This window comes from Melospiza melodia, chromosome 2 (genome assembly GCF_035770615.1).
Source record: "Melospiza melodia melodia isolate bMelMel2 chromosome 2, bMelMel2.pri, whole genome shotgun sequence".
NCBI classification, from domain to species: domain Eukaryota; kingdom Metazoa; phylum Chordata; class Aves; order Passeriformes; family Passerellidae; genus Melospiza; species Melospiza melodia.
In genome coordinates, this window is record NC_086195.1 from 102,269,499 (window position 1) to 102,391,394 (window position 121,896).

The 121,896-nt window shown below is 40.4% G+C and overlaps 1 protein-coding gene across 2 annotated transcripts; it reads right to left on the reverse strand.

Moving 5' to 3' along the window:
• Nucleotides 1-14,202: 14,202 nt before the first annotated feature.
• Nucleotides 14,203-113,537, reverse strand: TBC1D4 (TBC1 domain family member 4). Of its 2 annotated transcripts, XM_063149442.1 has the most exons (20): nucleotides 113,018-113,537; nucleotides 56,397-57,005; nucleotides 54,964-55,053; nucleotides 51,557-51,661; nucleotides 48,883-49,015; nucleotides 47,051-47,142; nucleotides 46,163-46,273; nucleotides 45,347-45,466; nucleotides 41,786-41,860; nucleotides 40,589-40,815; nucleotides 38,501-38,650; nucleotides 32,260-32,420; nucleotides 31,138-31,347; nucleotides 27,377-27,535; nucleotides 25,892-26,050; nucleotides 25,205-25,449; nucleotides 22,302-22,461; nucleotides 19,928-20,097; nucleotides 18,049-18,225; nucleotides 14,203-16,449 (listed from the first exon to the last, which is right to left on the reverse strand). In XM_063149442.1, exons 1-20 carry the CDS (start codon nucleotides 113,498-113,500, stop codon nucleotides 16,222-16,224), a joined length of 3,864 nt encoding a protein of 1,287 aa, XP_063005512.1. In that variant the 5' UTR covers nucleotides 113,501-113,537; the 3' UTR covers nucleotides 14,203-16,221. The 2 variants fall into 2 exon arrangements, with proteins under 2 accessions (XP_063005512.1, XP_063005513.1); XM_063149443.1 differs by lacking the exon at nucleotides 38,501-38,650.
• Nucleotides 113,538-121,896: the final 8,359 nt, after the last annotated feature.

The following is a 121,896-nucleotide window of genomic DNA, read 5'->3' on the forward strand; positions in this document are numbered from 1 at the left end:
TGATTTAATCACATTTCAGAACTGACTTCGATGGCCTGGAAAATCCAGGAGGCAGTGCAAACACCTGCATCCTGAGGCCAGTGTGAGCAGTGGCTATACCACCCCTTAAACTGTGCTCCTTGAGCAGTTTTGCAGCTAGAGCAAAACAAGGTAGCATTTCTAAAACTTCAGCTGGTCTTCTATTTTGAGGCTTAAAGACAATTCCTGGGGCTTCTGGGGCAAGAATCCCCAACCCAAGTTAATTCACAGGATGGATGAAGAAATACAGATGAGTTATCTGAAAATGCAGTTCAGTATCTATCGTTGTCACTGCCTGCACTTAATACCTGTGACAGACACTACAAGAAGTGCCAATACATTATTCAAAGAGTCCATCCTACTGAAAAATAGGCAGCTGTGGTAAAGGGATGCCTGGACAAGCACTCTACATTGGATGGAATTCAAAGCAAAGGACCTCTCCCAGCCACACAAGAATCACTCTCCACAAGCTTTGTTTTTGATGAGAAATACCACAGCTGTAAACAGAGGGCCTGGACAGAAGGTGTGATCTACAAATGACTGCTCTGACCATCTCTTTTCCTTGCCCACAGCAGACCAAACAACATCTGAAGGCAGCCTTGCAGTAACTCATGGCAGACATCTCCACCTTGCTCTGCCATTTGGAGCACGTTGCCATTCCCTCTCCACAGGCTGCCCACATGTCTGGTCTCTGTCCCAGGCCCACAGATACTCATCTCTGGGCTATGAAAGCAGCTGCAGACTTGGATTTACAGAGCAGGTGGCAAATCCTTGATCCATGCCAGGGCTGAGGGGATTCTCTTGGGAAGGTGGTTTAGTCCTTACCTGCATTCACAGACACAAAAATGGTCATACAGCTCGCTGGATATAATAAAACCTGCTGTGCTAAATCCAGAGATGCAAAATGCAGACTTTGGAACCATGGCAGAGATCTCAACAGAGTGACCAGAATAGGAAAATGTTGAAGTGTATATATGATGGAGATTGAAAATGGGTGCAGGCAGCTGCCCATCACACAGCACAGGAGTACACAGTATATAGGGCAATGGTCACAGAGGCACAGGGGGTTATTCTGCTCTCACCCTCTCTTCTAGACAATCCCTGCTAGGTGGCTACATCCCAGTTACCGGTTTCCCCAAAACAACTGGAAGAGCCAAGGATCACATCTCAGCATATCAAGTAAAATCTACTACTTTTCTGAGAAGAAAAAAATCTCATTAAATACACCACTCCCCATATAAAATTTGATTTAATCACATTTCAGAACTGACTTCGATGGCCTGGAAAATCCAGGAGGCAGTGCAAACATCTGCATCCTGAGAAACATTGAAAGTGCCACACATCTCCCCACTTGAAAGGCAAAACCGAGAAGCCCTGCCAGGTTCCCTTGCCTATGGAACAAAAAGTCACCTCTGCCCCAAAACAGGAGCCAGTGTTGATAATCTCTAATAGCTCAAATCAGAAAGGTATGCTTGCACTCTGGTTGGTTTACCAGAATAATTTATGTTGTTCAGCTAGTTCCTGAGCAACAGTAACAAAATTCACTGCTTACTGAGAGACTAAGTCTGTAAGGGGAGTAAATTTCCCCATGAAATATGTAAGCAGTTGAAGGAGCAGAGATGGGACTGGTTGGTTTTTACATATCAGATATATTTTTGCTTTGCTGTAGAGACAAAACTTCAAGGGAGAGTTGAAGTGTCAGGTGTGACTCAGTTTACACATCCATATGTGTCACAGGTCCAGCACAGTACCTGTTTGAAATGAGCTGCCTCCTGCCACAAAGCACTGTGTTCCCTGTGCCAGGGGATGGAGTCAGTCCCGTAGTCACCTTATTTCCCCCCTCTTTCACTTTTATTGTCTCATAAATTCTAAGCATACGTGAACACAGACAACAAGCTTCAAAAACAAGGGGGAAAGATGTGTTTTCCCAGGGCTAGGTGGCTCAAAGTATTATGCAGCTATAAAGATCTACTCACAAGGGGATTCACATGAGAAGACACACAGGATATAAATGATGGGAATAAAAAATAAATCAAGGCAGCTCACAAGGCTAAGAAAAAAACCAAAACATTAAAAAATGTAAAAATCCCCAAACCTGATGCATTTCAGGTTCCTAACTAGTAACTGCTGAAGCTGTGAGAAGACAGATCATTGAGCTGAAATATTGGTGGTAGTTTTTTCACAAGGGAATGAAAGGTCACAATGACGTCTTCTCTCCAAGATGTAGTTTCCTAATTTTCTCCCCAGTACCAGGAATGAATTCACTGAGAAAGCTGTGCCCTTGTGGAAGGCATGAAATCTTCTGCTTAATATTTACATCTTTACTGAGTGGTAATATGGAAAACAGGTTCAGGGAGTGTAGAAGCAGGCAGCTTGGGGAATACTCTGGCTTGGTCTGAGGCTCTGCAGAGGCAGACAGCCATCTACTGCCAACAAATGAAATAGAAAGCAGCCCCACAGGCTTCCTGAGAGCTGCATTTACAGAAAACCGTGCCTCACAGGAAACAGCTTTGCTTGGCACATCAAGCTATCCATGCTAGCCAGCATCAGGACAAACCTGTCTCAGAAAATGTAATATTTTCTTCTCCCACTGACATGTTCGTGCTGCATCTAGGGGAAAAAAATCAGGAGCAGATGATGGAATGGAAACCTTTTTCATACAAATATGCTGCAGGTTTTTGGATTCCATTTGTGGAAAATCCCGTCTCCCCCTCTCTCCACCCAGCTCAACATGCAGAGTCAGATTGACAATGAATCCTCACAGACCGAAACACTCTGAGCTCTGACAAGGGAGGGCAGCGCATGGAGGCCAGCAGTGCAAATTGGAGCACTGGGAGCACACTGCAGGTAGCTGAATATCAGATTATCCAGGCTCCACAGACTCCAGCTTCCACCTGGAAGGCAGAGAAACAAAAGCCTCCCTTTGTGTCCCAGGGTTTTGCAGGAATTAAACACAGCTCCTCTTTGTGGTAGACCCAGACTCTCACAAGGAACAGGGAGCAGCCAGTAAACTCCCAGGCTGTCCTCAGGGAATGGACTATTTTAAGCCTGCTTGCAAACATCTCCCTGCATATGTGCTGTATTTTCACGGAAGAATAATTTAATCTTCATTGCCATCATTAATTTTTGACAGAGAGCACCATATGACATCCTGTTTACAGCCCACTAAATCTCCATTATGAAGCCATGCTTACAGAAAGAAGAACAATCTGAAGAGCTGTGTTAACTTTCATGATTATATTTCAGCCCTGAAATACAGAAACATGATTGAAGTTACACACACATATGCAAAAAAAAAATTAAAACAAATTTTATTTTTGTTATGCTGTTTTCAGGATCCAGGGGAAAAGCTTCTTGTTTAAATAACTGGTACTAATACAGCAGATACCTTTAAAAAGATCTGCATAACATACTGGAATTCATCCTTATGCAATATTTACCCTGTTGTTTCCAGCTGTGTTGAACAGCACAGGTAAATTCTGCTATTCAGAGAGATTCCTTGACAGCAGGAGAGATTTAACCCTGGTGAGCAGGATTTTGTTAATACTTCTTGTACTTACATTCCTTTCATTTGAAAATCTAAGGGTTTTCGGTGAGATCTGTTACTTTTCCCTGGGTGGTGTAAAACCACTCAGAACTAAAAACCACCATTGTCAGGGAGAACTGAGGAGAGCCAGGAGCTGCAGAAGGCCTCTGACACAGGGGCCTCCATCACAGCCACCAGGGTTCTGAGAGGGACTCCCAAAACCACAAAGAGTTCAGCAGCCACAACACAGCATGGCACAATTGCACCAACAGGGAAATCCCATAGTTTAGGCCTAGGTTTACCCAACTAAGTTAGGCACACCAATTAATTGAGCACTTCTTCAAAAGTCAGTGAAACAAGAGAGGTCTTTCCAGGGAGTAATTCTAGTCTTAGACTAAACTACTTGAAAGACAACATAAAGCCAGGATTATCCTCTGGAGTTCTCCCACTCTTCCCCTCCTGCAGAAATACTCAAATAAGTGCCTAAACAGTTTGGGGTAAATGAGGACAAAAAATGTCTTCTAACCCACCTCCTTTGAGATGAGACTTTCTCTTTGCAGCAGTGAAGGACATCCAAGACACAGCCAAGATTTCCAGTTCTACCTAACTATTTCAGGTGAGAAATTCTCTTTCTATTCTTTTCCACTATCTACTTTAATAAGTGTATATTCTATTAAGCATTTTATGAAGCATGTATTTAATACAGTACTTCCCTTTCAATCCTGCTCTTAGCAGCAATCATTCTTCACATACACCAAATCTCCTTTGGATTTAAGAAAGTTGAGTCATGGCTTAATACTCTAAAATGATTTCCCATTAACATTAGCTCCCAGTCATCAGTTTCTAAGGAAAACTTCAGGGGCAGTATTGAAGCAACAGCTCATGACTACACAGGACCAAACCCAGGTTGTATGGGTAACTCTAGTCAGCAGGAATCCCTGGAAAGTATTTATCTGGAAATCAAGGTGATAAAAATTAGGCACTACAGCCCTGTGGTTAATTAATCTTCAAAGATTAACCAAAAATTTCTATACAATTTTATTATTGTGTGTATTGTACAAATTTGCAAATGTACAAAGCCTGGGGTTTGGATTCATTACTCTTTTCAGTCTCCAAAATCTAGCAGCAATTACATGTAGCTCTCTTTGTTAGAGGAATGAGTGAAATTCTGGAGATTTTTTTTTTTGTTTGTTTGTTTGGTTTTTAGTTTTGTTTTGGGTTTTTTTTTATTATCAGTTTGTTGTTTGATTGTGACATAATTTTTCTATTTGGGTGATAGAGACAAATTAAAACCAACAGTTTTGACTGTTTCCTATCAAGTTCTCTCACAGTCAAGGGTTTTACAAAAAGAGCATGAGATGTTTTTATCACCATCATCAAGTACTCCATAGTGCAAGACTACTGACATCTATCAGATATGAGCATATTTTTCATTCTTTTTCCCCCCCCTATTTATTTATTTTTACTAGTAGCACAGCCCATTGAACTTCACACTCCAGCGAGGGCACTGCACAGCCCTCATCTGGGAAACACTGCTGTCCTGTTTGATATGTCTTCCATGACCCACAGGTAGGCTCCCTCAATTCTGTTTTTTGCTTCCCCCATCCATTTTCTTAAAGAAAGGTTGCTCTCCTCTCTCAAGCCTTAATGTTCCCAGCTGCCTCCTGCCTGTTTCCCATATCAATGGCAAGTGCCCTCCCCAAAACTTCTCCCTGAGCCCTCAGTACCTGCGCTCCTTTTCCTTAGAGCCACATTCCTGCTCCACAGCCTATCTCAGCCATCATCAGAGGGCTGCAAAGAGCTGGTGAAAGAGCAGAGGAAAGCTGAGGAGGGTTCCTCAAGCCCAAAAGAGCCCATTTTGCCTTTGCTGCCCTCACTCCTCTGTGGAGCAGCTCATCTGCCCCTTCACTTCAGGTTTCAGGGCTGCAGCAGAAGGAGCAGGGGGTAGGAGGCAGACAGGGAGGGCACATCGACATGGTCTTGTTTTCTCTGAAGTTTGCATCACATCTCAATTGCCTGGCTCATCTCTGTCTCAGCCTGATGCTCTGCTCCTTATCCCTCCCTGCCACAGCTGCGGTGAATCGTGCTCTCTGTGAGCTACCTGGCTTCCTTCTGTCTTTCGCTCCAGCATGCAGAGCACAGAGAAAATAAAGCTTTTAGTGCAAGCTGTGGTCAGGAAAGAATTGACTGAAACAGTTACTTTTACTGACATTTCTTTATTCCCATGGCTGTTAGGGGCAAAACTGAATAAGGGGATAGGATTGGTGATCACATCCGCTCTGCACTGTGGTTAAAGGGCTGCAAACCCTGCTGCTGAGAAACTGGTGATCTTCTTTTTCCTCCCATCTGTACCTAATGCATTTCTATCTAATTGCTCTGACATTTACCTAGTGGAGATCAGATGTAGGATTTGGAAGAGAGAATATGTTTCAATGAATGTAACAATTAGATTATGTAAATGAGAAAAGTGCTTAAATGCTTAGGTAGCAGACTTTGCAGAGAGCTCAACATCCCAAACCTTTGCAAGCTCAGTTAATCCTACATGGTTTAATAGCCATGACTATGTGTGGCTTTTCATGTGAAGGCAAAGGGAGTAATAAAAGCTTCTGTAAAACGACGACTAAAGGAAGCTACTCTCAGTACACAAGTTTTATTGGCCCTACAAAATCAAAGAAATATGCTACACATCCTTGATTCCTCTGTAATGAAATTATATTTTTCATTTACATGCTCAGACCAATGTATATTCTGACATAAAGAAAAAATAAAAGTTCAACAATCAGACTGTAAGAGTGCTGTTACATCTGGAGGGTTATAAAAAAGCTAATGCCAAGGAGGTTGTGTGCTCTAACTGCCTGACTTGGCATTTGGATTTTCTGAAAACAAGAGCTCCTCTTCACCTGCAGGTCAGAGGCCAAGCTGAAGAGATGCAGGGATTTTGTGCACTGGATCTTTGTTCAGAAGCTCACCTCTTCCTTTTCATGACTTCAGAAGTTTTAAGTGAACTTGCTGAACTTGCTCTTTGGGAAGAGGAAAATGTTTTCAGCGTTACAGTGACTTTGTGTTTGTGGCAAAACTTCATGTGTGACTTGTGTCCTGTGGAAAAGGAACCCTGTTTGTGGGGAGCTGTGATTGTGGGTGCCATCAGTTAGCTTTAGGTCTACAAAGGATTTTGTTGGTAGGTGCTTTCTCCTCCCTACATCCTTACTGTGAAAGGGCAGTAAACATTATACCTTGACATGTTTACAGCTTGGAGAGGGTTGCTGGCAGAGCTCTAGCCAGATATCCCAACCCACTTTGTGACTCCAAACCTTATGGGGACAGGCACATCCAGCAGGCAAAGAAAAGTGGCATAGGTTTCTCCTCACATGCCCAATGCAATCCCAGCCCTCGTCCTCTCCTGCAGTATGTGTTCCCTCCTTCTCTTGTTTCTTCTTTCCCTTTCCTGCCTCTGGGCCATTACACTTTTAGCTGTGTTTGAGTGGTTTGCTGCTGTGCACACACTACGGATGGTGATCAAGCACACATTTATTTCATGACAGATACATGGAAGCAGGCCCTAAACTCCAGGATGCTCTACCTACTTGAGGCAGCAGCAGGAGCAAATCCTTCTCCTTCCCCTGCAGCCCCAGGCAGCAGCAAATCCTCCTTCACCTTTCACTCCAGCTCCAGGCAAGGTTTTATGGCTATTCATTTTCCTATTGCACACAGGATGGACTACAGTTTATTTCTGTGTTCAGAGGTTTACACTGAGACTCTCTTCACACTCAGACTCCCCTAAGATGAGGGGAAAGAAAAGGAAGAAAATAAAAAGAAATATAAACCCTCCTGAAAATTCTAGCTCAGGCGACATTGCAGTTGAAGAACAGCAGCTTTGGCATGTGTGGAGAGACAGTGACAGCATCACACTTCCCTCTTCTCATTTTCCTGCCCTCCCCAATGTGGTGACTAGAGATCCCAACTTTGGAGTCTGGGAGCAAGAATGGACTGGAAAGTCCTGTCAGGACTGAAGCTCACACAGGGGAGGAAGCACACTCAAAGGAGCAGAGGATCTGCCACAGCCTCGACAGCCTGAGGGTTCATGTTTTGTTTAATAGCATGTTCATTATAATTTCCCTCAAAGCATGTCAGAAATGGGGGGGCAGGGGGGTGGGAGGGTCAGTACTTGAGATCCTTTGAGGGTTCAGTCCTGCTCATGATTTGAATAAGAACAAACAAAGAGGCTATGGAAGCTGTCCATGTTATGTTTCCACTGCCGGAATTTTTTCCAAGATGCATTTTTGACCAGAAACCATTATTTTTGTTTCCTTAACAATTGTGCTAACCATTAGGCTATTATATAGAGGCTGTGAAAAGAGGTGCTGCACCTATACTTTTCTTGCTGCTATTTGCAGTGGATGGGAGAGAAGGAAGGAGTAAATATTTTAGGACTCATCATAGACAGAATAAGGTGGACATCAAAATTAGATGAGTAAGATTTACTCTTTGGAGGTGTCTCTAAAAAGTCACTGTTGCCCAAAAAGCTTGATGAATGTTAAATCAAATCATCCCACCTCTACAAGCACATATAATACAGTTGTACATCTGCCTAAACTGACCATAATTACTCTGGGCTGATGCTGCTCTTCCCAACTCTTTGATTTAATGGTAAATTTTTGGGACAGTGTGCATCTTTTGCCATCTTACGAGATTTGTGTTGTAGCATCTCTCTAGGCTCTGTTACATCACAAATAAATATTTCCTAAATCAAGTGTTCTTCTCTTAGCAGCTTTGCACCATATGAGTGCTTTGGCTCTCCAGGATGCTATAATCTTTTCAGGTGGTGCTAGGAAAAATATGTACTTTTTGTAAGGGGTAAGTAGGACAAATGCCAAGAAGCCAGAATTCCTCAAAAAGTGACATGGTATCATAAGCTTTGGTATAAACAAGCTGCTATAAAAGAACAAGTGTTTGTCACATCTCCTTTATGATTTCCTACCTTAATTCCATTTCTTCCTGCCCTCCCACATACAACCACTTTACACATCTCCAGCCCCCTCAGCTGAAGTTTCCTCCAGGGCTGTTTAGCTACATCAGGCTGTCTTCTACTGAGAGGCAGTTAGAAATAAAAAACCCAACACCTTCATTTGCTAGGGGTGTTACCAAGATCCAAACCCTGGACCTTTAAATGAAACATCCTCCAGCATTGCCTATGCACAATTTCTGCAGGAGCATGCAAACTAACCCCAAGGAACAGCCAGACAAGGCTCTCTGCCTTTCCACAAAAGAAAGATAGAAAGCCATGTTACTGTCCATTGAGCTGATGGAAATATATTTTTTAGGAATACACAAGAGCTTAGATACTATGTTTTTCCAGCAGGTTGATGTTGATAAGAACATCAATCACAAGTCAAGGAAATGGTCAGAAGGGTCACTCTTTGTGAAGAATGCAAACAGGACTATGGCAGCTACACATGTGGGGGCCAGCTGGCCTAAAGGGAAAAAAAGATCCTATCCTCCTGCCAAGGATATAAACTACTAATGCAGTTACGCCACTGTGAACTCAGCATTCCTTGTTTCCCTTCCCATTTAGAGTAGGAATGATATAGCTTTTACTTGTCTAAGGCAAAACATGATAAAATTACGTTCTTTCAAAAGAACTGCTGCCTTTCCTCCTTCCACAACATGCAATTCCAAAAGTCAGTGCAAAAATACCCATTTCAGCCTATCAAAGCCCTCCGAAGTTTTCAGGATCACTGCAACAGAAGAGGACACAAAGGTCTCACATTTTGGTCAGGATGATTTTTAACAATGCATCCAGCCTCAATAGCCGTGACTGCTCAGCAGGCAAAGGGCTGCAGGGAATCACTGCTCCCAGAACTGTGCAACCCCATGCCTGCTACCAGGACCCCAGGCTATGCAGCATGGAGGCATATTGGTCACTGAATTTTTAAGATACTCTCTCCCTCTCCAAAGCCTTAAGCACTGCTGAAGTTAATGCTGTTCCTAATTATATCTTAAATAAACATGTGACATCAAAAAATTACTCTATAGATTCTCCCTCATCTATATTTACTCAGGCATAATAGCAGCTGCCTACACGATTTTTGTCTTGCTAATGCACAGCAATAATCATAGAACCACCCACAGCCCATCTATTTTGGTAGAGTGCAGAAATAGACATTAAACCTATAAATGTCAGAACATGCCTTCGTTTCAGATGTTAGTATTATTTAAATTAGCACTTGAATGATGTTTCCACAATGTGATAGCTTTTCAAATGATGGTATATTGCACATGAAGTGCACTGGCCCTGCTTTAAGCACCTTCAACCCATTAGGCCCGTCTATAATTTGGTGCTTTTAGAAAAGCAAACACATTGTAGAAGAGCTGCGATCTTTTTTGCTTGTGCCCAGTGGTCCCTGGGGAATTGCTGATGCCATAATTACCTGAGCATTTGGGCTCTGGTTGGGAGGTAGACATGTCTTGTGCTTGGTGTCCAGATGCATTTGGGAACAGCTGTGTCTGGGCGGTTGGAACATCACATTATCTGAACATGTCCTCACATTTCAGGGCAAACACAGTGCTCACTATGAAAGCAATGCCCTTGGAGGTAAAATGTCTTAACTGGAAAATGGAAGGAGCAAATCATGTTTTCTCTGTAGATGTAGGAAAATTAGGAGTAAATCCCCCACCTTCCTTTTAATCACTAAAACCAGTAAGATAATTAAAAGAAAACTAGGAAAAAATAACCAATTAGTTGAGATTTAGTAGACATGGGGAAGCTTATTGCAAGGAAGCCTTGTTTTAAAAAGAAAAAAAAAAACAGGTTATGTGTGAAATCAGACAGCAGTTAGACCAGATGAACTCGATGTTGCTTTCAAGAAACACAAATTCTGCTCAAACAGAACAGTGGAAAAGATGACACCTTGGATCAGATTGCTGAGAAAAATATATGCCTGTTTAAGGGTGAAGTGCTTCCATAATTCTCTTACATGAGAGTGAAGATTGAACACTGCAAGACATTGATTTCTGAGAAAGCCCTATATGTCATTTAGTAAGTCCTCTCATTATAATAAAGTTTTTGACCACGAACGTGACACTTTATTACAAACAGCGTGCAAATAGAGCACCATGCTTCATTAGACAGAGGGCCAAGTTCATCCTCCTCTCTAAAGGAAGAGCCACAGCAGCCACTAAACTGCCACACACACATGAGCTGCATGTACAAACCAACAGTGACACCTCGTGGGCAACAGTCAAGCACAAAGCTAATAACTATGATTTCTTCCAGATCAGCTTTAGGAGAATGATCATTTAAAAAAAATGCAGGCATATGTTCTTTTGTAGCACTGGAGGGGAAAAAAAGCCCGCCCTTTACTGAGTGCTGCAGAGGACAGCCCAGCAGCTCCACACAGAACCAGTCCTGTATCCTGCAGGAGCAGCACCAAAGGAGCACTGGCTGGCACTCAGGGCCTGCCCACAGCAGCAATTTGAATTAGAATCAGGTGTGCACAAAGGACATCTCATCCTCATCTACTTTCTGCAGTTTGGTTTGCATGCCAGTGCTGTCCCAGCATGTAACACTAAACTGGAAGAGAGCATTTGGGAGCACAAATTGCACGGGACAAATGGGCACACAGTGCACAGGCCAGGCTTGGCCTCACCTGCTGCAAGGAGCCCAAACATGCAGCATGGAGCGGTGGCCTGCCTGCCCAGAGCCTTCACAGGCTGCTGGGTGTTTAGCAAGCCAGGCTTTGGTGTCAGTATGGTTTCACTGTGGTGTCACTGTGGCTGGTTCTGCACCTCACACTGTCCCCCAGGGAATCTCTAGTCCCCATGTCTGCTGCTGGTATCAAATTAGAAGGAGCTGTGGGTTTCCTCAAGGATAAAAGGACCTCTGGATAGACTACAGAGCTGGGCAATGACTGACTGAATGAAATTTAACAAAAGCAAGTCCTGTATTGTCTACCTAGGATGGGGCAATTCTGGTCATGTGTACAAACTGGGGGATGAGAGGCCACAGAGCAGTCGTGCAGAAAGTGATCTATGGGTTTGATGGCAAGTTCAATTTGAGCCAGCAGTAGCCATGACAGCAAAAGGACCAGCCATGCTCTGGGGTACATCAGGCATGGAACACTTTCTCCCAGCAAGTTCCAGCAAGAAATGACATATGGCACTTGTGTCATCTCTCAGCACACACTCTCATTGAAAACAAAACCTATATAATAAAAAACCTTCTTACTTTCCTTTATCAGAGTGAAGGCTTGAGTGCTGCAATCTGAGCACAGAAAGAATCTGGATAACTTCTAGAAGTTTTTTTTAATGGTAAGACTACAAACAAAAATTCCCAAACTTCTTGTTAAAGGTGGCTGCTGAGCAAGAGCTCTGAAGAGAACAGTTAAGGACTGGAAGACTTCTCAACTCAAAGAAAACACCAAGAGAACATTTTGGTAAAGGAGCACTGCCAGCTCCTTCCTTTGGTCCACAGTTAAGGTCTACATTAAATTAAAACCAAACAGATCAAGTGCCAATCTGTGCAGATTCTACTACACAGCAAGCCAGCCAGCACACAACCTGTCAGCTGCTCAGTCACACCATAATCTTTGCTTCACTGCCCAGGTTTTTAGTCTTACTGCATAGTTCAACACACTTTGAGACAGAGTGAGCTAACATGTTAAACTTTAGGCATATAAACTCTCTCTTGCACACTGGAGCAAGGATATAGCTAAACATTGGCTATGTCTTTTTTTGAAAAGAGCATTAAATTTTGTTTTTTTCTAGTCACTAGAAAGACTGAGGAAGGAAAAGTATAGGTTAAATTAAAGGGCTAACACTGCCAGTAAAAGATGAAGCACAGAAATACAGAATCAATTACAATTCTTCTAAAGGATGGTATAGCCTGGCATAAATCTTGACATGTTACAGCCTGCACATGCCTGTCAACACCAATCTATGACTACAAAGACAGACTGGACAATCACTGTTAACACTGCCTGGGGTTATTCACCTCAGCCCAGAAAAAGCTATTCACACTAATACCTATGTGGTTTCAGGTTTACATTAAGTGTCCAGATGCAGACTCCCTGGATCACAGTAGTAATATCAAATTCTTGGATAAACTGCTGAAATTCTTTTGTACGTTACAAATTGTTCAGCTTTCCTGTAGTGATACTGAGCTGAGAAGTGTCATGTTGAAGAGGGCACAATCAAACCACTTAAGATTAACTAGATTTGTGATTTCAAGTAAGGCTGATTTACTGTAAAATCTGATTTTTTTTTTTAATGAAAGTGAACAAATGCAACTTTCAGGCACCTTAAATAAACATTCCTCTTTTATAGAGAGAAATAAATACTCTACTTTGTAGGAGAAGAAAAAAATCCTGACAACTTTCTGGCCAGGTTTTCCATCCATCAAAGAAGGGAATACCAGTCTCCTACATTAGCCCTGCTTACCAGACTGACTTATTTCAGCTCTATTGCTGCCAAGTGATACTCTTCACTTACCAGCCAGTTTGCAAGCTAGGACATATGTGTTCCCAGACTTCAAAACAAGTCCTCTACCAGCAGAAAGCAGTCTGAGTCACCTGTTCCTGAAAACAGCAGATACTTTTCCCTCAAGAGTGAGTTCTCCATAAATTGAGAGAAAAAATTGAGAGCTCTATTGTTCTTAGCTCAGAGAGAACAATAGCTTTGTTCTGAAAACATTTTTCCTATCAGAAAAACAAGATACAGAAATAGAAAAACAAGTTTTCCGATCCCTGGAAATGCCCCTTCTCCCAAGCAATTATCTTTGCAGCTCTGCCTCTGGCCCACTGCACCTTAAGACCTCCCTCCTCACAAGCTGCACAAAACAACTGTAAAGCTGTGTTGCCATCTTACTGCAAAATTCCCACACCTTCTCATGAGCAGCTCCTTGCAGCACCGACTCCTTTTTCTTCACAGCACAGCCAACAAACTCCAGCTCTCTCCTCACCCAGCTACCCCACCCTTTTGTAGCACTCTTCATTGGACACAGCTGTGGCCTGTTAAGGGCAGGGCTGTTCCTAATCTTTGGTGATTAGCACAGCTGCAACTCCTCAGGTGTGAGATTGCCTTCTGCACTATTCTCTTACATTCCACCCCTCCACAAAGCTGTTTATACCAAACACACATTCAGTTCAGTCTTCTAGATGATCTTGCTGGTTACTCGTCAGAAGACGGTCTGGAGGATGCCTGCTTGAGTGCAGACTTCAAGCTCCATGGCCTAGGGATGCCCAGTTACAAGGCACTCGGGTTCAGCACACAAACATTATCAGAAGTGTCCTGTTGCCATGAGGAACTCACCCCACTGTGGTTCTACTTCTGTAGTTTATTCCCATGTGTTGTTTCACCCTCCTCCCCTTCAAAGCTAGATACACAAAGTTAATCAAATTACTATTCTCAACATGCATATATACTAACTGAACTGTTAAAGAAAAAAAACCTTTAAAAAATTCATCTTCAGTTAAGAACAATGTAAGATTATTATCCCCAAGAAGAATATCTATCCTTGTACTCTGTGTACTTTTACAAATCCTGCAGGTTTTCTTCCCCACAACTAGAAACTAAAGCCAGATCCTTTCCATATTTTATGTGCATGATACTATTGGGAATGAGATTGGTACTTGAAGGGTAGAAAAATAAAAGTAGCCAGAGGCTATGGGAAATGCAGCAATGACATTTATTGGAATTTCTTCAGGCATTACATGAAAAAATTTTAAAGTGAAACAGAGGATAAAGCTCATTCAGTGCATCTTTAAAAAAAAAGATGTATCTGAATAATCTTGGTTCTTTGTAACAGATGCTGCTGCAGTTCCTGGGATTAGATTTTTATGTACACATCAGCTAAAACTCACTCTGAACCAAACTGCAAAGAACTGCTTTTTCACTTGGCATTTCCCCATCTAGTACAATACGACATTCTTGAAATATCTAGACAGATTCCACATAATTTTATACACAGTGTTAAGACCTTTCACCCCAAATGTAAAAAGAGAGACTGTTAAGTAAATCAGTATCTTTAATCAAATAAAACATCATGGAAGTAAAAAAAAAAACAACAAAAAACCCAGGAGAGCCGAAGCCCCTGAATTCCACAGCAGTGTGCAGCAAGTAAGCACTGCTGTTTCTCACTTTTATGGTAACATAAAGCATAATACTTAGAAAGCAGTGGTAGTCAGTCCTTGCTTTCTAAACTGGACAATCTGATGTGAAAAGACACTGCTGTATTTGGCACTTTGCTTAACTGGTTTTCTTACTAAAACGAGTAAGTGTTTCCTGAAATACAGTATAAACAGAAAGGGATAACGTGAGCCACAGTAAAATGCAATTAAGGGTTCAGACATGCACTCCAAAATACTTGTCTATTTCACATTTGTCTAAGCTTTCTCAAAAATTCCACTCAAAAACATTTTCAAATCTATATGCAACTTTTTTATATCTCTATAAACATAATTTCTCCCTTGAAATGATCAGAGTTTATCCCACCTTTTGTCCAGAACACACAAATTCATAACTTTTGTTTAAAAAAAAAGACCACAAAGTAGTATTAAAACAGGAATAGCCTGGTAAGTGTTATTAAAACTGTGCCTGTACTTCAGGATCCCCGTTGAAATGTATAGCCACTGTATATGTGAAAACTGAAAGGTACACAATATCTGAGACTTGCTTGGTCCTCTCTTGTGCACTCACACTTAACTTCCTGCAACCTACCTCAATTTTCTTCTCAAACAAAATTTAAAACAGCTTTCTGCATCCCAACCCAATTAGACAAGGCTTCTTGCAGCATTTCTTTGGTTAAATGAGAGCCCCTGACATCCCTAACTCTTACAACAGACAAGTCTCGGGTGGAAAATTAACATCAGGATAAATCCCATCCCACTGTTGTGCTTCCTTTTTCTCCATCAACCATCACGGCCCGGGCAGGTGGAAGCAAACAGGCCAGGAAGGAAGTGGCAGTCACTGCTAGCTCTTGCCTTTGCAGACACGATTCCTTAGCTCTGGGCAATGGAGGCGGAGCTATGATGCGATGCTTGCTCGTTTCCAGTTCCAACATGCACCTGGAATTGCGCTGCTGACTGCTGCAGCCCAGGCAGCGGGTGGCACTACAGCTCCCTCTGTGCAAACCATGTCACTATACTGGTTCTGCTTATTGGTCTGTGCTCACAATGTCAGTAGAATTAAAAGAGAGGCACGCATGAGTTCACACAGGTTTTCCACAGAAGATGTGAAACATGCTGCTCTTTGGAGGGAAAATTACATTCTCTTTTCTTTTTTCTTCAAGTATTGTTCAACATATTCAATATACATATATATAAAGACACATTATCCTCATTTCACTACAAGACAAGCACATCCAAAGTGAATTTGCAGATCACCATTATCTTTGTCTACTCCAATTTCTCCTTTCCTTTAGGTCAACTCTAAATATACATCTACTCATCATAATTACATGTGAGAATCCTTTATTTCCCCCTTGTGATTTATTTACATAATCATAAAAAATTTATAGCCTGAATTTGCATTCTGACACTTGAAGGCCCATCTGTAGCTATGAGTGTCCCAGCACTATTTTTGGGTAATACCATTGCCTATTGCTAAGTAGCTATTGAAAGCAGCATACTCATTTTTTCGTTCCCTTTTTGTTTTTGAAGAAATGCTGCCTAGAAAACCCTGGTTTATGGCTTACTCCATATTTTATTATTTGGGTTGTAGTTTACTTCCTTCAGGAGCAGTTCACAGTCAGACAACACTTCTGCTGGCAAATACTTCACTATCTGCTCAAGAGTCTTTTGATATGTTATCTTCTCCTGTTCCAGGGACTGAATTGCAGTCTTCATTTTATTCTCTCGTGTCAAAACAGTCTCCAGGCTGGCTTCCAGACTCTGAATTTTAGCATGAGCAACCTGTAAACAATAACATTATAATAAATTCATACATTCTGAATAGTTTTCTTTCACTATTATTATATAGTATCATAATATTAAAATTATGATGTTTTTATGTAGCTACTTCTAAAAGACATCTGTGTAGGCAGACAATGCAAGGAATGCACTCTGTGTATCATACACAAAATCTCCTCATAGTGACCCGATCAATCTGAAGAACTTCTCCAAGCTTTACAGAGGGAAGGAGACATACAAGTTGCAGCAAGCAAGGGACAGCTGAGAGTAACAAGGAACTGGAGCTGAAGGGAGAAAAAGGAAATCAGCAGCTGAAGTAGCACTGGAAGACATGACCTGTCTGACAGAGATGGAACAAAGGGAACCCTCTGTGATAAAGTAAGTTAGGATGAAGCGACTGGAGGGAAGGAGAAGCTCAACATTAAGTCTAGAAGCAGACTGTGTTCCCTATTCTCCAATTAAAAATCTACAGCTTCCTCTGACTAGTCAAAGAAACCCTGTACCACAGCAGCAGCACTTCCCTCTGTGGGTACTGGAAGAATTCTGACTGCTCCTAGGAAAGGGTATAAGCAGAGGAATGAAGAAGTTATGCAAACAAAAAGGTGAAGAGGTTAAGCACTGAGAAAGATGCATTATTGTAAGGCACTCTGAAAGAGCAGGAAAGCTTTCATAGAGCCTTTCAAATCAGCCACTCAATTATTCTATGCCTTTGGTGCATTTTCAGAACAGAGCTAAAAGCCACAGCTGCAGTAAATAAATAAAGAAAAATAAGAAAGAAAAATCAGTAATAGTAAAAAGTTCAAGTGATTCCTGTTTTCAGTATCAAAAGAACACAGCACCCTTAGCCCGCAATCACAAAAATAATGAGGACTTGATCTGCCCTTTTTTCTACCATTTTTCTCTTTCAGAAGCTGAAAGTGCTTTCTGAGCTCTTTGCAATACTTGTTCAAATTAACAAATATAGCAAGAAATAGCCTGATGATGAAAAAAACAAGACTTAATCTTTCAAGAAAATGCAAGACAATACAACATATTGCAAGTGAAACAAGTCTTGGCCAAGCTCTGAGACAAAGGGTAAACAGTGACGGAGGAAGGGCTTTTTTAAAGCACAACTTGACCAGGAAAAGTCTGGTGGGCTTTCAGATGTAATCAGGTCTGCTAGGAGAGACCACCTTCCAAAAGTAGGACTGTGAGTTTCAGCAGAAGGAAACAAAACAACACTGCCTACAAAGGCCTGGACCAAAGGCCTGTATGATGAATTATTTCTTAAACCTTTCCAACAGGGAAGCAGAGAGATGAAGGGACAGGGAACTCACTTTTCAGAAAGATAAGCAAATTTTGCCAACAGATTTTATGGCAGATAAGGGTAGAGAGATTTCGAGAAGAAATAGATCTAAATCAAGAAGGAAAAGTCCAAGGAATGACAAAGGAGTTAGAAGTATGCCTAGCAGAAGTGAATCACTGTAATTAAGAGAACTGCTCAACTCCACAAGGTCTTGCAGTAAAGAAGACTTCTTACATACACTTAAAACAATACTTTTTCCTCTATTGGCTGAATCACAGGAATGACTTCACCATGAGTTTGTAGCCTAAGTTGTTTACCTGTAGCTTCTCCAACAAATCCATGTTTTGCCTCTTCAGATGATTGTTTGCCCTCTCCAGCTTCTCCAGAGGTTCACCTTCATCACAGGGACTCACATTTTCCTGCAGTTCATCCTGAAGAACATGGTACTCTACTTCATAGGCATGGAGCTGTTTTGAAATATCCATCTCAAACACCTGCCATGAGAGAAAAGACCATTTTTAATTACAGTAGGGAGGACTTATTCCATATGAATGTTTGACTAAGAGTCAACTCTCCCTGATTAATGCTTTTCCTGTTCCCTTCAAAAAAGTATTTTAAGGTGATGCCTACAGTAAGAGCATTATAACAGAGTTGTAGCCATAATAAATCATAGACTTCAAAACAAATTGGATCCTGCCTTTCACAATTACCAAATACCATTTCTTACTACGAGATGTATCATCAGAAAAGTCTTATGCAATCCAAGAATTTTATAATATGACAAAGTTTTATTGACTGTTGCTCAGGAATATTAAGTAGTTCAAGACATAATTTTTAAATCTGGGATTCATCAGATCTCTGCCTTCAAATCTAGATCCCTTGACTCCAAGAGCTCATTTACAGACTTCTGTAAAAACATTCTTCATGGTTACAGTTTCCATGTGCTCTATCCCTGCATGATGCGTGCCATTTTTTTATTGGGATACACTAGGGACAAAGCATTGTGAAGACCACAGAACTGAGCTTCTAACAGTGATGGGACATACGACCCTGATCGGTTTACAAATCTAGTTACAGCCTCTCGGCTTCAGAAAATTACCAAAGATTTTAAAACTAGGATGGGAAAGATGTCTACAGGGACATCAATTTTCTGTTTCTTATCCTAGAGATCACAAACATTCCACCAACACAAGACACACACAGATTCCCTGACAAAACAAGTTCTGTTTTACTTTCACTGTTCTATTGTATTCAAATGAGATAAAATTTAAATATGTAGTGTTCAAGCTCAGTAAATACCATTTTCCTCTACATAGCTACCTGATCAATCATCTGTGCATTACAGATCTGCATAATATCAACATTTTTCTTTCATTTCCCATTATAAGGGGATGGTCCTGGGAACTGCAAGACTGAGCCAAACAACTGCCCCTGAAGCCAGGCTAGGCAGCAGCACAGGGTACAGGCAGAGGATGCAGATGTGGAAGGCTGCTCAGCATGAGGGCACACCCCAGGCCAGCAGAGCTGAGCTGCCCTGCCCTGCATGTAACCACAATTCAGCTCTGCAGGCACCATAACCCATTCTTACTCTATCAGACTTGGCTTTGCACAAAGCCCTTTCTACCCTGCCCACACAGCAGGGCTGCTCTGCAGCCCATGCAGAGCACTGAACAGATTTAACATCTAAGAGTATTGGAAGTGTTAAACTACCATCTCTATCATTCCCAGAATCAATGAGTTGTGAAAGACACCAAAGTGCCTGACATAGGTTTAGCACGGCAATGACAGTCCATGCAATGACGAAATGAAGATTTACAGTGTCTAAAAATGAATTCTTATCTAACAGCCCCTGAAAGAGTCAAACCTGAACAAGCCACAGGAATGCACAAGTGTTTACTCCACCCCTGCACATGGACATGGTTTTCTAGAGCTCTTCTGTCATCTCTGAACTACCCACCTGAAGGGGGAGCGCTGCTCGAGGTTTCACAATTAAGTGCTAGACAGGCTCACTCTCAATTTGCAGCTTTAATGCAGAGGAAATTAAGTTACAGATATGAAGATTCCAGCCACTGACAGTATTTCTCAAGAAGATTTACATATCTTCTTCTGAGAAGACTTTTGCCTATAGTGTAGGCATTATTCTTTTAAAATAAGCTAAATACGGGGGGGGAAATGTAAAGAGAAAAACATCCTTACCTGAGTAATAATTTTTTCCATTTGAGGTTTAGTCATATCTGGAATAGTGGTTTTAAGATAATCAACAATGTTCTCAAAACTCTCACATCCCATTATAGATGTTTCTTGACTGCTAAGTAGGCTCAGTGCTACTTTAAATATGACTTCTGTTCCTTGAAGAAAAATAATGTCTAAAAGAGAAAATAATTTAAAATTATTTTAATTTTGAAAATAGGAGCTAGAGTCACTGGATTAATACATATATTTACTGGGATGTTCTTTGTAATCAATCACAGTGCAGATGGATTCGGCTCAGAAGTGCTATCTGTTTTATTTCAACATGAGGATAAAGCATGAATTTTCTTTCATCTTACAGACGTGAGAGAGCATTAAGGAAAATACTGCATGCTTATTATGTCTGTAGGAGTTATCTGCAATAAGCATTTCACCACTGTCTGCCAGAGACTTTATCCAACTGCTAACTGGTTTTAAGTGCTCTGAAAAGAAGCTGGGGGGGAGATTACAACACAACTCTTCTACAGGCAGAAGCTATTCTTAAAAAAAAAAATTAATTCCATAACCAGTTATATTATTTTCAAAATTCATAGTAGCGCTCTTACTGGCTATAATCTAAGCCCTAAACCCTTACTTTGAGGTATAATTACATGGATAAGAGAGGAAAGTCTGCAGGTCAGTAGATACAGACTGTACAGAAATGGGAATCTTGAGGACAGTAAATAGAGATTCTGCCTCATGATCAGTGGTGGATTTGAAGTTACTGAGATGAAGGCAGCACATGGGGATTTCAAATAAACCTCCTGAGCTGTTGCCTCTGTCACACCACAGGGTGTTTGTTCAGGGCTACACAACTGAAGAAATTCAGCTCCTGATCCTGATACTCAAGAGGTCATCCCTGGCCTAATCCAGGATCACAAAGACACTGATGAGGCAGCCATCTCCCTTGAATGCAGCTCCTGAAATTCTCCCTTCTCAAGTCTATGATGGACATTCAAACAGCACAAATATAAGTATATAATTTGTGAAAGGTAGACAATAGCCATTCCTGGTATATGACAATGGCCTATAAGACACTGAAAATTCAGGAATTCAAAGCATTAAGAATTAAAATAACACAGTAAATTTTCAATTTTAAAATGGGAATGCCTTGCTCAGCTTATTTACAGAGAAGTGAACACCAAAACTCCTTCCCATCTTCCTCATCCATAAAAAATACATTTAGGAAAGAAAAAAAAACCAAGCGACAAAAAAGACAGAGACATAAAATGCTCAGGTGTCCCAGAATTCAGAAATCCCACTGGGAAACAGATATTCACATGAATGGTACACCACTGAGAAAGAGATACACCAATCATTTGTTCACCCAGACAGCAGCAAATGGGTTTGCTGTAAATGGAAAAAAAAACCTTCTGCAACTGAGAAAGCACTGAGTAAAAAAAATTCGAAACTTAAAATCAAACCCAAGTAACCTAAACCCTCTTCCTGCCCCCAAGCCAATACACCACACAAACTGAGAACCAAACACACTCCAGTATTAAAACATGAAACAAAGTCAGGTTGAATTTCCTAAGAAAGGACAAAAGGTGCCCTATGAAAACAGAAAGATCAAAGGGGAAAAAAAGTATCTGATTTATGATGAAGTACCTTACATGTGCATTTAGATTCTTGGTGCATATACAAGTACAGTGAGTTTTGCATTAATAAATAAATTTAAATTTAAAAAAAAAACGTGCATCACCAGAGATTTGACTAAGCTGGAAGTTCTTGTGGATAAGAAAAGAACACAAAAATAATTACTTGACATCCTGACACTGTAAACACTACCAGGAATAATCAATATTTAGGCTCTGTACTAGATGTTACCCGAAGAGGAGTTTTTAATAAGAAAACTATCTAAATGAAATCAGAGGCATATTATGAATTGGATATTGTTCAATATATAACTGAATGCCAAAATCAGCATTTAAGTTCAAATTTGCTTGAATTTTTTTAGAAAACACTTTAGAATTGGAATTCAGAAATGCATTTTCTTTTTTCAGTTCACGAGTTCGGCAAGATGAACTTTTCTATTGATATAAACTGAATACATTTGCATAAAATACATTTGCAACAATAAACTTTCTGCTGTTTACATTTCAGAAGTCTCTTAGGTAGGAAGAGAAGATATAATTATTTGCTCAAGTCTGATGTTTCAATAAATACCTTTTGGATTTTCCTCTTACAAAGGAGCTGACATCCCACTGTGAAAAGTGTTGCTACTTGCCACACGCAACCATCACCCCAAACGTCCCCAGCATGTAGAAAACTACCCCTGGAGTGCTTCAAAACACAATGGATATTGTTCTGTTTATTATTTCAATAGAATAAACCTTCTTACCAAACACTCTGGCGACAAATCCTAATGAAAACTGAGATGCGAACAGCGTAAGAAACCACGGTGCAGCATAAAGACTGGGACTGATTTCATTCTCTTCAAGATGATTATACAGGTCTCTGTGATAATCATGCAGAAGCCTTGAGAGCTGATACATCTGAATCTACAGTGCATGAGGGGATTGGAGGGGGGAGAAAGTAAAGAAACAAAAGTTCAGCTTTACTCAGTTTTCCAAATTATTCTTATTTCATTCAAGGGAAATTAACTTCAGTACAGATGGCACAGTAAAATGAAGCTTAATTGCCTCCTGGGGCCTCAAGTGGTATTTACTCATGTATAAACAACCTGCCACTAATGAATTAAAACCAACAGGGCAGTCAATAACAAAGAACAGTTTGAACCTGATTACTAATGAAGTCTATTTCAGATTCAGAGGCTTAAGGTAAGAAGGGAATATATTGCTCGAACTTTGTCAACAAACCAGAACTTTCAGTCTTGCAGCAATGAAAGTAGTTGTACCTCTTCCAAGTGTGAAAATTCTCCATGAGTTGTGACTAAATTTACACATTTCAGCTTTCATTCTCTGAATTTTGGCCTTATTTTCACTGCATTTAAAACTCCAATGCTCCAGCCATCACAACTTTAGACAGTTTCTGTACCCACAGAATACATTTTACACAGAGATGTCCCAGCACATCTCCCAGTGGTCCTATGGAATTTAAGATACTGAGATACTGATGCAAAAAAAGTGTTGCTGTACAACTATAAAAGGTTGCAAGGGAAAGTGGTTGAAAGGTGCTCTTCAGGGCTAAAAATAACTTAGCACTCTGTAGTAAGTTATTTCCTTGCAATGCTTCTCTCAGAAAGCAGAAGATAAGAAGCAGACATACATTGATTAATTGTCAGGTCCAATTTTATTGTCAATAGTGCTTTATGCTTAAGGTGAATCTGTTCCTCAATAAGAAAATGGCTTTAGATTCAGCTATTTTCCTATTTTAGAGTTCATGCCTGTTCCCTACCAAAGTGGAGTGCACTTGAAGCTACCTGTTCATCAGCACTGCACACAAGCAGAGGGATCACTTTCATTTGAGTAAATCAGCTAAATTTGTGCATGCATTTGAGTTCTTGCTTTAATTGTGTAAGATACCATTTAAGCCCAGATTGGACAGTGTCAATACAAAACACATGTGTGAAGTCAGAATTGCATCACAGAGTAAAACAATTGGAATAGTTCATTATGGACTAAAGATTTAGATTACTACTTTTTCCAGACAACAACTAAAAAATCTAAGTCTAATAAGTTTTCATTATCCTCAAGAATCATCCAACATTTTTCTTCTACATGACTGAAGCCAGATCTGCCTATAAGCTTGCTCGTGTTTCACTACTGTAAATGCAAAAGAATTTGCAGTACTCTACTCCTACTAGAAAACAACCTAAATATAGTAAGACCCTCTAAGTGTTCTTGCCTAATTTGTCCTGAGCAGACAGAACTTTAACATAAGAACTGCCCAGAAGCAAACTGTGGGGAAAGACAAGTAATTTAATTTAAAAGGCAAACAGTACTACAAGTGGTAAACCTCCTCAAATTTAAGAGTGTTCTTACTAAGAGGTTCTGCCCATGAAACTGTCACACTCATTTGAGCTAAAATGTCAAATCCTGGCCATGTGAAAGCCCAGGACAAATCATCAGCTGTTGGAAGTCTACATCTGCAGTTTAACACACACTAACTTAGAGAGCATCTACCAGGGGTAAAAAACCCCACAAACACACATCTATCAGAATTTCACCCTCAGTGGTTTAAAACATATTTTTGCAGGGAAATGGAACAAGAGGAAGTAAAACAATGCTTTTTATGGCTGTTCAGTCTTAATTCATCAAAAACACACTTGTTATAGCATACTTACATCCACAGTCCTCTAGTGTTTTTAGAATAAGCACATACAGTTTCTTTAACTACAATCTATTCCATTGCTCTGGAGATTTGCCAAATAAGCACCTAAAGTGATTGGCCATGAAAAGTGGGATTAAACTCTCCCTTTAGTTTTACTTAAGTGTTTGCTATGCAGGGAACATGGAAAAAAAGGAGACTTTTCCATCTGCTGCTTTGTTTTCTCTTCCTCCACTGTGGATTATAGAAGTTTTAACTCATCAATGGTATATTCGTTTATAATATAAAGGGTTTATAGCATATTATAATTATTCAAATCAGGGGACAGTTGCATGTCAAGGTGAAAGATTTCTCAAACTTTAAACCCTAAAATTTATACAGATCTGAAAAATGTTTTGTTTCCCTCCTGAACAGTCTTAAGTATCAAGATTGCAGATAATATTGCAGAGCATGCATCATTGCATAAGATAATTAAACGATTAAAAATTCATCTGTTTTCTTTCTCTGTTGAGGGTGATGGAGTAGAAGACAACAAGAGAAAGAGCTAAGATGAGGAGTCAAGGCAGAGCAGCCTCAAATTCAAATGCCTGCAGAATACACTGACTGGCCACTGTGTGTCACTATTGACTTGACTTGGCCTTACAAGAGGGACATTTACATGCAAGTGCTCACGGACTGAAGAAAAACAAAATCTAATTAATTTTTAAACTCCATCCATATGTGACAAAGCATATCAGGTTTTTTTTCTGGCATAAGGAAGAGAGAGCAGTGAGGAAGAGAAAAAGAAAAGCAAAACAGCAGGAAGCAGAATTTCTGGAGAGATGACAGGACTATGTGACAGGAAAAACTCTGCAAGTTTTAAACTTCTCTGTTTGCAAATTGAGAGACAGTAAAATATACATGTACCTCAAAACAGTATAAGAAGCTTCATAAGGCCCTGGAGAACTTAAGCAACCCCTATAAGTGCTCAAAAGTAATTTAAAATTCTGGTTTGCTCCAGAAAGGCTGACTTACCTGTAGGGACATCATGTCTGGTCTGTACTGTTTACGGAAGCCAAGGTCATACATGAGGAATTTCAGCATTTCAAAGGCCTGCTCTTCACTCATATGTAGAAGCAGCACTCCAGCTACAAAACTTATACCTTGACAATAACCAACTTCTTTGTCCAGCAAAGAATAGGCTTTCAAGAGATTAAACAGTGATAGCTGTCCTGCTCCCAGGTGTGTGGAAAAGTAAGGATGTGTAGGGAATGTCCGTCCTGATGTAAAAAGAGAGGAGTAGTTGATATTCAATTCTTCTGAAGAAAAGCCCCAATCCATCTGACAAACAGCATTTCTCCTCCCTCAGACAGCTTCTCTTTGCTTTCATATGCATTTTGCCTTCAATCACATCAGTCTGTATCTTACCACTGATTTTGGACTATACCTTTTGAACCCACTAAATATTCTCATCTGTACAGAACTTGCAGAACCAGCTGTCTGATTTCTCTTTTCAGACAGATGCAGAAGGGCATAAATATGAATGGCATAGGCTAAGAAACCATCTGCTTCCAGGACTCTAAGTGGCATACACAGAATGTATCCTGATGACATAGAAAATGGAGCTCATAGAGCAGCATCTATCTTCAGCAGCAGCTTCTACAATGACTGGTGTGTTTTTCACTCAAAGGCCCACAAACCAGTGGGAAAGAACAGACTTACCTAGATCTACAAGGATGGCATGCTGTTGAGCAGTCAGCTGTTTCAGAAGTTCTTTGTAAGAGATGTCAGGAGGCTGCTGCTTGTTTGGCAGCCTGTGCCTGACCCGGTGTTGCACAGCCAAAAATTGCCAAATTTCTCCCCGACGACTTTTTGGTACACCTGCAGGTCAGTCAGAAAACAAGAGGCCTAAGCAGAGGGATGGTTTTAGTGCTACAACAAAAGAATTTGCTTGGTCATAATTTTGGCTGAACCACTCTGGAGGATCCCTTACAGAGTGAACTCCACTCTGTGTGTTCACTCAGTAGCCATGGCTCAGTCCCACAAACTAAACATGAACTACAAACTTAAGGGCAATTACACTGTGCATATCCTGGGCAACTGAGGTACAGACATCCCTTGCTTTGCCATTTCTGACCCGTTAGTCTCCAGCAGGAAAAGATGCACAACTACACTCAGACTATAGAATGACCTGTTTAGAAAAGCCGAACTGAATTCACAAGTGTAAAATTCAGGGAAGTCCTCTTTTCCTTTGCAAAGGATTGCCCATGTCAGTCCATAGATGTGGGGAGATACATCCCCCTTTGATATCTGACTCTGTAAACCAGCTTTGAAAGTCAAAATGTCAACTCTACTAATACCTTCCAGGTAAACAATTATTTAACAAGAAGACAAGTTAATAGCCATATCCTTGTTCCCAACTCTGAACTGCAATCCAACAGCAGAAAACAGGGTATCAACATAAATAATTTGTTGGCAGACTTCTGCAGGTCACTAACAGGAACTGCTTTATATCTACAATAATTTACTGTGGTAGCAATTTAAACTTCCCTTCTGTACCACAGCCAGATTACACTGAATTATTTTTCAGCATCTGTAACACAGATAAGAGATTCCATGGAAGAGAGCAGAGCAGTGCAATCAGGCCCACAGCTGCATTATACTAACAAGACCCTTTGAATATCCTCTTGGCCTATGGCTAGTCCACAGGAATATCTACTTCAAGACAAAATCCCCAGCCTTTCACTCCAGGAAATGAAATACAAAGTGACCATATTCCAGACTCTCCAAAACTTGGCTCTGATTCCTCTAGGTTTTGGGCACAGTCCACAGCAGACATTATGGTCTTGCTATCTCAGTAAGCAAGTAAAATCAGAACATCTGAAATTCAGAACTGGATCCACTGAGCAGAAACCAAAAAGTCATAGCATTTGCTGCTGAGGCTCCTAGTTCAGTCTTGAATGTAATGACACATGGAAACAAGATGTTACTTTCAGGAGTATGACTGTACATATTTCTGCATTGCTGACATTGCAACCTGCATACACAGCAGAGCCTATTTTCTGTTCTGTAGAAGGCAGCACCTTTGTGAAAAGAAGGCAGTTTTTTGCTACTGGAAAAGTGTATTGCTGATTTCTGCTGGTATCAGAAGATAGTAAAAAATATGATGTTGAGACTTCAGAGCTAAAAGATCTCCTACATAAATACCTTCTTTTAAAGTGGAATGAATATCTTCCATGTCACATCGGATTTTGGCTCTGCAGTTTAGTAACTTCTTATCCCAAATATTTATGGCATCTTTCTGACATGTGCCAACCTCATCATAATCCAGTTTTACTTTTCTTGATTGGAGCTCATCTCTGCTTGCTAGAACACAGAACAAAAAGGAAGAGCACATGGAAAACTAGAATATCAGAAAATTACAAGGTAAAAACACATACACTTATTCCATTCAAGTTAGATATATCTATCCAACAATCTGACTGGTGATAAATACATCTAGAATTCTTTAGTTTATAGCTTATTTGGGGCCAGTTGTCATAAGATGCTGCATATGACAATTTAACTTCTCTTACTGGGTCATGAATATTAGCAATTAATGGCGCAAATAAAAATATTTTTTAAAGCTTGGGGCAAAAAAATCCACTAAACAAAACCCCACCGCACCTGCTCTGCAAAAACACCTTTGATAATTTTATTCTTGTTTTTATTGAACATTACAACTGTTTTGAGCATGGAAAGTCCCAAACATGTGAATGTTTGTATTAGAGATTTAGGCAAGCAAGTTAGGCAAGTCTTCTAAACTGAAGTCTGTCATACTGATTCCAGTTCTTACACATCCCTTAAGACAGCAAGAAGAGCTCCTGGCACTGGCAAAATCAGGCAGACCAGTGCAAACAGAATAAACCAGCACGAACAATATCCAGAAAGACACGTTTGGGCTGAAGCACAGAACTCTTGCTGTTATAAACTTACAAGCTTTGCTGCACAGGACTACCCGGTACAAAGTATTTATTGTGCTACTTCTGAAATAAAGCTGCATTGTCACCCTGGCATTTCATGGAGAAGCAGTTTTCATTTCCATTACTAAGAAATTAATTCTGGGTATTTTATTATTTATGATGCATGTGCAGAAAACCACTCTAGTTCTTCTAACTACTGGTACAAAAAACTGAAACCAAGACTTGAATATGTCTCGATTTAGAGAGATTTGTTTAACTGCCACTGGAGTGAACTGTACATTTCACAACATCACCTCTGAGAAGCAACTGAGTTTATCCCAAATTCACCTTGATCTGTGCACACTACTTCTTGCAGAAGCCCCCTTTCATTTACAAATGCATCCTCTTTTCCATTATCACCTCTAGGTGAAAGCAAACTCTCACTCACATTTTATACATCCTGCAAAACAAGACCATCTGTTCCTTTGCCTACTCATCTCACTTCAGCTAGAGTCAATATTGATTGGATCAATTCACATGATCATTGCCTAGTCCACTCCAAAAATTACAAATTATTTCCAAAAGCCCAATGTTACACCTTTGAGATCTTACCCACTCAAGACTACAGGGGCCCCTGCAGAAGCAGGTATTATGCAAGGTGCAGTGCACTGCCAGAAAATGGGAGTGTGATCTTACCACAGGAATTTGCAATTCAGCTGGGGTGATTCCAAATGCTGCCCTACTGCTGTATGATTTCACCCAAGAATCCTCACTCTTGTAAGCAGCATGCAACAGATCCAAGCCAGCAGTAACATATTTCAGTGAGACAACAAACTCCCACATTAACTGTGCAGTTAGCCCTGTGAAAGCCAGCAAGTTTGCCTGTCCATCATACGTGCCCTCCCTAGTACCCCATCCTTCATTGTTTTCAACCATCCTTGTTAACATTTTTCCTAATCATTGCTAGGTGGCCTGCTACTTTTTGCAGCTCTTATGTTTCTAGGTGACCTACTGGAAAAAGGAACTTCTAGCTTCTCTAGCTTCTTTTTTTCTCTAGAAAAAAAGAAAGAGAAAGGAAAAGAAAGCAAGTTTGTGCTATTGACAGAACTTACCTTCTGTAAAAGAAAGAACTAATAGCATTCAAGTCTCCTCGACAGCAAAAGGAATAGGAAAAGAGGTTCTATTAATATTTGGTACATAAAAGTCAACAAATGATTAACAGAAATCCACTAGAAACAGTTTCACAGCAATTCCAGTCTTAAACCAGTCTAATATATACAGCTAATAAATTCTCAGCTAGGAACTTGACTTCAAGTAAAGAAACTTCTGCATTTCTGTTACTACACTGCCGTTTCCTGAGATCTACATTTAATTGTAGGCTAGGATGCAAAGAACCACCCAACCCTATGCTTGTTTGGAATGTATCAGCTCTGCCCATGTCCTGTCCATAAAATGGCCCATGTTATAACAGACCACAGGAAGGAAACCTAGAGATAGGTGTTAGAACAGTTTACTTTTCACCCTTTGAGAACAGGATGATGAATTCTAGCTAGTAAGAGCACCAGTTTCAGCAGGGCTACTCATGAACTTGAATACAAGAATGGAGAAATGCTCCTTCACACACGAACCAAGAATGTGGGCTGGCATTTGGCATTTCCACTGCCAACACTCCTGTTTTCACCCTGAACGATCAGGCAGGAAGAACTTGATTTCTACATGTTACAGAATGGAAGCAACTTGTAACTGAGTCTTAAGGAACTGGAGTGATTTAACAGTTTTCAGTACCCCCAGCCATACAGGGTAAGTATAGCAAAGCATTTATCCCTCAGCAGTTCGAAGTATCAGAGGGAATAACATTAAATTAGTCAACACAGCAGACCTCCAGCTTCCTTACCCCACAAAAATAGACTATTTGCTAAAATGATTTATGAAATGAAGATTTTGGCTGAAGTTCTCTCTTGACGTTCCCTATGAATCTAGGAGTTTCCACAGAACTCCTCAACAAGGAGACAAACTGTAGAGAGAAGCAGCACTGAGAAATACACTATGTGTGTAGGAAATACATTCAAGGATGTACGCTTGTAGGGACACGGATATATTTCTGTCCTGATGCTTTTCTTTCCTCTCCCCGCCTTCCCAGTAAGCTAGCCTAAAGAAGGAAAAAGAGTTAACTGATCTTAACAAGATCATTATGTTTGAAGTAGTATGGTAGTGTGAAGAATCAGACTACCAGATAGGTTATACAGCATAAAGGAGAAGATGAAGGCAGCAGTTGTAGAGAGGACACTTGGAATTTTCAACTGACACCAAGAGCTGGGTAGTCTATTATACTGTCTATTATAGTGAAGAATTATGTATGCTAGGATAGACATTGCATCCCATCTTTTATTTGTGTGACTCTTGACCAGTCTTAATAAAATGTCCTAGCCAGAAGCTGAGGCAGTTGACAATCAGAATGGTCAACTTTAGATCCCTCACTAACAGCACTCAATTTTCAGTGTACAGTGCTCATGTTCCAAAAAACCAGACATACCTCAAGAGAAAGTTGCTCAAAAATCATATTTGGATTCAAGCATTAATAAATAACCACTGTGATGTGGTTAATGAAGAACAAAAAGCCTGGAGAGAAAGGCCATGAGCTGCAAAGGACTGAAACGAGATAGAAAGGGTAAGGTTTACCACACCTAAGTGTTCACATAGCACCTGTTCTCCTCACTCCACTTCACATTAGAACTCCTAGACTCAGACAGATACAACACAGACTGTAGCATCCTCTGTCTAACATGCATCCAAAAAGGAAAATTTATCACTTTCTTCTGTCACTAAAATTACTCATTTAAAGTCATGTAGACAGAGAACCTGGTAGACTGTGAGACAGGACTAAGAAAACACAGGTTTTTTCTAGTACTGTTAACTAAAAAGTTACAGAACCACATCTCTGTTTGAGGTGCCCAACACCAGAACAATTTACATCTTCAGGCAGCAGAATCTGCAATAGCTTTTAGAGGTATTTTCTAAATAGCTAACCTTCCAGCTTCTGGTTTTCTTTTTCCATTCGAAGTAACAGAATTTGTTGATGGATGGCTTTTCTCCACAGACTTTGTAGTTCTTCTGAGTTTTTCCTCTCTCCAGTTCTATCTGGACCATCCTCATTTTGCAATACTAGAACAAGAGGGTCTTCCTCCAGGGGTGGAGCAAGAGGGGATAAAGGTAACAATTCACATCCATCATGACCATCTGCAAAGAATCAGAAAGCTATTACTGTAAATTCAGATTGTTGGACACATCATGAAAATCTATGTCATAGCAGAACAAAAATATCTGTCTTTCAGCAATGACTTGCCGATTCCAAAACCAGAGAAAATGCAGTGCAACAGTAGAGAATAATTTTTTTAAGTGTTTTGTTTACATTAATAAAGTTATATTTAAATCAACTAGAGTTAGATAAAGAGTCACCCAGTATTTCAAACCATTCCCCTGCCAGCTCCATCCAGTTACCACAAGACATTTATCCATAAAGCCTCCTCTACTGTTGAACTTGTTTACTGCTATGATTTACCATGGGTTCTATATTAAAGCTATTTTTTCCACCTGCAAACTGCACTATAGAGAGTGCTATAGCACTTTGTGGTCACTAAATACAGAGCTTACCATTTGCCTATGGTTTTGATTTCTGCCAAATGGGAATTTATGAATAGCATGGTTTCAGCTATTTCAGGAGTTTCTACCTTAAATGGCTTAAAGCTGTAAGAATTATTAACACAATCAACAGGTGCTATGTGCACTACAAGGTCAAGATATAAAACTTACCAAATACTCCTATTATGTACACAGGTCAGGGTCAAAATTTCTTAACTGTTAAAAATATTATTGTCAGTAAAGAGACCTGTCTTAATTTCCTTTGCTACAGCAGCTATGGAAGATTGCAATTCATTTGACTTTGATGCTAAAATCCTCTCTTCAAAGCAACAACAACCTACATAGTCTAAAGTCTCATAGTCTATGAGCACAACTGATCTCTGGCGAGGTTCTAGCATGAATATTGTACCACACTGACTCCCTTCGCCCTTTCTTATTATCACATGCTGCAGTTCACTAAAATATTAAGTAACAACTGCTTGTTTATTTTCTTTAAAAGCACACACAGACCTGGATGCTGCATCTTGGAAGGAGATTTATTCATAGGTGAAGCTACCTGCAGGAATATTCTCCGCCGCCAGGAGATGCGGCGAGGTGTGAGCGTGGCCCCCGCAGCATTTAGAGATTCACTGCTGCAGAAGGTTGATGTTCTTTTCTTTCCCTCCCCATCACTGAAGGAAAGAAAAAGCAGATGGGGTATTTAAAGTCAGTATACCTTGTAGGGGAAAAAAAAACCTTTATTAACTCTGTCTAATATATAACCAAACCTGCAGGAGCATCTGTGGGGAAGCTTAAGAAGGCAAAGCGTGCTGTGTGTGAGCTTCACCTTGAATGCTGAAGTGCCCCATTGTTTTCTTGTGCATAGTGCTGTGAAGTTTGCACTATATACCACCAGGAAGCATTCATAGCATTCATACAGGGCTCAGCTGGAAGCTCAGAATAAAAGCTTAACTTTTTGAGAAGCTAAGAGAGAAACACAGTAATACTTTGCCTCTAACTTTGACAGCAATGGGTTTTGTTTTGCTACACATCAGTCTTTGGGTGGGATCTGATGTAACACCCCTAAAAGCAGAGATGGTGCGCCAGTGGAGCACAACACTCCATTTAGTGCCATTTTAAATGTCATGCTGAGCTCACAGGTGAATATTTCATTGGAGACAATGTTCTGCCTTCCCATATAGTCTCTTTCCTAAGCTTCAAAAAGTGGATGCTTCACTTGGATAAATGGGGACACATGTCCTCATGTTTCATCAGCTGTAGGAACAGACCCTGCAAACAGAGGGCAAATCTTCTCCCCAGATGCCATGTAGAAATATAATTGCACATTAATTTTAATAATGAATAACTTAATCTTATGTTGCTGGAAGAAACAAGGAGAGGATACAGGAAAGCTTTACAGGGAGGACACACCAAATACACCTTTCTACTGACTACTGCCAGAGGAAAAGACATTTAGCTTTCATAAGTACTTTATCCAATTTCAGAAATATTTCAGAATTTTGCATTTGTGGTAGCAAATTAGGTGCACAGATACTGTATAGCAATGGGCACATTGATTATCTGCCACTAATCCTTCCATGTAAATTCAACAGCACAAGGCACAATTACAAACTTTTAGGAAAAGAGCATCAGAGGGAGCTGTTTCTACAGCTTCACCTTCATCACAGGGAAAACTGCTATATCAAAGCAGCAGCTACATTTAAACCTTCATCCTGTAAGAAGTTTCAATGCTATAGTGCAAGGATCCTAAAAAGTTAGATGAAAGGAAAGCCCAGCACAATCACTATGTTTTTATGGGGAAGGTAGTTGCAGGTGATGGCAGTTTGCAGCTGGAGTCCATCCCCCCACATCTGGTTTGCACAGGAGAGATTTGCAAGGGAGGACTATGAAGTTTCAGCTACACCAGTCTACCAGCTACACTATCTTAATCAGCACTTCATAACTAAAACTTGTGCTCAATGAATGTGCTGAATTCACCAAGCTAGGACTGGCCTTTTTGGTCACCAAAGCTGTCACTATGCTAATGACCTATAACAGCTCCCTGATATTTGTGTGCGTGAGTGACCAACCAGACTCCCTGTCATACCAAGGTATCAGACCCTCCTTCTGTACCCTGGCAGAGAAATAGCCATGACTTCAAACTCACCTACCCAGCACAAGGCACCAACCCCTGCTCTAAGAACAGCTCTACCAGCTGGGAGCCCTGGATGACACATGGTCTGAACTCTCCTCCACTCCTGATTCAGCTTCCATGGTGCCCCAGCTCCCTGTAGCATCACACTGTTTATTGGTGGGCGGTCTAAGGAGATCCCCAGGCTGCTATAACCTAAACAGCAACTGTGACAACCTTCTTTGTCTAACTCTGTGTCTCTGATGATGATGGGTCACCACTGCTCGTGGTAGCCAAACACAGACTACTTAGACTGTAACATTCTGAACCTGTAGGTGCTGTTTTTCAAAGGTATTTCAGTCCAGCTCTTGGAAATGGGGTACTGAGTTTGGATATATGTAATTCTAACTTACGTTTCTATAAATAACTGCATCACAGCTACTTCTTACTATTTCAAGTCCTACATATCATCACATGTTATAACACAAAAACTGAGTCATTCCAGGGCTTACTAAACAGACACTACATAACAAGGGAATGAAAAGTTCTTTTATGCTGCTATGTACAAAAATCTATGTTCAGCTACTGGGCTTCTAAACAGTCCTAGGAATAGTGTTCAATTTATAGCAGCAAAATTCACAGAAAAGTCAGAATAAGAAGGTGGCTATTTTAGGGTATGAAACTAACCTGTTCACAACATTTGAGTCATGGAGTTTACATTGAGATGAACTAATCACATATGCTACCTCATGAAGCATGCAAATCACACTGCTCTGAAGACCTGTATTTCTCTTGTTAAATCCTCCCGTCAAAATAATCCCCTGCCACTTTAAGCAACTAATACTAATCACCTTCTCTTTCAAAGAGCTTTCAAAGAGTAAGTGATTAGAGGAAAACTTTTGCAATGCTCAGACACACACCTTGTCATATTAACCCAGGAAAACACCAAGATTTAGAAAAGGAGGGTAGAAAGGGAGCAAAGAGAATTTCCTCATTTCAAGACAGACAACTCCTAGCTTAGTATCAGATCTGAAGGTGTGAAAAAATACCCTAACAAAGCAAAAGTAGGAAGAAGTCAGAGTAAAATGGTAGTATCTCCTACCCTAATGAAAAGATTCAGGAGGTTAGTGCAAAAAGTTTCTCTAAACAGGGTGGGGATAAAGAAAAAAAAAATGAGCTATCAGCTCCCACAAAATGAAGAGGCTTATTAATGTGAGTGGAGAGACTAAGCTAATGAATCTCCAAAACAGGAAAAACAACTTCTTTAGTAGAGCTCAGTCATTGCCACGGAAAAGCAGTTTTCACTACCACCTACACAGACATCTTAGGTGGACATCTTCCCATCTACAAGGGAAACATGCTACAAGGTCACCTAATGGAAGAATCACTGCAAAAAGATAACAATGTAATATTCTGTATTTAAGACATATGCATCACAAGTCAATTTGGAGAATGATGGTTCTCTGCAGGGCTACTTACCCAACACTTCTTACCCAGTTCAGAAACCAAAACACATTTATCAGCTTGTATACAATAAAAATTAAGCAGCTGTAAATTCAGTATAATGCCTCAAATATTTCAGTCTCTACTTTCACCCTGAAGCTGTTTGAAGCAATACCCCAAGTACTCAAGAGTACAGAGTACTGATCATGTAAGGTTTTGTCTCAGGTAACTGCAACTCAGTTTCAACCATTCACTATTCTATCAGATAATACACAGCATGAAGATAGCTACTTCAGGGGAAGAAAATAAAAAGGAAAGAAAGAAGAAATCTCAAAAAATTGGTCAGATTACAAATATTCTCATTGCTTGGTTTTAATTGTCTAAATCTGTTCCCAAAACTGTTCTTCAAAATACTCCCAAAGACTGACATCTTAAAAACCACAATGTTACCCTCCCATTTCTTGTGAACTCTTTACATAATACTTACCTGAATTATTTTGCACTTGAGCCCATGAAAGCCAAATGACTTGTGAATAAATACTGTTGTTGCTCATGCCAAGACTTGTATTTTTCCCATTTTTGCTTTCATTTCAATGTCTCTTCTTGACTGCTCTAAGTAGCAACTGAATAAATGCAACCTACTTTACAATTTGGAGGCTGAGATGGTACAAAATCCCCCAGATCAAGTACAGAATTCAACTTCCTAGCACTTAAGCTGGAAGACCTATACGTAAGACTACTACATGAAGCATTTCTTCTGGGAAGAAGAAAAACCAGTTTCTACCAGCTTACACCCCTCTGTTGGTTCTCATTCCTTTCATATATTTTTATTCTGAATAATTACTTTCTGCTATTTTATTTAAAGAATATTCTCAAGTATTTTCCTTCTTTCATGAGACATAAAGCTGTTTTAAAAAAGGAATCTGTTCAAATTCAGCTTAAATTATCCTTGCACAACAACACAATGAACAGAGAAATTGTGGGCTAGTCAAACCTATGCTGAAGATTGTTCCATTTTTAAAAGTGTTGCTTTTGTGTCTATATTAAAAAACCTTGTTTACCTTTACGTTGACCAGAATTTTTTAAATCCTTATCTGCAATTCTGTTCAATGTTGCACAACACACTTGTCAAAAGTCAAGATTATGTGGAGACCATTTCCATCCCAGCCTTCTCTCCAGAGAAATATATTGACAGTGCTATAAAAACATTCTGAAGGCTGAAACATTCTGAAAATATTCATTTTGGCATCAACATAAATATTATGATGCCAAAATTCACTATACTGTTGATTTCTTAAAGAAAGGAACTGTATGGGGGGGTGGTAACTAAATTATCTTTATGGTCCCTTCCTACCCAAGTGATTCAATAAAAAACTCTAAAAAAATTAAAACAAACAAAGAAAAAAAAACCCAACAAAAAATCCCATGCCAATCTATAACATACTCTTTGCATAAGCCCATCTGACTGCTACAGTTCAAAACTCTTTCTAAAATGAATTCCAACTGAAAGTGTCTCTGCTCTTGCATGTTGAAGTTTGCCAGAACACCAAGAAACGCTGCCTGCTGCATCATGTGTAATCTCAAAGCTATATGATAAAGAAGAGAGACTCTACAGAATTCTTCTCCTGTGCAATAGGAATTCCACACTTCATGAATGCATAGTGACCAGGATTATTCTGGAAAATGCACTGAAGTTTTAATGAGGGTTCCTAACAGTCAAACAGCTTATAGTCTGCAGATTGCAAAGCACTGACACACTGTGCTGAATTTCAACCTATCATACACTCACTCACATGAGAATGCCAAAAACACCTCACACTGATCTTATTGGGATAGATGGTGGTCCTCTCTGAGAAGGAGAACCAAAGGAAAAAACCCCAACAAACCAAAGAAGCAATCCACAAGTAAAGACGTTCTTGTCATTAGGAATGAGAGGAAATTCTCATGTAAAAAATCAGAACAACTTCTCATTCCTAAAGCTGACGCCATAACATACATTTGCAAGTTTTGGCCACTGCTAGTTGGACACTATATTTCATTCTCTGTTAGCCAGCTGAAGTGATGGATTACCTCAGTGACCCTTATCACATCAGTATTACTCACTCAGCACTTCTTTCTGACTGCATCTGCTGCATTCCCTTCACAAACCCAACTAGATGCTACCAGTGTACTCTTGCTATTGCCATTTCCTCACCATGACAGTTCAGGCCCACTTGCTCCCAGAAAGACCTGTAGCTACTGAGATCCGATTTTCACAAGAGTCTCCATACAAATTAAAGATCAAATGGTATCAGAAATGTGTATATTGTAAAACTTTGTAGAAACATAGTGGTCTTCTGGGAATTACCCTTGAAGATCTCCCCACCCCAAGAGTTCAAAACTCCACTATAATGAAACACAGCAACTGAACTGCCTGCATAACCAATGCCAAAATAAGTATCTCAGAAATTTCCAATTTCAGTTTGGCATTAAAATACAGTTTTCATACAATGCTCAATCCTTCATTCCCAAAACCCAGACAGCTGGGTTTAATGTTGTCCATTGCCTGCAGAAACTGAGCTGGGCAATTTTTCAGCTTGGACCAACTCCGCTGTCTAAAGGGAACACAGAAACAAAGCTGGACTGGAACCCAAATTAGAGATAGCCTGTAAGAGATGGGTTTGGGGGATTTTTTGCCACTTTTCATACCTTTGCTTCTTCCCAAATCCTCTTCAGCTGGAAGTTATTTGTTAATTCTCTCTAAACATCTCACAGTTAGTATCATCCAGTTAACTTGGTGTTTCCCCTTCCTCATGCACAGGCATCCCACATTAGTACTGTACACTTTTCACACTGCTCTTTTCTTATTTTCACATGCCAGTGACCATGGCAACACATGCTGGTTTGCATTCAGCAAAGAAAGCATTAAATTGGCATAACACTCCTAAAATCCATTGCATTTCATGTGACAAACCAATGCAGCAGATTTGCAACACTGCAACAGAAATAGGTGACAGCTACTTGATGTCAGCACAGAAGCCTCAAGTTTTAACAGGCTTTTTGATCCAAAAGCCTGTTTGCCCATTTGCATCATGGGAATCTGTTAGAAATGCAGGAGCACAGGGCAGAGTGGGAGAGATGCCATGTGCTGCATTCCACCGGGAATCCTGCTGTTAAGCTAGTGGCACTGGGGAACTAGGCAGGAGACAACGCTCTCACCTCTTGGAGAGGTCACTTTCTGAGTGCTGAAGCAACCTTCCTGAGCCCTGGTAAATGGTTTTCAGGAAAGAAGGGGCAGAGAGAGAGGAGGGGAGACCAGGTGACGCAGATTCACTCTCACTGAGAGCGCGCCGAAGCCCGACCACAGGACTGTGCAGGCAACAAGAGAACACAGCAGAGGGGTCAGCACGGATTCAGATACAGCAACAAAACCACCAGATTAGAGACACTGGCCAAATACCTCATCTGGCCTTACATTAACTTGGTTTCCCAGAAGATAAAATGTACCTCGTGCATTCCTGGGCAGACTCCCTGGGGATACTGATTTTGCTGTTAGAGCTGATTTCTATTAAAAACTTCTCAATGACATTGCAGAACAGGGAGACCACCTTATTTCTTTAGCTTTATTTATTCCCAAAGCATATTCAGAAAAGGAATCTCTTAAACATTCAGAGAATATCCTTAGACACCTTCTTCCAATAATATAAACTGCATTGTTTCTTCCCCTTTAGTTTTCTTTTACCTTTGTAAACAACACATTAGGAAGTAGAGATTATGTAAATGCAGTCCTCCTGGACAAATTTTTGTGAAGTAACTAAATTAAGAAAGGCAGTCCTATTCCACAGTTAAACATTACTTAGTAGCAGTGACAAGTACTGGAGAGGACATAAAAATTAATTCAGTTTCTTTTGCAGAACATTTATGACTAATCCTCAGAAGGAAAGAATGAAAAATTCCAGCCTAGAACCACGCTGCTACAAACTGTTTTGACTGAAAATCTGCTGATGCCACTTAATCAGTGACTTCTTACAAGTTATTACAAAGTAATACAGTCAGCAAGTCCTTCACTTTAAACTGTCAGGGTTTCCTGTTTGCATACAACACAGTCAGTGGGGAAAAAAAGTTTATCTCAGTAAAAAAACACATTATTTACTTCTCTAGAAACACAGTGTAACAAAGGCTACTTTCTTACCCTTCACTCCCTTCCATTCCCTTAAAACAGAATAAAATTTGTTACCCTTCTCTACTAGCTGGTGCAGCACTCATGCTGATACTTTAATGTAGACATCAAATAGGTGACAAATTACTATTTAAAGCCATTTTTAGAAAGAGCCCACAAACAGAATTACAGCCAAGCACTGAAACAGCAAACAGGTTGGAGAATGTGTTCCCAGGAGCAAAAAACTTTTGCTTCAACAGCAAAAAATTCAGCTCATCTGGACCTGAGTTTTGTAAAGGGTTTGGAATTTGTATAGTCACTTCCTGCAGGTAGCCAGCCTAGAGGAGAAAAAGAAGGCACAACCAAAGAGGCCCACAATGAACTGTGGGGACATCTTCTGCTGAGTGCAGAACTCCTGAAGGAACAGTGTTCCATATATTAATAGCTGGAGAGTCTCCAAAAAGGAAGCAGAAAGAAGTTACAGAGGGAAGCTACAGAGGGAAGCTCTGGAGAAAGGCAAATAGGGAAATCACATGCCTCAGTGGATGTGCTTAATCCTTATGTCCTTTTGCAAGACTCCTCACCAGTTTTAACGCTGGACATACTCTCTGTGAGATTTGACTAACATAGCTACAGACATTTGAAGCTGTTAGTGCCCTTTTCATCCTGGCATCAAAGTTTCAGGCTGCCATCTCTGCCACTTAAAGCACTGAGAGCCTGTTTTCCAAAAGGTCTGACTAACAAGACTGCCAAAAAGGCTCGAATAAATAAATAAACAGATTGGCGCGGGCATCTGGCTGAATCATCAATTTGATGGATTGATGCCTCCCCTGAACCACTAATTGAGGGACCATGAAGTTACTGCAAAGTACCAAACTACTCAGAGGCAGAGAAGACAGGCTGAAAATAAATAAATAAATGAACAAACCAACCCTGGAGAAGTGCAGAAACCCATCTGAGCTAAGCTCCTCTTGCACTTTGCCAGAAGCAGGGCTGCTGCAGCCTGGCCAGGGCGGGCAGGGGGCTGCGGGCAGTGGCACGGCTGCCCTGGCTCCCTGGCTCACTCACCTGGTGTACCCTGGCTCCCTGGCTCACCCACCTGGTGTGCCCTGGCTCCCTGGTGTGCCCTGGCTCCCAGGGTCACTCACCTGGGCGCCTCCAGGCCGTTCTGGCGCAGCAGCGGGGAGCGGGCGCTCTGGGACCTGCCGTTCTGGAAGGTGATCCTGCGTCGGGCGCTGCTGGGCGGGTGGCTGAAGGTGTGCGCGCGCCTCCTGAACTGGGGAGAGTCCGAGCCTTCCTCGGGAAACGTCTGCCAGGCCGAGGACACGGGGGACGCTGGAGGAGTCGCTGGCGGGGAATCGCCCGGAGAAGTGTCCTGAAAGGAAGTGCTGGCGGAGTAAGGCCTGAGGATCTGTGCCCTGCGAGAGCTCTCACTTAACCCACAGGCAGCCAGCAGCAGGGCACCAAAGCCTCTCCCCCTTCTGGGTCATGGCCCATTGTATGCTAATTATCACCCAAACCAGACATCCTCTGAGAGTTCGCTCCAAACCAGCAGCGTCCTTCTTCCAAAAAGTGAAAGCGGAGAGAGGAATACAACCGTATACGCAGCACAAACAACATACTAACTACTCCAGGCATCCTCTCACAGGGACTGGCATTCCAGCTACCAGACTTGTGTCTCTTTCAGGAAAACACAGGAATGGAAAAGGCTAGGGAAACTGCTTTTAGCTAGTTTCCTCGACATATCGCGAGCATACTTCCTGTACCGTCACAGCGACATCCTGGAAGAGAGACTGTTATTACACAGCCAGTTTATGAGTAACTGTAGCAGGAAAACCAAAACAGAATCTTCACCTCCTGGGAACACCAGCAACCAACCCACATGTGAGGTAAAACTTTAAAAACAGGAAATAAAAAGAAAGTGAACAGAGTTCCGCCCTCTTGCTACCATACAGCATCCCCAACAGCTGGGCTTAGGTCAAAAATTCTTACTTCCCTAAAGCAACTACTACTTACAGAAAGGATTCTTCACCTTCAGAGCCCTTCCTTTTGTTGAGACATGACCTTACTTAATTATTTCACTAAAACAAGGCAGAAACCAGAAATTCCTTGCTTTTTGTAAAAGCAAGGGAAGTGCAGGAAAAAAGGACTGGCAATCAGATTAAAGCTGAAGCTTCGAGTCAACATAAACCCCAGCTTTCTTACACCCTCTGCCTCCCAGTGGAAACATCTTTGAGTTTTGTAAGTTGATGTGCTTTGTTCTCCTTCCTTCAAATGAAAGCAGAGTGCTGTGTTTACGCTGCACTGAGAGCTGTGTACGGGTCTGAGCTAAGCTCCTTACGTACTCTGTCAGGGGCCAGGCTGCTGCAGCGCTCAAAGCTGTCCACGCTTCCCAGGCGCCCTCGCATCCTGTTGGCTCCCTGCGAGAAGAAAGGCAAGAAAGTTAATCTGGTCCTCCTCCTCTTTTTCTGAAGGTTAGGCAAAGATGGCAACACCTGCACCTCACAGGTGAACACAGGACAGTTCAGGCATGTGACACGGCTGACAGAAGACCAAAGATCATGGGTCAAGCACTGGTCTTGACAAGTAAGTGGGATCTTTAGCTGCCCAAACTGCATCTTCTCCCACATTGCTCCCAGGAGTTTTAACCCTGCACTCCATTGTTTGAGGCAAGTGAGTATTTCCTGACACTTCTGAGGCAAAAAAGTTAAGTTGGCTTAAGCAGCTTAGTTCAAAAACCTCCAGACTTCAGTACTGTGCATGCACTGCTCCTGATGGATGCTCCTGACAGACTACAGTCCCATGAGATACAGTTGATCAATATCTGAACATTTCAGACAAATTAAGTCCACCTGGGCAAAAGGAGTAAAAGTACTAAAACTGGGGAGAAATGCTCTCTTGGCAGCAAATCCAGCCAAACAGCATCAGACAAGACAAGATTTTTCATTTATAATGCAGATAAGCCTGATGCAAATTTGCTAGAAATCTATGCTGAAGGATTTTTGCTGAATTTTTAACAGTCCTTTAGTTTCACAAGAAAAGGCAATAGATCCACAACACTTTTGACTAGCTTTCTCTCCTAATGTTAACTCCCTGGTTATGTTTGCTGTTGGACACTTTTGACTGCTGAAGCAAGTTGCTTTCAGTACTTTATAAGGAGAAAAATAGCCTAGGTTTTTAGAAAATTATGGACAGAGCTCCTCCTGGTATGCTTGCAGCTCCAGGGGAAGTTTTGTCAACATCACCAGAATTTATTTAGCCTACTTTTTCCCGGTAAGAGTTATTTTCAAGATTTAGAGTGGCCTTTAAGTACATTATCCCACTTAAGTGCATTACCAATAAACACTCTGCCTGAAGCATCTCTTCACTTGATCTCCCAAAAAACCAAGAGCAAAGTATAAGTTGGAAGTTTCTCACTACCTTTGAAAATGCACACTTTTGGCACTGTAAGAAGGACTTTTTGGTTAAGAAAGCACAACAACAGAAGAGGTTAGTGCAGCATGGAGTGGATGAAATCTGTTCAAGAGGTCAAAGAAAGGTTATATTTGTTTCTCTGAGGTACCTCATTAGGAAGCCTGTTTTTGGTTCAAACCTCACAAAAACAAGATCAGTCCAGCAAAACAAACAAGTGAAGAAGTGACATTCCTCTGGGACTATGTGAAGCTAGGGCACAGAAACCAACAAGTTTCCTAAGGCAAGTAGTGAGTGGCTTAAAATGTCACTTGATGCTATTTACCTAGCTAAGAAGGCGTCCACTTAAATTGTTCCTAGTTACTGGTTACTACATACTTCTTTCTAACTTTTCTAAGTTGAGGCAGTCTAAGACTCTCTCCAATTTCCACCGACTTCTAACTTTTATTTTAAAAAAATTATCTATAAAAGATGCTGAATGCCACTTTGAAAAAAAAACCCACCAAAATTAATTTAAGTTCTTTCATGATCTCTCTGTTACTAAATGGACTTTTAAATAAAGATGACAACTTATGCATAATTAGCTCTATTGAATCAATACCATCTGCACCTGGCTTAAGGAGGGGAAAACCCACTACAGCAATAAGTATTTAGTGCTTAAATACCGTTAAGAATTAAGCATGACCTGTGAGGCTTCTTGTAATAGCCTGATGAAGAATAAGAACTACTGAAACAGTCACTGTGTATCACATTTATGCACATAACACACAGCACAACTGCCCAGAGACACTGGTATGTAACTGCTTTAAACAAATAATTAGTGGTTGAGTTGCATTACAAGTAATTTTTCTTGGTCTTCTACCATGTAACCTTAAGGTGGATCTGCAAGGATGAACCCCTATGTGTATCATGACTCACTGCTGTTCCTGATCTATTGTACTGTCAAGGTAAAGATGAGGTGACCTTTCTCACAATCACAAATGCACTTCATAAACAGCAAACTTGAAATGGCCCTAGTTCAGATTCAGGTATCCCCTTCTCTTGAATTCAATCATGAGCTGTGGGAGAGCCTTATATTATAATAGGCAGCATGTCTCAGTGGCCCTGGTGAGAAGAAACATACTATACTAAAACCCCCCTAACATCTATTTATAAGAAATTTCCCTTCAGAGATTTTTCAATTTAAGCAGTGTATTTCATCCAAATGACTTTTCCTTGACATGACTGGAGTGCTAGCATGGCTGTAAAAGCTTTATTTCAGTGATGACTTCTTTCACAGTCACCACAGGGTTAGTGACCCACCACTAGAGTTAGATCACTTGCCAGTCACATGTCCCTTAGATGTGGAAAAGAAACCAGACACATCAAAGGCACAACTGTAGCTGTCACCATTTGATGATATTCCAAACTGCTAAAATTACCCAAATTTTCTGACTGCCATCACTCTTTTGCTCTCTTTTACACAGAGTCACCTTTCTCCATATTCAGAACAAGTTCCTAGTTTGTAAAATCTGCTACACAAGAAGGTGAAATTTGACCAGGAGACTTTAATGCTAGTTTTAGCCCTAGATCAAATTGACACCTACCTGTAAATTCTAAGGATTCTCTCTGGCTTAGAGTATTCTATTTCCATTACAGGGAGCATCCTACATTTGTAGGTTACTTTATGGCATGTCCATGTAAACAGCAGGACAAGCACAATTTAGTGCTTTTGAAGTTACTAGTAGAAGGAAATGTCACTGGTCCAAATTATCCTGTACTCAGCTCATCACATTTCCTCTGTAATGACACACAGGCACACAGCCTCCTTCAGGTAGTTTTCCATATGCCTCTTCTCTGACTCATCCTTCTGAGCAGAGGGCACTAAGCAAAATTTGCCATTCAGACCTCTTTACCAAAAGACTATTTAATGTAAGAGAGTCTCAGTGATTATCTGTAATTTCACATCATATCTGGCTAGGAACATTAAAATTAATATCAGCTCACTTTTTAAGACTTTTGCCTCCCCCCCCCCCCCCACAAAAGGAACTTTGTTACTAGCTTCTAAAGATTCTTACTGCCTACTATGAGCAATTTTATCTATGAGCTGGAAGGTATTGCTTCTCTGAATAGAGAGATTTCCCATATATGCAGGCACATCTATTCACACTTTGCAAAACCAATAACATGTCTCTTTATGGGATCATGCAACCATCCTGACTGAATTCTATTCTGAAGCAACACATGCAACAATACCCAGCTAGCTCACTTGCCATCTACAATGAATGTTCATTATTCAGAAAATTGTCCTTTTTTCCCCTCAATATGTGTGGCCTTACAGTAAACTTTCTTAAAGTTAAATCACAATCAACCCAGCTGTAACTCTCAGATTTCACAACAGGGATATTGCTTCATTAAGCATTTATCATATTGAGGACAAAACAAAGAAAAATCTGCTAGGTCTCTGCTGTCAAGGATATCTGGGACAGCTGATGATAATGAGTTGTTAAACTTACCCTTGAGAAGATATTTTCCAGAGAGCTAGTCAAGGATTTCTTTGCCTTGTTTTTCAGAATGTCAAGTTTAAACCGGCCACCACCGGTGGTGCTTTCTGGAATTGCACTGTTAGAAATGACCTGTTGAAACAAGCAAGGACACCATTCAGCTTTGGCAACTCTTTTTTTAATTGTGAAGACTATTTCCAAAGACTAGAGCTGAACCAAGTTACATAAGAAACAAAAATACCCTTGGCCTTATTAAAAAAAAAACAACACCACAAACGCACTACCCTCCTCCCAAAAAGAAAAACCCCAAACAAAAAACCAAAACAGTCTCCCAAACAAACAAACCCACAGTTAAAGGCACATTCCATCTGAAGGACTATACTGTAAAGGCATATCAATTTAACAATACTGTTGCCCATTCCCTTTGCAAGATAAGTTCATAGTTTAAACTAAAACAAATGCCCTCTTCAATCCTACTCTTCCTAGACATTATTGCTTGGGCATGCAGATGAAAGGGGAAAGAAAAAGAAGAGTTATCCTCACACTATAAGGAAATACAGACATAAAATTCATTGGTTGTCTTTCTTCCTGTCATGTCCCCTCAACCTATAAAACTCAGGCAAGCCACTATGAATTAAATAGGATTTTTTTTTTCCTGTATAGTCCTTTCTTAATTATAATACCCAGCTTGAGGTACTCCTGAAGAAATTGAGCAGTGGTCCTACAAGTAATTGAAACAGCATATTAATAGTCTGGAAAGGGGAAGAGGAATAATAAAAAATATTAAAGTAATAATAGATAATATTAAATAATTAAACCAAGCTTTACCGACGGCGCTTCACCAATGTGGATGTGCGTTTTCTGCTTAGTCTCACAGAGCTGACGGAGGTGTAAGATCACAAGTTCATTTTCTTCCTGGTCATTTTCAGGCTTCATTTTCTGTCAGTAACAGCAAAGAAAGGAGTTTTTCTTTCAAGTCATGATTTGCTTATCTTTCCTTCTATGTAGGTATTCCTTGAAATTAATATATTGATACACCAAACACCAGAGTGCACTGTTATTATGTTGAATTGCAATTTGGTGTGCCTTCACACTCCTGGGCAAAATAGAACAAACACTGAAAAATATTGCAGGCTGTGTAGGGAGAAGGGAGCTTTACACCCATACATTTTGTTTTCCAAGCCTGTTACTACATAGCCCTCTAAGTGGCATAAGGAAACCAAGCCACTCTGTTCTTCAGTAATCCAGAGGGGAGCACATCCTTTGGAAGCCTAAATCATTGTATACTTCATCCACTAGAGTACATCAGCTTACATCAGAATGATGGGCCAAAATAAATCAAAAAGACAAATTCTGAAGATGCCAGACATGTTCCTGACACCTGCATGTCCCTCATGCTCTCAGCCTACTCCCACGTCACTTTCAAGCAGGGAAACTTGTTTACAGGTGAAAACTAACTCAGAACAAAAAAAAAAAAATAGTCTACATAAGAACACAGAGTATCTCAGCAAATTTGGGAAAGAGAACTTTTCCAACAGCAGTGTGTATCACACATGAGTTTAAATTGGAGCATGCTATTTCAGTATGATTTTTGGTGGAAAAATAATAAATTCTACATCAACTGCACAACAAACCAAACAAATCAAAAGCAAAAATATCTAGTCCATTTTATCATGGTCTTTCTCAAATTAGGAAGAACTTCTTCTAAGGTACTACCTGAACACGTTCAAAAATGTCTGCTTGCTCATTGTCAGTCAGCGATGACAGATGTCTCTGAATTACAAGTTTGGCTCTTGGTGGATAGAGTCCTAGGAAAAGAATGGACCATTAAAGATTCTCAAATGAACTCTCAAAACACTTTTTGAGCAAAATGACAGTAGAAGATATAAACCTGGCTTTGAGTTTATACAAGTTAGATGTATGACAATTGTATATCCAACATATACATGATACAAAATAATTGAGGTTTTGCTAAACCACATGGCTTTGTTTCCTCTCATTAGCAGCAAAAATATAACCAGCAGCAGCTAGGTGGCTGGCTCCTGTGTAAAAGGTTGTGCTCCCTACCGCACCAATGGCTTCTGTCCTAATGCCAAGAGATCACTGACAGCTGGAAGCCTGACAACTGTATGGGAGGAGGAAAGGAACAGATCAAGGTTATAACGGGAGAGATAATCAATACATAGGATACTTGGAAGTTTTCAGATGGTTTTAACTGAAAAATTAAGAATAAGGAAAAAGAATTAAGAATAAAGTAAAGAATTTCTGGTACTGAACAAAGTGCATATTTTGTCACAGAGGTACTTCTAGGAAGCAACAAAAAATGTGAGTGAAAACAAATCCCTTGAATCAGATGAAGATTTTTTCCATCCATGGTAGGTATCATTCATAGAAAATTGTAATCAGAACAAATAATTTTTTTTTCCAAATAATGCAGCTTTAGGTTTTATTTTGCTAAACTTCTAGACTCAAAGGAGATGGATTAAAAAAAAAGAGATATTAAAGTAAATTTTTCAGTCACTAAGTACAAAGTTTATGAAACTACTACATTACTCTAGTTGTTGCCCCAAGAGAAGATTTTATTTTGATACTGGGTACTTTTCAAATTACTTACACTGCCTTATACAGCAGCCTCTGTAGTTTATCATTTACAGAAAACTTTACCAGCTTATCCTTACCACTTCTGAATACCTGTTGTTATATCCAGAAATTATAAGTCACAGACGAGGAAAATTTCATCCCACTAAGATTTTACACTTGACTTTTCATCCACCAGAGGGAAGCAAGTGGCAGCAGTGACTTTCAATGAATGGGAGAACTGTAAATATCGAGCACCACCATAACCACACCAGAAAATACTCTACTATTTGCTTTTTATAACATACTTACTTCTTGTTTTTGCATACAATGCTTTGCAAGAACACCTAGCAGAATGATTATAAAAACAGGATCCTAACTTTTTATTTTAAAAATTCTATCTTGTAAGACTTTTTGCATGTGTTCTAGCATACTTCACTTCCAGAGACATTACAAAAGTTTGTCTACTCCTATCTGAATGTACGATGTTGTCTGAATTTTCTTGATTAGACATTAATCTCCTAACTTAATAATTTATTTTCCTATAACATAACTAGATCTTGAAGTGTGTGAGGGAATAAATACAAAGAAGGAAAATATAACCCCAGACAGGAAAGAAGAAACAGACAGGAAAGAAAGATCCTTTTTGATCATGATTGTCTTTTTATGAGTCATTTTGAAAGCATGCAAATTGAGGAAAAAAAAAACAAAAACCCAAACAAATGGAAGGTCAACTGGTGGGTTTTGCTGCTCTGCTTAAGAAAGGTATGATGATGAAAGGGTATTTATAGCAGAAGCAACTCCATATTCTGTTGCAGTATCATTACTGCTAACTCTCCACCTAAATACAGAGAATGCAAAGTGACAGTAAGAATTGAAAACTGGGGTACTTCTACCTCTGCTCATATTGTCTAAGTTATTCCTCTAGAAAAATCAGCAAACCACAATTAGAAGATAAACTCAGCTGCTACCTTCAATTCTTTCACAGAGTTTGTGCAATGAATGCATAGGGCAGGCCTCACACAGTTTGATCTGTGTCTTGGCATTTTGCAGGGCTGCAGCAGTGCTGAAGGCTTGCTTCAGGGTCAGCATTACCTCATCAACCTGTATGGGAAGGAGGGAAAAGAGTGTATAAACAAAAATACATGCCATATACACAAAATTAGATTTATAAATCACATCTCAAACAGGTGCTTTACAATTAAAGGAAAAGACAAAACCATAGAAACCCATTTGCTGTTTTTTAAAGAGACCAAGGTTGAATTCCCAGCTTTCTGCCTTTTTTGTAGATGATCACTATCTTTAAGTTCTGCCAGACAGTGTAATTTTGATGTCTAACTGCAGCTACTCAAGCTTGCTGGGAAAGCACCCACTATTTTTTGAAACTATAAGTGAGAATTTTTGGCTTGAATATATGCTGGGTAAATAAAAAGCATTAATTTCTTTAGCTTCAAGTCTCTCCTGTAAACTGCACATGTTCCCTCTTAACCTCTGTCATCCCACCACTAAACCATTTTAGCAGCAACCCCCACAAACCCACCCCTGCTGCCAGACAGGAGCTTCCCACAGCAGTTCCCTTTTCTGCTGGATCCCAGAGTGCCCACCAGCTTCATCACAATCACTACACAGCCCTAGGCACCGCTGGCCTGACCTGATTCTTCCTTTCCTGCTCCCACCAACACAGCAGTGCTGCTATGTTCCCACACACCAGCACTAGAAAAGCTCAGCTTGTATCTAACAAGGGTTGAGCTCACAGCATTTCTCCACATTCATTCAAATATATTCCCAGACCTGGCACACAAAGCACTTGGAGCTCCCCTCTCTGTATTTCAGGGGAATACAGTGCTTATTAAAAGCTGTTTGCTCAGTCTCAGCATTAGCAAGGAAAGGAGACAGCAGCCTGAGAGCAATTTTAGGAACAAAATCAGTATTCTGCTTCAGAATCAGGTCCCCACTCTGCTTGTTACTCTGTTTTATAAGCAGGAAGAACAAAGCTGAAATATTTGAGACCAAAACCACAGAGTTTAACATTAAAAACATAGAGACTTTTTTTGGGGGGTCTGTCACCTGGGGGAGAAAACGAAAAAAAAGTAGAAAAGGAACCTGAATATAGAAATTTGAACTAGTTTGTGTCCCAGTATGTGTAGGTTTGTTTTGTTTGCTTTAAGCCTCACGGTTCTAAGCATTACCAATAATTTCTGAGCGCTTTCTCTTCTTAGCAATAAAGCAGAACATTGAACAGTGCATGTCCATCTTGCAACATGGACTGGGAAGTTTTTTAAGTTGGCTACAATCCCTCTCCAATGCAAGATCCACAGAACAGTGCTAAGCATATGGATTTATGACTATCCTAAAATCATAAGAACTATAGCACAAACTGTAAGTAGGCTTAGAGCAAAAACACACAAGCCTCCCAGCACAGCCTGGCTGGCAGTGGGGAACCTGGAAAGGTCTGCCCTGCCACAGTCAAACTGCCACCAGGGTCCATCTGAGTGACTGCATCCAAAAGCAGCTCAGGAAGGTTTATTTCATATTGCAGTGTGGGCACACACACACAAATCAGTACCAGAATAAGCAAAGAGGTTCATAAAAACATGGGAGTTTTATACACCACTTAAGCCTTTGAATTATGCACGGTCAGATTCATCAATAGGTCAGATATAACATTTTCTGTTATTACAATGATAAAGCTGATCTCATAGCAAGCTCCCATTTTGACAAAAATGCAGCTTCAGCTGTCATGGTACATCTAGAGCTGTTGGCTGTTTGAAGTTTTACTGATGCAAATCTATTCACTCTCAAACTAGGAGACTGAATAGATTAACAAATTACATTTTCAGCTAGCTAAAAAAGTGATTTTTAAGTTTATCTGAGAAAGAGTTAGCAGCTGTTACCAGCACCGTCAAACAAACGTAATTCAGAAAAGGAAACAACTTCTTTTAAAGTGTCACAGTTTTAAAATAAAAATGGAGCAGTCAAAATTATTTCCTGTATATATTTCACACTATTAAGCTACCTGTTATCAATAAAATCAGTGATATCTGGAACTTCAGTTAATTGATACAAACTTCATACACTGTTCAGTGTACTTTTTTATAGTGACATACATCCATGAATATCTATGGTTTTCTTCTTCTGTGATCAGGTGCTGCTATTTTCTTCTCCTGAGGAACAAAACAGACTACAGGAAAAAAGCTAAAGCCAGATGTAGGCTTAAGACACATGCAGGATCAGCCAGTAGTTTAAACCCTGCCCTGAAGGGTATGTTTGGGTATCATCAGCTTTGTTACTGATTCAATACATGTCTTTACATGTTTAATGGGGAACCAAGTTTCTCAACAGTCAGAATTGGAAGAGTTACAATCAAATAGAGAGCCCAAATATGCTCACAGTCACACAGCCATACAGATTCATCTATTTGTTGATGACATTTGCATCAGCAGAGTAGCAGGATATGGCTGTGTATGAACAGAATGTTCACATTTCCTACTGCAAATTTGCATATGCACAGCTGACGTCCTGCACCTGAGCAGATGTGAGCACTGGGGCTCAGCTGACACAGCAGAACGACAGAGGCTCCTATTGTTCAGGAAATGCCTTGGAAATGCTCTGATGAAATGGTCAGGATCATCAATAAATACTCACCAGAGACTCACTTGCACACTGGAACACATAGCAAATATACTGGCTTAACCCAGATTCCACAGATTCTCGGCAAATGAAACCAAAGTGATCAACGTGTTTTATACCCTAAAAGAATTTTAAAACAGCATTAGTGGACTATTTTGTAAACAAGTATAGTTTCCAAAAATTTGAATAATTATAAATGCATACCCCCAATGTTCTATTTTACAAGTAGTATAATTCTATTTAAATTGCTTTTTGTATTTAAGTTATATTAAGATCTTTATATAATTAAACCCAAAGTTATCCAGCAATAAATCTGGACCAAATTTATACCATCAGCAAAACTGAATTTTCGGGGAAGCAAACTAAAGACTGCTGGGTTGCATTTGGAATTGCCTCCACAGTGAAAATTTAATTTTATAAGCCATGCTAAAACACAGGATTGGAGAAGTATCAGGGTACGAGCAGACTCTTGCTTTCCTGTGTTAGAACTACACAAAAAAAAAAATCCCAAAAGCCAAAAAAAAACCCAAAAGAAAACAAAAACCCCAAAACAACAACAAAAACAAAGCAAAAAAACCCCAAACCAAAAAAACCCAAAACCTAAAAAAAACACAGACAAACAAAAAAACCCACAAAAACGAGGGAATAAGTGGCAACCTACAGAATTCCAACCAAATTCTGAAATAAATTCTTTGAGACTGAGTTACATACCAGAAGTTTCGAGACTTACTACACATTACTACTGACACTTTTTTCCAAGATCTAGTGTAACAGCTTGACAGGGAACGCTGTCTTGCTAAAAACAGCACTGAGAAGATCAAAGACAGCTGCTTCCTAAGAAGCACTATATTCCCAGTCTCAATTCATGGAACATGACTCACTATTGTTAAAGTTTTTGCCACTGTTTTTATTATCTGAGTATGGAAATAGTAGATTTTCTCCAAATGAAAGCCTAATCTCTCAGGTTCAAATACAACAAAAATCAGAACACAGTTCTTGGATCCATCTCCAAAGAAAACACCTATACCATAAAAGAGAGGAGGAGGCAAAGCAACTTGCCTGTCACTACAGAAAACACTCTAGACAAAATTGGAAATCCAGTATGTGACAAACTGAACATATTGTCACTACACACTGTTGTTTTTAAAAACAAAATTCCAAAAGTCACTTTTGTACCACATAAAACTTAAGAGGTGCAGAGGGTTGTTAAGATGACACAAATGGCATTAGCTGAACCATAGTCCAACTAATCTTGACTTCATTTTCTCGTGACAGATGAAGTCTTCAAAAGCATAAAATAAAAAAGGTCAGATGTATACACATGTTGATCTACATAACAGTGAAGTGTTGAGCTCTGTTTTGCAAGAAAACAATTATTAAAGGTGGTTTGGTGAGATGCCAGGTCCCTCCTTTCTGACAGTGCCTGAACAAGTCTACTGCTGTCCTGACTTCTCAGTCTCGACAGGAGAACATTTGAGGGGGGAGACAGATGTGACACTTGCCCTACTGAAACACAAATAGGACAGCATGTTCCTAAATCAACAGCACTTCCATTATATTTCTTTAAGATGGTGGCTTTAAGAGGTCATGACAACAGAGCCAAGTTTTCTGTTGTTCTGGGTTCCCTCAAGGGGAAGGCTCCAACAAAAAAACTTCTAAAGCTATTTGATATCTGAGTTTAGACTGCAAACACAGAGGTTTATCATCAATTATGTCTGCTGCTTGACAATTATAAGGAGTGTGGATAATTACATGAATGCAGCAGCTCAACCATGCTTAAGCTATAGGATAAAAAATACCTTTATTAGACCAGACTAAGAGAATCCAGAATGCCAACTGGCAATAACATCTCCTTTTCATTGTTTGTGAAGTTTGGAAGGACAAATATTCCTAAGCCACAGTCCCACAATACATAGTAAATCACTGCCCTATAAATCTGTAACAGAGAAGCCGTGGGGCTAGCACCAAGTTCTTAAAGGAAGTACTGATGAAGTTTATGCAACCAATGCTTAGTCTTGAACAAATTAATATTTTATTTCTATTGAATGCAAAGCCCTCTCGACTTCTCTAAAGTAACGGTTTCACATAAAAAAAAACTAAAAAAAAAACCTAATAAAAACAAACAAAATCCTCCGAGTATTATGACTGTCTCTTTGAGTTATTCATGAATGTAAAGTAACAGAAGCTTTGCTCCAAATGAAAGTGAAGAGGTGGAATGAAAAACACATCCAAAGTCCAACACACAGAATTACCTGACACTATTTATTGTACAAAGTTATTTTCCTGAAGGAAAGCTGGGCCTTGAAGGTTTTCCATGGTCTTACTGGTCGCCATACTTTAAAGTCAGCAGATAAAAGGTTGTTCCAGCTTAGGACTGTTTTGTTTGACTATTTTAAGTTTGTATATAAAACCTAGGAGCCCAGTACCTAAAGTTGATGTGTCACTTCAGTACACCCAAAAAGCAGGAGAAGATCCAAGTCATCTACAAATTCTACTTTCCATACCTCTGCTTTAATATCATTTTGATCTGTATTTATTATAAAGCTATTACCACATTGTTTGATTATATTGTCCCATTCTGTATTTGCATCAGCTTTTTTCCTCTCTCAAAAGCAATACAAATTGTAGGTTAAATGCAGAGTCAATTTAAGGACCTGGACCTTTAGTTGGTAACTCAAGACTCTACTTGAGTTACAAGTATGCCTAATTCCTAATTTGTCTAAGCATTGGTAGCCCAGTCATGCAAGAGCAGACTGATTATTAGCATGAAAATGAATGCACTAGGGGGTAAAATACAGGTTTAGAGAATGACAAAAGCATACTTTAACTAGAATAATCATGTTTAAGTGTTGTGATGGTGTGGTGATGTGGCATAACAAATGAAGAGATAATAAAGTAAAACTTTAAACCAAAAAGTGTCACCAGTGCTGAACAAGAGCAAGATGGAAAGGTGAACATCTTAGCCTTGACATTTAACTTTACAAGAAATAATTACTTATTACTGAACATAGCTAGGTACACCTATCACCATATTCTCCAGAGAAAGTTATGCAGGTTATTCTGAAGGGTTGATTTGATGCTCTCCTCCTTTCATTCTGAAGGCTTTCAGGAACTTGTATGCTCAGAAATAAATAGTGCACTCAGAGCATCCTAAATGGAGATTAAACTGCTTCCAAAACATACTTAATACTCTCCCAAAGCAGAAATAGTTTGTACTTTGTTTGCTGATGAGTGATTAAAATTGCTGCTATTACACAGCTCAGACTGGTTATTTTGCACTCATATTTTCTGGACTTTTCTGGAAAAAGAATTCTACATTTCTTTTTTTCTCCTGCCTATAGACCAGCAAGGCAACACAGCTGAAGAACAAATAAAATCTTTTTCTCCTGATGATCTACACATTGCTTCTTATTAATGCTTACCTGAGAACATGAGGAGATATCTTTAAAATTCTTTTCAAACACAACAGATTTGGTATCTGGGCTGATGAGGTTAACTTCAAACCTTCCAACCTAAGGGAGAGAAAAATAAATCTAATTTATGACTGTCTCAGGGGTAGAGCATTTACAGCAACAAAAATGTCAGTATCTTGCCCTTTCTTGCTCACATAGAGTATCTTTTGGCACAACAGCTTACTCAGCAGGAATAAGGGTGCCAGGGTGCTGTAATTCTGCCCATGTTGAGTAAGAATATTTCAGCAAGTACAATACACTCAGCTGAATAACAAAAATTACTTGGAAAAAAACATAGCTTTTCTTCCCTTCCCCCATCCTTTTTCTTCAAGTTATTTTAGTCCAAAGATCACATGTTTGTCAGACAATACTAAAACCTTTAGGAAATAATGCGGCTAAATTAAAAGCTGGGGAAAAAATGGGAATTCTTGGTTTTTAAATAATACCATAGATTAGCTAAGAAACTAAGATGATACTTTTTGGTTTGTAGTAATTCCAAATGAGAAAAAGTAGCTTCTGCAGCAAACTACCTTTTAGCTTTCCCAAATTGCTTCTCAAGCCCATGGAATTTATTCTACAGACCTTGGATTTTTTCAGCTAAATCCTGTTCATTACTTGTGATAAGCTGTGGCTTTCTGAAGGGCAATGCATTCACTTCAGATAGCATTTCCCCAAGAGAATAAAAACAAGAATGATCCTTAAAACAAATGGAAAGACAAAATCCAGGCATTTAGCCCACTGTTATTTTAAGGTCCAAAGATTTTTCCTTTTATGGGTCACCTCCTTTATGTGTCCTTCTGCTTTCTCAAAACAAGTTTCAAAGATGTGAAATGCACTTCAGGCAAGAGAAGAAATAACCACTGGAGTCTGAAGGAAGAAGCTTTCAGTGCAGAGATGTTTGAATACTCATCTTGTAAAAAGGGGACATTAATACAAATTATCAAAAAGAGACTGGCTCAAACACAAAGCTGTGGAAGTCTCATGTGAAGTTTTTTCTTTTGAAGTGTACAAAAAAAAAGAGGCTTTGTTTGCATGGTAGCCTTCATTGATTCGTTTTTTGAAAGAATATTAATTTTTTTCAGCTAGGTTCTAAATATCACCAACTCACCAACACAATCCAGAACTGCACATAAAATATTTATTTCACTAAAAACTCTGCTCCTTTAAGTGATTACTCCATAAATAATTACTTTTTCTTAAAATTTGCCTGAGCTCATGAGTTGAGGTGAAAGTTCAGCTACTTGTGTTCCAATCATTTATGAACAGATACAAAAATATATTTATAACAAATCCCAAAGCCATACTGGATCCATATTACTTATCTTGCAAAACTTGTCTCAAAATGCACAGGGGAAGAAGATATGGTTCAAGAGCAACAGGAAGCTGCTCATCCTAGAGCCCACCTGGAACAACATTGTCCTGTTCTTCTCGGAGTCAGAGGGCTGGACGTGGCTGGGAGCACTGGCGTGTCTCCTGCGGGACTGTGTTTTCAGGTTGGTGTCGTGCACCCTCCTCTGCATCACTGCAGTGACACTGCTGCAGCGGGAGCGGAACTCCTGCTGCTCATCGAAGCCAGAGTCCTCCAAAATCCTCTCTGGAAAGCAGCCACGAGTGCTGGCCAGGTTGGTCAGGTTGGTCTGGCTGCCAATTGTAAACATTGCAGCACGCCCTGCTGTTGGGGGGCTGCTGGGGCTGTCCAGCTCCTCAAAAGGGCTGTCCAGAGGAGAAGCTGGCACATTTTCCTCACACAGGGGCAGGTCCAAACTTGACTCGTTATTGCGCTGCTCGTTTAGCAGTTTCAGGCGCTGGCGCTCGTGAAGGCTGAATTTCTCTATGCAGTCGTCAATCAGCGTGGAGGGAGCTTTCTTGTGAGCCACTGTCACCTTCCCACAGTATAAGACCTCAAATTTTTGAGAGTCATAGAAGGCATCTTCACTGTCCTTACTTGGTTTGGCATCTTCTTTCAGTGCTGCTTTAGAGACTTGTCTTATGCTGCTGATGACATCAGGAACCTGAGGGGACAGTGTGAAAGGCCTTTTTAGTAACCACAAATGAGACAGCAGAGACAGTGATGCATCAAGCATTTGTTAAGGTAAGTATTTACACAAGCTATTTCTTCAGCAGAGTGCCACAAGCTTCTTGGCAAAGAATATAAAATCAGTAAAGTCTAAATTGTGTATGGACAATTTATGTAGTGGAAGCAGAGCAAATAATTTCTAATTTTTTTCCTGGAATGTCTCCCAGTACATAAGGTTTTAAATTACCAGAAGGTCGATTGGCAAATGTTCACATTCTTTTTTTTTTTGCTTGTTTTTACTGAGACTCCCTTCTCTTTCCCATTGTCCTCTGCCCACATTGGCATGTTTTACTGCTGTGCTCTGTAAAGGGTCATCACTGCTCCTTTGTTTTTATTTTGCAGAGACACTTATTCTATTCTTAAGACTTTCAGGAACAGTTTTGTGGACAAGAGACCAGCAATCTCCATCAGTTTCAACTGACAGAGTTGAAACTGCATTAGATCTCACTTATTATCAACTATAAAACATGTACAACTGCATTAGATCTCACTTATTATCAACTATAAAAACCTTGCCTCATCCATCCTGTGACACAGTTCACCTTAAGGTCACACTTCCCTGCTGCCTCAGTCATTGTGCCATAAAGCAGCACACACAAATCTCTCTCCTCTGCACAGACCCCTGCTATACCCTGTAGGGCCAAACTACACAACTCCAGAAGAAATTCACAATTGCAGACCTGTGCCATACAGTCTTTCAAAGACACCTGGTTCTTCCTCCATTTTATGCCAATCACCCTGGGAGGAGTCTGCTTAAAGTATCGACATATTTAACATGTGAGCTCATTTTTCATTTTGGCTTCACAAAAGAAAACAAGGACTTTCCCAACTCTACTAACAGCAGATCAAAGTGGTAATAGTTGCCCTTTTGACAGTACCTATTCTTCTGAACCACACCCTCTTTCCCACATGTCCCACAGGTATTTTCTCTAGAAGTATAATGAATGGCATCACACTACATGCATTGGGGAAGTTACTAGTGACAATGAGATGGAGAGAATATCAATCCAATTTTCTTTGCAAGAGAAATCAGTTCTCAACATTCAACTAATCCAATATAATCTATGATCAATCACCAGTTTTTGTATTCTATACAGCTTCCCACTACAATATTTGATATTTATCAACAGTTTTTGTATTCTATACAGCTTCCCACTACAATATTTGATATTTATCAACAGTTTTTGTATTCTATACAGCTTCCCACTACAATATTTGATATTTTTCAAATAATTTTTCTATTAAAAGAAGGTAACCTTAAAGTCACACCTTAAATAATCCATGCTTTCTACAGTATCTCTTTCTTTCAGTCACATGATACCAGCTGAAGCTTGCCACTGAGGCAGCAATCTCATCTACCAACACTTCTGCAAGTCAGAGTGGAAAATTACCTCATCTTAATCCCCATCTCCCATTACACACTCCTCATCCCTTGGGCATTCAACTCAAATCTGCTTCCAGTTCATTTATTGCAAAATGAAGTTCAATTACCCTAAGGTCTGCTGACCTTTTGGCTTCTATCCCTTTAGACGTCACCATCATCTCAGTTTGCAGTGGGGCTAAAAGCCAAGTCTAGATCTGGCACAGACACCAGAGTGGAACTGTTCTTCCCTCATTTTCACTGCCAGGCTGCTTTACCATCACCCAAGGTGCACTTCCTCCCAGCCATGGCAGTTCAGCTGGACATGCAAAGTCCTCAACTTGCACTTGCCTGTTTGCTCTTTTTCCACTCATTGGTCTCTTATTCTCTCTATGGCCTAGAAAGAAGCTCTAGAGATTAAATTCCTTAGTTCTCTATTTTAACAAAATTCACAAACTAGCTACCTTTTAATTAAAATTTCCCTTTTTAGAATCCAGAAGCTGTTACAGGGCAACTCACATATATTTCTATTCAAAGTGCAGTGACAAATGATAATTCTATTCAAAATACATAAAATTTTACACACAATCAACTAGAGTAACCACTGTCAGCTGTCTAATCAGCAATTTAATTTTTTTTTAGAACTGTACCATCATTTCCACTCCAATAACTGGGTTCTTCCTCCTGCTCATCACCTCTAAGACAAAAAACTGGATAAACCCACACATCCTTCCCCCTCTCTCCCCCAGCCAATGTCCCAATAGGCTGGGGATAAGACACTACCAATTCTACCCCAACAGTAATAGCCATCCATTCCCTCTTCTGTCAGAGATCTCCCTCACAAATGCCCAGAGTTTTAAGTAATTGCAATTTTACTTAGAAAAACCCGCAACCCTGCCATTTATCACTTTTATTTCCAGATTGTGTATGCTCTTCAGACACTAGTATTTCAACTACAACTATTATTTCAGTATCTCTGCTCTTTAAAAGGCTTTTGCAATACATAAATTCCTACAGTATTTCCACTTGTGCATAGAGGGACCCTAGCATTAGAGCAGGGGTTTCAGCTCATACAGCCCAAACAATCCTCATTCCCTGTTTTGTTTAGGTAAACTTTTTTTACAGGCTACACTATTTTTTTTGGGTGTTCCCTCATTAGGATTCATTTTTTTTCTTCTTTTCAATCTACAGACAGATCAAAACAAAATATCAAAGTGAACATTTTGGGACCTGTTTAATCTCTGTAGATACAAATACTTTTCTTATATACAGATGAAAAGAAGCACAATGTAATGCAATACAGGGATGTCACAATTGATAAGTAATATCTGTCAGACAGCCCAGAACCAGTTCCAGATGCTTGTTAGCTGTTTCATGGGTACTCTCACTAGCATGGTGTAAAAGACAGCTTCAAGTATAACATTCAAGACCGATACTAACATTGCCAGGCTATGAGTCGTGCACGTGAATTTTACTGGTCTTTAGTGTACAGGAGTAACTGTGTGCTGCTGCTGATGTCCTCAATGACTGACAATGTGCCAGCCTGTGCTGTTAGATCTGATCCTCTTCACTCTCAGAATGACTCTTTCTTACGAAGAACCAAAAGCTACTTCTGAGATGTACCTAATCAAAGTAGTGTTTTCATGTAAAGATTTGACTTTGAGTAAAAATCCCTAAGTGGGATCAAGTGGAGTATAACAACATATCACATCTGTGTTTTCCTGAAAGGCAAGATGCAGAAAAAGTTACATAATTATCAATCACACATCCCAGCATGGCCTTTTACACATTTCTTTGACATATACCATTGGGTTTTGACATTTTGCTTCTCTGTGTATCAAGAAACCTCAATCAAAAATTTCACCATCGAAGTTGTGTAACTTTTGGATGTGGATATTAGCTTATTATTTCTAAATGTCAAAATTGCAGGGCAAAGTTAGACAAGATAATAAGCAGAATGGAGCTTTTAAAATACTGAATTACCTGGATGAAAATCCTTAACTACTTTTAGAAATCAGTTTAGGAATATTAAGATGATACAGACTCCTGCAACAGGCAAAATTTACAAAATGTGTTTCCAAGTTCTAGTATTTCCCTGCAGAAGTCTCATTAAATTAAGCAGCCAGAGGGGAGAAATGGGATTCTTACTCATGAAACCCACAGGGCCATTGACAATCTTTCGGGACATCTACTACCAGCTGTTACAATAGGGCAAAATTAAAAGGTTAAATGAGTTATTGTATAGGTTTTCAGTATTCACCTGAATATAAAGAAATTAAATCCTTAAAATGTTTAAGCAATCGATCTATTTAACATATTCAGATTTCTTTTTCAAGCCTTGAAGTAGGCTTAGGTACATCAAGAAGAAAGACTGGATGAGACAGAGCTATACAGTGTATTCTCAGGGAGAGAGAAGCACACTTCCAGCCCAAACAAACCCTGTGGTGGGGCAATTCAAGATACCTTAATTCTCCCAGACTTTTCCCCTCCCAAATCCCATAATCTGGAGGCCTATCATCTTTTTCCAAATATTGTTGGGGAGAAGGAAATTACTATGTTCCAAAGGGAGTTGCACAGGGCTTCTCAGTCCAGACAGGTAGGAGCTGATGGTGTAGTGCTGGTACACCAGCTCTCAAATGCAGAAACATAATGTAGAGCATTATTATAGGTTTTATTCATGAAGTTTCCCTATACTGCTGAGTAGCAGCAGACTGTTCCATGAATCAGAGCAAGGAAATCACCCCCCACCCCTATACACCTCCTCAAATGTGCTGGAACAGCACACAAAGCTTTCTCTAATGCAGTAGTGAGCTCATGCTTGAACAGCAATAGGCACACTGAACCTTCTCAGGTATTAATAACCTGAAACCAAACAAAATGGATCTGAGAGCTTCAGGAGAGCATTCTCCCCCTCCAGGATGTCAAGATCATCCATGCCTGTCAGGAAGAAACAGCAAATGTGTACTTTAAGACCCCTGAAAAAGTGCTCACAGTAACTCAATCTCTGAACAGAGCCAAGAGAACTCAAGAGTAGAAATTCTTCCTCAGGCCTGTTCCAAACCATGCCCCCAAATGCAAGAGGCCAATAAGACAAGGATGGACAGTGGGTACCATAAGTACAAAACTAAACCTGTGATACTAGTTTGGTTCTCCAGTGTGAACAACACTAAAAAACTTGGTTGAGAAAAAAGAAACACAAAAACCGAACCCCAATACCAAAACCAACCAAACAAGACTGCAACGTAAGAGGCAAGTAACAAGTGCTCTATAATATCACTGAAGAGACAATATTTTCGTCCAGGGAAATATATTTGATCTACTAAGAGTAATTACAGAAAAAAAAAAAAACAACCACACACTTGGGAACCAACATCAAATTTTTGATTCACATTCGAGTAACCTAAGATTGTATGAAACAGTTGTCACCCAAAGTGACCAGATTCAATGTGATGCGATGCAAAAAGGAAAAGTTAGCTGCACTCAAATGAGAACAGGTGGCACTGGCCAAGCTCTGCATCACCTACAATTACATCCTGATCTGAAAAAGCAACATAATAAATAAAGCATGACACTGATACAAAATTTGTTTACCACAGGCAGTAGAGTTTTAATAGTCGAAACTAATGGCAGCACGAGTTTTAGCCAGATAATCCCCAATCTCCTCTATTTCTCACACCTATGATCTTGCTTAAAGACCTTTGGCCAGGTACTATAGAATAAGGTGGCAGCACATTCCTGCTCTGCAATTCTAGGGCTACATGTAGTTCTGTCCCTTGTGACTAGACCTGCAACAGTGTTAATTCATAAAGGAGAGCAAACAGCTTCCACATGCATGGGAAGCACACTGCACAAAGGGCATGTGATTAGTACTGCCAAGAAATTTTCTACAGGACACTTCACTGTGTTCTACACAGAATAGTATCTTCATGTTAGAAAGGAACATCACTCTAACTGATATAAGGAATGCAAGGTCTTTCCTCTGAACAAAGTGTAGAATAAAACCAAAGGGAGGACTGCAGAAAAATAATTACCACCAAATTCACCTCATGTCATGTAAAAGCTTTTGCTAAAATTAATTCCAACTGCCACAACCCTTAAAACCTCAAAAACAGAACTTCAGTTATGAGTCTTTATCACCAGTATCTTTAAGTTGCAAAATAGAGAGACTGTTGAGCCCACTAAATCATGCCTGATGCAGAAGAACAATAGCACATTTTGTCACAAGTCTAGAAAGGGCAGAGCATCTCCATTGTAACACTACATGCTTTCTTGAACAGCAGTGACAGAAGTGGAAGCATTAAAAACAACCAAAAAACCAACCCTTTGAATTTACAAGAGCTTCCAGAGAACAAAGGTGGATGTCCCCTTTTGGCTGGAGGGATAACTTTCAAATGCATCCCTCTGTAATTACTGAGCAGTACTTTCAATTTTAATCCAAACTTAGAACTTGAATGCTATGGATATTGCAAAGAACAACAAAATTCACTGGCTGGATTCCATTATTTCCACAAATGAACAGAATTTCACTGTGCAGAGAAGCTGCAGCTTGTCCTAATTTGTGCCTAACTTCCAGATGAAAAACTTAAGTCTGGAAATTATTAACAAAGCAAAGTTCCTCTTCATACCATAAAGCTTATAAACACAAGAGCAACTGTGAAGTACTAATCTAACAAACATGCCTAACAAATGTGGCTACTTCGTGACAGCATTTCTAGCAAGGCAATTACTTACAAGACAAGGAAAAAGCTCAACCCCTCTCATTCCATCACCATACAAAGTGCAGTGGCAGATCCCTTCCACTGTATGAAGAGATGGGAGCTGAATGAACCTCCCACACACACCACAGGAGCAGACAGTACCTTCTGGTGGGAGATCCAGCTCAGAAGCAGAGGCATGTCCAAGCAGAGCTGTCACCAAACCTGTGTCATGAACACCAAGACTCAGGATAAGAAAGTGCAGAAAGGATTCCCCTCTCACAAAGGGCTGGCAGAGCTGTGACAGCACTTCCTCAGGCTCGCTTCATGATATCACAGCAGAGCCAGAAATCCGTGCAGCCGCCGTTATTCTTCAAAAGCCAAGTATTTCCTGACTTGGGGCTGGAAGCATCCGCACTGCTGGATTTGAATAATGCACTCCACTCATCATCAAGCTATGTACACTTAAAAACAAGCAAAAGAGAAACAGGATACTGCTCAGAAATCAACACCCTGTGCTTTGCTAAGTACTGGGAGTTTGACATCTGTCAATAAGAAAGTAACACAATGTGAGAAAAAATTAGGAGCAGTTGGAATGAGTCTCCTTTAGTCAGTGTTAACTTGCATATCCACAAGATAGGAGAACCCAGCCAGAGCAGTGAAACAGAGACAAAACAAGCTGTGTATCATATCCTGCTATGTACCAGGCATTTGTCAAGGAGGCAAAGCTCTTATCTTAAAAAAACCCACAACCAAATGCCAGCCAAAGTGCAGATATCTGTAACTATTCTCAACTAGAAAGAAGGGTGGGAGAGGAAAAAAAATGGTTTTCCTTTAACTGCTATAAATGTTTTTACTGCCATCCAGTTAGTCCAGTGCCGATCATTCAGACCTGTTGTACTTCTAAAACTGCTGCATTCTGCTGCTTTCCACTCTGCTGACAGAGCTCCACTTCCCAGTTTTCACCATTAAAAATGCATCTTTCCAATAAAAAGATAAAAGACCAGCCTGATGTCATTCAACTTATGCAGTCACACAAGCAATTTGCTGACTTTGTTTATGCTAGAGGTATTTAGAAACTAGAACAGAAGAATCTGCCTCCATCAGCTGACTTACTGCTGAAGGAATACTGATATCTTTGTTTTTACAGAAATAAGGAGGATTTTCAGCCAAGAAAAATGCTGTCCCAAAGAGAAAGGAGTAACAGCCAAATTACTAAGCATTTCTATATCCCATCTGCACTTACTGTACAGTCTAAAAATAACAGTTTAGAAAACTCCAAGTCAGGTTCTCAGCAGGCAGTAATAAGCATCTGCCATCAACTCCAAATCATTCTGCTGTATGTCTGGGCCAACACAACATAACACAAGCCCAGTAGCAGAAAGCTGGAACACAGGGGCTGGCAAAGAAACTTTCAGTGAAAGCAGTTTTTGGAGCTTCAAGCTAGCTGCCATCCTTGGCTGCTAGTGCTTTCACATTTCTTCTCTACAGGCTCATAGATTCAGCCTAAGCTTAAAGCATCAGAAAACACATTAAAGGATTTATTACCTAGAGGAATATTAAAGGATTGCATGGAATAAAGTTTTCCTTTCAGGAGACAGTCTTCCTCCTATTTGCCTGGCCTATATTTTTCCCAGATGACTGGTCAAGACCCAGCTATGTTTGCTTCTCAAGAGCTGCTGCAGAGCAGTGCATGTATTTTGCTCTGACATTCAGCCTCATGCCACATACTGGGGAGATCACATACTCCTGCCAAAGGCAAAGCTGAAGACTACTATTACACCACCCTAAAGAGAGATCTTTTTTTACATAGGTAAGCTAAAATGAAATCAAATTCAGTTTTCAAAATAATTCTTATTCAAGACCAACCCAGGAATTACTTACACTGATGAGTTTTGATACAGTCAACAAGCAGAAAAAAGTACCAGGCTCACACAGCACACATTTAGCAAACCATCACAGCAGTTAATTTGCAGCTGGAAACTTGTGGATCACCTAACACATTCCGTGTGCTACACACACACACACAAGGTGCTTCTATGCCAAATATCCAAATTTAAATAAGCAGCATAATGATAGACGGTGGATCAAGTTACTTAACAGAAAAGAATATCTAAGAGTTACAAGATGGTTTAGATGCCTGAGCAGACAATAGGTGCCTTTCCTCATTCAAGCACTTGACAGTGGTGCTTGGTTGAGAAAAAAAAAAAGAAAAAAAAAGAAACCAAAAAACCAAACCCCAATACCAAAACCAACCAAACAAGACTGCAATGTAAGAGGCAAGTAACAAGTGCTCTATAATGACACTGAAGAGGCAATATTTTGCCTATCCAAGAACTTCAGGGATGGCAGTGACAGCACAGCCAGACACAAGAGGAGCAGTGCAAGGAAGGCTCTGCACTCAGCATTTTGCTCCTATGTCTAGGCCAGTCAGGCTTGATGCTTTTCCACCTTTCAGATACAGCTCAAATTCACTCAGCTTGAGTACTCTGCAACCCACAGAAGTGTCAGTATAGAGGTCTCATGATGATCCTTATGCTCTTGAATATGTAGATTAGTAAAACAATTCATTTCATCCACCAATTTCATACTTTGAGCATATGCAAGTTTGTTTCCAAGTTTAGGACACAGTTCCCAGGGAAAGACTTAGCAAAGTACAGCTTGCTTGGAACAGCAGCTCTTTACCCACGTTCTTACAAGCTACAAAAGTACAAATTCAGACATTAGCTAGGAATTTTCTCCTGAAAACTGTGTGTCAGCTTAACTTGGCACTTCTAGTAAGAGGTTTATTAAATATGTTGTTTTTAAAACTCCATAATGTTTAACACATACCCTATTTTTAAAAGGGCTTGCCTGAGAAGATAAGGCTGTCACGTGGACAGTCCCAAACAATTAATACATTCTCTGCATTCATTTCCTTTTGAGGGGGTGGGAGGAAAAGTTGGAGAGCTCATTGAAGTATTTTGCCCATTTATGGTCACTATCTACTCCAATACAGATCAGAAGCTCATGAACTTCATTTTAGCAGATTTAAAGTGGCAATACTGAAATAAATGCTCCATGCACCAATTTTAAGAAGTTGGAAATTTTTTAATTCTGTAGCTTCAGCTAGAAGTACTCAAGATTTTAAATTTAAAATATTAACTAACACGTTGATTCACTATGAAATGAACACACTTTGGTCTGGTTTTCCCTAGCCAAGAAACCAAGATCAAGATCTCCTGAGCCAAGAGATCAAGATTTCCTACATGGCAGATCATGAAGAGCCCTAAAGTGAGCATCATCCCAGATTTGGTTAAAACTTGCCATGATACCCATGGATGACAACACATTTATAACTCATTCACTACAATAACCACTTTCTTCTATTATCACTGAAGAAGAAGATCGTGTTTTAATTCAGTGCTGGCTCTGGGAGATGGGAAAAGTTAGATTTTCTTCAGTCTAGCAGATGTGGGTATACTTGATCCAAAAAGTCAGGCACTGCAATAACTTCTTGCTCCCTTAATGAGGCTAGAAATTCCTCAATGACTTGAAACCAAGGAGTTCCTTCTTTCCCTATTTGATGTTTCCTCACAAACTCTCAACTGCAGTGGGAGGTTTCAGACTACAAACTTTTTTTTTTTTAAAGGTTCTGCTTACAGAAGGTTGGACACCAAGAGCAGTTTCATGCAGCAGGTGATACTGTGGCAGAGACAAAAAGTGTTAAAAGAGTTCAAGGTTCCTTTTGTCACAAGAACATTCATTAAAAAACTGTGAAAGACAAATGCACATGATTCATCAATGTGGACAGAGTATAAATAAAGTATAAAGAAAACAGCTTGCAACCTAGTAGCATTTCAACAGTTCTGTCATCACTGCCAAGTAATGTTCAATAGTTTTCTAGTACTTTGGAAACACATCTGCACACGTTCCAGCTTGTCTGCTAATCTCACAGTTCACAAGAGCAGCTGCCTTGTCTTGTGACAGTATCAAATGCCTGAGCAACCAGCAGCACAATTAACTCTTCCCAGATAACAACCAGCAAAGAACCCAAGCATAAACACAGCAAGGAAGGATTTCAAAGCCATACTCATCCAGATGCTGAATTACCAACTGCTTTGAAATGAGGTGCTGGGAGCTTTCACCTAACTAGACTTCCTTCAGCACCAAAGTCTTGAACTATGACTTTGCCTAGGAGTCAGGGGAATAATGAATACCACACCTGAAGGCAAAGTTAGCACAGGACAAAGCATTGACTACTGCTCTCCCTGGGAGTCACATTAGTCTAATCTTGTCAATCTCTAACTGCTTAAAATATTAAGATTTCGTCAGCTTGTCAGTCGCTGTAAAGAGAATTAAATAATTAGGTAGTTACAGTATTCAAATGTAAATCCAGACAGACAGCTGGATGGGGAAGTATTTCAAATTTAATAGCTGAAAGTAATTAAATGCACGGTCCTTTTACATTTTGACATAGAGAAATTCTAAAAGAGCTACAGATTTACAGTTACTACTACTAATAATTAAAAAAACAAAAAAGCAAACCAAAACAAAACCAACTCACAAGACCCTGGGGAACAGAAAAGAAAATGCTTTCCCAGAAAGCTTTGATATAAAGCAGTCAATAAAGTAAACAGACAGTAAGGACCTTTCAGAGAAAAACCTTTATAAGGCAAGATTCTTGCACCAATAGTGACATACATGAAATGAGCTAGGGGTGTGATAGAGACCCAGGAGACCCATCACATGTACTTCCAAAAAGTCTGTGAGAGCATTTTGTTTTGGTTATAAATATGGGTTCTACAAAACTTAAGGGGAAAAGGGAGCATAGAGGCACTTAATCACTGTGTAACTAAGAAAGCACAACAGGTATATACAGTCAAGATGGGTGGGAAGGAGTTGTTTCTGAGCTTACCAGGAAGGTTCTACTCATTTTTGTAGGCACCATTTTCCTATACATCAGGTATAGCAACTTTTGCACTGCTTCACTAATTGCTACTGGTAGATGCTTCTCATTTCAGTACTATCAAACTTTATTTTCTGAATTTACTGTGCAGGTATTTCTGCATCAGCAGCTGCACAGCACTGCCTGACAGCATTAACAGTAGGATTTTTGGAACTGGCTTGAGACCACATAGGTAAGAAGAACAGCTAGGCTGCATTAAGTAACTGCAGCTAACCTTTTGATAACAATATTCACAGGACGATTAGCATTGGCATTATGATGTCCTAGCACATAGTGACAAATTTACCCCGGAGTTCTAGAATTTCAGTTCATTATTAATGCAGAGCAAAGCCCACACTGCTTCAACTTTCATAGCAGCATCTTCACTTTAGTAGTTCTGGGTTCATGTGGCAAAATTTTGGTAGCAAAGGGACTGCAGGGGTGATTTCCATGAGAAGCTCCCAGAGTTTCCCCAGTGTCCAACAAAGTCAATGGCAGCCAGCTCCAGGACAGACCCACCACCCACCACTGCAGTCACAGTGGTAGCCCCACAAGGATAATGTGTTTGAGAACAGGAAAACCCTGTGCAAAGGCAGCTAGGACAGCAAAACGAGAACACATGAGGGGAACAGCCCTGCAGACACCAAGGTCAGTGAAGAAGGAGAGGCAGGAGGTGCCCAGGTGCCAGAGCTGAGGGTCCCCTGCAGCCCATGGAGCAGCCATGGTGAGGCAGCTGTGCCCCTGCAGATCCATTCTGGAGCAGAGATCCACCTGCAGCCCTTGGAGGATGCTACACTGGAGCAGTGGAAGATCAAAGGAGACCGTGACTCCATGGGAAGCCCAGGCTGCAGCAGGCTCCTGCAGGGAGGGACCTGTGGACCCACAGAGAGAGAAGCCAGCAGTGAAGACAGTTTGCTGGCAGGAGTTCAGCAGGAGACCCACGCTAGAACAGCCTGTTCCTGAAGGACTACACCCTGTGGGAGGGGCCCAGGCTGGAGCAGCCTGTTCCTGAAGGACTGCACCTGTGGGAAAGACCCAGACTGGAGAAGCTGGTAGGGAGCTTTCTCCTCTGGGAGGGGCCCCACTCTGGAGCACGGGAAAAGGGTGAGGAGTCCTGCTCCTGAGGAGGAAGGAGTGGCAGAGACAATGTGTGATGAATCCCCATTCCCTGAGCTGCTGAGGGGGAAGAAGTAGAGAAAATTAGGAGTGAAGTTAAGTTCAAGAAGAAGGGAGGGGTTGGGGCAAGGTGTTTTCAAGATTTGGTTTTCTTTCTCATTACCCTACTTTGATTTGATTGGTAATAAATTAAACTCAAGCTGAGTCTGCTTTGTCCATGACAGTAATTGGTGAGTTATCTCTCCCTGTCCTTACCTCGACCCACAAGCCTTTTTTCATATTTTCTCACCCCTGTCCAGCTGAGGATGAGCAAGAGTGAGGCTTTGGAGAGTGTCTGGTGTCCAGCCAGGGCAGCCCCCACACCAGTACTATAGCACATCTCAGCTGGATACCTGGGCAAGGCATGTTCCCTGCCTGGAAAGGAGATGGGCAGCACAGTCCTGATGCCTAGGGCCTGGTAAAAATATACTTAGCTGTAACATGGCAAATCCCATCATGTGGCTCCTGCCTGGACTGGAAATAGAAACTTATTTCTGGTCTGATGGGCAAGGGATGAGAAGGGAAGAGTGCTTTTGTCACTGACACAGCAGTGTTCTCACGTCATTTAAATAAGTTATTTGGAAGGATAATGTAAATCCCATTCACTTCAGCTTACTACAAGAGTTTATAATTTCACCTAAGGTATTACTTGTCATGCTCAGCTGCCATCAAAGCAAGATATGCCTTCAAATAACTTAAAGTTTCAGAAATAGAAATAAGTATGTGAGTTCTCTCATGGAAGTCAACAGTTCCCTCTTGACTGAGGAAATTAAAACTCAGTTTGTCCACAACTTTGCCCTTCTACAGCTTATTTTTTACTTCCAATAGCTCAGACTGTGAAAGATTTCTCTCTGCAACTGGAAGTCGGCTTGCTGATGAGAGTCAGCAGTGAGCACACAAACTATTAACAGAAACCAGAAAAAAGGTGCCCTAAACAGTGAACTTCATTCCTCCTGCTCATCAGCTCTCTCTCCCCTGGAGGAGCTTAGTTGATCTGGGAATTATCTATCTTAGGAATCTATTCTTGGTCATGTCTGAATGTCCTGTTCTCACTGAAGTCAAGTCTGAAACTTGTTTTGCAGAGCCAGGGTGGAAACAATTTATCATAAAAGTTAAACATATTTCTTAACTACCCATTCTGTGATTCCCAGCATCCAAACCTGGCACACAAGGTGTGTCTCTCTCTGGTGGGATTCACAAGTATGCCTTCCAGTTTCACCTGTGACACCCACAAGGGCTTCCAAAAAAATTCCACACATTTCTATGTAGTAGATACTGGTAAACTTCAAGGAGAAACAACAAAAATCTCAACTTCAAGGGTAACCTCCAATGTGATGGAAATATACAACACTAGCTAGATTTATTTATTCTCTAGGAAATTTTTAAACCATCTGGCACAGTCTCAAGTGCTGTAGTTTCTGTTTGTTCAAGAGCTCTCAGGGAGCTGAAGCTAGCAGAGGACACAAATCATTTATTTGTTTCTGCTCTTGTAAAAACATCTTGCATCAATTAGATAACTTCAAAATAGAGTTATGATACACTGAAACGGGTTTAACAGATCCATACCTTATCAAGAGAATTTTATCAGAACTTTTAAGAGTTCAGAAATTAATGTGCACTTCCAGCTAGAAGCAAAATCCAAAAAATACATAATCCATTTGAGAAACCACTATGGAACTCATAGACCAAAATGAAGTTCAAAGGGATTTACATGAACAGAAATAAAACTGAATATATGAACATCCCCTTCCATATTTTTTTCATAAAAAGACATCAAGTCCACCAGCATGTAAATTTTTTTGTTTGGGTTCTGTTTATTTTTTTAAGTGGGGAAGACCTTTGTGAGGGGTTATGAACCATTGGACCAAACAATGACAAAATCATAAGTGAAATTAATAGGAAAATATAAGAACAGGCATGTTTGCTCCCAAATCCAGTACTGGCTATGTACACAGTTTCAAAGTGACAATTCAGAGCAGCTTTCTGCAGTGTCACAACCTGCCCAGCTGAGGTTGCTCCCCGTTGCTCAACATCCAAAAAGAGATTTTAACATCCTATTTTCCCTCATGGGAACACTGGGAATAACTATCTGAGATGTGGATGTTCAAATTAATATCACACCTAAAGTACTGCACCTCCTCTACCCAAGCAGAGGAGGTATGAAAGGAACCATTTAATGCCATTTATGCTTATCACAATCCTTGTTCAATCTGTTGGACTCCTTCAAAGATGCATCACATATAAACACCAGTCTTGGAATTAAACAATTTGGAATTGCTACCAGCACATAACACTTAAAAAACTGTGTTCCTTTCAGTTAGCAGCCGATTCATGATCATTGGTAGCCCAATTTATTTAGATGATGCCAGCTCTGAGGCTGACCACAGCAAACAGGGGTTCAAGAAGGACACAATTAAGTAGAGTTGCTGCAAGGAATTTGTAAGCCCCAAAAAGCATATGGTAAAAAACAGCTACTGAACAGCAAATTTAAAACTTGTGCCCTCTTTTCATAATCAGAACACAAGAGGAAAGTAATCCATGAAATAAGAGCTAATCAAAGGAAAAAGAAAGAAAAAAACAAAAAAAGACTGTTACACACGAACTCAGTTAATTACAGGGACACAGAACAAAGTCTGGATTGACAGGTATGAAATTTTTATGTACAACCAAGGAATAACAGTCTTTTGAGTTAAAAAAACAAAACGATCCAAAGTGTCAGAAATTGTCACTTCTGGAAATCAGTCACTGGTTTAAGTGGATAAATTGGTACGTAGGAGGATGATTTAAGGCAGCACTTCAAAGAAACAGATTAGGTAACTACAGATGCATGTCATGTAGTAACATCCTGGTATTACACCTTGTTCCAACAAGAAGCATGAAGGTGAGAGTTTATTTCCAATGGCAAATATACAAATTGTATAAGATTAGGACACTGGTGAGGAACAACTGGAAATCCTAGTATTTTATTAGGTTTTTTTTTCTCTATCTATGAACAGAAGCAGGAAATTAAGATCAAAATGAGGTCATGTGGCTATAATAAATGCTGACTGCAAGAAGTATTTTACCAGAAATAAACAAGGCAGAGTCATCTTTGTGAGCAGCTTTTGTCAATAATCCTGTATTGTTTATATGATACACTGACTGCTTGTTGTGAATTCCCAAGCAGATAAGAACTGTTCATAATACACAGACTTCACAAATAGTCCCACCTCATAAAACTTGGGGATGCACACCTGTTACTCAGAAACTGGGACTCCCATCAAACTTTAAATTACATCTTATTTCATAGTTTATAAATTTACAGTACAATAGCTGTGATTTATTCTCCTAAAAAATGCATCATTTTGCCTAGTTTATGAAATATCCTACAATTTCATTCTGCAAAAAAAAACCCAAACAGGCATTTGGAAAAATATTTATGTAATTAGAAGGATTTAAAAAGAGGATTTTAAAAAGAGCAAGCTGCTAAAAACACACTTGATGTCAACTCAACACTGAAACTCCCAAGCATGTATCAAAACTCCAGTGCACAGCCTAAGTGTTTTTTAACCTATAATTATATGCAGCATAATTGGAAAGCCTCAAATTTACAAGAAGTGGTACACCAATTTACACCAAGTGGTGACAAGCTGACAGAGGAAACTCCCACTGGAAAGGGAAACCCCACTCCCCAACAGCTGGTGCTTAGAAGGGTTTGTACATGCAGCTGGAAAGAAGGAGATTCATCTCAGAGCTGAGATGCTGAAGAGGCTCTCTGCTACCACCTGCCCAGTGTTCTTTCAAGATAAGAGACCAAAAATTGTGGTGAACCTGGCAGTACTACATTGATAACTGGCCTTGATGATCTTACAGGCATTTTTCAACTTTGACAAATCTAAATCTTTGATTTATCCTGAGAGCTGCATAGAAATAGGATTGCAGACATCACTGTAGTTCTATTAAGCTTGGCTGGATGCTCACACCCACGGAAGATAAGAGTGTAATTTCAAACATTCATTTACAAAAAACATCCATTTTGCCACCCCAGCTTTACCCCAGCACTTTCACAGGCTTTATAGCAGACTTTCCTTGAATACAAAGAGCTGAGGCTGCGACTGTACCCAGCAGGTGTTGCTCATAAACTGACTAAACTGAAGCTTCAGAGCTTTTAAGTTCCCAGACAATTAAAAAATATTTAACAGACTGAGTAGGGCAGGGGGAGCTGCTTTTTACAATACAAGAAGCCCCTTCATCACATTGAGAACAAAGGTGCATTTATATCATTTCACTGCTTATCTGAACACCACCCTGTGCTATCTAACAAAGCACACCCTGCACTTTGCTGATAAAGCACCCTGTGCTAAGGCAGCTGTACCTACGGGATGTGAACACATGTCCTGAGCCCCACTACAAGCAGCACAGAAACAGATGATTTCAGGCTTTGTGTACTCAGCTTGGATTGAATCAGCAGCTGCACAGAAGCCTCTGCACACCTGCAAGCCTGAAAGAACACTGGCTGCCTTTGCTTTATTTTTATTCTAACTTGAGATCTTGTCATCTTTACCTTCTAATATCATCAGCTACATTAGGCTGAGCATCTTAGCCAAGAGCTTCCCACTTGGCCAGCCAGAAGAGACTGCAAGACTTTTTTTTTTTCTTTCATTGAGGTCCTGAGGTCATCAAGGAAGGGGCCAAGCAACACCCACAACCAAAGGTGCAGTAAATTAACCTTGTAACAATGCAGAGTGCTTGGCTCTTGGAACAGAAGTGTGGCCAAGAGGCTGCAATGCTCACCTCCATTCACACTGTTTTGCCATATTCTTATGCTCTGCGAGGATCCTCTGCAAGTGCTTTTTAATTTTAAAAGCAGAAGCTACTAAATTATTCTTTATTTTACTCTGGAGGGAAAAAAAATATTTGTTTACCACAGTATTCTTTATATGTATAGATGCAATTTCATTTCTTTGGTAGATCTCTCAAGTTTACCACTAAAAGGATAAGGTTACAATATTTAATTTTCTACAGTACAATTGCTTGGGGAGAAAAAAAAGAACTTGCTTTTCTGAGACACTCAAAAATTGGATGAGAAATCGAGACCCCTGGCAGTAAACTCTCCCCTGCACCAGCACTGTTTCTCCATTATTGCAGAAGTGCAGCCTTTAATCTCTTTCCTTCCATGGCCATGCCCAGAAGAGTTCAGACAGACTGATCAATCATTTCTAGTCAGCAGGGTTCTGTGAAAGGACAGAAGGTTTTCCTCTCAAACCAACCTGTAAGATCAGTTTTAAATGCCTATAAAGGTTCATGATCTGAGGTGTGTAGTAAGTTTCTATGAAGTAATTACAGAGGCTAGGCAGTAGAAAGAGAATTAAAAAAAGAAATTTTGTATGAGAATTAGTACCACTTTTTAAAAGGCTTTTTCTGTACCAGAATGTTTAAACAAGAGCAGCTTATCTCAAAAAAAAAAAAAAAAAAAAAGAGGTTTTATTACATCTTGTAGCCAATAATAAGTTAAATGTGCACAGAGAAGAGGAGGAGTCTCTCTTCCCAAAACTTGAACCAAATAATGAAGTCCATCTTTCCCAAGAAGATGACAGCAGACAAAGCTTTCCCTCAAAGTCACCTATGTCACCTGTACCTTCAACTGCACAGTGACACTCCCCAAAGCAGCCAGGTTCTGGCAAACAATACAACAGCTCACACAAGGTGAACCAGCAGAGTCCACCTAGTATCTCTGTTAAGTGTTTCAGAAGTCGCTCCTGCTAGCATCATTTTTCTACACATTCAAGGAATCTGGTGGAAGACGGAAGATTGGAAGATGCCAGCCCCTCAAATTTCAGCAACAGGAAATAGTCACCATGAATTTTTATTTTTTTTTTTGTAAATACAGCACTGAGTCTTTATGCACACAGCAATCAAAAACACAGCAACAATGCAAGTTGAAGGTGAACTTGGGCAGGTAAGATTACAAGATACACAGGTGCTTTACAGCAAATTCTGACTGGGAACACTTCAATGCACTGCCAAGCACTATCACAAATTTGGTGAGAACTGCATTAAAAAAAATAAAAAGCTCTAATTTTCTGAAGTAATACTCAGTTTATATCCAAGTTTATTTTTAGGCATCAAGTTATATTTTTTCATACTTCAAAAAATGAGATTTCAGATACTTCATTCCCTAGTAAAGCTGATTTACATTACATAGCACATAAGTAGCATGAAGAGCATAATCTGATTTGTGGTGGCTCATGAATGACAGACAGGACATTTATACATGCTACTTAAAACTTCATCTCTTAGGAATGAAGTTATTTGCCTACCTATGGCTCTTCAGTGCAGCTCAGTAGTGCTGGGAAGAAATTCAATTGTTCTCAAAAGCTTGTTTTCAAAGCTTGATTTCAGGATTCCAGGATTTCAGAAACCAGCTAACATGGTAGGCTACATCTGCACATCTGAACTTTTGCTGAAAGCATAGCCAGCTTAACTATTCCTACAAGCTAACAATTGCTTGTAGCAGCAACCAGGACCTGAGAGATTTATTTTTTCATAAACCCTTTGATTTATATTAAATTCCAGCACAGGAAGCAAGGCTGATTTCTGCTTATAAAACATTATAATTTATCATTTCACAGAATGAAATTATCAAAATAAAGGTACAGTGTAACAGACCATAACAACGTGCTTTTTCCTTCCTTTTCACATGAAACTAGTTTTTGGAAACAGGACTCAGACTGGAATCCCACAGTGCATGTCCCAGTTCTATCCTTAATGAGCCTAGTCTATCACAGAGGTGAGTGTAGTCATTTTCTGGGGAATAGTCAGGGATGTAAGAATGCTGCTCATGCACAGGCAGTTGTATTTCATCCCAGCATCATGAGGCATGGCAGGATAATCCTGAGAAATTGCATCCTCATGCACAGACAGAGCAAACATACATTTAATGGCTTTCTTTTGCTGCACACAATGTGCAGCACCTCAACTTCATTCCTTGCTTCAGATATTTGAACCTTTTAGGGAAAAGCAGAGCTTCCCAGTACCTAGACAGCAAAAGGAAAGTGTTTGGAATAAAACACCCACTATTTAGAAAATCAGAGTGAAAGACCCTATTGGGGTCTCCACAGCTAACCTGGAGGTGCCCAATCTGCCTTTGTAAGGGATCACAGGGTGCCAACAGGCTTCTGACAATCAGAGTTGCATGTCCAGCCATGAGACTGGAAGAAACAATCACAGGTCCCTTGTGAAACATTAAGGACCATCTACAGGAACCTTGTACATCTCCTTTCCTGGCAGAAAAAACGGTTTCTGAAATGACATAATCAGTCCCTTTTTGTCTTCTCCATTCTCATAAGCACCTAAGGCTCATGTCTTCCACCAAGTTTGACTGCTTTGTCTGCCTTCAGAGTAACCTGTGCTGGGGAAGGCTAAGTGGGGTGCAGAGAGGAGGAAATGACCAGGTGGCTGTGGAAAGCACAGATGCCACCCAGAGCAGAACTGACAAGCTTGTACTGAGGGCATCTGTTCTGCTTGGCTGGCCAATGCACACACGAGTGTGTGCACTGTAAACATTATAACACACTATTTCTTGCCCTACCCAAGGACACAGAATTAGCAGGAAAACTGAAAGACTGTGTAAAACAAAGAACTTCATAAACTGCTTTATAGAAAGCAGTTTAAAGAAATTCTTATTGTGCATTTTATTTGTCTGTTTTTCCATTCCCTCTTACTTCTGGCTCCACCTCTCTGGACAAGTTCACGTTCATTTTCCAGAAAATGCTGAAGGCCTAGCTGAATCTTTTGAGGTACCCAGTATATTATAATACATCTTTCTTATCTCTTTGAAACAGAAGGAAATGGATCAAAACAAGAAAGTCTGTAACTCATGAAGTGGCAGGAGTGTTTGTTCTGCAGCAATCTGGATTTTCTCAATTTGTGAATGAGAAGCTGTTTTACATAAACACTAGCACAGTGTTTTTTCAGGCATGAAGATTTCTTCCCAAACTCAACCCCTCCTTCCTACTCCCTCTTAGCCACAGACACATTGCAGCATTTCACCAGTTACAGTCACAGCTCTCCAGAGCACTAAGCTAAATGTTGCACATTAAGACTACTTCATTCACTATCTCCAATGCTACACCAATTCTGTGTGTTTAAGCTCAACCTGTTCCTATTTACACTTTGCAGCATGTCACTGAGCACCACCCACTATTTAAGAACACTGAAAACACTCAACAGCACTTCCCTAGCTTAGATAGTGCCTCTGAGCCCAAAGTGCTGCCTTACAGCTGAACTTTACAAGAGTACCCAGATGGAGCTGTGTCCCAGCAGGACAGCAGAGAGCCTCACACATCCAATCAGCTTGGCTCACAGGGCACATCCAGAGCTTCTGGATGTTAAGACTTTAGGTTTTCCAAATGCATAAGAGCTATCCCCTCACCTCCTTTTACGAAATATTTTTCAAGGGCTTTATACTACCAAGCTGGAATATCTGTTATGTGCCTTCAAGGACTGAAATGATGAAGCGTTTGAACTCAAGGAGTGTTATACAACCCTCATGGACAGAAACAAATCTTCAACCTTGGAAGAGACAGCAAGGATTTTGCCATCCTGTATGACAATGCCACAGCTACCAAAGCTATAATCAAATTCAATATTAAAAAAATTATTAAAGTCAACTTTTTGGCATACTTGTTTTCAACAGAAAAATGAACTCTAAACAGCACATAAAATGCTAGTGTAGAAGTACTGTGTTTGACTAGCCAGGAATCTTCAAATCCTAGGTAGCTATATAATATTTAACTATTTAGTCTGAGTCTTATACTGACTGTCTTTTCTAAACTGAGTTAAAGCAGTTCATGCACACAGTACTTCTGTTACTGCTAATCAAAACACAACTTTCTTATGCTTTGGGCAAGAGTATTTGTTGTGAGTGAACACACCAGATTAATAATTTAGTGTGTGGTTAATAAAAGATGGAAAGGAGTTTTACTACTCCATGTGAATGAGCTACAATGGCCATCTCATTTGGGAGAGGGGATTTAAACCTGTAGCTGAATCCCATCCTGCCCTGTCCCACCCCCAAACAGCTTTGTGTTTCCCTGAAACGAGTTGGACTGAAGAATCTGAATTCTCACAGCAGAAGCAGTTAGACAGCAGAGTGCCCTGCAACTCACTGACATCTAGCCAGGCACGCCAGACTCCACAGACTCAATTTGGTAGATCATCACCAACTGTAATGTGCCAGGCGTAGGTACCTAAGAAAAAAGCATGAAATAGCTTGAGAGAGAGTGAGAATCCACTTACAAGCAGCTCCATTTTTTATCTCTTTATATACAAACCCCAAAGTTACTGTCTAAGTGTCCCAAACTGGCAAGAGTTAATTCTGAAGAGAAATAAACAGCCTTCCCCTTTCCAGTTGTCCTGGTTCCATTCAGTAGAGGGTCAAGTTCTGCAGTAGCTGGGAGGGGCCATGGCCAGGACACAGAGGTTACTCTGTACCACTCTGTGCCATTGCTGGGGGAAGGTGAAAAGAGTCTCCTCCAGGGAGAAGGAGTTCCATCTGGTTGAGAAAATACAGTGGACAGAGCCATCCATTATTATCTATTATTGGGTGGGGTTTTTCCTATATGTAATTTTCTGTAATTAGTAGTGTTGCTGTTATGGTTCATTTTCTTATCTCATTGCTGTTTCCAATAAACTGTTCTTATCTCAAACCCATAATCTTTGCCTTCTGGTGCCTCCAATTCTCCTCTCCAGCCACCTGCATGAGGGAGGAGGGAGGTGGAGGAAGCTGCAGTGTGGGAGCAATAAATTAGAGAATACTATTCCTAAACCATGATACCAGTTTATTCAAATATCTAACAATAAAGAAAAAATAATCCAGTCTGGCTTCCACCAAAGTAATTGGAAATACTTGTTTATAATGAGAACCAAGTTTACTGAACCTGATCTGGGATTTCAAATTATACTGAGCAGATGGAAACCTTTCATTTACTTACCATTCTCTTCCTAGATATTTGCTATTACCTTTCTCTCATGGCCTTGTAAAAGTCAAAAATTAATGCTTACTCTTAAGAAATGTATTTTTCCTAGAGCAAATCCTTCATAAATTCCTCGACGATTTAAAAAATGGATTGAGGCAACAGGGGTACTTCCTAATATACAACTACCTAATTATGACAACTTATGTACTTCAATTTTGCCTTTATCCAGAATTTAACTTGTTTTTCCAGGGAAGAGAATAATTGCATTAAAGGAAAAACAAACAAAAAAAAAAAAGATAAGAAAACCCATCATATCTTCTTCCATCTTCCTAAAGAAAATAATTTCCAAAGGGTTTTTTAACTCTCAAGCTTGGCTAAATGAGCAACTGCCATTTGAGCTCGTTGACCAGGGTACTACTTGTTACCACCCAAAGCATCAGCAGCCAGGATGGCAGGATATTTCCTATGATATTCACGTGGCCATTAAGAGCTTGTTCCCTTCTTAGTCCATAAGCCTGAAAATAGGCATTGATTTCCCAGGGAGCAGGCTCCCTGCTCCCAGCTCTGGATCCTTCCTGGGCAGAGTTTATGGTTAGCAGGGTAAATCCAAAGAGGCTTATGCTGATTTGTGTCTAGCAAGCCTGGCATCCTCAGGGAGTCCCATCACAAAGCTCCAGTGAGTTGCTATAGGACCAGCTCATGTGCATTTACTGAACAATTTGTCACACACACTTTGACAGCTCTGGCAGCTGCAGAAAGCCCTTCCAGCCCTTCCCTTACAGCAGGGATTCTCTAGCTTCCAAAAAATCCTTGCTCAAGTTTTAGACATTAATCAATGTTTTCTTGATGACCTTTGCTCACAGAAAGCAACTACACATTTTAAAATCAGTCTGAGATACAGACTCCCTTCTGTACGCAAAGTGGTCCTGCTATGTCCAAATGGTTAACTTTGGGCAACAATATTGATTAAGAAGAAAGAAATTTAAGGAGTCTGCCCAAAGTTCTTTATGACAGACCCTAATTCACAGACCAGCTTTGCCAAAACTGTCTCTTGCATGGACAGTTTCCTACAGAAGCATATGACCTTTCAGAAAACAATAGAGTCTACTGTAGAAGTATTAGCAAGCTGGAGAAAAAACAAATCTTTCTAGAAAGTTGTACAAAGAAATCCTCCTTTATTATTCTACCATTCTATGATTTTATAGAAAGACAACTTTACAATTTGGTTCATAGCAGTGATAAAATTATACATACAAAGAAAACATTTCTGCACCCCAAAGTCAACTTCTCTACTTGAGGAAGACATACAGAGAAACTTAATTTTTTGGGTTGTTGTGGGTTTTTATTATTTTAGACAAAACAAAGTGTATCAGACCTGAAAAGAGAAGCTAAATTACTGGGACACAGAGTCCTGTGAAAGATAAATTCTTGTCAATTGCTTGTAACTGATTCTGTTTGAACTACTAGAGAAAGAAAAGCTGTTTTTTCATCTAAATTTGCAGAAAAAAATCTGTATCAAGGTTCAAATCATACAAAGGCCTTGCAGTTACCATACAGGAGAGATCATCTTTGGCAATTTGACTTCTGACAACTGGAAAACTGTTTGTGGGAGAAATGATGCAAACAAGGTTAGAGAGTGTCATCGACAAATGTTGACAGCAAACTGTAAGAAACAACCTGTTTGCTGCAAGTTGCATGGCATTGTGAGGGCATTCTGAGCACCTTCCAATGCCATAATCTGAGAAACAAGGCATAACTAAAACCCAAGCTACATCATATCACCTAATTTCTGGCTCATAAGGGCCGTTATCAAAGTATTTAATCAAGTGTAACACCACCTGTACTAACACAGATTCTCCCTGCTGCTTTTTTTTTTTCTCCTGCCCCCAGCTATCATCTAAAGGATATTATCCAAGAGATTACTATAGCTATAGAGACAGTGGCAAAGGAGAAACAGTTGGATAAGAGTGAAGAACTTGAGCTTTAAATATGAAGAATGCTGTTGGAGTTACAGCTTACACAGATGTAGATCCTTCACACGAAAGCTTTTCTTTAATTGTGGCAGGAGTGAAAAGACATTCCTAGGAAGCCTGAAAAAAAATAGTAAGGGATTTTGTTCATGGTGACAGAGGGTAGAAGAGCAGCAGGCAGCTTTTTCCCAGTGCTTTGGGGAGAACAGCACAAGCAGCAGTGAGATCTGTTCTTTAGTGAGGGCCCAGTCCAGTGCTAAGTGGCAGAAGTTGCTCTTTACAGCTCCTACTGAAAAGGACCAATAAAACAAACAAGCAACATAGCTTGTCAACCATACATCCTACAATGGAAAATCCCTTTACTTTGGTCACAACTACCAACTATCACACCATGAAATATTTCAAAAGATGCCATGATTTTTTCCCAGACTAAAGCTCTAATGGAAGAACAGCATTGCTGCTTCTGATACATAGGCAGACGCTTCATAACAGCGCATAACTCCCTAACTTGACTTTTGTCCTGAAAATGGTGTGGAGTCAAGAGAACTATTCCACAGCACTATAAAAAACTATTGCTACATCAGTTATTCAGTCTGGCAATCTCTCCAAAACCATCAACATAAACAGAAGAGGCCTTGTGCACCAAGCAGACATGCAGATAAGGGCACTGAACACAGTGGTTCCCACTGCAACATGCAAACGAGATGAATGCACCCAGAACAAAAATTGTTTTCGGATGGCCAGAGACAGGGCAAGTTTATTTTTGTGGGTGTAACATTTATTCTCAGGCATAAGGCTCAGGCTAGCAACTTACCCAGATCCTAGTATCTGGAACCACAAAGGCAGAATAATATGTAACCAGTCAGAGGTTATTTTTAAAATCTTTTGAAACAACTAACTGAAAGGAAGCATGCAAACACTCTAGAGGAATGAATTATCAACTTGAAATAAATGTTTAAACACTCAAGAGATCATATTAGAAAACTTATACATGTATTAGTTGATAAGTTCTACTGTGGATCAATTCCTAATAAAGAAATCCCTCTCTAACCCCAACTCCCTTTGAATCCAACTGTACTACCACAGAGACTCAAAGTCTTAATGGAAGGGAGACTTAGAAATGTCAGAACCCAGGAAACTCCTCTGGCTGCCCTGGAGGACTCGAGCCCCTGCCCAGGGGGCTCAGAGACCTTGGCACAGAGCTCAGCCCTGTGCCTTTGATTTAGCCCTTGGAAAAAACAATTACCAACCTTGTATGAAGAATTACAAGCCACAAAAGTTTAAGTAGAATGATAGTGAATTTATCATGGGGTGAAAAATAGATTTTTGGGGTTTTTAGAATGGAGGTTCAGGGGGCAAGATGGAGGAATCTGGGTGTGTCTAGCCTTTCTCCTTTTTCTTCTTGGCCTCCATCTTCTGCTGTGATGCTGGCACTTTTAGCTTGGTTTAGAGTAGAAGCTCACTGTCTAACATAGATGATAGGTACTGGAAAGTAATTGTAAACATTGCATATGTAGTTTTTAGTGTAAAGACATAACACTGCCCGGGGCAGGCAGAGTGCCTTAGACTGTCTTGCTGAGCGGACCTCAGCAGGACAGGAGAAAGAATTTTATAGATAAGATACAATAAACAACCTTGAGACCAAGAAATTAAGAGCTCTGACTTTGAGCTCCACTGGGCTGGGAAAAGAGACTTTCTAACATTTCTCGGGGTCACTCTGACCAGCAAGAGACCCCGAGAAGAAATGCTTGTGTCTCAATGACCAGTCAGAAGTCAAAGTATACACCTAACACTGCACAGTTATCAGGCAAATGCCACCTCTGCAGCTCATGAGTGACCACATCACCCCCAGGAGAGCTCCACAAGATGCTCACCAGCTCTGTACAGCACCTCCCACACTGGCTGTGCTGTCACCTGGCTGAGGTGGGAGGGAAGTGCTGCACGCCTGCTCTGTTACCACTGCAAGTAAAACACAGCTAAGGCACAGCTACCCTGGAGCTGTCAGCACTTGAGCCCTTTTCCCTGCACCTTTGCTGCCAAGCAGACAGGTCTCAACAAGAGCTGGAACACACCTCGTGCTCTGACCTGCACCTCCAACAGTCCCAGACCTGGTCTGAAGGCTCTGCACACCAGGGCCACAGCCCAATGAAGGAGAGCTTGGGTTTAGTGGAAACGTACGGGAAGGCACGCTGAAACAATGTTGTCATCTTATTGCAAACTCCCATACGTTCTCAGTGATTTCTCATGTGCAGCTCCTCACAGCACTGACTCCTTCTTCTTCACAGCACAGCTAACAAACCCCAACTCTCTCCTCACCCAGCTACCCCACTCTTTTGGGGCACTCATCCTCATTGGACACAGCTGTGGCCTGTTAAGGGCAGGGCTGTTCCTAATCTTTGGTGATTAGCACAGCTGCAACTCCTCAGGGGTGAGACTATCTTCTGCACTATTTTCTTGCATTCTATCCCTTCACAAAGCAATTCAGGAGATAGGGAATTCTCATCCTCCTCCACTTCATAAAGCATCAGGGTAACAGTGTACCTAAGCATCAGAGAGTTTCAAATTACCTTTCCAAATGTAAAGCAATAGCTCCCTTTAACAGGGAGCAGGGGAGACATCATCTTTTGCCTTCCTCAGAAATATCTTTGTTTCTCAAATGATCCTCTGAAGTCAGAATTAAACCTGAAGTTTAATTAAAACTATTTGTCTTAGAATGTGATGCTGCTCTTTCTAAGCAGTCTGTGGTAAAAACAACATGAAGAGAGGTACGGCATGGAAGAGAATATTCTGGACTTTTAGTTACTCTTACTGGGAAGAAACCAAAGGGAAAGAATCTGTATCTTCTTTTCTCTTGAAATGCGCATGCTCTAAAGCATAGGCTAGCACCAGTGAATGCCATAAAAGCTTGATCTGACTATACAATACAAATGTATCACCCATCAAATGGACAGTGACAGTCATTCGGTAAGGAAATTCAAATTCATACTGTCACAATCTGCCAGACATACATTCCCTCCCAGTTACACTCTTTGGGACAGCGAGCAGAAAAAACACATCCTTTAAGAATTACATTTTTCCACATGCAGTGTAACTCAATACCACAGAGAAAATGATGGTGCACTTTAGTCTGGATCCACTGCTAGCATTCTCCAACAAGAATCCCCTTCCAGGCCCAGAGTGTGCCAACATTCTGGAGTTCTGTTACACAACTGCAAGAATTGCTTCAGCTCCCACTGTGCAATTTTCCCTGGTAGCAATTGTTAAAGAGTGTTTTTCCCACTGTGTTATGGAACAATGGGAATGATTAATGTACCCAAGAGCAATACTTGAGTTGACGATTATTGATATCAAGTGTTGGTGTTTGGCATGAGATGAACTAAGTTCTGTTACATTAGAGACAACTCTCCTCTGCCAAAACTCTAACCTCATTTTTCCAGAGGGGGAAAAAAACCTCCACATAAGTAAGAACATTTTTAGGAAGGTTACCCACTTAAAAAGATAGAGCTAGACCCATTACTTATTTAGTATTGGCAGTAAAATATATAAAACTAAACCCTGACACATTTCATCTGACATTCAAAAGAATCAAAAGCATTAAGATTTTAGCTTTACCCATAACTTGTCTCTTCTAGTACAGGGCAGTAACAACATTCACTACTTGTTTCAGTCCACTTTCTTGTTTTAATCAAGACTGTTTGTTTGTTTATTCAGCCCTTATGAGCAGGGTGAAAGTACAGTTCTGCTTAGGTACACTTTGGTCACCATCGGGTCCCCCCAGGAATTATTGTTCATGACCACAAAATTTGCTTATCTTAATATTTCAGTATATTCTCCTATTTGTACTGAACATCCTTTTAATCAAAAGGTACAGATACCGCTGGGTTCTTTGAAGCACTTCAAAGGTTCCCTTTTTGAAAGCAGCTACAGAAGCACACAGGCAGCCACAGCTCACCCTGTGAGGGAGCCTCTTTCATCCAGCATGAGAAATGTTTTGTGAGGCCAGGCCTCGCACATTCAGCTCTGGACATGGACAGAAAGGTGGGAAACAGTGGGGGAAGCAGGAAAGAAGTGATACTTTTCTACATAAGTGATGTATTGCTATGCAAGTGTTTATTGCACTGATGATAAAGGCGAGCGCTTGAGTAGTGAAACACTGAACATGTGCAGCTTCTAAAAAGTGGATACAGAGAGAGGTGCACAAGTGTAGAATGTCTTCCAACTAAGGTCTTACAATTTTTGATAAATGAAACTTAATTGGGGGCAAAAATCCTTCCATTTTTACCATTTTGTTAAATGTAAGCATTACAGTAGCTAAGTTAGATCTAAATCATTTGTTTGTACATGACTGCACATAATTTCACTGGGTTTTAGTGCTCAAGTTTAAAAATGGAGAACATGTGGAACCTTGGCACCCATTCCATAAGCACATTGTTTAAGTAACTCCAAAAACTACAAAGGAATGGACATAAAACTTTTTTTAAAAAGTAATCTCTCGCCTTAATGGAGATATGATCCTCACAAATCAATGGAAAAACACAATGGATTAATACAGGGTTACAAGGAGGTAGTAAGACTTGGAGGATTTTTAAAAAGTTTTATAACAGAGCTCCAAGATCCCAGAAATTACATAGAAGAATGCAAAGACACACTGATGCAGATTATTTTTTCTCTCCAGACTATTTCAACTCTTCCTGCAACAACAATTCTTCTGTCCCTCTCATCTCCTCTGGCATTGTTCTAATGTGTGTAGTAGCACCATCTGATCATGATTTTCATTGCTGGACCTCTTAAACACTAAGCTTATGAATGGAATACTTCTATTTACATTCTTTTAAATAAAAACTGCTGGAAGAGTGAAAAGAGTTCAACATACAGCTGGGTCAATGAAACAATGAGCTTAGGTTAAAATACACACTCCTTAGGAAGCTGGTGGCTGCAGTTGTGCCGTACTGGATTATGGGTAGCAGAAGCATGTGTCCAGGAAGTTCATGTTTGTGCAAATGTTATGTGCATTCTTAATCAGCAGAGCAGCCTGAACCACCTTTGCTGTTGAGTGCAATCAAGTGGAAGAATAAACAGCAAGAACCAGACGTGTAATTTCTAACTGTAACAAATCAAAGGAGACAAGAAGTCCCCATATATGTTGTAAAAAATAATGCAAGTTTCGCCTGATTCTTCCCCCCCATTCCCATTACTAATCCATTTTCTTAATCTATGTCTGTAGCTCATAACTAAGTGCAGTTTACATCATTGCTTGCATACCAGATTCTTTAGCTACATCTTGGCTTCAATAGCTGACCTTGTTATTCCTGCAGAACATTTGAGCCTTACTTACCTACCTGCTTAATAAGCCACAGAAATCCTAGTAACAAGACAGCACAGCAGAAAATTCCTTACAAGCATTTTAAATACCACTTAGCTTCTACAACTACTAGAGAACAGTTTAGTTCTAAAGACCTGAAGATCTTAAATTAGTATTTTGCATTTGCAGTAATTTCCAAATCAGTGATGCACACATTCCTTCTTGCAAGCTATGAGAAACATACACCAGAAATCCCAGGACAAAAGTGCCCAGCAAAACCAGAGCACATGGCTATGTTTACTGCTATGTTTTTAAGTCAGATACTAGTATTAAAGGGAAAAAAAAAGCTTTACTCCATACTCACACAGCAACCATAACAGAGCAGGAGAACATCAGCACTGTCAGCAACCAAATCCCATAATCATGGGATTATGATTAGCATAGGCTGGGTCTCTATAGTTTGACACTTCTTTTTAGTCTGGCATAGAAGTGATTTCATTAGTGATATTAAACTGCAATGAGAAATTCCACAAATCCTGGCAGAAAAGATTACTATGGGTTTTTTTTTTTTAATCATGACACTTTTAATCTGCCTGCAATTTGACAACTTTATTGTGGAAACATTGGGGAAATACTTCTGGTTCTGCAATTTGGAGTCTAGGTTCTTCTCATTAATTAAATACAAGGGCAGAAAAATCCAACTGCCATATAAGCATTCCATCATTCATTAAGAGAAGCATTGGAAAACTCCTTTTTTGACACAAATTATAACCCAATGAATTGACAGCACTTTTTTCATATTCCTGCAAAATACTGGAAAGAACTTACAATCTTATAAATGTATAGATAAATTTTCTTAAGGAATAACTAATTCATTTACTTAAAGATGCATTCTGCTTAACAGTGATGCACAAACATTCTATCTTGCCCCAATAAAAATAACAATTTTTAATGACCTATTTCATGCATAAATGGAAAGGAAATGAGCTGTAAAAATGGATGCCAAAACTGCCACATCAATCAGAATGAAGATGGTCCAACCCGGTTGTTCTCTGCAGGAGCTCCCTCTTCCTAGAGAAACTGCCTCTTCATCAGTTTAAGACCACTTCATTTACAAAAGTAAGAAGACACTGTTCCTTTTAGATGCAACCAGCTTCCAAACAACTAACTCTCCCTATACACCCAGAAGCTTTTCTGGGATTAGTTCGGTCATTTGCTTCTCATACTATCACACTGAGTGGCTACAGCTGCCTGTAAGCTCCTCTTGAGAAATGCAGCAGTCAGTCAAAAAAGGTCTCCTCACACCTGCTTTCCTTTAAAAAAATCAGATCCTCAGCAGTTTATCAAGTCATTCAGCAGCTTCCTCTTGCTCACTGTGGATAAGATGCTGGCCAAATATTTTCACTGGTGCTCTTAAGGCCCTCTGATGCCTTTCAGCCTGCCACTTGCTTTCAATTTCAGACCCAATCTCATCCCTGCTCACCCACACTATGCATACAAACTCACTCCCAAGTACCCTTTTGGCTTTCACCATCTGGCCCCTTTGGCTTGCTCAGACATTAAGAATGAAGCCCAGCAGCACTTGCTTGCAGGGCAATACAGAAAAACAGTAAAACTGCATCAGATCTGACCCTCTCTCCCCTTATACCTCCAAAATTTATGTTTTCCACCCTCAGTACCCCCTACTACTCTTCACGTAAAGAAAAGTTTCTTCACTCTGTGGGTGGTTGGGTACCAGAACAGGCTCCCCAGGGACATGGTCACAGAACCAAGCCTGACAGAGTTCAAGAAGCGTTGGAAAAATGCTCTCAGGCACATGGTGTGATTGTGTTCAGGGCTGGAAATGGAACTGATGATTCTTGTAGGTCCCTTCCTGTTGCACTGAAATCAGTGGCTGGCTTTTTCAAACTAGCACTTTGCAAGTCCCCATGTGAAAGCAATCCTGGTGTGAGCAGTTTGTTAACATAACGATCTATTCCTGGGTGAAAAAAACAATTAGCCACCTGTATAAACTGGTTTTTTACACCATTAGACAGAAAAATGAGAACTATCTCTCACAAACAACTTTTCCTGCATGTACACACTGGGGGTTTTAGTGATCAATCAATACAGGGTAACAACTTGTTACTAACCAATAAAGTAATTGGCAAGAAAGCAACTAACCAATTGCAGTCACACACGAGGTCTGTAAAATTGTATAAAAACGAGTTATGTGAATAAAGAATGGGTTTTTCCCCCCATGAAGAAAATGGAGTCCATGTGATTTGTTCCCATAGCTTCCAACTCAGGATATTCAGTGACTCCACGATTCAGCCAACTCCCAGGACATGATACAATCACTTCAACTCCATGCCATTGTTTCACTCCTGTGACTGCCAACTCCAACTTCATGTTTTTAGTTCCCTGAACCATGCAAAGTGCCTGCCTATCCTTGGAGGTCCTGTGACCAGAAGAGACTCATATAAAACTCCAAGCAGATGCTGGCCAGTGTGGACAGAGCCAGTGCCCTCTGGAGGGAGCTAGCTGGTCAGTCCTGTGCTTGAACTTGCCATCTGTTTGGTGCTGGAGTCAAGAGCCACTTCACAGAGCAGATACCTTTATCAGGATATACAAAAATTGAATTAGGAAGCTCTTCAAGGACAAGATCCTGTCTTTATTTATACTTGCACAACTCCCTCTGCAATGCAGCGCTGACTCGTAAGTGTTCAGCTGTGCAAGAGAGATTGCAACTGCTAATGCTATCAGCTCCATGCTAATTAGATTAAATCTGCCACTCAAAACTGTACTTAAAACACTTTAAACATCCAGCACAGCACAAGCTGTTCACTGATGTCATTATCCTCCAAGGGTGTTACAACTAGTGATGCCTTCATATGCTTCTTGGTACCAGTAAGTTTAACATTTACTGTTTTAGCACTCTTCCCCAAGAATGAATCCCATCATAACACACTGAATCTAATGGGAATGGGCTCTTAACACATCTAATACCTTCTCCTATCTGAACACCAAAGTGGTGTTTTGGCAAACAGATGCACCTTGTATGACTGATGGAGATGTCATTTCAAAATGGTAGTTTTGTGAAATATGTGCACAGTCACAGGATTTTCCCTGTTATCTCTCACTACCTCTCAATATGAAATCCCAGCTATAATGTGAAGGTAGCAGGTGAAGGCTTTTTGGATAGAAGGTAACAACTTGATGCATAACATCGTGCACTAAAGCCTCTGTCTGTGTAATACAGGGAAATTTTTTCCCCAGCTTCAGCTTTCTTCTCCCACAGCTGAAAGAACATCATTATTAGACTCCACCTGAGCCCCCCAAATGTTTGGACCCATTGCCCAAAGCAAGCTTTCCTTCCTTTATCTCCCTCATTTTCATAGATCTGTGAAGTACTAGTTTCAGCACTGATGTCTCAGCTCTACCAGACACAGAAACACTCTATACACCAGAGATCTCTGCATTTAAGCAACTTGTAAATCTATAAAGATAAATAGGCTATGATTTCTATAAATAGGCTATATCTTCTTTTGTTTATTTCTCATCTCCATTCAAGCTTTTATCCAGTACAAAGTCCACCTCAAAATAATCAATGTCCCAACAATGTAGCTATTCTAATCAGAGTTTCCTATTGAAGGCTAAACTATTTTAGAATTTGTCTCCAAAGGGACTATTTCAGATGACACATTAAGTACAACCCACATGGTAACCTGTTCTGAAGAGCCAATCCCGTTATCACCACCCTAAATATTTTACTCTGAAGGCAACACCAGGGAACTCTCATAGCAGCATAAGTAGAAAAAGAAAGGCAAGTAGAGGAAAACAAGGAATACTAAAACTGACTAAAGATTTTGCATGGGAGAACGGGAGCTCCATGTGCTTTTTTGTAGCTTCAAAAAAATAGCAGAGTGTTTACTTTCTGGTACTCCAATGAAAACCTCCTCTTATAATCCAATCTTTTTTAGCTCCATTGGTGTTCTGGTAACTCAGCTTAATATTAAAAAAAAACAAGCACTATTGTTCTGTTGTTTTAGAGGGGGAGCTGTATTTTTTTTTTTTTTTTTTTGCTGACAAATAAAGTGTAACTTTTGCCTTCAACTGCACTACTTTCTCCTACAGCTGCAAATTTTGTCTGGAGTTTCATCATGATAACTGAGGGCAGAGCCTACAAGATGAATGCAGCTAACTTTTCTGGGAGGCAGAACAGGTCCATGGGACACCTGCTCTGAACTAACATTTCAGTCAGGAACACGTAAACATTCCTGGTTAATGACAAAACATGCAAGGGCTTTGACTGTGCATGAGGAACATAGCAGCTGATTAAGGTGTTGATTTTGTCAGTCACTGGCTCCCAAGGAAAAAGCCTAGCCAAAGTTTCCATTATCTAAAGCAAATGCTAATCAGCCTTTTCAAATACTCAGCAATGTGAGTTGAAGCCCTTATTTAATTTAAATTACATTGATTTTTTTTCTTTTTTGTATCTGCCTGTCAAAACCTGTCTGATACGAGCTTTTCAACTTGCAGTGAAATAAAGCACAGCTCTAGCTACAACAAAAGAAGATAAGACTACAGACCTGTTGTAAGATGATGTCCCATCCAGAACAATATGCTTGCATATTGCTTGCAAATGCTTAACCATTTAGCAGTTAAAAAAAAAAACTAAATTAAAATTTAAAAAAAGTACGGGACATATACTTTATTTAACGGCAACATTTCCTGGGTGTTCTCAGCTAAGCTGAGCATATACTAACCCACTGGGCTTTGTCTTTCATAGGCTTTCTCCACCCTCAATGGATCAAGACTTGGACTATGACTTCAATCAACAGCCCCTGAAATTGCAACAATGAGGTGTCTCTGCTGGATCCAAGGGTGGTCACCCTGGATACTGCTACCCTTTCCTTCCTTTCCCTTATACCTTTTCTTAAGTGTTAAACTGTTTTTACACTTCAGTGTTACACTGTTGTTGCACTTCCAACCAAAACAAATACATTTTAAAATTTGCCAAGCACCTTATTCTACCTTACCGTTTCAAAGTTTGCCAGTAAAATTTGTTACTGAACAGCCTGTGAATTTTGTTGTTACTCCTAGACATCACCTAGCATAAAATCAAATTCCCCTAAGTCAGCAGACTGGGGCATAACACACATCCTACAAAAATACAAGAACATATGAAATAACAGCCTAAAATACAGCAAATTATGAAAAGCAAAATGCATGCTTTCGTAGATTGTTACCCAGTTGTCCTACTGAACAGTAGGGCACAATTAGCTAACAAAACTGAGAGTTACTCTTCAGCACTTTCTAATTTTAGAGGAGAAAAACTTCTCAGAATATGGAGTCTAAGAACACAGTTGCAGGCATAGAAGGTGGAGAAGCCTTCAAGTAGACTTAATTTGTAATTCATACCACATTTAATAATCTGCAAATCCAGATTCTTCAGCAAATATCCACATCTGCTAAATTTTTTTCCAACCACATCACTTCAAAGTTTACTGTCAAAATTAATCCTTCCTGTCCCTTATGACATATTTTATCTAATATACTAATATTTTTCAGGAAAGAACAGCACAATGTTATTGCTTAAAAACAGCATAATTTTACTCCTATATTTCTTAAATTGCAACACAATTAAATATAGAAGCAGATGAAGTATAAATAACTTCATTTGAATGACTGTAGCAGAAACATCTTCCCTGTTTATCTGTATTTTACAGGATTTGGGGTTTAAAAATTTAAGCTGCCTCCCAATGTATCTGGCTGATATGATATTTTCAGCCAGTCTGGTACCCTTTCTGACAGCCCTTGAACAAGTGAAATTAAATTTAAGCAGCTGAGACAAACAGTTCAAGAAATATATCCAAGAGAACTAGCAAAAGCTTTTGCTGAGATGCAAATGTTTCATTGGTGCAATTAACATGACTGTTATAGCAGATTTAAATTTGTGAAATCTTTAGAGGAAGCTTCAAATAACTGACATCCTTCCCCTTCAATTAAAATGTGACAGCTTGAACTATACACAAACTGAAACACCCTGGCTAGCAGCCTGCTAACTGCTAGAAATATTATAAACTGAACCAGGACAGCTTTACAGACTGCCTTTGCCCTGGAAGAGAGCCTGAAGGGAAGGAAGCCCAATGATGCCACATTTGCAACCTCCTCCTCCTCCAGGGCACGTAGTGCCTTTCTGAAGGCATTTTTGTCCTGACATCCTTACCAATATTTCACAGCCCTCCAAAGGAGAAGCAGCATTTGGCTTGGAACAGGAGAAGGTTTGAATGCAGGCAGGAGTAGGAAGCAAGGTAACACATGCTTGCTGTGGTTTGCTCTTCTCCTGCAAGGGCAGGACAAGGAAAATATCCCCAAGGTCAAGGCTTCCAAGTTACCCACTACTCTCATTTGCTTCTGCAAACTAGCTCTTGCTGTGTTATTTTATATCTAAATGGGTGAGGAAAAGGTGGCCCTGGAAGTAGACAGATTGTGTGAATGAAAAAAGTTGCAGAAGCAATAAAAACTTTCTGGCATTTAAGGGAGGCTGCATGTGAAAGAATGCAAGTCCTACCATTCTGGGCCAATGCTAAAGCCTCTCTAATGTTTACCAAAGAGCATTTCTCTTCCAAGAAACCTCTTGAGTGCAAGTTATGATCCCCTATTCCACTTCTGAGAAAAGCTTATTTGGACTACAAGAGAGCTTGTAGTAGCTAATCATAAAGCATAATTGCTGAGAGCTTAAGCAAACTCCAGAAATAAGTACAACCATGGTTTCTGACTGATGAGAGAAGCAGCCAAAAAAAGGTTCAGCAGCAGAATCAGGCAGTCTTGCCTCATGTTTTCCCCAATTACATGGGAGTTTTTTGGTTTGGTTACAAACCATGTGAAATACCTGAAAATTAACACTTGCAAAACACTTGAAAAGTACTTGGAAATGTTATGACTTTGCTTTCAAGTTGTGATTAAAGAAAACCCTTCAGAATGCATCACTGGAAGTCCTAATGCTCATCATTTCCTTATTGTTTTATGTGCTTTTATGGTATTGTTTGTGTCCAATTTAGACTGGGAATCACAAAATGCAAACCAATATTCCAAAATTAATAATGACTTTGTTTCTCAGCCTGTACACATGCTAGATGTAAAAAAAAAAATTATTAGTCAGTCCTTCCTTAGATTTTAGGTTCTTTTCAACCTCTATTTACGTGTGTAACAGTGGAAAAGTGAAGGAACAGATTTACCTTTTCTATTTAATAATGAAGATGAAAATTCAAAGGAAAAAGCGTCAGTCACTGTAAACAACACATTTCTTACAAAAAGTTATATTCCTGACTGACTACTCCATGGACCAATGTCTGGCTATAAAAAACCCCAAGATTTGGATCTAATTTGGGATCCCTTAAAAATAGGGGTATCAACAAATGGAGAATGATTTTTACCTTATCAACACAGGATGTTTATTCCTGATTAACTTTATGCATCAATGTTAATCTTTAATACATTAAAAATAGCTCTTGCATAACACAATACTTGTCATGGTGCCTGAAGGTTGGGTTCCTCAGAACTATTCTGGTGTTTCCAATAAAGGCTTAAAGGACTGTATGTAGATGAGGAACCCTAAACTAGAAGGTTCTACATGGTTGACCTTGAGGCACTGTAAAGTGAGACTACATGTAACTTTTAAAATATTGTTTTAATAAATAGCATCATCTCAGCGATGGCCTGGATAGCAGCAACTATCATGTTCTGATTCACTGCTCAGAGGACAGGAGCAGTGCTTTGGGGACCAGCCTCAACTCCAGCTAATCCACAGATCTAGGATGTAGCCTGGATCTTTCCACACTGGGGATCAGCGAGCAGTCAGCAGCCAAACATCTGCTTTCAAAAAAGCAGAAAGCAGCAGAAAAAAAATTCTTGTAAGAAAGCAGATCCAGTTTCTGAGGAAAAGGATTTTTTTAGTTTGCCTGGTTTCCAGAGGCAGATTCTGACCCACTTCTGTAACACATGTCATCAACTCTGGCATGGCAGAGGCATTCCATGATGCCCACTGAGCAAGGCAGGCTTGCTCCTCAGACTGAGGTGTCTTCTGGGGTACAGCACAGCTCTGCTCCTGCTCTGGGGACTCTCTAATGAAAACCAGCATGCAGGAGGCAGTGTGAACCTACACCTTATGTCATGGACAGAGCAAAGCAGAATCAGAGAAAAGCAGAATCATAAGCTGAAAACCATTCCTGGTCTCTCTCATACTACCAACTAAGGACCTAGTTTATTTTCTGACATCAAGAAACAATCCCAGTAGATTTCACCTTGTAAAGACAAATCTGTCACCTACCTTTGATCTGAAAACTAGAACAGTGCAATTTGTGCAGCTTAATTGTGCAAAACAGAGCAATTTTGCTGAACTCGTGTTAGAGCTATATAAAGCTTGCACTGAACAACCAAAATAGACTGGTATTCTGATGGGTACGTGAGGCAATCTCTTATGGAAATTTCCTTCCTGTTGCAATCCTAATTGAAACAATATGCCAGTAAATAACCACTGAACACTCAACTGCTCCTATCACAGTGTTTGTTTCAGAGCTTTCTGAACCTCAATGGCTCATTGACACTCTTGAGAAAAAAACTGTGAAACAATCTTAATGAATGGAATTTCTCCTCTCTTTAAATACCATAGTTGGGGTGTGTGCATATACATGTATATTAATGTAAAATAAGACTCATGACAATTTTTGTTCCAAGTCACTGTCTTACTCAAAAGGTGAGGATACAGTGCTTACAGTGCTCCACATCACCAGTTCCAACCTTTGTGAAAAGTTATGGAAACTGAAGGACTATCCTCCATCAAGTCTGTATTCTGTTGTGGTGTTTGAGTTTTTTTATATAGCACTCACTCTTTGCAGCATTATGTCAAAAAGAAGTCAGACTCCATGACCTTCTCTCTGCAAGAGAGTTGTACTTCAGCTTCTCTCTGAATTTTTTATGTTCGCATCTAGTTAGGCTGATTCTTAAAATTCTTTTGAAAGGCAATTTAGCTGGACCTGTAAAGGTACATAATAAACTCCATTTGATAAAAACAGCTGACAACCAAAACCAAGTAAAATTTGATGCTTCAGTGAAGTATAATTGTTAAATAAAGCATACGGTCCACCCTGCATATGCAGACCCTTTAAAGTGTTATGTATTTTAAGAGACCTCTGTCCCTCTTAGGCCCATTTGTGTCTGCCCACAGCTGGCAAAGAATTTGGATCTTCACATGTCAGCTCATACTTAAAAATAAGATCTATTTATTTTAAACCTATTAAAGCAGTTTGTAATACTGAATGGATACAGGGCACCAAATACGCTTCTGTCTCAAATGCAGTCTGTCCAAGCTGACTGTTTCAAATTCAGAAATACCTACAAGTGATCAAAAACTGCTGCAGTTTCTCTATAAACAAAACTAAGAGACCAAGCTGCCAACAGACAGACCTGGAAACTTCAAAGAGAAATGGAAGTGTGTATGGACAGACAAGCCTATCTTTACAGGTAACCTAGGTGTTAATCAATGAAAACCTAAGGAAATCTGAAGAAATGCCCAAAATTTTTTTCTAAATACTCAATATATGTCTCAGAGGTATCAATGAATTTCACATTTACATTGAAGATAAATGGCGAATTTTTAAGAGTGACAGACTTTTCCTCTCAGAGACAGTCACACCTGCCCTTAATACATGCTAACATTCTAAAAAGTATTTGCTGTATATTCAGAGCAGTTCCTAAAATTTAGGCTATAAAAGCTGGTCCTTCAAATTCAGTAAATGAGTAATCACTTCCCTTCTGAAACTCTATTTGATAAACAGATGCATTTATCAGGAAATACCTTCTCAAAAATGAGATCAGTCACCTTCAACTGTGCACAGCCCAGTCTAACCATTGTGTCTCAAATTCAAATGCAGCTGAAAGCATTTGTCACAGATGGCAATAAAAAGGGTAATGCACTCTTTACTACAGAGGCGTGACTGAATTCATTTAAGCTGTGAAATTACTTCTAATGTTCTAATGCTACTGGAAGGCCTTTCTCTTGAAAATGAAATTACTGTGACTGAACCGCACAGGGAATTAATAAAACTCTAATATTTCTTAACATCTCTGAATTCACAGAAATAGCTGGATTTTCATCTACCTTTTTCATAGCATCAGGGGAACATCTATCACACACCTGGCTCTAGGTGCTGTGGTTAAGATGTGCAGTTCCCTCCTAGTTTACTCTGACCTGAAAACCATCTCCTTAGGGCTCTCTTCTAGCAGAAGCAGGCTCAGCACTGGACTGCTCACACAGGGGTTTCACCAGCTCTCCAGACTGCGCACAATACACAGTCCATGTGTCCTGACTTTACTGTCTGCTCTTAAGGTACAAGAGAGGATCAACAGGGCTGCTGAGGCTCACCTCTCCATAACCCTAAAGCTGCTGTGCCAGGAAGATGCTCTGTCTCCTGGTGTTTGTTCAGAAGTAAGAATATGAGACCATGGGCAAAGGATGAGATAACTGCATCAACATCTTCCATCCTTCTTGAACATGACCTTAAAAAGAAATCTCTATTTTTAGAGCTACCCCTACCCCCAAAGGCTAGGGTTCCTCTCTAGTTCCTCTTGCTGGTCTGTCAGTCCATCTGGAGGGAAACTACAATGCTCCAGTGCTCAAAATACAACAGAAAACACAACATAGTTCAGCAACTGCTAAGGAAGAAATACACTTTTACTTGAGTTTTGGATTCTATTAAAAAAACAGAATCACCACAAGCAACTCTTTCAAGGCACCTGGAAATGCCTTGTGCGAATTCTTCAGTTTGGACTCACTCTTAATGTCTGTGCCACATTTCTAAAAAAAGTGCTTTTTCCAAAATATTCCAAAGTTATCAGAAGGTTACATAAAACTGTAATCAGCTACAAGAGGTGTATGGAAGAAAAGCTCCAATAGCAGGTTCTTTAGTTCCTACGTTTGTGGGAAAACAAGTAACAGCTTATTCTTAGAATGTCTTGCAATTATTTGAAGCTGCTGCTGGAACAGGATAGGTGACATCTTATGCACTTTTCTATTAAAGCACATTGCAAACCAGCTAGCGAATAAATGAAAGAATTTTTACCATACCTTGCTAAAAAACAAAATTTACAAAAAGCTTTCATCTGGAAACAAGACCTAACCATAGTGCTATTCAGATTAACCTACCCAGTCAAATATTGGGCTTGCAGCCAATTTCAAGAATATTCACAGACAAGCCAAGTCCCTGAAGTCAGCCAGAGTTGTCCAAGAACACCTGAAAGGCCTGTGCCTTTAGAAATCAGCTTGGAAATAATCACCACTTGTAAGTATTTAAGCATGTAAAATCAGCAGAATAATGTAGTTCTGTGTGATAATTGGCTTTTTTGTGCCAGCCCAGCTGTAACACTGGGCAATTGTGTTCAACCAGGAACTGCAGCTCAGGCGGCGGCAGGACTGCAAGGACTGCAAGGCCACAGACAAAGGGTGTTTACCAGCTGGGAAACAACCTGAAGTAGTAAGGCCCTTTACTAGAAATTATAGATAGGATCCCATGTTCTCAGCAGGGGATCTAGAAGGAAGGGCTTAAAGGAAAGGAATTTATCAATGCAATAGAGAGAGCCGGACATCTAAAGACGATCAGTCCCACAGACAGGAGCTCAATGTTTGCAGAAACAGGACTGGTGTTCTTCAAAGCAGCCATCAGCACCACAGTTTCAGATTCCTTTATGTGAAACTGCAGAACAAGCTGCAAAAACTTCACTTCTGCTTGCGGACATCCAAATTACTTCACAAGGTCCAAGTGTTATCATGGATCATTTTTTGCAGGCATGGATGTTTTTGCTTTATACCACTATGTGTGGGAATTCTTGGGATACACAGCGAAAGATGCAACACATAAACATTAGATACTTAGACTCTGAAACAGCAAAGTGAAAGCCACTTATGCTTGAGAAAATGTAATTATAGTAGAAGCTGAGGGAAATTTTACTGCGACACAATCATCCTTCACTGAAAAGCTGGAGAAATACACAAGCATTAAATCTCATCAAAGACATGAAATAGGCATTTTTGTTAATCTGGACTATTAAAAATTGCCAGTGACTCAATCTATTCTTGAAAATAACTGATCTTGTTTATAGTCCTAATAAGCATTCTGCACATAAAGTCAACCCACCTCCATCAGTACCTTTTTTTATTTAATTTACTCATCTCTAAAAAAACTACATCTAGTCTAATAATTAAAAAATTATTTCCAACCTATTCCTGGGGCACAAAGAAATAATGCTTTTATGAATGGAATTTCCATGCTTGAGCTATTCAAAAGCATTTTCATGCAACAGCATCTTTTAATGAGTAATTTTGAGGTAGTTAATGTCCCCTCTTCTCTTAGCCAACACCATCTGCTAGTTTATACTCTGGAGGCTGAAGCAAGAGGTATGCACTGATGTATTCTGTCATTAATGCTGGCACTACAGGTTGAGACCATCCAGGTTATCAGGAAGAAGCTACTGGGTAACAAAGAGGTATCAGAGCACTCTAAGCTACCTGGTCAGAAGATAGGGGGCATGGTTCTCTGTGGGACCTAAATCTGTGAGTGGCTAGATGTAATATACCTGAAAAAATTACTGCTGTTTAGGGGTTTTGCCTTTATGTTATTCAAACTATGCAGAAAAATGGCTAACAGGGTATGAGGCCCAGGAAGGTATTCAGATAGTTACTCATATTGTAAACTTGTAGCTGCAGTGCTACAGCTCTGTAAGCAAACCTGCAACTAACTGTGCTTAGTGTTAGAAATAACAAGATTCGAGAAAAACGGGAGGAGTGTATTTGTCAGAGTCACTGGTTAATTATTCAGGAGCCTGATTATCATACAGGACACTAAAAGCTTCCCTCTCCTATGACTGGCCACTAATCATTCCTCCAGCAGGCTGCCATGGAAGCATTACTATTTCCCCATGGAGCAGGGGAATTGCCCTACTTTTGCCCTTATCTTTAACCTATACTGCTGCCCTCTCCAAAATGGCACTCTGAAATTTTGTAATGTGTTGTTTGAAATCCCACCAATTTGCCAGCTTCTTTAAGATCAGTGAGAGAGCTAAAGGATTGTTAAAAACTATACCTACTCACCCTTTGCCACAGTGCACTAGGGCAGGGGCTTGCAATTATTCTTGATGCTCAGTTTTGCTTGTAAAAAAGCAGCTGGGAGGCAAAGGAAATATTAAGGAAGGTAGAAGCCCTCTTTACTTTACAATTAATTAAGTAATCTGTCAAAACAATCTACCAATGGACATGATGTTCAGAGATAAACTGAATATAAATTTTTGAGAGGATTAATTTTACATAGCTGCACACTCTGAGGCTCATATTAAACACATTCAAACCTCACTAGATAGACCTGACCATCCGCACAGGACCTACAGTAGCAGCCTGGTACTGCATTAAGAAGCAAAGAAGTAATAGTCAGGAGACTTTCAAGGACAGATATTAACTCCATAATTTGATATATGAACCCTATCTACATTAATAGTACAAGAGAATGTGTTCTCCCCTACTATTATCAGTGGGTTGACAGAGAAGAATAAATTAGAAATTGATAATTATGTCAATGTAATAAATATGTTTGCACATTTGAAAACCTGAGGCACTAGAAAATGCTGTTGAACCAATTAAATGTTCCAGAGATTAAAGCATGCTTATCTGGAGTGTACTTTTCACAGCAGTTTTTACCAGGTTCAAGTTTACTTTGCTCTTAAGCAGGCAATCCACCAGCTGTAGCAGCAGCCATGCAATAACAAACATCCTTCAGCAGCAATTTGTCTCTCTACCAGCTATAAATGACTCAGCTGCTCATATTAGGCCCCAGGAGTTATTTTGCTAATATTACAGATTTCTACCATACAGCACACCATCCCTTCTCTCTGCAGTACAGGCTGAGGTTTTTTATCTGTTTGAGGTTTTTTTTGTTACTCATACCTTCCTTCTGAAACAGAATACATTTGTGTCGGTCACTGAGGAGACCAGCTTTCACCTCCCACCAGCCACTGGCAGTACAACTTAAAAATAAATTTGTGCCAGGTCATGTGTTTTAATAAAAGGGTATGAAGGTGAAACTGAGCTTCAAATGCAAAGGAACTTTGAGCAAGTAAAAACATTAGAACAGCTCTATTAAAATTGAAATTAACACCATGCATTATTACTTTCACATTTTTGTTCAAGTTTTCTATTCAATAAACAGCTGCTACCAGAACTTACACTTAAAAAAACCTGTTAATATCAATTAAAAAAAAAAAAAAAAGCTACTCTTGGTGATACTTCTAAAATGTGGAACTTGAAAGAAGAAATATGAATAGGAATAAAGTTAAAACTTTTATACTCCTGATAGCTGTATCTGAAATGCGCAGCTTCTGGCAGCAAGCAAAAGAATGAATGACTGCTTTTTTTACTTTCAAGTTTTAACTTGAGGCAAGCAGCTTGTGGGAAGCAGCAGGGTTAAAGGGATTATTATCTGTTTTCCCCTATGGTCAGAATCATGACTCTTCATGATTCAGAGTACTGCATGCAGTACCAACAACTCCTTCAAGACCCAAAGATTATAATCCTGGACTGGGACAATTTCAAGGAGATGAGAGAATCAGAGGAGCAAGAGATATGACATAAGAAAATAATAAGCAATAACCTTCTACATACATAGAGTAAGAAGACTGGAAAAGCCCAAAAATTTGAAAAGTAATGCATCTGTTGGCAATCACGAAGGGATCCGTGTTCTTCACTGTTTTGTGGGCAGCTCTGATTTCTGTACCAGATTCCCCATTACCTTCATGTGGGGTTCCCAATCCTACCTACACTGTGACCACTCACAGGTGTCAACTAGAGAAAACACCCCTTCAGGAAGCGTGCTTCCCTGGAAGAACACTTTGGGTGCATACCACAAAGCTATGCAAACTTCTACTGGCACGTAGAGTTGCTGTTTTCTTAGATCTCTGCAATGTTCCAAATGACAATAGCAACCCATGCTGAAACTGAATTAGAAACCTATCACATTCTTACTCACCTGTTTATTCAATTGAGCTGAAAGATATTTTGACATTTTAATAGGAACAGTACAGGCAGAAACAAAAAAAACATCCAGAGTATTACTTTTATGACACAGTAATAGTAAGAGACTGCTATATTTGTTAGTAGAATGACACTTAAAGCAGTAACAGAGTAGTGAAGTAGCATGATCTTCTAGCAGCTAGTGATCCTGCAGGAAAACCCTGCAATCCAGACAATGATTTGTGTGCCTTGGATCCTATTTCAGAGCAGGGCCCTCTAGACAGTCTTAAGTTGTTCACTGAACAGTCCCCTGAAACCAACCCAAAGCAATTAAACGGGGATGAAAGCATGAAGCAGACCCTGCATAGTTTCATGCAGGGCTCTTGTGGGTGCATAACCACAGCCCTTCCAGGAGCAGTGATCCATCACAATTCACGTACACCCTGTGCCATGGCTGGGGAGCCCACGTGGCAGCAGTGTGCGGGAGTGAATTAACTGACCTGTGTAAAAGGACACTGTTAACCCTACTCTTTATTTCTAACAGACTAGCCCAGGACAGGGCTGGGTGCTGTGCTTCCACAAGGACAGCAACAACCTGTGGCACTCCACAGAATATTCTGAGCTCTCCACAGGGCTGTGGTAAGAATTTTAAAGTCCGCAAAATGAGTGTCAAAGCTAGTGGAACTCTGCCAGTTTTTCAGGTGATGGTAAACTAGGTCTAGAAAGTCTGACACTAGGATTGCAAAACATAACAGCAGGACCAAACAGCTAAAAGAATCTCCACTATTAGAGGCAGGATTGGCAAACAGTGAAAAAGGACTGCAACATTTCATTTTGATACTTCAAGTTTAGCATAATAGGAAAGCTTGTGATAATCCAGATAATAATGTGAGTCTTGCAGATTTGTTACTCGATGGGTAATGAACAGCAGCATGTACATATAAATCCCTGCCTTGCTGAGGTTGACATTTCTCGAAGTAACATCCTAAAGCACCCAGTCTGTTGTGCTGGAGGAATACAAGAATTAATTATCTTCTCAAAATCTAATCTTTTTATGGTGGTCATGTGAGAACTCAGAGCAGAAGCATATCAAATATCTTATCAAATCTCAAAAATTTAAACTCAGATAAGAAATAAAATGGCACCAAAGCTAAGCTCCTGGTCAGCTTACTACTGATGGTATTGTTAAAAATGGGGTTTAACCTCTAATTTTCACTAAACATGAAGTTCCCTTTACAAACTTCCATACAACTACAACCAGCAAGGCTACAATTTTAAGTAAAACAGATGAAATGCAGAACAGTGAGCAATCACACAGAAACAAAACACTTGGTTACGTAAAGAAACACAAAAATCGAGCAAACCTAGCAGTCTGGGCTGGCCTCTATGTTCCTCTACACTCCCAACTGTAATGCCGTATATTTTACAGACAACATACACATTGAACAAAGCAAAACAAAATTCCCTAAAAAACTCCACACCATTTATACAGATTGATAGCTCTCTGTATGTATTTTTTAATTTATTTTTCTTAATATCACCTTTTGTGGTGATTTCAGCAGACAGAAGGTCACTATGGAAGAAACCTATTCATTTTGTAAACTTCACACTACCCCACTAAACTGCAGATATTATTTTTAGTTCTCCCTAGCATTAAGCAGAGAGGGAATCCAAGGCACAGTGCCAGGATGTAAACCCACTCCTTCTCAGCTGGCTTTAATCATGTTGCCTTGCTCCTACTCGGCTCCCATGTTTAGGTCAGCAAATTTTCTCAAGGGTAAATCTGAATATATGCACACATATGCCATGGATAATCTGGGTGTGTTTCTCCATGAATAATTTAAAGATAAGTATGGCGTGTTACTCCTACTGAAAGGCTCACTTGATTTTCTTTTGGCAAGGTTCACCCAAAAAATTGCTGCGGAAGAAAAGCCAACATCTTGTGTCTATTTATAATGTAGTTGGTTTACAAAAAAAAGTGTATCCTCTTTGCAAGTTATTTTTCATACTGCTAAAGTTTGCAGCCATGCTGCACAGAAAATTGTGGCCCTCAGTGAGTATGACCACAAAGTCAGGCCAGAAGTGTTGAAGTGTTGTCTACAAAAGGGATACATGTTATAAATTGTTCTCCGTTAAAAAAAAAAATAAAAAGTCTTGTACAAAAACTTAAACCAAATTTTACAGAAAGAGCAGTATTTTTCACAGAAAGCTCTCTTATCAGTCATTATGGGATTTGCACATCAGAGCAACATTTCAGGATCTTAAATTATGTTTTGGTTTTTCATTTTTGTAGAGCATACTTACAGTAAATTGTTTGGCAATTTTTGACCTAACTGTTTAATTGCCACAGAAGTACCATGACCCTGAGGGCAGTCTGGTATTTGTTTTCATTGCCAAGTACAGCAGCAGGTCATACACACAATCTCTTCCTGTTCTAATTTGCACACAAGCAGGAATGAGTTTTTTCACCTCAGACTACCAAAGCTGTAATTTTGCACGCAGTGACAGAGCTGGGCAGGCAGCAATTGCAGACCTTTGCATTTGTATGGCACCTGAAGGTCAAACATCAGCTTTCAGCACGGGCTTTAGCTGGAGTTGGTGTGATGCTTCATTTCTGCCCTTCAGCCAAGCAGCAAGCAAGCAACTGGTTTCTCCCTGGCAAATACAGCACTGTTAAATATACATTAGCCTACTCTATTTTTATTTAGAAATCTTACCGTAACTTGAGATGGAGTTGTTAGGAATAATCAAGCCAAAGCCAGAAACAAACCATGAACAGGCACATAAAAATATGCTTCAACAAGTTAGCACTGCACGTCCTGGTCTTTCACTGCTCTGTTACTGAGTATTTACTCTATTTCAGAAATACTTAAAAACCCACAGACCACTGACTATTCCCAAAGTTCCTGGGACATTGCAGCTTTTTGCCCTTTTTCTGAATTAACATAACAGGAAATCCATATCTGTGTCACACAACATCAGCTATTTAACATCAGCATTCTAGAAAAATAAATATTTATTTATCTTGCTAGGAAAAACAAAATCATGAACAGTCTGGAAGGCAGTCACTGCTGTGCCCTGGAGGATAATATTCTGACTTCCCTCAACATGTTTTTCAATGCATCAAGGATCTCTAAACAGTGCTGTGCAGATCTACATATTCCTGCCAAGAAGAGTAATGAAACAAAACATAACCCCAGTCACTTTAACAGAGCAAGCTCTTTAAGGTTTATCAACATACAAAAATGAACTTCATGACTGAAATATACCTTTAAAGTCAGTTGCAATGGGAGAGGGAAAACCACAGAGCTAGGGATGGTAGAGCTGGAAAAAAGCCACACTTCTATGGTATTGGTTTTATCTTATCCAACAGCTTCTACAAGTCTTTCACAGTGGCTTTGAACAACACTCTTTCATGTTTGCATTTTGAATTTATTTAATCCTTCACAAAAGTGCCACATGTCCAATACTGTGTAATCCTACCTATCTTCAGCAGTTCCAGAGATACAGAAGAAAATTCTCACCACGTTACCCCCCCAAATTTCTAGAAAATATTATTTTATAAAGCCTATCTAATTTCAAATACATAAAATTATTTATAAAAGGAAAGTTGGAAAGTTCTCATGGATTCCATGAGAAAGCAACCAGATCTGCACAGAAAAAAAGAAAACGTACTACTACAAGTAGCTTATAAAGTCAGAAAATGTGGCTGAATAGATACAATTCCTCCAAAGCATCAAGCAGTGTTTCTGAATAGCATTAGGAGTCCAATAAAAATTTAACAATGAAAAAAAAGTGTTTCTTTTTTGCAGTGGTTCAACTGAAGTATTTTGCCACTCTTAAAACAATCCAAACTGAAAGGATTTGTAACATAACTACATAATTGTAAGCTCATGACATCTTTTTGAGGCTCTGAACAGAAAATTTAAGACATGTCATACATGTATTTACTATATGCCTTCAACCTTATCTATTCATGCTGTGACAGCCTTTGAGGTACATGTTGAAAGTTTTTGTTCAGTTCACTCAACTAAAACCACACAAAAGGACATAAAAACCACGTTTAGGCACTGCAGCTGAAGCCAAGACACAAAGCTTGATCTTGGGAAGGTAAAATGATACCTAATAGTCTTGCTGGTGCCAAGCTTTTCCTTTTTCTTCCTCCAGAAAGAGTCTGCTAAGGGAGCAGTGGAAATCCTGGCAGCATCACCCTCTCCAGAAGAGGACCAAGTAATTAACTTCTCACTCTGAGTCCTAATTCCCTGCAGCAGGGAGAGGGGGCGGGGGGCTAAGCAGCCCATTTCTCCTAAGAGGGATGGCTTTAAGCAGGCTTTGCCTCAAACAGCAAGGCACAGTTGCTGCTCATTTCAAGCAGGGTGGCTGCTACAGAGAGGCAGAGGCAAGGAAGGGAGGGAGGCTTGAGACAACCATAGGCTTTGCACTGGTAGAGAGTGACTGCATTCAGAATAAAAATTAACTGGATTTTTCAAGATACATAATTAACTTTTATAAAATATAAAACTCAAGACTCTAATTAATTGGCTGCAATGAGCCCCTTCAGTCAAATGTGTGTGGTTTTGTTGCTTGTGTGGGTTTTTATGCTCTTCTCTCTGAAGTCTTAAATACACTATCATAACTAAACCCATCCAGCACAAACACATTTACCTTTGACCAATGCCAAGGGGAAGACTGAAATAACAGAGTAATTTCAGACCTACAGGACCATCAAGAATATTGATTTGCTTATCTCACTGATCTACAAGATGTCACCTGATTAATACACTTGAAAAGGAGTAAAAAACCTCAACATGTTCATGGATGAAAACAGGCACATCCAAAACTTATGCGTGTTCTCTGGTACTCAAAACAAATCCCAAAATAGGAAGTCACATAGTTCCTGCATCCCTGGTGTAACCACTCCAATATTTTTATCCTGCCCTGTGACATTCAGTATTGTCTTTTTATACTTTGACCTCTCCAGGGACAATACAGTTGTTTGTCAAATGATCATATGCTGTCTTGCATTGGTGATGCTCTATTTTGGAACCCATGTAACTGCATGTGGTCTTGATGTATGTATTTGTCAGAATGAAAGGTGGCAGACACTGTATTACAGGTGATAGAGAACAGGAAAGCACAGAGCCTATTTTTGAACTTAATCACTTCACTTTGCTGCCTTAAATTTGGTTTTCAGCAGCCCTGGAAACACCACATTAGTTAATGACCTCTGCAAGTAGATTTTCACCCTTGAAGGTCTTGTAGGTCTTTTTATCTCCTTGTGGTCTCTAAAGGTGCCTCAGAACAGCACATAATACAAGTGGAAGATGGCACGGTTTGCATACATGACAAAAGGCACATTGGAAATAAACTCCTCCTGGTCCCTGCTCTTGAAATGGTATCTGAAACCACAAAGGAAACAAAACCAGGTGGCAGAGGACAGCTGGTACCACAAGGGGACCATGCCAATGCTGCTGAAAATCTGCATGACCTACAGAGCAGACAGCAATCTCTGAACTGGTCCCAATTCACTGCGGTATTTATTCACCACTTTACCTCAGAGAAACTCAAGATGTTCAGGGAGCTCCAAGTGGGGAAGATCCATGGAAGAGATCCAAGGAACAGTGAGCTGTGCACATCAAATGCTGTACCAAACCTTAGCAAAGAGCAGAGATTGATAGGCATCAGGAACACCACTATTTCATAACGGCTGTTCAGAAATTAAATCTCCTCTATAATTCACTTTTATAAACAACCACCTTCAAGCATCTTGGTCAGAGATTTCCATCACCCCTAAAAATCCGACTCTCCTTATTGCGACGACACACACATGCTAGCTAAATCTTTTTAAAGTCAGATTTTTATTTAATTGTTTTCAAAAGAAACTGCCTCTACATTGACAGACAGGACAAAAAACCCCAAAAAAACAACCTAGAAACAAAAAATCAGAAGAGAAGCCTTGATTTGATATTCTTAGATACACACAATCTCCTTTCTTAAAGACAGCCCTATCATCTGGTCACTGTTTATCTACAGCCACTCTCAGTGAAATACATAATTTCATGTATTTTATTTGGCCTTTTTGAAAATATATTGCTTCAACTACAAGACATTGCTTCTACTCCACAAATAACGGGTGGTTTTCATGAACTGCAAAAGGAAAAAGGAATTAATTCTTTCTACTAACAGGACAGACAAGGGTACTTAAAACCATTATCTTTCGTCTCCTAAACATTGGCCAGGAATAAAAAGGCTACACATCACCATTTAGAAACACTCAATAATTTTATTATTTATTCTGTTTGAGACATAGGAAAAAAAATATTATGGGCAGGATGTTCAAAACCAAAATTTAAAGATAATTTTACAATCCTCAAATTAAAAGTACTCTCATTTTCAGAAAAAAAAATGCCAAATCTATTAAGAAAATCAAAAATGAAATCTTAAGCTCTCAGCTTTCAGTTTCAAAAAAGGGAGTGCAAGACTTTTCATCTGAGGCTGTATAGCCCATGCATGCTAGAGATAATAAGGCTGCTCACCAAACAATTCTGCATTCATTGCAAGCCCTTAACATCCATGCTTTGTTCTGAGTCATTGCTTTTCAGTTTCTCAACCCATGAATGAAATTCTGACCCACACGAACTTAGAAAACGTTCATTTTTTTGGCCCCTCCAAGACTTGTTTTCTTGGTAAAAACTGAGACAACATATCTTTCTCATGGAAAATCCTTCCTCTGCAACCAAATTGTGCTATCAACCAAACATGAGCTCTCTCATTTGCTACAGAATCCTTCAAAACCTAGAGCGTATCTATTTTGTCAGGTCTGTTATACCTACTCAAAACACATCTTTATCAGACAACTCAACCAGTGCAATACCTTAATATGAATTTCAACAATGCTGTATGTATGTACTTCCTACACCTTGACTTCATTGCCATTAAGCTCATGCTCCTATATCACATAATAATCAAAGGACAACAGAAATATGCATCTAAACTTGACAAACTTAGTTCTTCAAACATTTCTTACTTACATTCTTCAGTAAGAAACTTTATGTAACATGATATTCATACACCATAAAAGCCTCCTTTGACTAGACTTTGTACTGATGTCTTGCTTTTCCAGAACAATTGTCTTACATCCTTGCTTTACTGAAACACATTATTCAACAGAAAAGAAACACATTCTTGGAACAGACAAGTGGGCTGTCTCTGGCTCTTGTCTCTAAGTTTCCATCTCTCCAGTTTTTATCACAGCTTTACACTGTCACCAAAAGGCTCCATTACTTCTGCTTCACCTTGAGAAAGCCTAGACCCTTAAAACAGCTATAGATTATACCCATAAGAACTAAATTCAACTGAGGTCTGGCCACCTGAACATTTTTTTTCCACAGCCAGCTTGGATTACTTTTGAAACCTTATAATAGTACATTTTCATCATGCTTTTAAGTTTAAGAAGAGAAAACCAAAACGCATGAAATGAGTTCTTAACTGGAAGAAACAACTATTTTCACTAATAAGAATCAAGTAAAGTATAATTTGATTTAGGATGCAGTTCAGGTTAAAAAAAAAATCCTCTCATACAGGCTTATTCATGTTTCAAGCAGGAAACACAATCTAGATCAGCATGATAATAACAAAAAAAAAAAAAAACAAAACCTGCAGAAAGAGATCATACCACAAACCTCTCCCCCAGAGAACAGGGAACTCAAGGCAATTGTTGAACTGCATTGATTGTTCCACACAATTAAAATCTGGTTTATAGAACACAATCAGTATTTAATGATAAAAATGTGTTAAAGTTGAGCTTAAAAATACTAATTAAACAGCCTTTTCTCAGTGGCTGCAAGAAGAGTATGCCTGCCATATTTATAAATTCTAACTTTTGGGTTAAAAAAATCATCTGTTCCCAGGATTGTAAAAAAATCTGTCAAATATAAAATGAGACAATGCCGTCATTTGATGTCTACATACAGTCTGTGCATACTTGATAATTCTCATATGACAGCAACACAAAATAACAAATCTCTGGCTGCTACTCAGAAAGTACCAGGCAACACTAAATGGACAACTACCCTTATCCACTTCTGCTGGCTACTGCTGTGGACAGTTACAAGAAGCAGCAAACACTGTCGTAAGCTCCGAGAGAGAAAAAAAAGGGCAAACATTTCTGTTTCCATCTCCATCAGTCAGATGGCTTCAGATGCCTCCCCTTGTAATTAAACAGCAAAGGAAAGAGACACACACCCACAGAAAATCTATCTCAGCATCCACTGTAATGCCAACAAGCTCTGGGTTTGACAATCTGCCAAAGCACTACTCCAGAACAAGGGTCATCCCCCTGGCTCCTACTTTTCAGCTCTGCCTAGAATTTTCAGGCTTTCAAATAAAATATGAAGGTGTTTCATTCTGCTAGCTCACTCTCATTTTTCTCCAGTCACAGCAAATAATATTAAAAGATGTTATCTTCCCACCTGGTGTCATCAGAGCACATATTACATTGGCTTTTCACTGGCCATCTGGTAAAGAAATTTGCAGAGAGTGGCAAGAGGCAGTGCTTTTTTCTATGAATACCAGCCCTTTTTGTGATCATAGGGATTGCATGTGCAGCCTAAACCTTGTGCAGTACAGCTGGTGGACAAAGCTACAGGCTTGAAGCCAAAACTTTCACTCTCAGTACATTGTTTTTTGAATTATCATGGTAGCACTAGTTCCTCAAAAGCCAATCATTAACGTCTCACTTTTATAACTAACATCCACTTATGGCCAGCTGTCTTCTAACTCAGAGACCCCAAGACATCTCCTGTACCTTTCCTTCATTCCAGAGCTACTTAGCATGCTGCTGAACTTAATACTGCCAAAGTGGACAATACCATGGCACTGTCCTGGCAAACCTGCAGTCAGCATAACTTCCACAGAATCATAGAATGGTTTGGCTTGGAAGGGATCTTACAGACCACCTAATTCCACCCCCACTTCCAGGGAACACCTTCCACTAGACCAGGTTGCTCAAAGCCCTAACCAACCTTGAACAATTCCAGGGATGGAGTATCCACAATTCCTCTGGAAATTACCTTCTCTAGAACTTCTGGAAAGGCTATCTGACCCTTCCCCTTCTTAGCCACTCACTGATACCGGGTGCCTCCAACCCACCCGCCTTGATGTAAACAGTCATTAGGGTTGCAAATGAGGGAAGCAGTTTGGAAATACTCCAGAGAAGGTAAGGGAAAAGCAAGCTTAACACCAGTCAATTCCCAGATACTGTTTGCTGTATGGCTGCACAAACAGTTGTGCTGCCACGAGGACAAAGCTGAGAGGAAGAAACAAGGGGTTGAGGCTTGAAGAGGACAGGATCACTTTTCTCAGTAGCAGTGCCAACTTAGGCTGGCTGAAAGTCACTACAGCCAAAGATGGAAAATGAGATTGTCTGAAAAATACTTTCTAAGTTAATACACAACACAAGGTTCATATAACCACTATGAAACAGAAATGCATAAAGATCTTGAAAGCATGCAAGGACAGCATCAATTCTATAACAAACAACTAAGAGCTTAGAAAGAAGACTTTTAGAGCTAGCAACGTGCTGCTTGACTTCACCCACTCAGGATTAAGCTTTAGCACAGACCAACAGCTAGATACCTGCACAGGCTTAGCCAACCAAGCCTGGGCAAACTGATAACAAAACTCAGGGTGGGGGGCAGGAAGGTGGGCATAAGAATCCACCTTTTCCTTTTGGTACCTTAATAAAACCTGACTGTTAATCAGGCACTTGTGAATCACTTCGCTAGCTCTGCATTTACTACCCTCACTGTAATTCAAAATCATGTGCTGAGTAATGCTCCTGGGAGGGATATATTCTTTATTAATGATAACAAAGTTTAAAAAAATCTGAACAAGTATAACTAAAAATTGAACAAGACACGTTCACACTAACAACTTCTTTCAATAGGAAGACTTTACCTACAGTATCAGTTTGATTTAATTCAATGCACATTAGGGCACTTTCCTCATGAGGAAAGAAAGAAAGCCATATGGATAGAGCTGTAGTCAGAAACAGCCTTCAAAATGTAAATTTATGTAGTACATTGCACATTCACTGAAGTACTAGGGATTCACTATCTTAAAGTAAAATTGTTTTACAAACTCATGGTACCAGTACAGACCTACCCCAGAAATAAATTTGATTCAGCATCTTCTGCCAACAGCATGAACCTTAGTTTGCCTCAGTCCATACTGCCAAACTCCTAAAAGGACATTTGGGCTCCTCCCCGGCCAGAAAATTATCCCCTCCACGCTCTTGCTGCGTGCTCTCCTGGCAGAGTAGAACCCACAGCAGTTGCCAACAAGTTAAGCACAGTTACCTCCATTGGGATACTGCCTGTCCTAAGCCTTTCCTTAAGCCACAGCTATGAATGCAATCTAAATGCCTCCATGCTCTCTCTGGAAGTGTGCTGCCTCAAATAAAAGGGTTAATATACTGAGAAATTTTCAGTAGTTTTCTTAATATTCCCCACCCTCCCCATTTAAGAAAACCCAAACAAACAAAGAAACCCTAGGAGCTGTTCAGTACATGCAGTAAGTCAGCTAACTTCCAACTGCAAGAGTTCTTCCTCCAGTTTGTGAAAGCTGAGGAGAAGGTATTCTGACTTACCCAACCAAAGGACTGTTATCAAAAGGCCATTTTCTTATTGTCATCTTGCTAAATTGATTATCCAACCGACTTGTCCACCCAGTATTGCTCACATATGCTAAATCAGAAAGAAGTCTGCTGCACATTTGATGTGCTAGCCAAAGCCGGCTAGATAGTCAGGAAAACACAATCTTACTGTTAGGTCTTTTTTTCCAGTTGGCACTTTATCAAAAATGTCCCCACCCAAACCTAGCCTTGTTTGTAGCACTACTGCATATGCCTGAGTACGGCCAGGTGTCCTTAGCATGACCCGTGAGCACGACAGGACCCGCTGGTCACGAACGATCGCTTCTGTGCCACGGGGGTCTGAGGAAAAGCACCATCCTCTACTATTCCATTCCCGCCCGGCACTGACAGCACCGCTGGGACGCTCTAACACAAATCCTGATCGTGGAGCAAACCGTGCCCTTGGCACTGAGCTGCTGCAGGATGCGAGGCCTCCCGGTGGAAGATGGCCCGGGAAGAAAGGGGCCCCATGTCGCCGGGCACTGCGTTCCGCAGAGACTGATACCCCGGCCTGCCAGGGGCTGGCAATGCACCCCATGGCCAGGCAGGGCTCTGTGTCCCCACCACCCTCCCTTTCCGCGGAAGCCAAGGGCGCTGCAGCCGCCTGAGCTGGAGGGGCACACCGGGACGAGCCCGGCGGGCACGGCCGGCCCCGGGCGGGCTGCCCCGCGCCCCGGGTGGGCGTGCGGAGGCTGCGGTCCCGCAGCGCCCCGCAGGCAGCACCCTGCCCCGCCCGGGCACACCGGCCCCTCCACGGCTGCGGAGCGCCTGGGGTCCCGTCCGGCGAGGAGAGGACAGGAGCCAAGCGGGGAGATCCCGGGGAGCGCCCCCGCCCGCTACCCCCACTCGCCTGGTTGGGGTCGGTGGCCCGGAAGACGTGGCAGGCCATGGGGGAGTCAGGGTTGTCGGGCTGCGCCTTGATCAGGTAGGCGAAGTAGGTGAGGTCGTGGCTGTTGTGGATGAAGCGGGCGATGTGCTGCGCCTTGTGCTCGAAGATGAAGACGGCGGGCGCGGGGCTGGCGGGGCGGCCGGGGCCGGCGGCGGCGGGGCCGGGGCCGGCGGGCACGCAGCGCAGCGTGGGCGAGCCCAGCAGCAGCAGCACCTCGCGGGCCGGCACCCCGCTGCCCGGGGCGCCGCAAGCCTCCTGTCGCTGGCCGCGGCGGCGGATCTCGGCCACCAGCCACGGCAGCATAGGCAGCGTGGTCCGCCTATCCAGGCACGACGAGCCCACGTACCACAACCTGAAGCGCTTCTCCCCCGGCGGCGCCGGCTGCGGCTCGGGCTCGGGCTCCAGGGGGTGGGAGAGCGGCTCGCCCTCCCCTCGCTTCTCCATGGCGGGTGTCGGGCGCAGGACGCGGGGCTCCGCTGCCGCTTCCCCCGGCGCCAGGTGCAGCCAGCGGGGCCTGCGCTCGGCCGGGGCCGCCGCTAAACGCGCATCCCGCCGGGCACGTCCCCGCCGCCGCGCCGCCTCCTGCCTGCCCGCGCGGGGTCAGCCCGCGGGGCGGGGAAGGACGGCCGAGACACCCCACTCCTCCTCCTCAACGCCCCGGGGCGGAGCGGCGGGGCTACGCCCCGAGCGGGCTCCGAGACCTGGCCCCCCCCGGCTCAGGGGCGGGACGGCCCCGCCAAGCCGGGCCCCAAAGGAAAACGCAACGTGCGCTCCGCTCCCGGTTCTGCCCAGTGCTGCCGGCCTCCCTGCTGCCGCGGACGCTGGGCTCTGCCTGCGGCTCGCAGCGTGGCTGGCCGTGAAGGGAGAGGCAGGAGGAGGAGATCCGCACGGGGAGGAAGGTCGCCGAACGGCGGAGAGGAGGAGGTGGGGAGGCTGCCGGGCCCGCCTCCCCGCCCCGTTCGCAGAAGCTCCCGAGCGCTGTCTGAGTTGGTTTTGATTCAGATGAGTCAGGAGTCGCTGGGGAGAAGGGTCTCGGCAAGGAGCGGAGTCCCGGGGCACCTCCTGCCTGCGGCAGCTTCGCTCCCACAGCCTCCTGTGCCCCGGCTGGTTCTCCCCTGCGAGGAGAAGCAGCCGCGCCGCGGCCGTGCCTACGGCAGCCTCCCGCCGCGTGCTGCTGAGTCAAGAGTTTCATTACGGCTGATTTTAACTCTCTTTTTTTTTTTTCCCCTAAGCTTGTTTCCTCCTTGAGCTTTTAATCGGGGGGAGTTTTCCTCGTCGCTATCGCGATAACATCTCTTGTCAACGACAAATCCGCCACATGCTGTATATGTTAGTAACTAGCCTCCTCCAACTGAGAAAGTAGCTGGACAAGGCTTTGCCAGCCGTACAGCATCCGTATCCTTTCGGTAATTGCCAATTGTAGCGACTGTCCCCCTGTTCCAATCTGTAGCAGCAGCGGTGGTAACTCCCAGTACACGTTGTTATGGCCACCGTTTTAACCCTGCCTACAAATAAAAAAAATCTGCAGCTTGAGCTGAAGAGCTGCTCTGTGTAATTTGAGACTGCATGATTATTTGTGCAGAGAAGGGTCATGTAGCGCTCAGGTCACAGCCCACAGTAGTCTGAACTGACAAAAACTGTCGCATTTGCAGTATTTTCATACTATTACAAACCACTCTGCTAATTTCCTGAGCAAACAATTTTGCTCTCTCTCTCTTTTTTTTTTTTTTTTTTTTTTTTTTTTTTTTTTTTTTCAGTTTACCCTTCTAGTTTATGCATTCTGGTTTATCGGTTGTAATTTTTAATTTAATATTGTTGTTTGGTAAGACCTCAAATATATATTTTCTCATGGCATCCTACAACCCTTAAGGGACATCCTACAATGTCCCTTAAGGGTTGTAGGATGCCATGAGAGGAGTTAATGCAAAAAGTCTTCTGCAGGCTGAATATGTTCATATGAATATGAAGCATCTTTAATATGTACTGCAGTGGTACAAGTCAAAGCCAGACTGGACTTGCTTTCCCAAACTGACTGTTTTCATACTTGATCATCTGAACTACATTGTTGTGCAGTAGATTTTACAACCAGGGTAGTTAGACGTATGATGGCCAAACTTTGTGGATCACAAACCTAAAAAATTTCTTCTCCCTTACTCCGCAGTTAGTATTAATCCTTTGGCTGGGAATGGTATTTAAGATTTTGTGCACCAGCATTGCAGAATGACAATTTGTGAGCCTCTCACCAGCGCACCTGGAAGAAGAGCTATTTGCTTTCTGGCAGTGCTGGCACGGGTTTAATGCTGCAGTGAGCTGCTCCTTTTCTGCCAGTTCGGTTCTGTGACCGCCTGTAATTGAAGTGACAGCGCTCGTAGAGAGAGCGCGGCTGGCACAAAGGGAGCGGGAATGACGGCTCGGGGTGAAGGGAGCAGCGAGGCTGCTCGCCCCTTCGGGCTGCGCTTGGCTAGACCATTCATCTCGAGCGTGAAGCTGCAGCTCAGTCACTTGAGCACAAACACCGATTTAACCTACCTGGGAAGTGAACTGAACACTGAGCTTACCCTAGAACAGCGGCAGAACCCCCTCACACATCCTTCTGCAATTGCTTCAGATGGGATAATCATTAAATGACTCCAATGAAGCAGCCTAAGGGGGAGGCTGCAACATACTGAACAGCTGCAGTAACACCAGCACCATCTCTGGGACTACTAGATCCCTTCTGGTTTATGTTTGTATGTGAACTACCAAAACCAGTTTGTGGATAGCCACCTAGGCTTTTAGGTGCTATGGCAATAAATGAATAATAATCAGGAAACTTGGAGACAATCATGTAAACACCTTAAAATAGCAAAAAAAAAATCTTTTAAGCTATTACAGGTGCCTTGATGTTCTCGCATCATACAAATGGAACAAGAAATCTTCCCTTGAAGATGTTACAGAGATGTATTTTCAGCTGATAAGGATGCAGTTCAATTACTGCAAATTATCAGGTAGAAATTAAATTCTAAAATGTGAAAAATGAATGTGAAGCTCTGCAATTGTCACCGCTGTGCTTATTTTGTAAAGCTATTTGCTTTTTCCTTCTGTTGGGCGATTTGCATAATATGGTATGATATCTGGTTATTTTGACTTTATTTTTATTACTGAATTCTTTATACAAATCCCTTAGAAGATGAAATTAATTTATATAAATGCTACCACTAATATTTTAAGTACCTTCGAATTCTCAGATGTTCATCCAAAGTTTTCTTGCTTTCTTTTTGCTTCAGCTATTTATGTCTCTATGAATCGATTCTTCGTAGTAATCCCTTTTAGCTGTCCATTACTTTTATCCATTTACTTCATCATTTCTTATCCTTTAATCTGCCTAACATTTTTTATCCTCTCACCTCATTAACAGTGTTTCAGTAGGAAGTAATTTCTTTTGTTATGTAACTTTTCTTCTTAAAGTTGGTCCCCTCTTCTCATTTCTTTTCAGTTGTAAGATTTCGTGTACCTTTAAGTTAAAGATTCCAATTTCTCTCATATTGAGAACAGTGCTCCTTAGTCCATGACATCAGACATGCCTCTCATGTAATTTCTAGTGTTTAAACTATAATGGTAACAAAAGTACCTTTCTATAATTATTTGCACAAGGTAGTTAGGAATTAGCATAAAATATATAATCCTTATAGCACAGTTAATGGGAATCAAAAACTTTGGGACAGAGAAGAAAGCAACTTTCCACAGTCCTTATCCACAGAGCTTTGAAAATACATGTCTGTTCTTGATGAAAGAACACCCAGATCATCCCAGACAGAAGTGTAAATGCAGTACCCATGCCAAAGACACGACAGATGAAGTCACTGGTGAGGAGCCACAGTTTTTTTAACAATTCCTTTATTATTATTTTCATTAGCATTAGCTTTGGCCAAGCTCCTTGAAACAATTGTAAAATCCAAAGGGAGCACTCTATTGGAAGATATGAAGTCCATAAAGTACTATGGGCAATAATTGCCACAGCATGTGCTGCAAGTGAAACCAGCCACAGACCCAATCAGACTTTTTTGAATTGTTGATTGCCATTGTTTTTTGTTCCAAACATAGACATAAGATGCAAAACCTCTTAAAGTAAGGGATATTACTGAAGCGTCCAAACACAAATAAAGGTAACTAACTGTTAAGTGCCTCTGAACATTTTGGATTTGATATGCTTGATATGCTTGTCAGTGGAGTACTACATGTAAAGGTTATTTTTCCAAATAGAACAGAGAATGTATTTTCTTTCTGTTTATTAGAGGAAGTGTGTTTATTTCTCTAAGACCATACCTTGCTAATACATGCTTTTTCTGCACATGGCACCACAGCAGCCATTTCATAGGTCATATCTGGGTCTGCAGTTCATACTCAGTGTTAAAGGATTTAGACCTGCAAAATGGTAAGCAACCACAGCTCTCAGTAACTTCTTAAGCAGCAAAGAGACCTCAGCACCTCACATGATCAGACTGTTAATTGCTAGTAATTATCCATCCCCTTAAGCTTTCTAGCCACAATTTTAATTGCAGAAAAAATATTAAGTTATTAGAGGAGCTGTAGGCTTGACTTTACAATCCCATAATTTATGCATAACTTCAGTCACCTTGGACTATTATTTCAGTAATATGCCCTGAAGCTAGAATTGCTTCTGATTCAATTGCTTTTCTAAGAATGAGCTCACTTAACTGTCTGGGAATTCAAGGTCCATTTCCATATTTACTTTATTGGTTTAGTTTAAACTAGTCATATTTTTATTTTACTTTCAGATCACCTTTTTTTTCAGATCTGAGATATAAGCATTTTTATTTTAAAAACTATTTAATTAATTTAAACTACCTGGTCTTATTTGATGACTGTAATGAAATAACTTCTGGAAATACAGTTGAAGTAGTAGAAAGTTCAGTAGACTGGACATATTACCAGGGCTTTAAGCTTTAGCTGCTGGACAAACTCTGGTGCCTCTTCTTTTAAAGTACATAAAAAACTTCACTAGAAATAATGAAAATTGTATATTTTGCAGGATGTATAAAGATTACAATAGCTTGAAATGTAATGCAAAAGTTTTGAATAAGACATATTGGTCTTGCAGAGATATGTCAATAGCAGAGGACAATTGCTGCAATTTTTAAACAATAAAAAATGATGAAAAATTAATCTGATTAGAGGTGAGTTGGTTTTAGTGTTTACTTCTTAAATGGCACTAATCGTTTTTGATCAAAATGACAGACTGAATTTGTTCTGCCAACAAGACCCACTCCAAAACAGATTTAGCGGAACTGGAATGAACAAACTTCATAAGAGAATAATCCCTAGCTAGAAATTTAAAAAACATCTCTAGAACTTAAAGCAACCTGGCCCATTTTATGTCTGTGTTCAGTGTATTGTTATTCAATTTAATGTAGCACTGATTAAGAGAAAGCATTCATTCAATTATTATACTTCTCTTCAAAGAGAAATTTGACTGGGGAAAGATTTTTACTTAAGTCATTTTTTCATATCATAATCATCCCATGAAACTTTCCAGCACAGCAGACTTTGAATCCAGTGAAGAACCACAACACATTTTATTTAAAACTAAGTTTTAATCTGGAGTCCTACGTGATCACAGCATCTTTCCATGCACAAGTATTTGAAATTTGTTGGAGTTTTTGGTTTTGGGTTTTTTTAATAGGTCTCCTGCCCCCCAAAACTGCATCACATCAGCTTACCAGAATGTCTGTTGTTGAGGTAATACTGAGTTTGGTAGCTGTCAGCAGCTCAGATCAGCTGCAAAGCTAGTTACTGCAGGAGATAGAGCAACTTCTGCAACAAGAACTTCCATATTCCCTACTATTTCTTTTGTAAAAAATGAGCCATTTACTTCTCTACTATTCCCCAGCCACTGCAGTAACAGTAACATACAAAAAAGGAGGAAGAAGAGATGAAGTACTGTGACCACTGGAGTCTACTTCTCTCCTAACAGTGCCTATTACATCTACCTCATTTGTGATTGGGAAGGGATCCTGGTCTGCTCCAGTCCTCTAGCAATGGAAACTAAAACAGAATTTCTTGTCATTGCCAAAGTTAAAAAGAACACATTGATATTATGTCACAAATATATTATTACAAAGGATGAACCACAGGCTAGAAAGGTTTGTGAATCTGGACTAGAGTGCAGAAATAACACAGAAGAGAGGATGCTTTGAAAGGCAACAATACTCCAAAGGGCACAAATTATGTCTCTTCAAGAGGAAAATGCAAATACCATTATGATTTCAAGTGTATTCAAGTATTATTGCAGCTTCTGCACTTGGTACTGTATGTGTGGTAAGAGAAGGTACAACTTAGCATGAACAGCAGGGCACCAGTAGGCCCTACACAATACCAAGAATGGTGCCAGTGTAGCTGCAAACATGAAAAAAAAGAACAGATGGGAACTCCTTAATCCTCTTTCTCACCGTCCTTGACTCTCTCCTAGGTAAATCAACATCTGTTGTCTTGACTCAGTTGGCTGCTGAGTATCTCTCATCTCCCCCCACTCCCAACTGTGAGAAGCAGCGTGGCACAGCACACCAGTGATTCATGCCAGACATGCGTTACAGTCCTCATTTTAATGTAAACTTCAGCACCATTCTCAAGCTTCATGTCTGGCTGCAGCATCCAGGACTTCCCTGCTCAGCAGCATCACTGGGAAGGAAGCCTGTCTTGCTTTAATTTGGGCAAGCTCTCAGATGAATATTTTTTTTAACAAACACCTGTAAACTGACAAAGGCTCAGCTGCGATGACATTCACGGGGAACAGAAAAATTCTTTTCAGCTTCAATAATACCAAGAACATCTGAAAATGACTTTTCAGATTCAGAGGTAATTCATAGTGGAATTCAGCACCCAGGCCACTTTCAGTGGTATTCCTAAATGTGGCACAAATACACTGATAACTAGATTGCATAACAGAATATGGAAGAATTTTAGAGTGGTCAAACAGCATGAAAACCTTGCACAGACAAATGCAAATACTTTTTCTATTATCAAGATACAGATCTAGAAAAATCTCCTTGACAGATGTATAAACAGGGAAAAGAGTAAAATGAGAACAGGCCCCAAATGCAATATGATACTATTTGAAGACCAAGTCATAATGCAGAAATGTTAGTATAATTAAGTTACAGATTTAAACTGCTGCAAATATGCAGTGTATGGTGTGTATTCTGTTACCATTAAAATGCTGAATGTTGTTTATGTAACTGGAAATCTTTGTGTTCATTTCGATAATAATTAAAAAAATAAGTTAGTTAGTTTCCCTATAATGTAAGAAGTGGGATGGAGGTTATGGTGACATGAATTTATAGTTCCAGATCAAACTACAGAGGGGAAGAAGCCAGAGGTCCTCATCCTATAAGCACCCTTAAGCCAGACAGGGTGTCAAAGGATTGCTGTGAGGCAGGACTGTATGGGGCACTGCCACCTGGTGACTGATGCTGGGACAAATCCTCTGGAATTATTATCTAGCACAGAGACTTACTGTATGAAATAATAAATTTTCCTTACTTTTCCAAAGCTCATTATGTGAAGTGCAAAACTAATATTGAAATTTCCAATTTATATAAACATAACAATATTTGTAATGTAAACGCTGACAGTATTTGGAAACTATAGTACTTACACAAAGGGTTCTTGAACCAGGGCAGCTTTGTCATTAGCCATAGCAGGTAAATGCAGTTCAGGGAAAATACTAAAATTAGCCTTCCTTCATGGAGAAGATCAGCCATCTCAGCTTCCTTATTTTCTCAGTGACACAAACTCATACATAATTAAGAGACATTTCCCAGTAACTCAACTAAATGCCAGGTCATCTCTCTACCTTCTCCCAGAAAAGCCTTGGAAACAAGAATCAGGAAGTCTTTCCAAGCATCCAGGACTGAGTATGAGGAATGCAGAGTACCATCCTTCTGACTCATGTGCTCCTATTGGCTAGGGAATAATTCCTTTTCTCCACAGGAGCTAGTAAGGGCTGGTTTGGATTTGTGCTGGAAACACTGTTAATAACAACAGAGATGGGGTTTTTGTTGCTGAGCAGCTCTTACAGAGAGCCAAGACCTTTTCTGCTACTCACACCACCCCACCACTGAAGGAGCTGGGGATGCATGAGTACTTGGGAGGGGACAGCTGGGACAGCTGGTCCCAACTGACCCAAGGGACATCCACTACCATAGGACATCATGCTCAGTCTATAAACTGGGGGGAACAGTTGGAGTGATGGTGTTTGTCCTCCCAAGTAAGCACTACACAGGATGAGACCCTGCGTCCCTGGGGATGGCTGAACACCTGCCTGTCCTTGGCAAGTGGGGAATGAATTCCTTGGTCTGCTCTGCTTGCCTGTGCAGCTTCTGCTTTACCTACTGAACTGTCTTTATCTCCACCCATGAGTTTTCTCACTTTTACCCTTCTGATTACCCTGTTATCCCCCAGCAGGACTGAGCCAGCAGCTGTGGGGGGCTTGGCTGCCAGGCGGGGTTAAACCACAGCACCTTGTACACTCAAGAGCCAAGAGCAGATCTGTATGAGTGAGTGTGGCCACCGTGCAAAAAAAGCAAAAGTACAGGAAATATTTGGCCAAAATTTCACAGTGACAAGCAAATCCAGTAATGAGCTGGGTGAGCCTCAGGAAGGAAGCACTGCTAGAGCATACCAGGCAAGCTGAGGTCAAGGCACTCGGGTCAGGTACTGACCTGCACCAATTCAGCTTCCAAATGAAGCGAATGCCTGGCAAGTCATCAGCCCAGCCAGCAGGTATGTAACTGTAGTAAGAATCCATCTGGGAAAGGAGCTCTACCATGAGCAACCACAGA

Excerpts from the sequence above, each read along its gene's own strand:
- TBC1D4 (XM_063149442.1), bottom strand. The coding sequence starts at position 113,500 with ATGGAGAAGCGAGGGGAGGGCGAGCCGCTCTCCCACCCCCTGGAGCCC. Across the intron at positions 55,054-56,396 it reads ACAGGACAATGTTGTTCCAG|GTTGGAAGGTTTGAAGTTAA; the intron begins GTGGGCTCTAGG and ends TCTCTCCCTTAG. Across the intron at positions 26,051-27,376 it reads TCATTCCACTTTAAAAGAAG|GTGTACCAAAAAGTCGTCGG; the intron begins GTATTTATGTAG and ends ACTGACCTGCAG.